Here is a 141,222-nt window from a genome sequence, read left to right as displayed (position 1 = left end):
TTTAGTCAAGATAGTCGTTGGAGTCTCTGCTCAAACTTTTTAACATGCTAAGCTGGATCTGTTTCTTCAACTTGTCCTGACGATGAACCACACTTGTTGGTTCGAAACGCGTCGACAAATGATTTATCTTGTGATTTATGCCGAAGAATTTCTCGTAAATCTAGCATGAAGTTCTAAACTTTAGAGTCCATTTTTTGATCATTTATGAACCAAGGTATTGAGTTCCATGTAAACACAATTGAAATAGGAGATCAAATTTAACTTCACACTTTTTCTCATTTCTAAATAATGCATTTGATTCATAGAGCATAAATATGTAAATATATGTTAAAAATTAAAATAAACCTATTCGCAAAACTAATAAAATTTCATACCAACCAAATACTCCATAAGACAAGTTCTTATAATGTTTAACTTTGACATAAGACATGTACTAGGTGCAAGCATATGAAGACAATGTTTCTGGTACAACATACTACATAATAAAACAATATGGTACAAATTAAAAAAGAATCAAATTGTTTTTATTCACTTTAAATGCACTTTTCATCAGGGATTTAATATGTATCAATGATGCATTGTTGAAACTTATAGTTATATAATTTTGAAAACACACACACACACACATATATATGGTTATTTAGTTATATAATTTTATACATGTTATAAAGATATGTTATTAGTTATATCTAGTTAACATAACTAAATATAGCTTTATATTACAATTAGTTAGTTATAACTATAACATAATTATGTAAAATTGTAGTTAAAATAACATAACCTAACTAGTCACCCAGATGCGGGTGTCAATAAAGTTAATTAAGCTGATAAGACGGACCGCCAGCAGACAGAAGAGCCATATGGCTACCTGCATCGTCCCGCGCGCTTACCTCAGACGAATTCATAACACATTTCAGAAGATAATAAATGACCTCGAAAGCTGTGACACATTCACCTCCCTCATAGCCATGGCCCCTACAGATCGATTTGCTAATCCTCCTCTTCTCCATGGCATTTGCTCTCCGCAAGCCGCTGAGCCGTGTATTCGCACTGCAACAGGCAGTCGTTGCCTGATTCTCCCTTGCTTGGATCTTGGTAATGGTTTCCATTTCTCACATTCCAGCCTTTGTACTTTAGCCCAAGCCCTGACCTCCCCTGTTCACTCTCCGCATCGCTATACCTTGAACTCCTATGCTGTCAACATAACTTACAATTCTGTTATGGCTCACCTTAGGCATCGCATGCACAATAGGCACGGAGGAACCCATGGAGGAGTCATCCGCTCGCAAGCTTTGACCAGCTCCGCCTCTGATTCCCCCAACTCATCCACTGAGATACCCAATCGGCTCCACTACCCCTCTCATCGCTACCCGAACACCCAAAGTGGCAGAGGTAGGAGAGAAGGTGTTGTTCGCTCTGCGGATTTCCCTCTTCCTCTTTATCCCGCCCCTCACAGCACTCAATTTTGATTCTGTAGTACCTTGAATAGGCCTACAATCACTGCCACGGTCACAATTTCCTTCGCGGAAGAGCCTGAATCGCAAGCTCCCCTGTCTAGCCTCCAGGACAAGCAGAGTGGGGAGGCTCCAGGTTGCCGAGGAATCAACATCCCTGGCAACAAGCAACAAAGTGAAAGCAAAACGACTCTGCATGGCAAGGCCAAAGCTGGAGGTTCATCAGCTGAGGACGCCAAGCATAATGGCACGAAAGCTTCAGGCAGCAGCAGAACGACACTTGGGAGAGGCAAATGGGCACAGGAGGCGATGAGGAGACTCCACCAACACAGGGACGTGCCGTGTCTGAAGCGGATGATGACTGGTATCAATTTGCATGCAGGATTGAGGAGGAACCAGCCCCGGAGGAGCCACCAGCTTAACACATGGCCTACTGCGAATGAGTCCTACTGCCAGGTGGACGTGTCTCACTGTTTTTGTGGTTTTGGATGTGTCTCTGTCTTCTGGCTGAGTATCTACCAGGTGGATATGTCTCACTATCTTTTGGATATGTCTCAGTCTTTTGGATGTGTCTCTGTCTTTTTGGTTCTGGAAATGCATTTTCTCTTTGTTTTTTCTGGAAAAACAAGGTTTACTCGACTATGGTTTTTTTCTGGTTCAATGGGTGGTTTCCCCCATAATGGGGGCAGTCTTTTTGGCTTCTTGGACTGGTTTCCCCTATGTAGGGGCAGTCCAAAACAAACAGTTTCAATTTTTGATGATGATAGATGATCAACAACTCTGAGGCCATGCCTCTCTGTAACCTTTTTTGTACCATATCAATAGAACAATATTACTTAGAAAAAAAAAACATAACCTAACTAGTATATTATTATATATATCTAGTATAATTTAACATATATAGTTATGTTATATAATAATTTAACATATATTGTTAAATGTTAACTTATATATATATATATATATATATATATATATATATATGAATATGAAAGTAATGCTAATTTTAGTTAATATAACTAGATATAGCTTTAGATTACAATTTTTACTTTGAATTGTTACTCCATGTGTTTTATTAGTGTCTGCTATAATTACTTGTAGTTCATGATTAGTGTAGGAATTTACAGGGTAAGTTCCTCAAATAGAGCACCAAATGACATCGCTCATAAACAGATCATATATCAATACATCAGCATTCTTGACGTGGTTAAAACCCTCAAAGAGGGAAACAATCCATGGCTTGAGCCAACACAACCACTTCAGGAAATTTATTAATAAAAGAAAGAAAATTTACATAAGCTTCTCTCATGAACGGTCACCCTACAAATGACCCCCCATGCTCTTTAAATAGAGATCATGGACCAATCGAGTGTTAAGCCACGGATCAAGTGTCGGTAATACCAAGGAGAGAGTGAACCGTCGGATCACTTCATGTCTAGAACATATCGTGACCGTCAGATTGTAAGTTACAAAATTACATAGTAAAGAAACACACTTTACCTATCTCTACACTAGACCAAGTTATACTTAACTATTTCCTATGTGTCGAAATATCCTAACAATTAGTTATTCTACCATAAGCCATGGTTATTTTGATTTAGGGTTGAATTAAATAAAATCGATTGTTAATATAGGAAGTGTAAGTTACAAAATCGTTACTCAATTAATAAATTTGATAAGGGTGAGAACTGAGAGATATAGTTGCCATATCATTAAATTAAAATAATTTTATAAAGATGAGTAGTAGAAATTTTAAAGAAAAATATAGTTTACAAACTTGAGTCTTAAAAAGTTGTTAAGCATCACCTATCTTATGTTTTTATGAAGAGCATATATATATATATATATATATATATAGAGAGAGAGAGAGAGAGATAATTTTTGTTATATAATTATGTTACATATTAGATTTTTTTTTTCTAAGTTATGCTAAATTCTATTACTAAAACATAATGTTATACTAAGGCTTTGGCCTTTTCATGTCCATGCCATGGTTTAGGGCAGAAACCAGCAAAACAAGGTCTAAACTGCCCATAACGGGAAACCAGTCCAATTAAAAAATAAAATTGCAGGTGTTATCTTGCTGCCCACGCAAGGGAAACTAGCAATTACACATAGTATTTAACCAATTTTTCAAAAAAAAAAAAAAAAAAAAATCATCAAAGTAACCATATGATAGCAAGTTTTCCTAAAAACCCCGAAAAAACCAGATATCATAATTCTCAGAACCTGAGACTCGAAGACACGTGGAAAGTTGTGTGGCCGGTCCGGTTTCATGCTGGCAAGTCAGGTGTTATGCGGCAGCGATGGGTGTTCCTCAACGACAAAACACCTGTATTCATCCATGGCGTCTTCTGCCTGCTGCGTTGCTCCTGTGTCATCTTCCCGCTGCTCCGGGTGTTCCTCCACGACAAAACATCTGTAAGGATCCATGTCGTCTTCTGCTTGATGGTCATGGTCCTTCCCCTCCTCAGTTTGCTTGTCCAGAGGAGTGTCCTGCTTCGCCCTTGCGCAGTGTGTGCCTCCCTCGACCTTGGCTGGCTCAGCGCTGGTATGATGACCATCTTCTGTGGCTGGCTCCTCCTCGTGGAAGGTGATGGAGATGGTGGCGGTGATGATGGGCTGGTTTAGGGAACAACGGTAGATGAATTGGGCTGAGCGGAGGGGCGGCTATGGACTTGAGGGAATTTCATTGGGTGGCGAGTCAGAATGCGTCGGTTGGAGGCGGAGAGGTCATGAGCGGCCTCTGCCGCTGCGAGTATTTGGGTAACGGTCTGAAGGCAGTTGAGCTGAAGGGGAGGAGGTGTCAAAGGCCGGAGACGGAGGAGAGCGGGACAATCTGCCTCTGCTGCCCCCTCTTCGACTACGCATTCTATGGCGAATTCTGGGCATATTGACACTAGGGGTAGGAGGATGTCTACAGGGAGATGGCTCAGAGTGATGAGAAGGCGTCGCAGGTTCAGGGGTCAGCTCAGAGGAAGGATTAGCTGCAGACGCAGGGTGGAAGATGAAATTGCAAACCAAGCTTTGAGTAAAATGAATGCCCAGGCTGAGATTAATGCAGCTAAGGATGCTGCAGCGCCTACCTATAGCAGTGCAAGAGCTTGGTTCCACTGCTGCCAAAGGACATTGGCATTGCAGAGGCAGGGGATTAGAGACTGGGGCGGTGGAGTTAATATTACCAGAAGTCATCATTGAGCCGAGCCGAGGCGGGTAGATGCAGGCGGTTTGAAGACAGTGCCAGCTTAATTGCCATTTATGGCCACTGTTAATACATTTTATGGATTGGTGTGCAGGATTACGGAGGGCCATGTGGCAAGGCCACTTGCCGTCCCGTTCTGCTGCCAACCTATTAACTGTGATGTGCAACCACATCCGGGAGTTACATATTAGATGTTATATATAGTTATATTATATAAAAATATATATAGTTATGTTATATTATAGTTAATCAAGAGCTATCTATTGAATATTGTTAATAAAATTTAATTAAATAATAATAATAATAAATTGGACTTTTAATTTAGTTAATGTTTTATTTAAGTATAATTAAATTTTTTCAACAAATTATTATATTTATTATTGAAAAAACATTTAAAATATAAATAATTCAAATTGAAAATTGAAGAAATGAAATAAAACTTCTTATTTAATAAATAGAGGTTCAATATGAACAACCATATTCATCTAGTCAATCTCAGACTCCTAATTTATTTATTTATTGCTTATAGTTTGGTTGTTTTATCAAATTTGTTTGAAATTTAAAATGTATTTTAAATAACAAAAAAATCATTTTTTTTTTAATTTTATTTCACTAAATTCTAAGAAACAACTCTAAAACCTAAAATAATTAGAAAATATAGTTTTTACCATTCAAAATGTTGCCATTACAATTATTGAACAACTTATACAATGAAATGAAAAAAATAAAACCTAAATTATAGTTTTTTTGTTTGCAAGGGTTTTCTTAATGGTTTTTTGTGGTTTTCTAGGTTGTTTTTCGTGGTTTTCAAAGATTTTCTTGGTGATTTTTTTGTGGTTTTCATGGTGGTTTTAGTAGTTGTTTTTTGTGGTTTTTGTATGGTGGGATTTCATATCAAATTAATTTATTTTATTTTGCAAAAAAAATAAATGAAAGAGGCAAAAAATATGGAGAACCTACATTGGTTGTTTTCGTAGAGGGCAAAAATTATGAATACAATATGGACAAGCATTTTAGAGAGAGATCCAAGGCCTACGCAAAGGGTGACGCAAGGAAATTCGTAGAGGGGTTTCTAAGGTCAGTTTTAGTGTTGGATTGCTCGTGGGGAGAGGAAAATTTCCTCACAATATATTTTGCCAGTATTTTCACTGTAGGATTTTGCCAGTTTTTAGCATACATATTATATTCATAATTTCTGCTGCATATAATAAAATACAAACCCTCAGTTGTTGCACTAGTTTTCCCACATTGGGATTTTCCGAGGACTTTTTTCCAAAAATAATGATGTCAAAATTTTTGTGTGTGCTAGTATTTATAAGCTCCTATTTTTTTGCTTCCGCGGTGTTTTATTTAGTGAAGAAACTGCAATGTAAATATTTTGTTATAAACAAAATAAACTGCATAATTAATTTAGTTAGAGAAATATTTCTAGTTACTGCATTTCAAGGAATTTTCACATGGTATCAGAGAATATTTGATGGACAAAAAGATCATAGTCGGAAGAGGAAAGTTTCATTTTTCAAAGGGAGTAGCAGGCCGAGATTTTCAGGGGTTGCATAGTGCCTAGCCAGGCAGTGCGAATTGTTGGGCAAGGGTTCGATTTTCTAGTTGCAGTTGCAGTAAAAATCGATTTGTCTAGAAAAGCGATTCCAACAGGAAAAGGGAGCAACATCTCAATATTTTCACAAAGCAAATTTTCTTGTCTGGGCACAGAGGGTTTGCAACAGTTTCTTAGAGTAGATTCAGTGTTGGGTGGAAGAAAAACTGCAAACACAGAGGGATATTTCTCTCATAGGGTTTCTAGTTAAGAAATCCACTATTTCCAGTTGCAGCAGGCAGTTCCAGCAGGCATATTTTCTCACTCCAAAAGGAAGTGTGAATAACAGAGCTAGCAGTCGAGTAGGAGAGAGGGAGATTTCCATTACAATTCAATTTTTTGAAGAGATGGCTACATTTGGGCTTAGAGATCGGGACAGTTTGATGGGAGCTTCCAACTATATCATATGGAAGTCCAGGATGTCCTTCCTATTAGATGACCACACCCTGAAAACCTATGCACAAAATTTTGTGGCAGAACCTACCGATGCAGATCAACTGAAAGAATTCAGGAAATAAATGGCCAAGGCAAAGTAGATGATCTTGGATGGAGTATGAGACCATATAGTCTCACATATATCTGGGAAGAACACAGCCAAAGAGATGTGGGATGCTCTCTCAAGTCTATATCAGAATCCTTCTGAGTAGTAGAAGATGTTCTTGAAATAAAAGATAAGGAATATTCAAATGCAGAAGGGTGAAGGCATTGATCCCATTCTCACCAAACATCAGGATAACTAGGATGAGCTTGCAGCAGTAGGAGAGGCAGAGTCGAAATACAAAGCTTGTGTGTTTGGCCCCGAACAATGTCTTCGAGGAATGGGAAATATTCGTCCAAGGCATTTTGGGACAGGATACATTACCAGGATGGGATAGGATGTGGTCAAACCTGCAGCAGGAAGAGATGAGGCAATCTCTAGTAAAGAGCTCCATCAGTGCAAATAGCAGCAAGGGGTCAAAGCATGTGAAGGAGGAAGACAATGTGGCCCTTTCATCAAAGAGGAAAGAAAAAGGTCCCAGTTAGGGACAAGGGTTGCAGGGAGAGAAGAAGAAGAAAATGGATTTATCTAAGATCAAGTGCTTCAAGTGTGGTGAGTTTGGCCACTACAGTACTCAGTGTCCTCAAAGGAAAAGCATGAGAAGTAGGATCAAGTGGCAACATCCGCAAAGATAGACAAATTGTCCTTAAGGTTGGAGGAATATTTTTCCATGTATGCAGTCTACCTCCAGGAGTGAGGTGGGTCAATATGGAGCTTTAGTCCCAGAGTTGCGCAGAGATTTGGGCAGGTTCCATTGAGGTGAGCATCGGATAGTGTTTCCCCATGGATCATTACCCTTGATATAGGGGCCCACAGTATTCAGTAACAGATGGATCAGTTCCAATTGATGTAGTCATATTCCAGAGTGAAAATTTCAGACTAGTGGTAGTCAGATGCTGAGGAGCGTGGAGCAGTGTTGATAGCAGAGCATGAGGCTCAATATCAAAGTCAACTACAACGCAAATTTTTCAATAGATAATGCATAGGTTAGTAGCATTAAAAGACTCAGGAGACAGTTACAGTACAAAGAAAAAATTGATTCAGTATTTTTGGATGCTTCTTTGTTGTAGTAGTTGCAATAGCAACAAAAACAATTGAGAGGGAGTGTTAGTTGGGTTACAGTGCAGATGTAGAGTTGGGAGCAGTACAGGTTGTACAGTGCAGTGTTAGTAGCAACACAGATGCAACATGGTTAAGCTTTAGTCAGTAGCAGATGAATCAGAGCTAGTGTAATGATTGATGGATAGTGGAAAGCAGCTACAATAGCCAAACATCAACATCGTGTATGGGAGGATGATGCAAAGATAGGGTGTTGTGGCAGTTATACAACACTAGAGAGAAGACCTTCCTCGCTAATAGGGAGTGTTAGTTTTTGTAGCATCGGATGGTGGTCTAGTTTCGAAACTTTATGGAGAGACTAAAACATAAGAGTTCTCCAAAACCCAGAAATGTTTCTAGAAATTCCACCTAGAGATGGCTCAATAAAATTAATTGATTAATAATTAAAAAAATCCTAAGTCTAACTTAGAGAAATCAATTAATTAATAGTAATTAATTGAGAAAGGTGATAATTCTCTAGAAACTCACACGGATCGACTTAGATATGTTCTCATCCATCGATTAAGTTATAATCTTGGTCGTTTGAGTCCAACTGGAGATTATAAAAAGAGGTCGATGGGTAGATAGAGAACACACATATGCAGATACTCAGTTGCCCTAAGCAGTTCGAATTCCCAGAAGCATGAGTGATTAAGTAGTGGAGACCAAGTGACTCGGTGAGTTGCGGGTGGAAGAAGAGGTCAAAAGTTTTCGAAGGAATGGTTCCAAGTTTCAGGGAGTCTTTTCGAAGGAGGTATAGATAGCGACAAAGAGGTTGCACAGGGGTTGTATAGTAGTCCTTAGAAGGCAGTTCGATTTGCAAATTCAGGAGGTTGTTTCAGAAATTCTGAGGGAGGAAAAGTTCACAAAGACCCGGAAAGACACTTCCATAGTGGTAGGTTGGAGAGGCATTTCAAAGAGAGATCCAGGTAGTGTGAAATTGTTCCTACACAGAGGGTGACACGAGGCAATTTGTAGAGGGGTTTCTGAGGCCAATTTCAGTGTCATATTTCTCATGGGGTGAGGAAAATTTCCTCACAATAATTTTGTGAGTATCTTCTCTATAGGATTGTTAGTTTTTGGAATCTAGATTATACTCAATTTGTTTGTTGCATATAATAAAATACAAACCCTCAGTTGTTGCACTGGTTTTCCCACATTGGGTTTTTCTGAGGACTTTTGTCCAAAAATAATGGTGTCAAAATTGTGTGTGTGTGTTAGTATTTTATTTGGTGAAGAAATTGTTGTGTGAATATTTCGTTATTTTGTTGTAAACCAAATAACTTGCATAATAAATTTATCAGTTAGAAGAAATATTTCCATTTGTTGCATTTCAAGGAATTTTAACAAGGTACTAGAGAATATTTGACAGACAGGAAGATCATAATCGGAAGAGGAAAATTTCGCTATTCAGAGGGAGCAACAAGCCGAAATTTTCAGGGGTTTCACAGTGCCTTGCCAGGTACTGTGAATTGTTGGACAAGGGTTTGATTTTCCAGTTACAGCTGCAGGAAAATTTGATTTGTCCAAAAAAGTGATTCCAACAGGCATAGCGAGAAACAACTCAATATTTTCACAGAGCAGATTTTCTTGTCCGAGCATAGAGGGTTTGCAACAGTTTGCTAGAGAAGATCTAGTGCCAGGTGGAAGAGAAAGTGTACACACAGAGGGAGATTTCTCTTAGAGGGTTTCTAGATTAGAAATCCAATATTTCTAGTTGCACCGAGCAGATTTTCTCACTCTAGAAGGGAGTGTGAATAACATATCTAGCAGTCGAGCAGGAGAAAGAGAGAGATTTCCATTACAAGTTGAGTTTTTATTGTAGGAAGTTACAGGGTAAGTTATTTATATAAAACACCAAAGTACACTGCTCACAAATAGATCACAGATTGGTACACCAGTATCCTTGACGTGGTTAAAACCCTCAAAGAGGGAAACAGTCCACAGCCTAAGCCAACGCGGCCACTTCAGACAATTTATTAATGTAAAAGAAAGAAAATTTACATAAGCTTCTCTCATGAACGGTCACCTTACAAATGACCCTCCATGCTCTTTAAATAGAGATCATGGACCAATCGGGTGTTAAGCCACAGATCAAGTGTCGGTAATACCAAGGAGAGAATGAACCGTCAGATCACTTCATGTCTAGAACATATCGTGACCGTCAGATTGTAAGTTACAAAACGTACATAGTAAAGAAACACACTTTACCTAACTATACACTAGACCAAGTTATACTTAACTATTTCCTATGTGTCGGAATATCCTAACATCCCCCCTTAAGAACAACTTGGGATAGGATTGAAGGATGTACAAAGATGACACAATAGGAGAAGGAAGGAGGCATTAGAGCCTATCCCCCCTTAATGACAACTTCCTGAACTCCAACCATAAATCGAATTTTAGTAAACTTTGCCTCTGTGAGAGCCTTTGTAAAGATGTCTGCAACTTCATCATCGGTTGAACAATATTGCACTTCAAGAACATGGTCATGAATGATCTTTCTAATGAAGTGCATGTGTATTTCAATGTGTTTGTTGTGTTGTTGTTAGAATGGATCTTTGCATAGTTGAATGGCACTTTGATTATCACACCAAAGTGTAGTCGAATGCTACTAGTGAAAACCAAACTCTGACAAGATATGACGAAGCCACAGGGCTTCCTTACTAGCTTCTACAACGCCACGATACTCTTCTTTTGCTGAAGAAAGAGAAATGGCACTTTGTTTCTTGAAAACCCATGTAATAGGTGCAGAACCAAGAGTGAAGACATAACCTGCAGTAGGCTTCCGATCATCAGGGTCATTAGCCCAATTGGAATCAGTGAACCAACCAATAGAGGAGATTATTTTACACTGTAATGAATTCCAAACCGAACTATACCTCAAACATAACGAAGTATTCTTTTACCTACTTTCCAATGACTTTCATGTGGGTTTTGAATAAATTGAGAAATAAGGCCAACAACAAAGGAAAGTTCAAGACGTGTATGGGTCAGATACAAAATTTTTCCAACAAGCTAATGGTATAAGGTAGCATCAACTTCAGGGGAAGTACAAGTGACTGAAAGTTTGGCTCCAACCTGAAAGGGAGAAGGGGTTGGCTTACAGTCTTCCATGTGAAAGTGGCGTAGAATATCACAGGCATACCTGGACTGGGAAAGAAAAATACCTTCTTTGGATTGCAAGACTTGAAGACCAAGAAAATAATACATGTGTCCTAAGTCTATCATTTCGAACTTCTTTTTAAGGCTAGACTTCACATGGTTTATAAGGTTGGGATCACTACCAGTAAGGATAAGATCATCAACATAAAGAACAAGAATGATAAGAGACTTACCCACTTTCTTGGTGTAGACAGTATTGTCAGAATGACACCTAGAAAAGCCAGTATCTAAAAGAATGCTATCCATTTTGGCATACCAAGCCCGAGGGGCTTGCTTGAGACCATAAAGGGATTTCTTAAGCCGACATACAAGGCTAGAGTTTGTTTGTATAAATCCAGGAGCTTGTTCCATATATATTTCTTCATGCAAGTCCTCACGTGGATTTAACATCCATATGATGGACTTCTCATTTGAAAGAGGCTGCAAGGGAAAGAAAAAGGTGGGTAGGGTTCATTTTGGAAACAGGGAAGAAGGTTTCAGTATATTCAATGCCTTCAACTTGTGAAAAACCCTTAACAAAAAGACGAGTTTTATGTTTATCAACTTTTCCATCTAGTCTAAACTTGGTTCTATAAACCCATTTGCATCTAACAAGTTTTCGTCCCTTTGGAAGAGGAATAAGGTCCCATGTATAATTTTCCAATAGTGAACGATATTCTTCATTCATAGTTGTGTCCCAATCTGGATGCCCTGAAGCTTCTGCAAAGGTGTCAGGATCATAATTCGTTGAAGCTTGAGCCAGTAAAGAAGAGGCTCTATCGAACTAAGAACGTGTATGATGATGATCTGTGGGATCCCCTGCAAGAGCACCTGCTACATCCAGAGTAACACAGACTCATTTTGGAAGTTGAGGAAATGAAAGAGGATCCTGAGAAGGTGGGGGAGGATTGTCATCCTCGCTGTCATCACCTGAAGAAGAAATATTTTCACAAGTAGAAGGGATAGAGAGAGGTGGCACATCTGTCGAACTAGGCTCGTAGGCCGATATATTTTCAGCAAATTTTACATCTCTTCTAATGATAACATTTTTTGATTTAGGTTGAAGAAGTCTATATCCTTTGACATCTTCAGAATATACAACAAAAATAAATTTTTCACTCTTAGGTTTTAAGGCTTTATGTTTCTCATCTAGAATATGGGTCTATGCTTCACTTATAAAAACACGAAAGTGACTTACATCTGGTTTCATTGAGCTCCATGCTTCTTCTCGAATGATAATCTTTAAAAACTTAGTAGGAGTGCGATTCACTATGTAATTTGCACAGTTAATTGCTTCTGCCCAAAATTTAAGACTAGGTCCTTTAAATTGAAGCATACAATTAGTCATTTCTTTTAAAGTGTGATTCTTCCTTTTATCTACACCATTTTGTTGTGGAGTATATGGAACAGTATGTTGCAAATGAATTCCATGCTCAGTGCAAAAGTTGATTAATTTGTTGTTAACATATTCTCCACCATTATCAGATCTTAGGTTAAGAATTTGATGTCCAAATTGTTTCTCAACAAAGGCCTTAATAGCCAAGAACATGTTAAAGAATTCACTCTTGAGTTTTAAGAAGTATACCCAAGTGTGTTTGCAAAAATCATCAATGAAAGTTAAGAAATACTTGTAGCCAGAGAATGAAACAACTAGAAGTGGACCACATAAATCACTATGCACAAGTTGTAAAGGGGTTGAAGCGTGCCCAGAGGCACGTTTTTCAAAACTATCCCGATGATGTTTTCTGAGTACACATCAGGAACAAACACCATCTCTGCAAGATACCATAGGAAGACCTGTCACCATATTTTATTTACATATATTTTGAAGGGAGCGATAGTTTAAGTGACCAAATCGCTCATGCCAAAATTTTCTCACTTCATCATTATGAGCAACAAATACTGAGGCAAGAGTTGATGACCCAAAGTTGTTAAACTTATACAACCTTGTAGAATCATCAGTAATGTTACTAGCTAAAATCTGTCTAGGATCTCTTAGGCCCTTAATTACAACATCATGAGGTGAAAATTCAACAATTTTACCTTCACCTGAATGAGTTATTTGATATACAGATAGAAGGTTGCAGGATAAGGTAGGAACACATAATACATCATTAAATTGACCATTGTCTAGATGAATAGTTCTAGTCCCTACAACACTAAGAGATCTATCATCACCAACATATATATTTTTAGTGTTACAATCATTTAAAGAAGAAAACGTGGCTTTGTTTTCAGCCATTTGATAAGAAGCTCCGGAATCAATGAGCCACTCATGAGAATGAGAAGAAGAAGATACATTTAGTGCATAACCAGACCAAGATGCTTGACAACCACATGCAGAAAGTGTTATTCTTGAAGATGAAGTTGAAGTTTTCTCCAAATGGATGTTATGCTTCTTCATTGCTGCTTCTAAGGCTTCCATCTTCTTAAAGCAATTGGATTCTAAGTTTCCATCACGATTACAAAAGTTGCAATGTCTATCAATCTTCTTCCCTTTGTTTTTATTTGCCTTATCATTTCGTTGAATTGATTTTTCATTTTGAGACTGAAATTGCTTAGGACCCTTGTTTGGTTTAGGACCATTGTTTTTAGGATATTTATTCTTAGGATTCTTTGAATTTGGTTGTTGCTCGGCTGCTACGACTTTCTTAGAAGAGTTTTCAGTATTAAGAAGACTAAGATGTAAGATCTTTCTTTTTCTCTTATTAAAGAATCATAAAAGGCATCAAAAGAGGGGGACTTGTAGGCTTGTCCTTGAGAGATAAAGGCTTCTCTAGTAGAATGGAAGGTGAAAAAAACAAAAGTAGGTTGGTCCTAACTTAGTAAGAATGGAATAGATAAGGATACCATATTTTTTCTTAACCTTAACACCTTTCAAGAGAATTCTAAGGGTCTTGAACTTGAACAAAAAATATTCAATGGAAGAAAAATTATTGGGGTCCAATATAAGCAACTCATTTTCGAGTTGATGGGCTCTAATTTCATTTTTTATTCCAAAAACTTTATTGAGTTGTTTCAGTGCTTCATCAGGGGTATCAAGTTCTGCAATATGGAATCTAAGGTCTGGAGAAATAGACATCGCTATCAACCCACGTGTTTGATCTTTCTTATTTTCTCATTTGGCTACCTTATCTTCATCTTTAGGTTTAGATTCTTGCCCTGAGGCTATTCTATAAAGAACTTTACTTCTAAGTAAATCCACAATGTAGGATAACCATTTAAAGTAGTTGGTGTTGTCAAGAATAACTAGGCATGGAATTTCCATTTTGAAAGAAACTAAAGCTGAAGATGCGGAAACTAAGTGTTCCAATGGAAAGATCTCGAAAAATTAGACCGATTAAAAAAACTAGCTTTGAAAATGGCTTCCGGATGAAAAAGTAATGACTTTTTGAAAAAAAAAATTGAAGATGCCAACGAACTACGTGAATGTTGGGAAGTGAATGATATTGTTATATTTAAAAAAAAAAAATCCCTCATTTCAAAACTTAACCTAATTAGCTCACTTTTAAAAAAAGATTACTTTATATGATCCACTTTTATAAATAAGTGAAAGTCACTTTTACAATGGTACTTTATGAACTACCCACAAAATTGTAACTTAAATAAAAGATAAAGTGACTTCGGAATTATAAGTGACTCACTTTTTATAATGGGTGGAACACTTTTACATAAAGTAACTTTAAAACATAAGTTACATGTGCTTTTTGAAAAAGTAACTCAACAAAAACAAAGGCTTGAACCCAAGAGTAACTTTGGACCAAGTGAGCTAGTTTGAAAGGTTAGTAATTTTTGGAAAGGAGAATTTTTTTATTTTTTATTTTTGGTTGGTCACTGAAGCTTTGGAGTGCGTGCTTCCTTGAAAAACATATTTTTGTCAACAAAACAAAAAAAACCGCACAACCCAAAACGAACATGCAAAAAAAATCCAAGCCTTACAACTTAAAGTTAGATTTGGCCGGAAACTAAATATTTTCCTTAATGTTTCTGGTTTTTCGAGATCGCACTAAGGCACAGTGAAAAAGAGCATATGCATGAGAAAAATCATTTCTTTCTGTTTCTAGTTTGCCCAAATCGCAAAGAGTTGTAGGGTAAAGAGCATACACAGAAATGAAAGGTATAGATCCGGTAATAAAAAATGTTATAGATGATTATAAACCGAAATAAACAGAGAGATAAATAACTATAACTGCAAATAAAGATTGTATACCTCCAGATCTTAAAAATGACGTAGCTAGGGTTACCGGAAACCTTTTCGCGTGAAACGAAAGGGGTTCCTTGCTGAAACAGATGCTCTTAATACAATAGAGTAGTCCTCTCAACCCGAAAGTGGTCATAAACAATAGATATAGGAAACGACAGTCGGATGCAGTTGTACCGGCTTCGGATTTGGATCACCAACGGATGCGACCCTCGAATAACTCTGATACCATGTAGGAATTTATAGGTTAAGTTCTTTATATAGAACACCAAAAGACACCACTCATAAATAGATCACATTCGATACACCAGTATTATTGACATGGTTAAAACCCTCAAAGAGGCAAACAGTCCACGGCCTGAGCCAACTTGACTACTTTAGGAAATTTATTAATGTAAAAGAAAGAAAAGTTACATAAGCTTCTCTCATGAACAGTCACCTTACAAATGACCCTCCATGCTCTTTAAATAGAGATCATGGACCAATCAGGTGTCAATCCATAGATCAAGTGTCGGTAATACCGAGGAGAGAATGAACTGTCGAATCACTTCATGTCTAGAACATATCGTGATTGTCGGATTGTAAGTTACAAAAAATACATAGTAAGGAAACACACTTTACCTAACTATACACTAGGCCAAGTTATATTTAACTATTTCCTGTGTGTCGGAATATCCTAACATTTGTAGATATGGCCACGGCTAGGCTTAGAGGTCAAGATAGGTTGGAGGGAGTTTCCAATTATATCATCTGAAAGGCCAGGATTTCCTTCATGTTATATGAGAACGGCCTGAAAACCTATGCAGAAAACATTGTGGCAAAACCTAGCGATGCAGATCAACTGAAAGAATTCAAGAAAAAAATGGCCAAGGCGAAGTGGATGATTCTGGATGGAGTTTGAGAGCATATAGTCTCACATATATCTAGCAAGAACACATCCATAGATATGTGGGATGGTCTCGCAGGGCTATATCAGAATCCTTCCAAGTAGAGGAAGACGTTATTGAAAGAAAAGATGAGGAATATTCAAATGCAGAAGGGTGAAGGTATTGATCTGTTTCTTACCAGACTTCACGATATCCAGGATGAGCTTGTAGTCATAGGAGAGGCACCTCCAGATACAGAGCTTGTGTGTTTGGCCCTGAACAATGTCTCCGAGGAATGGGAAATCTTCGTCCAAGGAATTTTGGGATGAGATACATTAACAAGGTGGGACAGGATGTGGTCATACCTACAGCAGGAAGAGATGAGGCGATCTCTAGTAAAGATATCCATCGGTGGAAATAGCAGCAAGGGATCGAAAGGTGTGAAGGAGGAAGACAATTTTTTCCCTTGCATCAAAGGGGAATGCAAAAAGGTCACAGGCATAGACAAGGGTCACAGGGAAAGAAGAAGAAGAAAAAGGATATATCTAAGACTAAGTGCTTCAGGTGTGGCGGGTTTGGCCATTGCAATACTTAGTGTCCTCAGAGGAAGAAGAACAAGCAAGAAAAGCAGGATTAAGCAACAACATTCATAGAGAGCGATAAATTATCCTCCAAGTTGGAGGAATATTTCTCCATGTACGTAGTCTACCTCCACGAGTGAGGTGGGACGATATGGAGCTTTAGTCCCATAGTTGTGTAGAGATTTGGGCAAGGTCCATTGAGGTGAGCATCAAATAGTGTCTCCTCATGGATCATTACCCTTACTACAGGGCCCCACAATATTTAGTAGCATGTGGATGAGTGTCAGTTCATGCAGTCAGATTCCAGAGTGACAGTTGCAAACTAGTGGCAATCAGATGTTGAGGAGATCAATGCAGTGTTGATAGCAGAGCAGGAAACTCAGTAACAGAGTCAGCAGCAGCGTAAATTTCTCAGTAGACAATGCAAATTTTAGTAGCAGTCAACGACTCAGGAGGAAGTTGCACCACAGAGACAAAGTTGATTTAGTGTTTTGGATGCTTCTTAGTTGCAGTAGTAGCAACAACAATTGAGAGGGAGTGTTAGTTAGGTTGCAGTGTAGATGCAGAGTTGGCAGCAGTACAGGGTGTACAATGTAGTGTCAGCAACAACACAAATGAAGCACGGTTCAGCGACAACCAATTACATATGAATCAAAGTTAGTGCAATGATTGATAGACAATGGAAGGCAGCTACAGTTGTCAGACATCAACAGCGTGTATGGGAGGATGATGCAGAGACATGGTGTTGTGGTAGTTGTGTAGCACTAGAGAGAACACCTTCCTCCCTAAGAGGGAGTATTAGTTTTTGTAGCATAGGATGTTGTTCGAGACTCGAAACTTTGTAGAGAGGCTAAAACACAGGAGTTCTCTAAAACCCAGAAATCATTTCTGGAAATTCCACCTAGAGATTACTTAATTAAATTAATTGATCGTTAATTAAAAAATGCCTAAGTCTAACTTACAGAGATCTATTAATTAAATTAATTGATCGTTAATTAAAAAATGCCTAATTCTAACTTACAGAGATCGATTAATTAATAATAATTAATTGAGAAATGTGAGAATTCTCTAGAAACTCACATGGATCGACTTGGAGATAATTTCAGCCATCGATTAAGTTTTAATCTTCGTCATTGGAGTTTCAATTGGATATTATAAAAAGAGGTCGATGGGTAGATGGAAAACACACCAGTGCAGATATTCAATTACCCTATGCAATTTGAATTCTCAATAGCTAGAGTGATTCAACAGTGGAAATAGAGCAAGTGGGTGGGTTGCAGGTGGCAGGGGAGGTCAGTAGTATCCAAAGGAAGGATTTCCAGTTTCAAGGAATCTTTTGCAGGGAGGTAGAGATAGCCACAGAGAATTTGCGCAGTAGCCTCTAGGAGGCAATTTGATTTGCAAATTCAGGTGGTCGTTTCAGAGATCCGAAGGAAGGAAAAAATCGCAGAGACCAAGACAGACACTTCTAGAGTTAGTGGCAAGTTGGACACGCATTTCAGAGAGAGATCTAAGCAATGTGAAATTGTACCTACGTAGAGCCTAAACAGAGTGTGATGTAGGGAAATTAGTAGAGGGGTTTCTGAGGTTAGTTTCAGTGTCAGATTTCTCGTGGGGTGAGGAAAATTTCCTCACAATTATTTTTCCAGTATTTCTTCTGTAGGATTGCCTGTTTTTGGCATCCATATTGTACTCAAATTTTCTGTTGCATATAATAAAATACAAACCCTTAGTTGTTGCACCAGTTTTCCCACATTGGGTTTTTCTGAGGCCTTTCGTCCAAAAATAACGGTGTCAATTTTTTTTGTGTTTGTTAGTATTTCTAAGTTCCTATTTTTTTGCTTCAGCAGTTTTTTATTTGGTGAAGAAATTGCGGTGTGAATATTTCGTCATTTTGTCGTGAACAAAATAAACTGCATAATTAATTTATCATTTAGAGGAAATATTTCCAGTTGCTGCATTTCAAGGAAATTTCACATGGTATCATATAATATTTGACGAACAGGAAGCTCAGAGTTGGAAGAGGAAACTTTCACTATCCAAACGAAGCAGCAAGTCGAAATTTTCAGGGGTTGTGTAGTGCCTAGCCAGACAATGCGAATTTTTGGGCAAGGATTCGATTTTCTAGTTGTTGTTGCAGGAAAATCCGATTTGTCCAAAAAAGTGATTCCGTCAGGAAGAGGGAGAAGAAGCTCAATATTTTTGCAAAGAAAATTTTCTTCCCTGGGCACAGAGTTTGTAGCAGTTTATTAGAGAAGATTCAGTGCCAAGTGGAAGAGAAAGTGCACACACAGAGCCCAGAGATTTCTCTCAGAGGGTTTCTAGTTCAGAAATCAAATATTTACATTTCAAATGAGCAGTTTCAACAGGCAGATTTTCTCACTCCATAAGGGAGTGTGAATAACAGAGCTAGCAGCCAAGCAGGAGAAAGAGGGAGTTTTCCATTACAAGTCGAGTTTTTGCAGAGATGGCCATAGTTGGGCTTAGAGATCAAGACAGGTTGGAGGGAGATTCCAACTATATCATCAAGAAGGCTAGGACGTTCTTCCTATTAGATGAGCACGACCTCAAAACCTATGTTGAAAATGTTATGGCAGAACCTACCGATGTAGATCAACTGAAAGAATTCAAGAAAGAAATGGCCAAGGCGAAGTGGATTATCCTAGATGGAGTCTAGGACCATATAGTCTCACATATATCTGGCAAGAATACAACCAAAGAGATGTTGGATGCTCTCTCATGGCTATATCAGAATCCTTCTGAGCAGCGGAAGATGTTATTGAAATAAAATCTAAGGAATATTCGAATGTAGAAGCGTGAAGGAATTGATCCATTTCTCACTATATTGCAGGATATCTGGGATGAGCTTGCATCCATAGGAGAGGCGCCTCTAGTTACAAAACTTGTGCTTTTGGCCCTAAACAGTGTCTCCGGGGAATGGGAAATATTCGTCTAAGGCATTTTGGGACGAGATACATTACGAAGGTGGGATAGGATGTGGTCAGACTTATAGCAGGAAGAAATGAGGCGATCTCTAGTAAAGAGCTCCATTAAAAGCAACAACAACAAGGGAGCTAAAGGTGTGAAGGAGGAAGACCATGTGGCCCTTGCATCAAAGGGGAAAGCAAAAGGTCCTAGTCAAGGACAAGGGTCGCAAGGAGAGAAAAAGAAAAAATATCTATCTAAGATCAAGTGCTTCAGAGGTTGTGAGTATGACCACTACAGTACTTAGTGTCCTTAGAGGAAGAAGTACAAGCAATAGAAGCAAGATCAAGCGGCAACATCCGCAAAGATAGACAAATTGTCCTCCAAGTTGGAGGAATATTTCGCCATGTACGTAGTCTACCTCCAAGAGTGAGGTGGGGTGATATGGAGCTTTAGTCCCAGAGTTGCGCATAGATTTGGGTAGGGTCCATTGAGGTGAGCATTGGATAATGTTTCCTCATAGATCATTAGCCTTGCTATAGAGGCACACAATATTTAGTATAAGGTGGATCAACATCATTTGATGCAGTCAGATTCCAAAGTGATAATTGTAGATTAGTGGAAGTTAGATGCTGAGGAGTGCAAAGCAATGTTGATAGCAGAGTAAGAGGCTCAGTAGCAGAGTCAACAACAGCGCAAATTTCTCATTAGACAATGCAGAGGTTAGTAGTAGTCAGAGACTCAAGAGACAGTTGTAGCACAAAGACACAGTTGATTCAATATTTTTAGATGCTTCTCAGTTGCAGTTATTGTAATAGTTGTAGCAACAGTTGAGAGGGAGTGTTAGTTGGGTTGCAGTGCAGATGCAGAGTTGGGAGTTGTACAGGTTGTACAGTGCAGTGTCAACAGCAGCACAGATGCAACATGGTTCATCTACAATCAGTAGCAGATGAATCATATTTAGTGCAGTGTTTGATGGATAGTGGCAAGCAGCTACAGTTGTCAGACATTAGCAACATGTATGGGAGGATGATGCAGAGACATGGTGTTGTGGCAGTTGTGCAACACTAGAGAGAACACCTTCCTCGCTAAGATGTAGTGTTATTTTTTGTAGCATCGAATGGTGTTATAGACTTGAAAGTTTTTGGAGAGGCTAAAATGCAAGATTTCTCCAAAACCCAGAAATCGTTTCTGGAAATTCCACCTAGAGATGGTTCAATTAAATTAATTGATCGATAATTAACAAATGGCTAAGTTTAACTTAGGGAAACTGATTAATTAAAAGTAATAATTGAGAAAGGTGGGAATTCTCTAGAACTCACACAAATTGACTTGGAGATGATCTCATTTGTCAATTAAGTTTTAATCTTGGTCATTGGAGTCCCAACTGGAGATTATAAAAGGAGGTCGATGGGTAGATGGAAAACGCACTAGTGTAGATACTCAGCTGCCCTAGGCACTTCGAATTCTCAGTAGATGGAGTGAATTAGTAGTGGAGATCGAGCGATTGGGTGAGTTACAGGTGGAAAAAGAGGTTAGCAATATTCAGAGGAAGGATTTCCAGTTCCACGGATTCTTTTGCAGGGAGGCAGAGATAGTCACGGAGAGGTTGCACGGTAGCCTCTAGGAGGCAATTCGATTTGCATATTCAAGGGGTCGTTTCAAAGATCTGGAGGCAGGAAAAATTCGCAAAGTCCGGGAAAGACACTTCCATATTCAATGGCAGGCTAGACAAGCATTTCAGAGAGATCCAGGCATTGTGAAATTGTGCCTGCGCAGAGGGCTATGCGGGGAAATTCGCGAAGGGGTTTCCGAGCCCAGTTTTAGTGTCAGATTGATTGTGGGGTGAGGAAAATTTCGTCACAATATTTTTGCCAGTGTTCTCTCTGTAAGATTTTCATTTTTTGATATCCAGATTGTACTCATATTTTCTGTTGCATATAATAAAATACAAACCCTCAGTTGCTGCACTGGTTTCCCACATTGGGTTTTTCTGAGGACTTTCGTCCAAAAATAACGGTGTTGAAACTTTTGTGTGTGTCCTAGTATTTCTCAGTTCCTATTTTTTTGCTTTAGCAATATTTTATTTGGTGAAGAAATTACAGTGTGAAAATTTCATTTTTTTTTGTAAACAAAATAAACTACATAATTAATTTATCAGTTAGAAGAAATATTTCCAGCCGTTGCATTTCAAGGAATTTTCACATGGTATCAGAGAATATTTGATTGACAGGAAGTTTAGAGTTGGAAAAGGAAAATTTCATTGTTCAGAGGGAGCAGCAGGGCGAAATTTTCAGGGGTTGCAGTGCCTAGCCAGGTAGTGCAAATTGTTGGGCAATGGTTCGATTTTCAAGTTGCAGTTCCAGGAAAATTCGATTTGTCCAGAAAAGCGATTCTAGTAGGCAGAGGGAGCAACAACTCAATATTTTCGCAAAGCAGATTTTCTTGTCTGGACGTAGAGGGTTTGCAGCAATTTGCTAGAGCAGATTCAATGTCGATGGAAGAGAAAGTGCACACACAGAGGGAGATTTCTCTCACCGAGTTTCTAGTTCAGAAATCCAATATTTCAAGTTGCAGTAGGCAATTCTAGTAGGCAGATTTTCTCATTCTAGAAGGGAGTGCGAATAGTAAAGCTAGCAGTCGAGCAGGAGAAAGAGGGAGATTTCCATTACAACTTGAGGTTTTGTAGAGATGGCCACAACTGGGCTCGGAGATCAGGACAGATTGGAGGGAGCTTCCAACTATATCATCGGGAAGGCCAGGATGTCCTTCCTGTTAGATGAGCATGACCTAAAAACCTATGCGGAAAACATTGTGGCAGAACCTACCGATGCAAATCAATTGAAATAATTCAAGAAAGAAATAGCCAAGGCGAAGTGGATGATCCTGGATAGAGTCCGAGACCATATAGTCTCACATATATCTGGCAAGAACACAACCAAAGAGATGTGGGATGCTCTCTCGGGGCTATATTAGAATCCTTCCGCGCAACGGAAGATGTTCTTGAAAGAAAAGTTGAGGAATATTCGAATGCAAAAGGGTGAAGGCATTGATCCCTTTCTAACTCGACTTCGAGATATCTGGGATGAGCTTGCATCTATAGGAGAGGTGCCCCCAAATACAGAGCTTGTGCATTTGGCCCTAAACAGTGTCTCTGAGGAATGGGAAATATTGTCCAAGGCATTCTGGGACGAGATACATTACAAGGGTATGACAGGATGTGGTTAGACCTGTAACAGAAAGAGATGAGGCGATCTCTAGTAAAGAGCTCCATCAATAGCAATAGTAGCAAGGGATCGAAATGTGTGAAGGAGGAAGGTAATGTGCCCCTTTTATCAGAGGGGAAAGCAAAAGGTCCCAGTGAGGGATGAGGGTCGTAGGGAGAGAAGAAAAAAAAAGGACCTATTTAAGATCAAGTGCTTCGGGTGTGGCGAGTTTGGCCACTACAGTACTTAGTGTCCTCAAAAGAAGAAGGACAAGCCTAAGAAGCAGGATCAAGCGGCACCATCCATAGAGATAGATAAATTATCCTCTACGTTGGAGGAATACTTCACCATGTATGTAGACTACCTCCAGGAGTGAGGTGGGGCGATATGGATCTTTAGTCCCAGAGTTGCGCAGAGATTTGGGCAAGGTCCATTGAGGTGAGCATCAGATAGTGTTTCCTCATGGATCATTAAACTTGCTACAGGGGCCCACACTATTTAGTAACAGGTGGATCATTGTCAATTGATGCAGTTAGATTCTAGAGTGACAGTTGCAGACTAGTGACAATTAGATACTGAGGAGCACAGAGTAGTGTTGATAGCAAAGAAAGAGGCTCAGTTGTATAGTCAAAAGCAACACAAATTTCTTGAGAGACATTGTAGAGGCTAGTAGCAGTCAGAGACTCAGGAGATAGTTGTAGAACAGAGACATAGTTGATTTAGTGTTTTTGGATGCTTCTCAATTGTAGTAATAGCAGCAACAATTGAGAGAGAGTGTTAGTTGGTTTACAGTGCAAATGCGGAGTTGGCAGCAGTACAGGATGTATAGTGCAGTGTCAACAGCAACATAGATGTAGCATGGTTCAACTACAGTCAGTAGCAGATGAATCAGAGATTGATGGACAGTGGTAAGCAGCTATAGTTGTCAGACATCAGCAGCATGCATGGGAGGATGATGCAGAGACAAGGTGTTGTGGCAGTGATGCAGCACTAGAGAGAACACCTTCCTTGCTAAGAGAGAGTGTTATATTTTGTAGCATAGTATGGTATTCTAGTCTCGAAACTTTGTGGAGAGGCTAAAACATAGGAGTCCTCCAAAACCCAGAAATTGTTTATGGAAATTCCACTTAGAGATGGATCAATTAAATTAATTGATCGATAATTAAAAAATGCCTAGGTCTAACTTAAGGAAATCGATTAATTAATAGTAATTAATTGAGAAAGGTGAGAATTCTCTAAAAACTCACACGGATCGACTTGGAGATGATCTCAGCCATCGATTAAGTTTTAATCTTGTTCGTTGGAGTCTCAACTAAAGATTATAAAAAGAGGTCGATGGGTAGATGGAAAACACTCCAGTGTAGATAACTGGTTTCCTTATGGTGTTCAAATTCCCAATAGCAGGAGTGATTCAACAGTGTAGATCGAGCCAGTGGGTGAGTTCCAGGTGGAAGGAGAGATCAGCAGTATCCATAGGAAGGATTTCCAGTTCCGGGGATTCTTTTGTAGGAAGGCAGAGATAGCCACAGAAAGGTTGCGCAAGGGCTGTGCAGTGACCTCTAGGAGGAAATTCAATTTGCAAATTCAGGAGGTCGTTTCAGATATTCAAAGGCAAGAAAAAACTGCAGAGACTAAGAAAGACACTTCTAGAGTCAGTGGCAGGTTGGACAAGCATTTCAAAGAGAGATCCAGGCAGTGTGAAATTGTGCCTGTGCAGAGGGTGACGCAAGGAAATTCGTAGGGCAGTTTCTAAGGCCAGTTTCAATGTTGGATTGCTCATGGGGCGAAGAAAATTTCTTCACAATATTTTCGCCAATATTTTCTCTGTAGGATTGTCAGTTTTTGACATCCACATTGTACTAAGATTTTCTGTTGCGTATAATAAAATACAAACCCTCCACTATTGCATCGGTTTTCCCACATTTGTTTTTTTCCAGGGACTTTTGTCCAAAAATAACATTGTCAAAATTTGTGTGCACTTGTATTTCTCAGTTCCTATTTTTTTGCTTCTGCGGTATTTTATTTGGTGAAGAAATTGTAGTGAATCTTTCATTATTTTTCTGTAAACAAAATAAATTGCATAATTAATTTATCAGTTAGAAGAAATATTTCCAATTGTTGCATTTCAAGGAATTTTCACATTTTCTGCTATTCAAGTCTTACTATATTCATTTTTCCTCCATCTTTCTAGGCCCCCTTCTTGATCGAATTTCCCATGCATAGTTTTTCCCACAAGAAGTCCCACCCACTACTTCCTCTTGTTCCCCAGATGTAGGGGATACACATTCCTAGTATAGGAGAGATGGATTAACTTTAGGAAATGGTTTTCTCCACTACTCATGGCTTAAATAAGGTGAAGATGATACATAGGATAAGATTTTTGACAAAAAATAAAATTCAATGGACCCCTCACTTTTCCCCACTTGGTCTCTTGGTCTTGGTCTTGGTATGCGCTCATGGTCTCTTGGTCTTGGTCATCATCATTTTATTAACTACAAAATTAAAAATAAAAATATTACAATGTTTACAATACCATGGTATGTCTACCTCACGGAAAATTATTCAATATTCAATAGATTCATGTCAAAGTCACTAACTTTTTAAATAACTTAATTGAACAAAATAATTGTTGAATTGTACAAATTAATGGATAAGCCATTAGATTTGAGTCATTGAATTTTACAAAGGATGGAGTTGCAACCATTTAAAAGTAAAAAATCAGTGGGTGACTAGTCAAGGAGGAAGGCATCTGTAAAAACACTAATCAGTAAGTCAAACAACCATAAGACTCCTTACATGATTTGGATAATTGGATGGTTGATCTTGACAATAAAATTTATTCGAAGGATAAACTTATCAAATTATCAAAATTAATTGAAAATTATCAAGAAATACTAACAATGCAAATTGAGAACATGATTGATGCAACTTGTGATACAAATGCCCTAATGCAAATGATTGATGTTACTTGTGATTCAAATGATTTAATGAAATGGATTATATAGATACAGCAAGAGATCTTATTGATAATTTCTTGATAGGTTATGAGATGAAATTATTCATTAACAATAAATTCATGAAGGCAACTTTTGTTGAAGAAAAGTCACAAAGCACAAAATGATACCAAAGTGATATAAATGAATGTGAACTTTTTTTTTTAAGTTACAAACATGTACATAATGGTTTTTTGCAAAATCATTGTCAAATCTTAGGATGAATTGCATTTCAACAAAGATCAACATGGATTGGGATATGAAAAAGGCATCAATGTTCATATTCCTAACTATTCCAATCAAGTTCAGTTTGAGAATTTCTAATGTCAAAAAATCGACATGATATGACTCAAATGTTCAAAAAGTTGATGCAGAAGTTAATAATGTTGATGAGACATTTGATGATAAACATATGGAGAAAATTTGTGTCAACATTGTCATCAAGTTGGCTATATGAATATAGAGTGTTTTGTTCTCCATCATTATTTTTATCATGGGAAAACAATACATATTTTAAAAAAATGTCAAAAGAAAAGGAAAATTAAACAATAAATAGTTCATTGCAGTTGGATCAAATATTTGTAATAACTTTTAGAATTCAAGATTTGGCATATGTCTTACCATTGAGTTCAGAGACATTAAAGACATAGTTGCAGGGGAAAATCACAAAAGAAATTGGCTTTCAACCAATTGTTAAAAATAATTGTTTTGGACATGATTGGGAACCAATTTTAAAAAATTGAAAATTGGATCCATGACTTCAAAATAGTGCTCCCTTGCACTTTAAAAGGGGAGTACATTGATCAAGTCAAAAGGCCTAGTGGTCAACCAAAACCATAGGATGTTTGATATTAAATAAAAATGTTTAGTGGTCAACGAAAACTAATAGATACAATGTTGAAAGAGCTATTGAAATCTCAAGCTTGGATCCCTTTGAAATACTTCTCACCTTTAACTAAAGGGGGAAATAAAGTTTCAACAACTACCATAGAGTTGCAAAGATTCCATAGTTTCTGATAAATTGATGATTGAGATGTTGATTGACATCATTTGTGTGTCATTTTTTTAAGAAAATATTGTGGATAGTTTCACATGGATGGTCATTAGACATTATTATTACTTGGCAATTGATTGGGTTGTCGAATGATTTCAAGGGTTAGACCTACAGTTGATTCATCTCTCAAAATTCACTCTAATCACTCTCATTAGATATTAGAGTTCACATCAATGAAGAACTTATATATATATTAAAACCCACATGTTCAAGCAGTGGGATTTTCTAAATTATATGATTTCCTAGCATCAAGATTTCATGATTTTTGAAGCAAATTTCGTTGAAAGGAGACAACTACAACTAATTAACTCAACGTTGTTTCAGGCAACAATTTTGCTATTCTATTACCAGTTGAAAGGAGAGAGGTGCAACTAATTAACTATATGTTCGTTCTGCTGGCAGACGACAGCCCTATCAAATATCGGAGTTGTCTATAATGCGATTTTTTGGAGATTCCGGTGACGGAATCCGACGGAAGAAATTGAGGTTAAATCTTGATTTGTTGCAGTTAAAATGCTTTTTTAACTGCATATTTGGATTCAGCACTCTCGAAAACCCTGGGAAGCTTTCATTGTGCAGAAACTAGCTATCAAACTTGCGATTCCAATAAATTCCTACCGGATTTCACCGGAAAAACCTGCCGGAAAGACTTTCAAAAAGTCGCGTTATAGACAACTGCTCAAATATCTGTCCCGCGTACAGAGGCATGGCATCTCTATAATGCATTCAAGAGAAAAAACAAAAACATAAAGGGGAAAAGTATCAAGTCCCTGCTTAATGTAAAAAGACATTTTTAAAGAGTAAAAACAGAGTGTCCCTTGTAGGAAATACAGCTTCCCTACTAGACATATTTCACGGATTTCATTGGCATGCGTTAAAAAACATTATACTGCAGCTTTCCATGTATGATTTCCTAGCATCAAGATTTCATGATTTTTTAAGCAAATTTCGTTGAAAGGAGACAACTACAACTAATTAACTCGAGACAACTACAACTAATTAACTCAACGTTGTTTCAGGCAACAATTTTGCTATTCTATTACCAGTTGAAAGAAGAAACGAGACAGCTGCAACTAATTAACTGTATGTTCGTTCTGCTGGCAGGCGACAGCCTATCAAATATCTGTCCCGACGTATTTCATATAGTTAATTGAAATGCGACACACATTTCCAAATCAAAACATGGATCCGACATACAACATATAAATAGAAATACAAAGGCATGGCATCTCTATAATGCCTTCAAGAGAAAAAACAAAAACAGAAAGGGGAAAAGTATTAAGTCCCTGTTTAATGTAAAAAGACATTTTTAAAGAGTAAAAACAGAGTGTCCCTTATAGGAAATACAGCTTCCCTACTAGACATATTTCACGGATTTCATTCGCATGTGTTAAAAAACATTATACTGCAGCTTTCCATGAAGACAGAGGGGGTGTTTCTGAGTTCATCCATGTGGTGTTCATGTCACCATATCGATCTCCAAATACACCAGCTGAGGACACCAAATCTTCTACTTCCTTCATCTCCAAGGGTGTGAGCTCAACAGAAAGAGCACCTATGTTTTCTTCTAAGTTCTTCACTTTAGTTGTCCCAGGTATGGGTGCAACATCATTTCCCTGATGTTGCACCCAAGCAAGTGCCAGTTGGGAGGGGGAGCACCCTTTCTTTGAAGATATTTCACGTATTCCCTCGAATATAACCTTATTCTTTTCAAGATTCTCTTTACTAAACCTTGGCATAAACTGCACCAAAACAAAAACAAAAAAAGTAGGTTAAAAATATGCCATAAAATCAAAGATATGTATTCAAGTTGATCCACACCTAGTCATCAGGAAATAGAAGAAAGAAAATGAAGATATGGAAAGGCTAAGCGAGCATGTATGATGCATTTTCAAACAATATCTCTAGTTCATATGGCATGAACAAGAGTAAAAATGTAGAAAGCTTATGTGAATAAAATCAGCCATCTATCAAAGAACTAAAACTGTTCATAAAGCTAAAATGTACGAAGTAAGAATAAATGGATCCAAAATACCTTTCTGAAATCACCATCTTCTAAATTGTCAATTAACTTTGCTCCAGCAGACAGGAAACCCCGCCCTAGAGGGCTATATGGCACAATTCCAATACCAAGCTCCCTGCAATGAAATGTTTAATTTTCAGTTTGTAACTTATAATAGTAGGTAAATGGCCACATGGAAAATCTGAACTCCAAAACATCCTGTACCTGCAAGTTGGAATAATCTCTTCCTCTACATCCCTACTCCACAAGGACCACTCTAATTGAACTGCTGTTATAGGATGAACAGCATGAGCTCTTCGAATTGTTGATGCAGAAGCCTCAGAAAGTCCAATGTATTTTATTTTCCCTTCTTCAACTAATTTTTTCAGTTCTCCAATCTGCAATAGATAGATAAAACATGTCAGCAAACAATAGTTAAGCATATAAATTTGGAAATTAAAAAGGCAAAACCAAGAAACACATAAATGAAGAGTTGATATGCAAGGGACCATTAAAGTGACAAACTTGCTCCTGTTGAAATGAATACACATCCAGATCTGATCATGGTTTATGTTTTGATTTTAATAGTTTGTGTATGGGCAAGCAGAAAAGAGTTGCCAACACCTTCCATAAAATAAGTTCAACTTTGACTAGGTCCTAAAAGATTACGGCTGATGTGCAGATTGAGTATACCACTTAAAAATGAACTTCCGAGACAATAACAGTTTTCTGCATCAATTAAATATATTTCCAATTGTAAATGAAAACTGATAGTTTTCTCAGTTTTGAGCTCAGCATTTTACTAGAAGGAAATGCAGGAACGCCTTATACTTGCCATAAGCTAAGCGAACAAGTTTAACAAGGCATAAGACCTAAGCATTCAACTACTGAAATGGAAGGAGAAAAGGAAGCTCAGTGATCTGTAAACGTTTCAAAATCATAACCACAAAAGAAGCATCAACCTGTATAATGCATTTCTGCTCCAACCACTGCCCATCCCAAATCAAAAATGTGAGATGCCATCTATTACTTTTATCATAATTTTGTCAAACCACATCAAAAGAGTAGGCCAACAGATCAGAGGATAACATTGTATTTGTCTTGTAATCAAGAAACTTAATAAGTCAGCTCACTTTACTCCCCGACAATAAGACCACACAGTATGTAGTATGTCCGGTTGTAAGATTAATAATCTCAATATATTACAAATGCATGATATCAGTAGTTATCCATAACAATAGGTCATGCTGCAGACTCATGTTGCTGGGAAAAGGGATATATATAGAGAGAGATGTGGGGCCATTTCTCACTGTTCATTGATTCTGTGAATTGAATGATTCTCAACCAAGATTCCAAGAAAAAATATGAAAGAATTTTTTTCATGACGACCTCCTAATTCTGTATGGATCAAACTAGAAAGTTAAAGCAGAATGTCCAATAGATGAAGCCAAAAAGTCTTAATGAATGTATACACTTCTAGGAGTTGAAACTAGCATACTATATAAAGGCTATAGCTTGTCAACCAATTCCATTCATTCTACCAAACTGGGTATATGCTCTAAAATAAACTTACCGTATCAAACTAAAACGTTGATATTTGTGTCCTCCACAAAGTTAATATCAGGGATCACTGTATCAGTAAATGGAACATCAGTCAGGAGTTGATCTCATAAGAGAAATAAGAGAAAAAAATATTTTGGAAGTTGCTTTGAGAAACATGCAATGAAGTCAAAGGCTGGACCTAATGACCTAGACATTCTTCAGATCCAATGGTAGGTCTAAAGGGTATCTATTTGGCAAAATCACCCAAGACTTGCACCCATCTCATCCCTTTTCACCATCACATTCAGGTGAGGCAAACCGTAGGGAGAATGGAACCCTGGTGGATGGCATAATTTTCTGTCGACCTCGCTACTGAACCAAGGCCCCAATGGTGAGTTAGTGAGAAACTAGAGTATATAGGAGATTATTGTAGTTTTCATACAAATAAGTGAGAGTTATTGGGAGATATTTTCCTATTTCATAGAGTGCAACTCTTCATCACGCTTATCTATAGTACAAGTTAGGTTCTAATATAGTTTTAAAGGATGGTAAAAAATAGTAATTTTATGTTGAGTTTGTAACTTGGCAGGTACTTTTAGTCTTGTGTCTTGATTAGAAAGACCTTGATTTGCCTCTTGAGGAGCTTGCATGCGACATGCAAAGGGTGCAAGTGAGTTGCACACATGCAAATGCGTTACATATGACATGCATGAAATGAGCATGTAAAGCAAGCTAAATTTATGACTTGTACTTTAGTTGTAGTAGAGAAAGCGAAAGATAGGATACTTAACCAAAGTAATGTCACTTATCTTCAATTAACTTGACAAGCTAATTTTGGTTGTCAATCTTAGCTTAGGAAAGTTATAAATTGAGCCTAAAGTGAAGAGCTAAGACACAACAACAACACAAGATTGAGAAAGGCTTCTTAGTGAGTGTGCGCTGAGTCTGAGAGAGTGCAGAAAGGTTGGTGATCAGTTTTGTATTTTCTCAGTTGGGCCATTATCCCAAGACGGGAGCCGAAATAAGTTTCGTGATTAATTTATTAATGGAGAACTGTTGATTGAGCAAAAATCTGTTTATGTGTATGTGATTAAGATTGAGTAATTTTGCTTCTGCAAAATATTTTTGTGTTAGGAACTTAGCTATGTATTCATTCAGTTGATAAATGCTAGGAACCGAATATTGGGTGCTGGGTTCGGGAAATTCTAACACAGTATCAGAGCACCAACTTTGAATCAATCTTGGAATTATAGGTGTTGTTGACCACATTTTGTCAATAGTCCAAGGAAGTAGAATGCAAGGATACGGAAAAAAAAAATCGAAGTTCAAAGTTATCAGCGAGCGCATTGTATCATTGTAAACCCAATTTTTGCAAGTTATATTATAAATGATGATAGTATGATCGTTTAATTATGTAACAACACCTAGGTAAGCCTTTGATTTTGGCGATGGATTTCATCCTAGGAAGATTTTTAACCTCACCAAATTATGTGTGTTTCTAAACACAAATAATCAGCAGAGTTTTTCTTCCAACTTAAACCCCAAAGCTAGGGTGGAATTCATTGACAAGGTCTTAGGTAAGTCCTAGTATTATATCGAGTCTTTGTAAAAGTGTGTTTGGGAATAATTTAAGTACATTTGGCTAAATTATTTTATTACAAACCACTTGGTCTATACTAGATCATATTGAGTCGTAGATTTGGGTAAAGTCGTGAGGGTCTATATGTGAAGGTGTATTCCCCCTTTGAGGGTTGAATTAATTGTAATTTGTAATATCTTGATGTAAAAAATATTTTTGTGCATGGTCCCTCAAGGCTCATACTTAGACACCATGGCTAAAATATTCGAGGGTGGAAAAAATATTAGTCCCCTCTAGTGTCAATTAATTAATTTTTCTAGCTAATTAAATTAAAATCCTAGGGCAGAAAATTAATTAATTTTGAGTCAAAAATAATTATAGAGAAATTTATTTCTCTCCAAGTGGAACATTCGTAGGTCAAGGGAAAGTCAATTTTTGGAGGTCCCCCACCAACGAAAAAATGGATATTTTAAGAAAATTTGAACCCTTGGACCTTGGTGGTTAAGTCAAAGTCAATTTTTTGAGGAAATTAATCCAAAATATTAATTTTTGGGTTAATTAAAAGTGGATTTTAAGAAAAATTCGAATTTTCCTCAAAATTAAAAATTCGATGGTGGAGATTAAAAGATGATCAAGTTATTTTCAATGTTCGAGATTATTTTGATGAGGATCAAGCCAATTAGTCGTTATTTTCCACTTGGAGGGATTTTTCTATTGGATATCTTTGGACGAGGTGATTTTTTTTGTACTGGGCTACATCTCTGTTGGGAAAAAAAAATTCATAATAGAAAGACTTTGGGGTTCAATTCATGGTGCTCTTCTTCCGTTGATCTGTGGTATGTGTTAGCTATGTGTGATCCTATATTGTGTTGAATAGTTTTAATAAATTATTATTTCATTTATTAGTGATAAGAACATTCTATTGGTACACGCTATCTTAAGGGATTTGATTCACCATATGATCTAACAATTTTATTTTGAGAAAAATACAGAGATTTACAGGTACGCTGGCCTTTGGGCCCCAATTTCACAGATTGTGGGGAAGAGTCGACTATGTTTGGGCTCTAAGATTTTATTTTGGTAAATTATTTTGTAGGAGGGTTTTGGCCTGGTTATCTTATGAAATTATTCATCCATAAATTTTATCTCAAAATTTCTAGAAAAAAAATTATTTGATCTTGGGCTATCAAAGAATTAATTTGCTAATGAGAGCTAATAATATGTTTTGTAAATATTGTAGATATTTGTAAATAATTTTTTAAAACACTTGTATTTTAAAAATTTAAATTTTGTAGCACTTGGGGTTGGGGGTTTGGAAAATTTTCTCTTCATTTGTGCAGGTGAAATCTTTCGAGGATCACAAAAGAAATTGGCGTTCGAGACCTCAGAAAACCTATACGTCTAGGGTTTGAGGCTGAATTTCCTGAAGGATGTTAGCCATTTCTGGCTCATTTCTAGAGGGTTGTATTTGTCTGAAGGCTAGATCTGGCCTAATTGGACAGCTGCAGCCCTAAAGAGGCTAAATTAGCATAGTCGCTTCCCTCTTTTGCCCTGTTATGCTTAGCCGCAAAGATTTTTAGGAGGTTATCATTGCTATAATTGTTTTACTTTGATCCAACTTTGTTTTTGCAGGCCTAAACGAAATTTCTCTAACGGTTTTTGGCAATATTTTCTAGTGAAAAGGAAGAGGTTTGAAGCATTTAGGCCAAACGTTGCTATAGGGCCTTGAGGGTTTGGTTCTCTTCCCTAATCATCCATTGCTAATTGATTTCTCCTTTTTTGCAGCTAAAACAACTCACTGTATGACTGTCATAATCCTAGATCAGATCTGAAGTTGATCATATAGTGGTATAATTACATCATAATCATTCTAAAGAGATCCTAAATAACACCAAGACTTATCATAAATGTTTGGTTGTCACCTTACGTAATTTTGATGACTGATTGAGTCTATTGAAAGACTAACATTATCATTGCAGAACTCTGATACAAGTTTGCAGCATTTTGATCTTTCCTTGCAGTGATTGTGCAGTGGCATCTTTACATTGTTTCTAGCGCATAAGCTTGGATTTTGTTATTGGCAGTATTCCTAGCATCCTGGTGATGCCTTTTGTGCCTTGATTTTCTAACTTGCTTGTGATTCTGGGAGGTCTGATATACTGCTTCTAGGATCTGATATAAGTTTGCAGAGGTTTGATTTCACTCTACAGTGGTGTTCTTAAAATCATAATTCGCATAAATCTCTTCCCTTTGCCTTGAGGATAGCCTAGATTTATCATTTGCATTATTGGGCTTGCATTGCTTGGCTTTCCTTACAATTTTTGAAGGACTTTTATGTTAAATTAGAAGTCTGATATATGCATCATTAAATCTGATCATTAATATAGCAGTGGTAAAAATTGGCTTCTAGAGTCTCTAAAATTCATAAAGAAATAAATCTAATTTACAGGGACTCTTGTTTGAAGGATTGCAGTGAATTTTGGAGGATTGTTTAGGTCTGATATATCACCTACAGCAGTGATATAAACACCTAACAGGGACATAATAAGCAATCTACAGTCATACCTTCTCATTGGCATATATCTTGCATTGTTGGGTTACTTCACTAATAGGGATTGTATGACATCTCTTGTGATTTGTGGAAGGACTGCCCCCATAGCTTGTTGTAGGGAGACAACTAGAACAGAGAGGGCGGGGATCAGAGTGACAACCCATTAATTTTAGGCAACAATGGAATGTTCTATGCTTTAAAGCATTTTTACTTCAATTTTTGTATTAACCCAGTGTCAATATTCAGATTATCAATCACATCAACATGATAGTAAAATGCAAATAGAACATAAACATAAATAGTAGAAGACAAGCCAAGACAAGAGGACACAAGATGTGGCACCAGCCAGGGACAAACCCCAATGTGGGGAAACCCTTGATCAAATCTTCTTTTAGTCTTCAATAGTTCAGCAGAGAGAGATAGTACAATTTATAAATCTGATCATTTATAACAGCAGCAAAAGAGCCCTAACTAGAAAAGTCAACGTTGGTCAACAGGGCAGATTTGACCCTCAGCAAATCGGTCAACTTTAGTCAACTTTGGCCTCCAAACAACAAGATAAAACAACCTTCAAAACGGTCAAATTCAGCCCAGTCAAAGTCTGGTCAAACAACCCACCTACGGTCAGCCCTAGCTGCAGTCAACGTTGATTCAAACTACCTGGAAATTTGGTCTCCTGAAATTTCGGCCCCCTGAAATTTCGCTCTCCTGAAATTTTGAACATGTGGAGACAGAGATGCCTAGAAATCCATACCCAATCAATGAGGACAGAGAGAGAGGTGTGAAGATGAGTGTGTCCAAATGAGGCTAAGTCACCTTCTATTTATATGCAACGTTGAGGATGAATAGATTTTGGGCTTCTGAGCCTACATAAGTTTGTTGCCTGACCTTGACAATTTGACCATAATCAAAATAAATTCATAACTTCATTTGTACATGTCAGAATTGGATGATATTTAGATCAATCCTACACCTCTTGGAGAGAGGAATCCAAGAAAAATATCAACTATCATAAATAAGATGGCCCATGTGGAGTTTGGACCTAGTTGTCAATTTTAACACTCCCTCTCAACTAGGGAGAACTCCATTTGCTAATCCATCTGCCAATCTGTACTATCTCTGCCATCAATGCATTGCTCTGCTCCGCTGAACTATGAAGAAGAAGAAGTGATCGAGAATGGATCATACCATTCTATACTGACCCAAAGTCAGTCCCAATCAAAGGAGAGTGTGTCATACCACTCTTACTGACCCGAAGTTAGTTCCAATCAAAAGAGAGTGTCTCATACCACTCTTATTGACCTAAAGTCAGTTCCAATTGATCCTAGATCAATATCAGTCATCCTAGCATAGGGAGTACGGTAGTACACAATGCATCCATCGGAAGTACTATGGTCCCTATCCTTATTTCCCTACTCATTGGCCAGATGAGAGGTACTTTCCATGAGTCCCAAAATGCATGGGTAGGATGTCTTAGCAGGAGAAAGATGAACCACTCATCCTGCCCACATGTCACCAAGGGGTATCGCAGGGGAAGGCTGAACCACTCACCCTGTACACAACAAACCACTAGGGGAAGGTTGAACCACTCACCCTATGGTTGCTCATCCCTCCAAGAAGTACCCCAAGCCCCCCGGAGCTACCAGAGCTCAATGCCCATCTCATATAGGACCCTCATAAGAGCGTCTCTCCTCGACTCCAAGTCATTCTTGGAAGGCCAAGAACTTGACCTTCCCCAGGAGCTTTGTCAGAATATCGATGACCTGTTCATCAGTCCCAATGTGATGGAGCATTATTGCTCCTCGTTGTACCATATCCCGGATAAAGTGGTACCTAATATCTATATGCTTGGGGTGATCATAAAACACGGGATTCTCTGATAATCGAATCTCACTCTAGTTGTCGCAGAGGATCACGGTGGTATCCAACATGTCCAAACAACTCACTGAAGAGCTTCCTCAATTAGACAACTTCACAGGAGGTCATACTAGTAGCTATGTATTCGGCCTCAGCGGTGCTCAAGGCAACCATTTTCTGCTTCCTACTCATCCAAGATATCGAAGCAAAACCCAAAGAAAAACAACATCCATAAGTGCTCTCGCGATCCACCACACTGCCAGCCCAATCAGCATCAAAATAACCATGAAGCCTCACATCTCTGGCAGTGTATCTCAGTCCATGAATGATTGTGCCCCGAAGATATCTCAGAAGATTCTTGGCACCAATCCAATGTATATGATGAGGCTCAACCATATATTGGCTCAACCTCTATCGTGTATGTTGAGACTGTCTGTGGAGGGTAAGAATGCATGCCCCGAAGAACAACTAAGTTTCCATCCGACCCTGTAAACTCCATCTCCAACTTCCTCCAATCAGTAGTGACTCGACCAAGAGAATAGAGCCACTAGACACCCATCACCACATTGGTGTCCGGTACATCCACCACAAAGAAATGATCGTGACTGAATAGTTCCCCATGGTCACTGTCAAAGCGGGAACATATCGTGTACACTTCATGGTCTTGTCCCCCGGCACAAGGACTGAGATTCCCTCAAACTCCTCGGTCGTGATCCCTCTCTTTTGGACCATCTATGCATCGATGAAGACGTGGGTGGCCCCACTATCCACCAAAACTTAGACATGTTGTCCCTGCACGGTGCCCCTGATCCTCAACGCCAAAAACTTGGGTACCCCACGTAACGACGCAAGGACCCCTCCTGCTGGAGCGAAAGGAGCTCCCCCTGGTGGTGATGGTCCACTCTCCACGCGTGCCCGTTGTCATCTCCGCCTACCTCCAACTCTACATAGTCCTCCTGGTCACTGTTAGAGAAGACCTCAATGTAATGGCCCCTGTGTGTTGTGCATCTATAGCCTGGTGCCCAAGGTTCCTGACAAGTGAAGCATAGCTTCCTCCTCTAAAGGTCTCTCCAAGTCTCATCATCCAATTGTTGGAACCCCTGTCTAGGTGGTATCTATGCTCTGGCCTTGGGTAGAGCACCCTGCAAGTCCTGAGCTCTCCCAACTGCGTCCTGCAAGGTGGTGGGCCTATTGGACCTCACCAATCCCCTCAGTGGCTCTACTAGCTCCTCTATGAACATGAAAACCCTCCTGGCCTCTGATACATCGGGCACCATCACTGACAATCTCAGAAACTCGAATATGTAGACCTCAGCACTCCCTGTCTGCTTGAGCCGTGTCAACTCCCCAAAGTGCTCCTCCAGGTCTCTCCTCTCAAAATGCTCCAACACCCTCCTAGTGAAATCCTTATGGGTTGTAACTCCTGCATGCCCCATCATGGTTAGCCCATGGAACCACCAGTCATGGGCTTCCCCCTCTAAATGCAATGTGGCAATTTTAATTGCCTCCACCTCTGTCATATGATTGAGTTGGAAGTAGACATCTAACTTCTCAACCCATGCCCTAGCTGAGCTCTTGGATGAGCCATCAAAAGTCGGGAGGAACAATCTCCCCATGGTGCGCTGCAAATCAGTACCATGTGCATAGCCTCCTCCACCCTATCCCTTGCTCCTATTGTTACCCTTCAGCTGGCAGAAGTCCTTAAAGGTAATAGCCTCTCTAAATTCGGGCCCATAGGACTGATAACCCACAAAATAGTCCCCCATGGGCATCTCCTCCTACCCTTGCGTCCCTCTAGCACCGGATGCTAAAACATGGGGATAGTGGATCTGGGTGGTGTACTAGGAACAAGTGGTATGTTGGGAGCATTAGTTGCGTGGTGCTGCGAAGTCCCAGAGCATTCACCCAATTGAAATTCCCCCTGAATTCCTTTTCCCTTGTTGTTGCTGCAAATCTACTGCCTCATCTCATCAATACCCTTAGACAAATCATGAATGGCCTTGAGAAGGTGTTGGGCAAACTCCTCTTTACTTGTTCTGTCTCCCTCATTATCCCCCGTGTTTGGCCTCCCAACCTCCGGTTCAACTGTCACTGGATCAGGGGTAATTTGCAACTACCTTTCTCTACTCCTGTACCTCTGCCTCTGGTAAGTCAGGTTTTGTTGATCTTTTGGTGTCATGGACTGGTAGCTACTTCCACAAGCTGAGCTAAGACTATGAGCTCTGATACCACTGTAATATTCCTAAGGGAAATTTACAATGATAAACAAAGCAAACATAGCAAAAAAACACACACAAATTTTACACCACATTAAACACCTATACAATGCCAAAATTTGCACTGAGCTGAGCCATTTTATTAAGATAAATGATGGGGGTACAATATAAGATCAAAATGCATGCACCTAGGCTTGCCCAAGGCAAGCAAACAATTCCTAGGTGATGAAATCCGCTACTCGAACACAAGTGTGGTTGTCCCCAACAAAACTCTGCGTTGGCCCTCAGAAAATTGCACTGCTAGCTGCAAGAAATGGTTGTTAGGACCTCCTCAGGTGCTCAGAAAATTCTGGGAAATTAACCCCGACCTCTCCACCAATAACCCACAAAAACCCAACAAAGGTTTCGCCAAATGTTGACCTTGGAATTTCGGCTCAACTTCTCCTAGCTCCACTAGCTACTGGGTATTTCGCCCCACCTGTAAATGTCACTACCGTAGGCCCCCAAAATGGTTGAGATGTTCATCAAAGCACCTTCCGAAACTCCCCCACAAGTTTCAACCCCAAATTCCTCTTCCTTCCAATGCCCCATGTACATCCCAAAGAGGTACTGCGCAGGCCCACACAATCCCTGTTGATGAGTGCTTGGCCCAATCAAATCCTCCCTGAAAGAGGCCCTGAAACTCCCCTAAATCTTCAGCAAGTATTGTCCTTTGATTGTCCCGATGACCCAGCAAATCAATTGTCCAACAACAACTCCTCCTATGACTGTGTGTTTCCTCTTCTTGCGTCCCACTGCTGAACCAAATCCACACATACGCTAAAATGGTTCTCGGATCAGATTTAAGGTTGATGAAGACTCTCCCCTAGCACTGGCACTTGAGGTCCACCGAACCAAGGGTGAGATTCTCACCTAAAGGATCTTATGCTCAACAGCACATGCAAACTTGGCATCCATCTCAAGCGTGCTAGTCAAGGTGAATATTCAAATAATCAAGATGCCCAAAAATGAGTGCCTCCTCCTATTTTGTCATTGTGCCTCCAATTTGCCCATGTGGGGCCCACCCATCAGTTTCCTCCACCTTTCCCCTCCAAGAGTGTGTATTTTCAAGAGGGTAGTGTATTCCCTCCTTGGTGTGGTCCCCACCATCCACTAACCATTCAATTTTCCCCTTTCTCCTATGTTGGGCCCTTGCCTTAGCTCCAAAACTTCAAGTGGGGTCCTACAACCCACTTTTCCTCAGTGAAAGTCCAAAACATGACAAAATTGGCAAAAATGGATATTTACCCTTAGGAATATTGCTAAGTGGGAATATGACAGGAAGTACGGCAGTACACGATGCGTCCATATGTAGTGCAGTGGTCCCTATCCCCTTTTCCCAACTCGTTGGCTAGATAAGAGGTACTTTCCATGAGTCCCAGACTACATGGGTAGGATGTATGTTGGGGCATCTGCAGGAGAAGGTGAACCACTCATCCTATGCATATATCATCAATCGTAGGGGAAGGTCAACCACTCACCCTACACACATGTCATCAATCGTAGGGGAAGGTCAACCACTCACCCTATACACAGTGCACCTATAGGGAAAGGTCAACCACTCACCCTATGGTTGCTCATAGCTCCAAGAAGTACCCCACAATGTTGCAAAAATCGTAGGGATAATATCGGCGAGGGGAAAAAATCGGAAAATACAAAAATAATAACCGTTGCAGCTCCAGGTATATATTTCTTGGGCCAATACCATTCAATGCTGATGAAGCCACCTTTTTACAATATCCCTCAAACACACATAACTGTATTCTCAATGCAAAGGTTTGTATCCAACTTTCAGTGCCCTGATGCTACAACGCTTGCTGGGTGCATTATCTGGGTGTTTCACTAATAGACAAGAGCCAACACTGTTGGGCATTCTCATTCCTTCCACGATTAACAGGAATCAAACAAGCTCCACGCAGGTTCAATTTGACACATTAAAACTGATTTCTGGGCGTACAAACAAGCAACGCAGAGATTGAATTGCAGACAATGCAGAGAATACAAAAATGGCAGTCTAGCATTGATACATTCGTTCCACAAGTTCTGGTTGTCACATCATGCCATTGATTTTCAAAAGACACACTAGACTCTTCAAACCAAGTAATGGATCTTAGATTTGTTTGTAACAGTCCACAATTCCTTCCGCGATTTTTTCCCATCGAATCGCAATTTTTTCAGTGATTTTTTGGGAAAAAAAACTTTCGTAAAAATCACGCGATATTATCGGTTAAGTGAAAAAACCGCGATTTTTTTATTTTATCGTACTACCCCAAGCCCTAGGAGCTCCCAAAGCGCAGTTTCCAACTCAAGAAAGACCCTCATGAGAGGGTCCTTCCACGACTCGAAGTCTCTCTTGGAAGGCTTAGAATTTGACCTACCTCAAGGGCTTCGTGACAATGTCGGCAATCTGCTCATCAATCCTGATGTGTTGGAGCCTTATTACTCCCCGTTGTACCATATTCTGGATAAAGAGGTATCTAATATCAATGTGCTTGGAGTGGTCGTGGAACATGGGATTCTATGAAAGGTGAATCCCACTCTGGTTATCGCAATAGATCACAATGGTATCTAGCACGTGCCCAAATAGTTCACTAAAGAGCTTCCTCAACCATAAAGCTTCACAACAAGCCATACTTGTTGATGTATTCAGCCTCGACGGTGCTTAGAGCAACTCATTTTTGCTTCCTTCTCATCCAAGAAATCGAAGCAGACCCCAATGAAAGGCAACATTCAAACGTGCTCTTTTGATCCACCACACTGCCTGCCTAGTCAACATCAAAATATCCATGAAGCCTCAAATTCCCGACAGTGAATCTCAGCACATAGTTGATTGTGCCACAAAGATATCTCAAGAGATTCTTAGCAGCAATCCAATGTATGTGATGAGGCTCAACCATAAACTGACTCAGAGTATTCACAACGTTGCATATGTCTGGTCGGGAGTTTACCAAGAACATCAGAGTCCCCACAAGTTGTCGATACTCGAAAGGGTTTGCCAATTCGGTTCCAGCAACACTTCCACATAGCTTCCTGAAGTTGAGTTCCATCAAAGTAGACATAGACTTGCAATACACCATCCCACATCTCTCGAGCAGCTTCACAATGTATTTTCCTTGAGAAAGGAAAATCTCACCTAGATTTTGCCAAACCTCCAGGCCTAGGAAGTAATGCATCAGTCCTAAGTCCTTCATCTCAAACTCGGAAGTCAACTCCCTCTTGCATTCATAAATGAGAGGGTCAACATCTATCAAAAAGAGGTCATCAACATAAAGGACCAAAATGACAAACATGTCCTTTTCAACCTTGAAGTATAGGTTTGGATCAGCATAACTCCTCGTAAATCCCAACTTCATAAGATAACTGTCAATCCTCTCATACCGGGCCCTAGGGGCGTGCTTCAACCCATAAATGGCTTTCTTCAACTTGCATACAAGTGTCCTTCGATCTTGTACTTTGAACCCCTGAGGTTTTTCCAAGTAGACTTCCTCCTTCAGCAAGCCATGCAAGAAATCAGTCTTGATGTCCATTTGATGTAGGCTCCGTCCTTTATTGGCAGCGAGAGAAATAATAGATCTAATAGTGGTGTATCGGGCAATCGGTGAAAATATCTCGTCATAGTCCACTCTTTCCTTTTGAGAGAAGCCTCGAGCAATGAATCTAGCCTTATATTTTTCAACACTCCCGTCAGCTCCATGTTTAATTTTGTAAAGCCATTTAGATGTGACCACAGACTTGTCCTTAGGTCTAGGCACCACGTCCTAGACATCATTCTTCATGATCGATTCATATTCTTCATTCAACGCATCTTTCCATACTTGGTCCTTTACGGCTTCTTCGAACGAGCATGGTTCAGCTTGAACAATAGTACTCATAGTAGCCTAGTACCCTTTATACCTGTTCAACTTCTTACTTTCGCGAAATGTCCCTCTTAGAACAGTATGTCTTTCAGTGTCTTCAAGAGTATATTTGAGCCATAATGGTCGTTTCCTTAGGGTAGAAGGATCACCAAGAGGTGGATCAATAGGATCCATCGGGCATAGGCTCATACGTCAGAGGTTCATCTTTTTTTTTGGCAGCGTCATCATCGTCCTTCCTTGGGATAGGGATATCTCTGGCTTTCCTGAGGGCAGTGTCTTCATCAAAGGTAACATCACAGCTTACTTCCACATCTCTTTGACTAGGCACATAGATTCTATATGCCTTTGAATTTTCACTATAGCCAACGAATACGCCTTTCTTCCCAAAACTTATTCCTTTTCTCTTTAGGCACATGAAAATACACAGGCCAACCAAATATTCTAAATTGAGAAACATCAGGTTTCTTACCAATGAAGACCTCCTCGGGTGTCTTAAAAGGTGTCTTAAAATCCAAAGCTTGATGCGGGATCCTATTTTGAACATACATGGCAGTGTAGGCAACTCCTCCCCATACGAATGTCGGTAGAACTTGATCATGGAGCATGGCACATGTGGCTTCCATGATTGTTCGATTCTTCCTTTCAGTAACTCCATTTTGCTCAGGAGTGTATGGAACAATTATCTCCCTCTTAATGCTAGCCTCTCTACAAAAGTCATTAAATTCATTTGATTTATATTTGGTTCCATTGTCGGTCCTCAATATCTTGATCTTCTTCCTTGATTGATTTCCCACCAATGCTTTGAAAGAACATAACCATTTGAACACTTCATCCTTATTCTTCAAGAAATAAATCCATGTTTTGTGTGAAAAGTCATCCAAAAAGATTGCATAATATAAGTATCCTCCCAGTGACGTTACAGGTAACATACCAAATAGGTCAGAATGGACCAATTGAAGAAAATCAATTGTGTTGCTCTCACTAGAAGAGAATGGTCCCTTTATATGTTTCCCAGTTGCACAACCCTGACAAACACCTTCATGGTTCATGTTAAACTCGGGCATACGTGTGACCATCTTCCTTACCCCAGGTAAGGCTAGGTAATGTAAGTGGGCAAATCTCTAGTGCCATAGCTCAGATTGAAGAGAAGTATCGCTTGCCAAAGCTCCTAAAGGACTTCCTCCAACTTGATAGAGACCATCAACCTTAAATCCAAGAGTAAATGCATCTTTATGGTTTCTTTGCCAAATACGTACCTTTCCATTAACGAATGCTACCTTGAAGCCTTTATCTTCCATCGTAGAAATAGACACCAGGTTCTTCTTCAAATTGGGCACATACAATACTTCTTGATGAATTGTTTGACCTTGATTCAAGAGAAGAGTGATAGTACCTATCCCTTTCACAAGGTAGGTGGAATTATCTCCAAGTGTGATCTTCAAATTAGTCTTCTTTTCAACCAAATTTGAGAGGGCCTCCTTGTATCGAGTGAAGTGCCTTGAGGCTCCACTATCAATCAACCAATGATCCAAAGTAACTGGAGGAGAGGCAGTAGATAGAGCGGAAATAAGATAGAACTCATCTTGATTTTCTACAACATTACTTTCATCATACCTGGTATTTCTCATCCTTTTGGGAGGTCAACCATTTCCATTTCGAGCAGCGGCAACATTTCTCTTTCCTTTGTTGTTGAACCTATTGTTCCTTTGATTTCCATTGCATTTGAAATTATTGTTGTTGTTGTTGTCATCATCCCTTGGAGTATTCCTTTTGTGAGGGCGCTCTCTAGCATAATGGTTGAACCTGTTGTAATTGTAGCACCTTCCTTTTCTTCCTTCTTTGAATCCCTTCTTGGATCTTTGACCCTGTCTTCTCGGACCAACATTATTCTTCCTCTTTGCATGTGCGGAGAAAGCAATTGGTTCATTTCCATTGGAGGGCTTATGTCTCTCCATCATTCTTGTCTCCTCTTGAGTGCATCTAGTCAATAACTCATCAAAACCAAGTATCCTGTCATTGTTGATAATAGTGGTGAAAAATACATCCCAAGGTCTTGAAAGACCGCCAACTGCAATGAGAGTGGCTCTATGTCAACAATAACTTCTCCAATAGATAGTAGGTCATTCTTGATTTGAGTTATTCTCATGAAGTAGGATTGGATAGACTCCCCTTTATCCATCTTGAAGTCCTTCAACTTGTTTTTGAGAAAGAGGATTTGATTTGCATTGTTCACTTTGAACATCCCAACCAGCTTATCATACATCTCCTTAGGTGTTTCTAAATCTGAAATATAGGCAACCAAATGCTTTTGAATGGAGTCAATGATAATTTTCTTAGCTTTGACCTCACCTTTCTTATACTTTGTCTTAGGAGCAGTCAATGCATTTGAAGGAGGCTCCACCACTTTTCCCTGCACATAGTCCATTGCATCATGCTCTTCCAAAATCAAGTCCAAAGTCATTTTCCATGCATGATAGTCAGATTTGTCATTGAGCTTGTCCTCGGTCTTGAAGTAGGATGTAGAAGCCACAGAGACTTGTTCAATAGTCTTGTCCAATAGATCTCTTTTAGTGATTGCTTTTCTCTCTCTTGCTTGGGCTTTGTCTTCACCTGGGCTCTGATACCACGTTAATTTTAGTTAACAATGGTATGTTCTATGCTTAGCACAATTACTTCAATGTCCTTTTAGCAACCCAGTGACAATTTCCAATTTAGTTTTACAATAATAATCACATTGACAATAACTATAGATAGAACATGAATAACAAAATGCAAAAGACAAGCCAAGACAAGAGGGCACCACATTTGGTGGATGTTAGGGAAAAACCCCAAGATGGAGAAAACCCTTTGATCAATTCTTCTTATTATTATATCAAATTTTCAATAGAGAGAGAGTAAAAAAGTCAAAAGTGACTTTCCAAAACAAAGTCAAAATAGCCCTGTCAAATCTGTAGTCAACAACAGTGAAATTTTGCCCTAACCAATAAGTCAATGTTGGTCAACGCATCAGCAAACAATGCTTTATGCAGCTTGGCCAAACCCAGTCAAACTCGACCTTCTTTGTTGGTCAAAGTTAGCCCAAAATAGTCATGAAAACAGCGATCAAATTCTGCAGTCAACCCTGCAATTGGTCTGCAGTCAAAGTCAACATAATGCCTCGGTTCCTATGCCAATAAATGCAGCCTCCCAAAAACAAAATTCTGACACAAAAATCGTAGTCAAATGTGGTCAAAACACCCCTGGTCAATGTTGGTCAAATCTACAACAAACTCTGAAATTTCGACCCTATAATTCGTCCTTCCGCTGCCACACGTGTGAGAAAAAGCGATGCCGAATAAGTTGTAAAAACCAATTAGATGAAGAGAAAGAAGAATGTGTGAGATGAGATGATGCTAAATGAGGTTTGAGATCTCTTATATTTATACAAGTCGTTGAGGGTGAAGTGACATGTCTCTTGGGTTTCATGAGCCTACATGATGATGTGGCCGACCTTGACAATTTGCACATGTGAGGGCATAAATTCAAAAACACATTTCTACTTATCCAAATTTAATAATCTTTAGGTAAATTTTGGTCCTCTCGAAAAGAGGAATTCAATGCAATAATCATCTCCATTAAATGAGTTGTCCAAAGCCGAATTTGCCCCAATTGCCAATTTTAACAAAAAGTCTCTCTTTCCTTGTATATATTCATGATTTTCCTAATAGAATGCATCATTCGTGGAGTTACCGATGTCTGGCCTAGCATGGTATCAGAGCACAGGTCCCATTTCAAGCATTCTATGCCCTGTGGCAGAAGAGGACGTGGAAAGAAGAATAACAGAGGCAGGGGTGGAAAACATTATCAAGGAGGAAGACCTGATCTTCATTGTATAAGGTGCAATAGAAATGGACATGATGCTTCCACATGCAAGCTCTCTTGCGACAAAATCAGACTAGAAAGGAAAATCACTAGATCCAAGGAAAGGTAAAGCACCTGAATCCACTCATTATATTGTGGATCATTGCAATATTGGAGTAACTAAAGACTTGTTTAATGCTTCACATGCTTCGAGGAAAGATGCATGGTTTCTTGATTCAGGAGTAACCTGCCACATGACCATTCGAAGAGATTTCTTTGAAGAATTCACTAACAATGTAGATGGAACAATCTACTTTGCAGAGAAATCAAAACTCAAGCCATCCGGACTTTGCACCATTAGACTCAAACTACCTGGTCTCCCTGACTTTCTTCTACATGATGTTCTCTAGCTCCCAGAGTTGTGGAGAAACTTGTTGTCCTTGGTTCACATCCGCCCGCAAGGACACTCTATTCACATGTTTGATGGAAAGGTTGAGGTGAGAAAAGCATCAGACAACTCACTTGTCATGATTGGGATAAAAGAAGAAAGACACTTGAAGTTGTAATGAACCTCTGCTCGTGCACAAAATTTTGCATACTGTTCTTAGTATGTTGAAGGTACACTACCATCCAGTCTCTTATGGCATGCGAGATTTGGACATCTGAACTATGATAATGTTTGTTTATTGAAGAGAAATGGTGTTACTGGTTTTCCCACCATATCTAGGAAACTTAAGCAATGTGATGCTTGTATCTTAAGAAAACATAGCGAACAGTCATTTCATGATTCTCATTCCAAAGTACATAGAAAGCTTGAACTGATTCATTTTGACTTATGTGGCCCTGTGCATGTTCCTTCTACAAATGAAAATAAATACATGATGACTTTTATTGATGACTACACTAGAATGTGTTGGGTATATCTGTTAAAGAACAAATCTAAAGCTTTTGAAACTTTCAAAAACTTTATGCATGGAATGAAAACAATACACAATCTCATATTGGCTTTATTCGTACTAATAATAGAAAAGAATATACTTCAAATGAATTTGAAAACTATCTTCGCTAGCATGGGATCCAACATCAAACAATTGTGCCTTATAATCCTCAACATAATGGTGCAGCCAAAAGAATGAACAGGAAAATCTTAAATATGGTACGTTCAATGATGTTTTTCAAAAATGTTAAGTTGATGTTCTGGGCTGACGCTGTTTTATGTGCAATGTATATTAAAAATCAATATCGATCTCATTCTCTCAAAAACAAGACTCCCTATGAAATGTGGTATGGTCACATTCCTTCAGTGACGCATCTCAGGGTTTTTGGTTCCACCTTTTATGCCTTGATACCTAAGGAGTAGAGAAACAAACATGGTGGAAGGAGTCAAAAATGTATCTTCTTGGGATACTCAAATACCTACAAAGCATATCGTCTCTACAATGGAGTAAATAAGAAGTTTATATTGTCTAGAGACGTGATATTTCTTTAATCTTTCCAAGACTGACAATGTTGTTGAGTGGCAACTTGATCGCTTAGACAGATTCGAGCATACAAAATCATTTTAGGAATTTGACAATGAGATTCCACATCTTGAAGGGGGGTCTCTATCCTAGATCAATCTGTGGAATCTCCTTCTGAAGCACTCTCTCCCCCTCATGAAGCTCCAACCACTTATCAAGAAGACACTTTAAGTGATGTGATTGAGGGAATTGGAAAGCTAAATCTTGATTCAGCCCCATCTCAGTCAATTAAACAACTCGGGCCATCTTAGGTCCTCCAAAATGGCTCTTCAAGACGCTTGAAAGTGTTCATCCTAATGAGGTTGGCAAGACAAGAATGAGAAGTTCTACTACACAAAATAGAGTTGATGTAGACGATTCTAATTCAACTGTTGATATGGATGTTTCTTATAATTATTAATTAAATCTGTCTACAGATTTCAAACCAACTTCCTTCAAAGAAGTTGCTTCTCATGATGAATGGAAAAAAGCAATGTAGAAAAATATGATGCTCTGATAAAGAATGGAACCTGGAAGTTGGTAGACCCTCCATTGGGAACCAAATTGATTGGCTTTAAGTGGATCTTGAAGAACAAGTATAAAGCAGATGGCTCACTTGACAAGCATAAAGCTAGGCCCGTGGTGAAAGGTTTTGACATAAGGAAGGGGTCTATTATGAGGATACTTTTGCCCCCACAGCAAAATGGGCTACCATTCAGACTCTCTTTACCCTGGCAACTCAAAATGGATGGAAAGTCCATCAAATGGATGTAAAAACTCCTTTCTTGAATGGAGCTATGAAAGAGAATGTTTTTATGTCTCAACCAGAAGAATTTGTTGTGAAGGGACAGGAGCACAAAGTATGCAAGCTTATCAAATCCTTGTATGGCCTCAAGCAAGCACCGTGAGCCTGGTACGAAAAATTGACTAAGCATCTTCTGAAACTAAATTTCAAACACTATGATCTTTATGATGCAACTTTGTTTGTCAAGAAAATTGGAAAAATTGTTGTATATCTTGTGGTGTATGTAGATGATCTATTGATGACAGGGAACAATGAAAATTACATTGCATCCATAAAGAAAGAATTGAGGAAAGGTTTTGAGATGATAGATTTGGGATATGTTCACTATTATCAAGGTATTGAAATAACCCAACATCCAAAGTTTGTATTCAACTCTCAAAAGAAGTACATTGGATATTTGTTGAACAAATTTGGCATGGTTGAGTGCAATCCTTTGACCACTCCAATGGAACAAAATTTAAAGCTCACATCTAAAGAAGGAAATGAATTTGAGGATGCAACAAAGTACAGACAGCTCGTAGGAAGTCTCAACTACCTAACTACTACTAGATCAGACATTTCATTTGTTGTTGGAATCCTTTCTAGGTTTATGCAAAAACCTTGTGAGGGTCATAGGTCTGTTGCAAAAAGATTATAAGGTACTTGAAGGGAACTCAAGACTTTGGACTCAAGTATACATAGGTGGATGACTTCAGCTTGATTGGATACTCTCAAATTTTGATGGAGATAAAGAAAATGGAGTATCTACTTCAGGTTATGTTATGAGTCTTGGATCAAGAGTTGTCTCCTAGAGGTCACGCAAACAGTCAGTTCCAACAAATTCCACAACAGAGGCAGAATATGTGGTAGTTGCAGAAGCAACGAAGGAAATTGTGTGGCTCAAGAAAATTCTTGAAGATTTGCAAGAGAAAAAAGTGCATTCTACTCCTCTTTTGATTGACAATACTTCTACAATAAAATTGGCCAAGAACCCAAAGTTCCATGATTGAACCAAGCATATCAATACAAAGTATCATTTGATTCGACATCATGTTGAGGCCAAGACTATTCACCTACACCATTGTTGATCCAGGTGGATATTGGTGGCCACCTGCCAAGTCCACCTGGACCCCCACCATTGTCTTTCTCAGCATTTTCAGTTTCCTTAATTGTAGCACAACTTACTATTTTTAGCAGTTTTTCAGGGCCTGAACTTCCGGAGCCGTTTTGAGGCCCTAAACGACGTTTTTTGGGGAATCCGGGGGCAACACGAGTCCATGGAATGGACTGTGTTGCCCGTTCCAACAATGATAGTGCTCGGATAGATCTTTCTAATGAGCTATTGTACGCGTCAAACGGAGATCATATGCCAAAGTTACGACCCCGGGAAGTTGATGTACCAACTTACCCCCAAACGGGGCCCACAGTTTGGCGTTTCATCTCCTAGGGTTAGGTTTTGGAATGTTAAGGGTTTTTCCATTGTTTCTCAACAATAAATAGGCCTTCGAGCCTCATTGTAACACGGTTCAGAGGCATGTAGCCATCACATCTCTTCTCAGAGATAAGCTACCATCGCCTTAGCTAGTTTATTGCCATTTCTGTTTGTAAGCATATTTCAGTATTTTCCATTAATGAAATGAAGTATTATTTCCGCTGCATCTTTGTGTATATGGTTATCTCTGTAATTTGTTGCGTTCTTGTTTAAATCCGGATCAGTGGTATCAGAGCGGTCTGCTTTTTCTCTGCTTTTCTTTGCATGTCCCCAACAAGGTCGGGATATAAGGAGTTAGGGCTTGAACTGGTTGAACCTTTGCAAGACCAGCCTCGCAAATCCCGACGGCCTCCCATGGCGGAAGAGAAGAAAGACGAGGGGGCAGGAGATCCCATCAAAATCTTGCTCAAAGAAGCGCTCGAGCGACAACGGAACGCGATGATGGACAGCTTTGCGCAGATCCTTCAGCGGCTACCCAGAAGCGGCGCATCGGCTTCCAGCAGCTCCTCTGGAAACGCCACACCCTTTAAGGTACAAGTTAATTTTGAAATCCCCATATTCGAGGGTCAGATAGATGCCGATGCCGTAGATAAATGGTTAAATCTGCTAGAGGGTTATTTTTCTGTTCATGAATTTTCGAGTCGGGAAAAGATTGTTTTTGCTCTTCTCAAAGCAGCCCCCCACGTCAAGGACTGGTGGGAAACCTACTGCGAGCAGAAGGATGAAAGTACTGGCTCACAATTTTCAGCCGCACCCACCTGGGATTCGTTCCGGGATGCCATCAAGGAGCAGTACTACCCTGTCGGAAGCTATGAGGATGAATACATAAAGTGGACCACGTTGCGGCAGGGAAGGGACCAAGACGTGCCGGAGTTCACCAATCTTTTCCATACCCTTCGCACAAAGTTGGGTATCAAGGATTCGGAGCAACATTTGATACTCAAATACCGTGGCTGCCTGCACAAGTACATCCAGGAAGAAATACAGTTCCTAAACATCCCCTCGCTCGGCGCAGCATACCGGTATGCCGTCAAGGTCGAGCAAAAGTTTAAACAAAAGAAGCGAGACTTTGGATCTGCGAATCCAAAGCAGGGGAAAGGTGCCCCTAAACCACAGAACAAAGGACAAAGCCAAGGTGGGACAGCCCAAGACAACCAGTCGAAGCTGCAAGCAAAGAGCAACGCCGCAAAGCCGAGAAAGGACACTGGAAAATGGTGCGAGTTCCATAAGAGCTCCACTCACAACACAAGTGAGTGTCGGGCCAAGCAGTCACTGGTGGCTGAGCTAAAGGTTTCAGAATCAGATGCATGTTCCGACTCTGAGTCAGAACCCGATAAGGGGTATGAAAAAGGGAAGCAGATCATTGATGCGGATCCCAGCGCCACTGTTGCTACCGCAAAGATCCAGAAAAATGAACCCGAAGATCCAGAGGAGGAGGAGCGTCTCTTCCACTCCCAGATGTGGGTAAAGGGCTCCCCGATACAGTTCATTGTTGATAGCGGGAGTCAAAAGAACCTCATTTCGGCAGAGGTCGTGAAGCGGTTGGGCTTACCGACCACAGCACATCCACAACCATACACCATTGGGTGGCTTCACCAAGGGCGAGATCTTCGCGTGAGCCAGCAGTGTCGCCTTCCATACAACATCAAGCCCTTCACGGATGAGGTATTGTGTGACATTGCTCCCCTTGAAGTTTGTGATGTATTACTAGGACAACCATACTTGTGGAAGCGACATGCTGTGTATGAATCAAGGCCCCGTGCTGTTATTATTACATTGGGAAATAAGTTGTTCAGGATACCAGAGGTAGCACCACCTGTCGCCATCTCTTTGATTACTGCAAAACAATGCAGTAAGATCATTTCCAAAACCAGGAAATTTGTTTTCCTGATGATACGCCCTCAAGGGAAGAAGAAGACAGTGGCCGCGGCCTCCAAACGGGGTCCCTCTGCACGGCAGCTACAGATGGACAAGATTGTGGAGGAGTACGAAGACATCTTCACCTCCCCGGCAGGGGTTCCTCTGCACTGTCAAGTCAAGCACTCCATCGATCTGACCCCAGGTGCGCCGCTACCCAATGGACCAATTTATCGGCGCTCCGTTCTGGAGAACAATGAAATCAAGAGGCAGATTCAGGAGCTCCTGCAGAAAGGTCACATCCGTCCGAGTTCTTCGCCCTGTGGGAGCCCGATAGTGTTGGTACAGAAGAAGGATGGGACGTGGAGACTTTGTATTGACTATCGGGCGCTGAACAAGATCACTGTCCGTAATAGGTACCCGATCCCATAGATTGATGACCTCCTAGACCAACTAAAGGGGGCGAAATATTTCAGCAAGATCGATCTAAAGTCAGGATATCACCAGGTACCAATTGAACCCTCAGATGTGTGGAAGACTGCCTTCAAATCCAAGGAGGGCCTCTTTGAATGGTTAGTCATGCCTTTCGGATTGACGAATGCTCCTGCAACCTTTATGAGGCTAATGGATGACATCTTGCAGCCATTCACCAACTCCTTTGTAGTAGTATACTTGGATGACATTCTGATCTTCAGCCAGAGTTGGGAAGAGCACCTCCACCACATCCGACAGGTTCTCCAAACACTGCGGCAACACAAGCTATGTGCCAATTTGGAGAAATGCACTTTTGGCATGACCGAGGTTCAGTATCTGGGATACATCATTGATGAACAGGGGGTGCATGTCGATCCATCCAAGGTCCAAGTCATTCGGGATTGGCCCTCTCCAACCACTCTAACAGAGCTCCGCAGCTTTCTAGGTCTTGCCAACTTCTACCGCAGGTTTGTGTTGGGATTTTCTCATATTTCTTGGCCCTTGAGTCAAGTCACCAAGGGCGGGGCGAAAGCAAAATTCTTTTGGTCTGAATCTCAACAGAAGGCATTCAGGGAGTTGAAGGATCGCCTCTGCACGGCACCAGTGCTCGCGTTACCAGATTTACAACAACCATTTGAGGTCGAGACAGATGCCTCTGACTATGCTATTGGGGCAGTCCTTACTCAACATGGACATCCAGTGGCATATCACAGTGAAACACTTTCAGACACAGTCCGGAAGTACCCCACTTATGATAAAGAGATGTATTCCATTGTACAGGCCTGCCGACAATGGAAGCATTACATTTTGGGGAAGGAAATGGTCATCCACACAGACCACCGACCTCTGCAGTTCATACAGACCCAAGGGAAATTGCAGAATGATCGCCATCAGAAGTGGTCTACATACCTGCAACAGTTTCACTTGAATATCAAGTATAAAAAGGGCAGCACCAATAATGTTGCAGATTTCCTCAGTCGACCACCGATCATGGCGCTAACCACCGTGCTCAACTCTTGCGGGCACGAGACTTCTGATTGGCCACTTCTCTACAAAAGCGACCCAGAATTCGGCCACACATACCAGACACTCTTGGAGGGTCGGCAGGTTGCAGATTTTCACCTCCAGGATGCCCTATTATGCCACCTCGGTCACCTCTGTGTTCCTTCAAGCGAGCGTGCCAAGATGATTTGGGAAGCACACTACAGTCGGGCTGCTGGGCATTTCGGGGTCGAGAAAACAGTGGCAGTACTGCAAAACTATTTCTATTGGCCGAATCTTCGACAGGATGTTGGGAAGTACATCCGATCATGTACTGCCTGTGCCATTGCCAAACCGACCATTAAGAAGCAAGGCCTCTATACCCCGTTGCCTACCCCTAGTCGACCTTCGGAATCCATCTCCATGGATTACATGTCAGGCCTTCCTTCCACTAAGCATGGAAATGACTGTGTTTTTGTGGTCGTCGACAGGTTCTCAAAGATGGCCATTATGATGGCCTGCAAGAAGAATATCACAGCAGAAGCCACTGCTAAACTCTTCTTTGAACGAGTGTGGGTGCACTTTGGGATCCCACAGTCTATCATCTCAGATCGGGACAGTCGGTTTCTCAGCACCTTTTGGTCCAGTCTCTGGTCAATGCTGGACACCAAACTCACGAAGTCCACAGCCTTCCATCCTCAAACTGATGGCCAGACAGAGGTTGTCAATAGGATGATTGTGCACATTCTGCGCATGTATAACTCAAAGCATCCATGCACATGGGACGAGAGCCTCCCCTACGTTCAGCACAGCTACAACCGAGCTCTTCACAGCTCCACTGGCCATAGCCCTTTTCAGGTGGGTTTGGGATTCCAGCCACTATGCCCCATTGATGTGGCCATGCCACTTGCAGCTACTCACATGAATTCAGCTCATGTCCAGTCCGAAACAGATAAGGCCACCAGCTTCATTGAGCGCATCCAACATATTCGCCAGCAGGTCCATGACATTCTTGAGAAATCAAATGTCAAGTACAAGCAGCAACATGATCAACATCGGGTGCCACACAAGTTTCAGGTGGGCGACAAAGTCTAGTTGCATTTGCAAAAGGAACGCCTTACTGGAGCCTATCGGAAATTGAGACCACTCCGATATGGTCCTTACACCATTACTAAGGCTATGGGAGACAATGCATTTGAGCTCAGCATTCCCCCATTCCTTGGCCTGCACCCAGTATTTAATGTGGACCGCCTTCGGCCATACTTTCCACCATTGCTAGACACATCCGACATTGCAGAACAACTCAAACCCACAGAATTAAATCCAGATTGCATGGAACAAGCTGCAACTGATCGGATCATGGACACACAGATCAAGAACACTCGCCAACAGAATATCCAACTGTATCGAGTTGTCAAAGCGGGCCAACTCCTTTAGCAGGGCAACTGGCTCACCAGGGAACAAGTTCAGCAGAAGTTTCATCTCATGGAGGAGCTCAACGCAATGGGGACCATTGCTTCCTAAGGGGGGAGGAATGATCCAGGTGGATATTGGTGGCCACCTGCCAAGTCCACCTGGACCCCCACCATTGTCTTTCTCAGCATTTTCAGTTTCCTTAATTGTAGCACAACTTACTATTTTTAGCAGTTTTTCAGGTCCTGAACTTCCGGAGCCGTTTTGAGGCCCTAAACGACGTTTTTTGGGGAATCCGGGGGCAACACGAGTCCATGGAATGGACTGGTGTTGCCCGTTCCAACAATGATAGTGCTCGGATAGATCTTTCTAATGAGCTATTGTACGCGTCAAACGGAGATCATATGCCAAAGTTACGACCCCGGGAAGTTGATGTACCAACTTACCCCCAAACGGGGCCCACAGTTTGGCGTTTCATCTCCTAGGGTTAGGTTTTGGAATGTTAAGGGTTTTTCCATTGTTTCTCAACAATAAATAGGCCTTCGAGCCTCATTGTAACACGGTTCAGAGGCATGTAGCCATCACATCTCTTCTCAGAGATAAGCTACCATCGCCCTAGCTAGTTTATTGCCATTTCTGTTTGTAAGCATATTTCAGTATTTTCCATTAATGAAATGAAGTATTATTTCCGCTGCATCTTTGTGTATATGGTTATCTCTGTAATTTGTTGCGTTCATGTTTAAATCCGGATCAATTGTTCCACAAATGAGCAAATTACAGACATCTTCACCAAAACACTTGGAAGATAAAAATTTGAAAGATTTAGAAAATTGCTTGGACTCACCAACACGCCTTCAGATTAAGGGGGGGAATGTTGACACCTAATCTTTAGAGATTAGAAAAATATTGTAGATAATGTAAATATGAGAATGAGAAGATGAAGAGACATTGGAATATGAATTCCAATAGTCTCCCTCTCCTTGTATATATTCATGATTTTCCTAATAGAATGCATCATTCATGGAGTTACCAATCTCTGGCCTGACACAAGTGAGGTCATGTTAATTTTAGTATTCGTCCATGCATTAATAAAAACTCTCAAGCTATGCAGAAAAATATTGCATGGCATGGTGATCTCCAGCCTACGCACCAAGTTATCAATTGCATGTAGGCTATGTGACAAGGTTCGTTGAACTTTAACCTTGAGGTTCGAATTTTGGCGAACTTCAAAAAAAATTTGAGGTTCGAACCTCATAGCCAACGACCAAGTCCATAGATCAAAACTCATGAATTCATGTCACAACTCAAGCTTGTATTTTATCCTTGCAGTTTCCAAGTTTGTGATAGCATATTTTATGTTTATTGATATTGATTTCTTACTATTTTATCCTATAATTCATTTTAAATTAATATATGTTTATATATATAGACGAACCTAATAGCAAACCTCATAAAAAATTCAAACTCAAACCGAACCCAATCATTGTCGAACCCGAACCATGTGACATTGGATGTAGGAAGGAAGACCAATTATTTTTCATGCAACTTCTTAATAATTCAGACCAAAAATTAGTTTGGCAATTTAGTTTCTCTGGATAAACGAAACTTGACTTGTTGTGCAAGCAATACAAAATATGCTCTTAGAACTTTGACCCTGCATTTAGCAACAAGCTCATGGGAAAAAAACAATGCTATGTCAAATCAATAATCTCTAAGCTAGGTTGGCTAACTAGTTTATTTAGACATGTAAACATGGCCATTATAAAACAAGCCTACACCATCCACTAATGTTCCCATCCTAACTCTTTAAGAGAATCAAAGCATTTTGTAGCCCTGGTCTAATGTGATCCGTGAGAATAGATGTACACCTTTAATAAGGATATTCTTAGCCATAATACTTTTGGCAATCTGAATATGCATAAGCTTACCCTAAAGACTTTTGGCAATATGTTGATCTATATAAAATTCTATGAGGGTTTAAGGGGCAACACCCTTGTCTGGGTCCATGGCCACTACCCATAGTTGTGTGTAAGCACATGCACATGAAATGGTAAGACGTCTATATGAAAAAGAGCTTTAGAATCTGCAAAACATCTCATTCTTTGGTAGTAAAGTCCATCCAAATAACATTTGATATTCCACTAATGGAAACCCTTTGTAACTGGAAAAAAAGGTCTCAATAGATTCTATAAAATTTTGTAGTTGAGATAGCAGGAGTAGACTAGAAAGGCAAGTTAATGGAAGGAAACTTGTAACTAACCTCTTTCAAACAAGTTAGTAGAGGTAAGTAGCTTCAGGATTTCTTCATATTATGATATTTGTTGTATCAAAGATGCATTGCAATTTGGAAGACCATAGTAAATACGAATAAGCAATAATGTTATTATCCTTCATTGTAAGGTATCTACTATCCCATAATAAAGTCCTCATATATTAAATGTTCCTTCACTTATTTTCTAGATAACCCGAGTGTTTTTACTTTCTCAGAATTTCTGCAAGAGTTTGTATTTAATGAGTGGATTATACGCTCTCAGAATCAAAGACAGCCAACAAAACTTTTGCAACAATGGCTCTTTTTTGTTCAAGGCCACCATACCATCTCAAAATGTCACCACATCACCTCTATGATTCAGTTTTTATAATAACATGGTACAACGCTGTAGGTTTTGAAATAGTATACAATTTAAGCGGTCATGACTCAAGCCCACTCAACCACACAAGTCTATCTTATACAAGTGATAAACAAATAGTTTATACTTTTGCAACAATAACAACACTCCAATAGGCCTCTTCCACAACTAGACGACCTCAAAAAACACCTTCCAAACGATAACGAGTACAATCAATGGCTGTGTTGTTCAAAAACACAACACCAAAATTACAAATTGAGAAAGCCTAATAAGTTAAGTTTTTTTCAACTGAATAAATCATGCCGGGAACAGCTATCGGGCATACATAGTCCTGCCAGGGATTGGACCACAAGACCTGTGGGGACCAAACCTCCCCACCTAACCGTTGGACCACATCCACAGAACTCAATAATAAGTTAAGTTACTAGCCCCAAGAGCAAGTTCTGTTATTTTGGCAGCTCATGGACAAATTCTCTCCTTTGGAAAGCCTTCCTCATCCAAAGAAGACCCTCTTTGCCCTTGGAAGAATTTATTTTGGTCAAGAAAAAATTTATATTTTAATGGAAAACCCACAAGGACACAAAAGTACAGGTCGGCCTAAAGTCATAATTGGGTCTCCAAAGAGCGTATATATAGTAAATACATATCAAGGCAATCTCATTTGGACATCACATCAACACATCTTCTCTCTCCTCTTGTGATTTGTTCATATAGATCTGCAATTTGGGAGTCTGAGCTCATATGTGAGAAGAGAAAGAGACTAATTCTGTTTATTGCGTTGAATTTTCTGCTGGGACAGTTTGACTAGCCGTTTACCAAGTTTGACTTCATGTTTTTACTTGCTTTGACTTGCAAAAATTTGATTTTTGGAGCCAGATTTTTCTGTGAAGGAACTGAACTTTTCTGGGCAGTTTGACTTGGGTTGACCACAGGTCTGTTGACTGAAGTTTGACCACAGAGATCTGAAGTTTTCTCTCTTTTGACCGCCTTTTGGAGCTATTTTGACTGAGGTTTGACCAACAAGGAAGGCCGAATATTTTGACTGTTGACCAAGCTCTTTTGGAGTTGTTTGACTATTGACTTGAGGACTGGTTAGGGCATCTTTGACTGTTGTTGACTACTGTTGAATTTGACAGAAATTGCAGATTTAACTTGTTGACCAGATTTAACTTTTGGGCTCATCTCTTAGATATTGGTTAGTGGATTGTTGGATAAGTCAACGAATTGACTTTGACTCTTTCTTGTTGAATTGGAACATTGTAATCTCTCTGTTGAACATTTGATGACAATCTAATAGAAGAAGAATTTGGAAAGGGTTTTCCCCCTTCTAAGGTTTTTCCCTGGTCTTTGACCAAATCTTGTCTCTTATTATTTGCTCTTGGTTGTCTTCCATTCAATATTGAATTTATTGTTCTATCTACAATTGCTCATTGTTAATGGAAGATTAAATTTAATTGAAACTCATTGCTAATTGAAGAAAGAATTGGGCTAAGTGATTGTTCTAGCATAGAACAGTGGTAAATTAACAAGTTCCTCGTTCAATTATGCCTTTGATAGGGGATTGTAGATCCCTAAATGCCTAAGACACGTGCTTCAAATCACAAATCTCTTTAGAAATGGGTAGAATGTGTAAAAATTGCACATCAACAATTTTTTAAAAAGTAATTAAAGGAAGACAATTGACCCTAGAAGCTAGTGCCTTGATAAATAACTAGTGTTCCACGACAATGCTCCCCCAGGATGGGGGGTGCTCCCCACGTTTCCCATGCTCCAGGGACAGGGGGACATCTGGGGAAATGATTCCCCACGTTCCCCTTTTGGGGAAACTTAGGGAAATGCAGAGGAAAACGTTTCCCAATGTGGGGGACATGTTTCCCCAAAAGGGGTGTTTGTGGGCGTTCCACCTCAAAGAGGGATGGGTGTCCAACTTGAATTTTTCCTCAAAACAATAATTTATGAGTGGGGAAGCCAGATATTCAACCTTAGGGCTCTACTAATGTTGTGTAATTAAGGATAATGTTAAATTCTTAAAGTAAAAGGATGAAAATTTTCATCATTTTATTTAAATTTTTAACATTAACATTAATTGTTTTAGGATGTTTGAGAGTGGTTCTAACCTCATTGGATTTCATATGGAGAAAGTAGAATTTTAGATCCCACTCAAAATCCAATAGACTTAACAATTTTCGAGATTTCAAGATCGGATGGGATTGCAATGTTTCCATTGGATTCTATCATGTATGAGGGTATGAAACTAGCATTTAATCAAGAGCACCAAGCCCTCTATGTACCTCGATGTTGGTGTCATTTATTGTTGAACTCCTTTGTCATAACCCTAATAAAAATGTACCCATCACTCAAATAAAATCTCGATTTAACATGTTAAGCTTTTCTATCTTATTTTAATGCTCAGAGGGTGATAATGATAATGAGGATCCCAAAATAGATTGTGATTTTGATAATATGTAGGTATTTGTTGTAGCATGATTTTTTTTTACTATAGAGGCCATATAGAGCTTCATTGTTGATTTATTTTTGGTTCAAAGATGGATTGCACTCATCATAACCCTAGTAAAATGTACCCATCACTCAAATAAAATCTCGATTTAACATGTTAAGCTTTTTCTATCTTATTTTAATGCTCAGAGAGTGATAATGATAATGAGGATCCCAATATAGGTAATGATTTTGATGATACATAGGTATTTGTTGTAGCATGATTTTTTTTGTTTACTATAGAGGCCATCGAGACCTTCTTTGTTGATGTATTTTTTGTTCAAAGATGGATTGTGAGAAATTTTGCATATTTGTGTATAATGGTTTGAATTCATATGGATGCACATGAATATTTATGTATTTTTTGGCCGACCAGACTTTTGGCCCAGTGCTTTTCTAGTCCCTGGTTTTGGGGTTGATTAGTTTGATGACCAGTCCAATTCCGATAACATTGATTCATTATCCATTGTTCATTTTCAGCTTTAACTTTTGAGTCTTGACTCTAGATACCAATGAACTTATACTGAGTCTTTGACTCATCACTCTTTACCATTTTTGAGATTGCATAATTTCAATTTGCTATTCTAGCCTTCAGACTTTAGTATCTACTATTTTTTTTTATTATTAATCAAATTCTAGAATAATGAATGATGAATTTATATCAAAGTAGATTCTAGAATGATGAATAATGAATTTAAATCAATGTATGATGAATTTGAATCAATGTAGATTCCAGAAAAATGAATGATGAATTTGAATCAATGTATACAATATTTTACTATTTCTATTTCATTGAATCATTTATGATGTATGAATCAATGTATTTCATTATTGAATTTGAATTTGAATCATGTTTATAATACACACACACGTCGATGTCCCCCTTGAATTTCCCAAAAATTTGGAGGTGCTCCCACACGTCCCCCTTGTGTGTCTCCCTGTTCCCGCATCCCCCCATCCCAAAAACTTGGTGGAACATTGTAAATGTCAAAATAAAATAAGCAATGATTTACCTAAAGACACTTAAAAAGCTAGGTCAACCTAGACTATATCTAACAAAACACATTTAATATGAGCCCAATTGCACTTACATTAGGCCTAAGGGTAACACTCTTCATAAAAGAATTTGTTGCACCTGGGGAAAAGCTACAAAATCAAAATTATATATGCCTAATGGCTAGGAAATTACTTTTGCATGAGATTATTTAACTGGAAAAAATTTGGTGCCCTTAACTTAGGTTAAGTAACTAACTTGTTCATTGCTTAAACATGGCAAAAGCAACAAGAAAATGAAACCAAACTAGAACATTAACCACAATAAACATTGGAGGAAATTAAGATGTTTTTCCCAACAACAACTCCAAGGTTTCCTAGGTGTTAAGCAATGGATTCCTTTGTTGATTTAGTTCAAGGAACATAGCCCATCTAATTGACCTAGCAATTCTACCACAACCAATATAACCTCTCTCAATCCCTTTGTAATTCTACAATCTACCTCAAGAAAGAAAAGAAGGAATTATGGAAGATACATTTTGGATCAAAAGTGGGAAGCCACCGATAAAAGTACAAATGGAGAACCAATCATTTAGTAATGAACAAGGATGGTAGCCTTTTCACTCCTTAAATGGTGCTTAATAAGTTACCAATCAAGAAGACATTTCCATTTTTTATAATGATATTTGTTAGATGAACTCGGCAATGCTACATACTTCTTAATCCTAGATTATCACTTTGAATTTCATAAAAACACAATTCAATAAGACAAGTGTAACATGATGTCTATGTACATAGGACATTATAAGTTCGGAGTAGATGTTGTTTGTCCTTACCAACAAACATACAACATTCTACCTTCTAATGACTAAGTTATGACTGCATCTCCTTGGGAATTCTATGGTCATGCTTTGATAATATTTTGATATAATCTACCTTACGGGAGAAACATGTAACTCGATAACTCTCTACTTTGTGGAGAGCATATTACTACATTCAGAGTAGTATGTAAATGGTGTAAGAAAGGAGATTGGAATCTAAGAGAATTTTCTATATTTCAATTCCAAGGTAGCTCTATTTATAATGGCACATTAATTAGGGGTAGTGATAGTTCTATTTACAATGGCACATTAATTGGAAGAAATGTTCTCCAAGGTCAAGCTGCCTTTACCATCAAACCCGCTCTAGAACATCAATGAGGGACCCATAAAGCACTAGCACTAGCACTATCAAGATTATATGTTGGCCTATCATCCCAAACAACAGTTCTATTCATTTGTATTTAAGTTGGTCCATTCCAACATTAACTGCGATTACTATTCTAGTGTCAACTCGTTTATTCGTTCTTGAAGGGCATGCCATTCTCATATCAATAATTCTTTTTAAGTATTTATGTTGTCTTAATCATTTGAAGTAGACAAGATTCTTATTCCTTGTTTAATAGGGTTTCTTTACTAAATATTGTAGTACACTGATTACGATAGATGCCTTGACCAAGAATTTCTTATAACCCGAAGAAAAACCAAGTTCTCACCAGATTTTTATATGAATGGCTCAAACAAACTCAAATCATGTATAGCTTAGAAAGGAAAAATAGATGGAATGTAGAGAAGAAATCTGTTTTTTTACCAAACTAAGAAGTAAACTTAGCATGATTATCATGGCACAGGAGTTAAAAGATAAGATTTTCCAAGAAGCTAGAGGAACACTATGTTATTGATAAAATATTCCTTAATTTCATCACTAAAATTGTTGTTATTATTGATGACATCCAAGCTAAGTTGCACGAAACGCTGAAATGTTTCGGTGTTTTTGAAACGGGTACGTTTAGAAACGTCATCTCCCAAAAATGGAAACGTCAGCCAAAACATCAGCCGAAACGTCATATATGTATATATAAATAAATAAGTGAATAACACATTATCTTGCAAGAAAAAAGGGAATAAGACCCATAGATGACAATTTAAAAGGAAAAACAAGTCTATATTAACTCTAATAGATGATTACATGATGGTCGATTTTCAACCAAGTTTCGGAGTTTCGTGTACGGGTACGGCCCGAAACGTCGGGCTCTTTGAAGTTTCGTGCAACATAGCATCCAAGGCTATGTGGCCAAGATGAAGACAAAAGCTTCAATCGTCCAAAGAAATTAAAGATTAATTGGCCCATTGCATCATTGAACACAACAACATGAGGAATCATGTCTTATAGAATTTACTTGACTCAACACAAGCATATGTAGCCCTACAACCTTGGATGGGTGAAGAAGGACAACAATCCATCATGTATCAACAAAGTTTGCAATGCCATCTTTTTAAAAACCTTCCTCGACATGGTACAAATTACAATACAACATAATGCCCATGCATTGTTGTGACCTTCTCCATGGTTGGTCATATTTGCATTAAAGACATGCCATTTATGATGTCCACCATAACACCTATAAACAATGAAAGGATACTAAGACCTATCAATCTAAGTCTTCATCACCAAGTATCCTCATTTCAAGTAAAACTACAATGAAGTTTGCCAACACTAACACAAAATTTGACTTTCGTATAGTCTAACAAGATAAAAATTATAATTGTTAAAATCTTCCAGGAAAAGCAATGAAAGGACTTTTAGTTGCTTGCTTAAATGTCTCTGAGGACCCTAAGGATCTTCTTCCCATGAAAGCCATCAAGATTCTATCGAGTCTATTATAGGATCACAATTGCGTAATAAACTTAACTATAGAACCACATTTATGAAAAGTGATCAATTAAAAAACAACGAACCCGGTAATCAATGAAGGCAAGATTAAGCCCAATAGATCTCCTTGTGGATGCCCAACTTTATTAGTGCCAAAGAAAGAGAATCAGTAGTGTTAACATTGGATTTTCTTATGCAAATTCAAGTGTTAAGTTTCAACACATGTTCATGAGTACATTCAGCATCAAGTTGGATTTCTCCACAATTCTCAACCAATTTGGCATCAAAGGTTCATGGACACATTTGTAGAAGATCCAATATTGATGGTTCGTGAGTACCTTGGCCATATGGTATACTTGTTGCAGATCTTTATACTAGCCAAACCATGTTCCAAAGTTGTGTGTATGGGTTTGGGGGTTTAGGTACAAAGCTAAGCATTTTCCAACGGACATTAGGTTGACTTGCTATTTTTAGCAAGCTTCTCTCTTTAGAAACCTTCCATTTCTAACAACGAAAGTTTTAGGGACCCAATTGAGAGATGTGCACATGGTTCAGTTTTGGTGGTGATCAAAGAAAGGGTGCATTCATGGTTTTTCCCCTTTTTCAGTTCTTCAAATGGATTATACCTTTTCTAGATACCCTTTTTGGTTGATTGCATGGGCATCAAGCTTGATGATGAAAGGAGAAGATGTATTTTTTTCTCTTTTATTCTTTTTTTTGCTCTTCGGGATAGTCACATCATTTTTGATCTAGTATGGTTGGAAGCTTGAGTGCCAATTTTGGTGGTAGTCAATGAATAAGTACGCTTGTTCTTTTTGCTTTTTTCTAAAAATAGCAACTACCCTAGGCCACTCTTCCAGGAGAGGGTGTAGCTTGGGATAATAGGCCAACATTTCCTACAAAGCATTCACAAATCACAATTGAAAATTAATATCATCTTCCTTGCAATGGTAAACTCATTGATCACTCCATTGGACCAATTACTTACTACAAATTGGTTTAGTCTCTAGCTACCATCAAGTACACATGGAAATTATAGATGTTTAGAAAACAAACTTCAAACCAAGTTTGGGCTCTTTTTTGTAGCCTGGTATGTTGAATGCTCTCACTAATTCTTTTGCAATCTTTATGATAACAATCAGCAATATCTTGCAGACCTTCCCTTGGGAAGTTTGTTATTGCATAACTTAATGACATATTTATTACAACCCAACATAGTAGGATCATTTGTAATATCTCAAGAATGTGTTGTGTCTTGTAAGAGAAAAGCAGCTAGAGGCAAATCTCAGAAAATGTTTCTTTAAAAAAGAGTACATCCAGTGCCATGAATTTGTATTCCAATTTCAAGGATTCATGTTGCTTCTAAGAAACAATGCTCAAAGAATGGCCAACAACCACTAATGTAAAATGGAAAAAAGTTTCTTGAAAGGCATAACTTCCATAGGAAACTCATTTGCCACTATTCTTCAATTGCTCCCTCTAAATCTTTAATCAACTTATAAGAAGCACCAAGTAATTCCACTAGGAAATCAAAGCAAAAAGCTTTCCGGCAACTAGAATACACAGGTTGCTCAACACTTGTACTTTCACTCCTTAACATTCTATAACCTTTTGAAGTAGTGATAGATGCCTCCAAATTCAATAGTCATTTTTCTCAAGTAGGGAGGGCAACCAATGGCTTGTCTCTCTAAAGTTCTATCCCATGCCAAGTTGAAAGGTACCATTTATGATGAGGAATCTATAACCTAGTTCAAGTACTTAACACTATCCCATGCCAAATTGAAATGTGTCATTTATGATGAGGAATCGATACCCTAGTTCAAGTACCTAACACTAGCAACACTTCCTTCTTCGCAAACAAACAACCAAACATTGGAATTACTCAATTCCTTTATATTAAAATTCAAAAAACATTTCTACTTAGATAGGCATCTTATTTGCAAGAATTCCACCACATGATAAAATATAATAAAGAAGCCACAAAGAAAGTGGCAAGCCTTCTCAACCACTCCCTCACAGGTACACTTGTTAGTGTAATAGGCACCCCATGCAATTAAAGTCTCCTAGATAGTGAATGTCTTCCTTCTCATCCTTTTGGCTCATCTTAAGATTCATTATGTAGTTAACATTAACAACCTAAAATTATATCAGTAGATGCATATAGAGGAGTAGGAAAAAGTTATTGAGCCCCAAGATCTTGTTACAAATGTCTAACATGTTTTCCGAAAAGACACATAGATAGATACTACGACAAGGTCAACAAGAATCAAAATCAACCTCAATAAACATAAAAAAATGCTATCATGGACTTGGAAATTGCAAGGATTGATTGCAAGCTTGTGTTGTGACATGAGGTTATGAACTTGAGCTATGGACTTGGTCAATGGCCATGAGGTTCAATGAGGTTCAGCACAACTCGAAAAACAATTAGGTTCGCCAAGTTTTGAACCTCAAGGTTGCAGTTCAACAAACCTTGTGACATAGGTTGCGTATGTCATAAAGATTTTTTCTTAATTTTGTGCTTGGCAAAATTTGACATCTTGCATCTTTGAACTCCTACATCTAGGTGACACGTATAGCTTGTAACACTTAAAGATTCTGTATAGATTAATGGCAGGTGTCATTCATCTAGGGGTAGCCTACTCCTATAAAGATCTTCCATTTTGCCATGCAATTGCACATATATTTTCTAGTATAATACAAGCCCGGGGTCAATGAAAATATTGCCTTATGTTTTCATGAGCAAGTTCTTTGTGTGCTTTGGCTTGGCACTTTAGGACATGTGCTTCAGATTTCTTCATTATGCTACATATTTGGCCCATAAAACCAATCAATTTCCAACCAAAAACTATTTCCTTGATATTTTACCCTCTAATTCATATATCAAATCCTACAAAAGACTTTGAATTCCCCTTGATAACAGAATGTAGACTGTAGTTGTGGAAAATCAGCTCTGTGTGTGTGTGTGTGAGTGAGAGAGAGAGAGAGAGAATGTTAAAGAATAATTACTTTTCCATTAGGTGTTCACTGAAGCTTTTAGATCATACTCAATATTGTTTTCCTATACTTACATAGTCATGGCAAGTTTGATTGAGTTTGACAAGGCAGGTATATTCTTCTTGTTTTTGTTGTGCCACATTTCACTCAGCAACTCCTGGTCCTACTACAATGGCATTTTACCAAAAATAAATATGCCAAATGACATGTCTTAGTAATTGAACAGATTGGTCTTGTTACCCACCATTTTGTGGGAAATATCCCTAGGAGAAATTTTTCTCCAAGATGGTCCTCACCCAACAGCCAACAGCCACTAACTAGCTCATTGTAGCATTTTCTCCGCCACCTAAGCCATCCATGTGGTCCCTCGCCCATCTGCCATGATCGTATGTTTGAAGGTGGGCCTCCCGAATCTAAAGGTATGCCTTGTCATTTGGAAATTGAGTATTGTAGTTTGTTTATCATGGAAACTTATGGGCATGGATTAATGGGGGGATTCGGCGGAAAGAATGGGCTAGGTTTGTGCTTCTGTCCCCTAGACCCCTTTTAAGAATTAACCTTGGATTCTAGTCCTATGGGATCTCTTTTACTATTTGGTTCCGAAACCCCGATTTTGGTTGCGTGATCCCGGTCCCTTATCCGCTTATATTACCTTATTTCCATTCATTATTACCCAGTCCATCAGTTTTCCCACTTGGGTCCACATTCTTCCATTGGGTCCACATAGGGTTAGCTTGCCCCTTCCCCTTGCCCACATCGTGGGTCATGGCCTAAAATGAAGCCCGGAGATTGATGTAGCTAAAAAGAGAGTTAAAAGCATATATGGCCACATTCAACAAGGAAATGTACCACAAAATGCAAAAGATGGCTGGGACAAAAACATTTAGTACATGGGAAAAAGCCAATACATGAGCTCTACCCCATCATCATGGCCATCACCCTAGTTCCTATAGGTTCTATGAGCCTTCTTCATCATACCCGTGATTGTCCCAATCCTTGGTGGGCGATGAATCGCCCCACCTTAAAAGGGGGATTTCACTGCTATATATTATACATCATGCTCTAAACCCTTGAGCCCCAAGCAGTCAATCAAAGAAAATCATAAAAAAAAAGGCAAAAGGCATAAAAGAAGGGTGGAAAAATCAAGGTCGGGACACCTCATATACCACAATTGCTCCCTCCTATACATTATAAACCCAAGTGTGGGCTTCCCTCTTATTAGCTACCCTTGTACCCCAACATGTGACCCAGGGCTTCCCCTTCTCATCCCCTACTTCATTCACCATATCTATCACATGCCACCACCTTTTGAAGGATGTACCTTGAATATTATCCCCTTTAGAAGTAGAAACCACCTAGTAGGGTACTTGGTTAACCCCATTCAGAGTTTAGGAAACATTGGCACATCTTGAAGCACATTATGGAAGGGCAGGCCATTGTCAAGTCCACCTATAGTCCATGATTAGGTAAGCTCATTTACTCGATTTTTCTAATGACTTGTTGTACTGGAAGGCTAGGGGACGCATTAGATCTTATGTATGATTGCAGGTAGTTTCCATTTGGGGTTTGGTCTCCCAATACGGGGTCATAATCCTCCAGAGGGTTACATTGGCACATGTAGGGTGAGCATTGAGAGCCATGGGCCTCCACAGCAACAGATTGCACTCCATGGTTCCCCACAGCCATTCAGAGGTTGCTCGTGGTTCACTTATTAGACGAGGAGGATGCACCTGATCCATCATGCCCAGCCAACCCCAGATCTACACCATACACTTGGCAAATAATCCAGGACTTGCACGATGATATAGCATCACCTACACCATCATCCTAGCCCTTGTAAGCGATTTATAGGCATCTTTGATTTGTTTGGAGACCCATGAGGACACTTGTGTGCCCTCGCGTGTCATTTGGAGCACCACAGATTATTACAAGGGGCCAGCCCCTTGTCCACTGCTTTTGAGGGTCATATTATTCATTATGGCACCCATGGACCTCATTAGGCCTCTTAGAGGGCCCTACAACATTCATAGATTATTATTTGACCTCTTTAGAGGCTTACTTTTTCATTTATGAGCAAGTTTGGTGGGCTTGTGTTAAAATTGGCAACTAGGGCCAAACTCCATGTGGGTCATCTTATTTATGGAAACTGATAATTTTCTTGGACTCCTCTCATCGAGAGGTGTAGTATTGATCTAAAGATCATCCAATTATAAGTATTCATGGAGATATGAATTTATTTGTGTTATGGGACAATTCATCAAGGTCGGCCAACAACCAAATAACCCCCTCATGTGCTCAACGTTTTAGTATAAAAGGAGGTGACTTGACAGTAATTTCTACACACACTTCACTCTTGATTTCCCTCCACTTGTTTTTGGTTTTAGCAGCAAAAGAAATATAAGAGGAGGAAGCCCTAGCCGTAGTCATGATGCCCTAGCCGCAATCCTAAGGAGGATGCCCTAGTCGCAATTCAAGGGAGGAGACACCTACTTCTATACGCTGCCCAACCTGCCCTCTACACTACCTAAAGGAGAGATATAGTAGGCCCATTCATGCTGCCCAAATATGCAGGTGCCCTAGCCACAGTTAGGAAGACAGGCCAACGAGTTTGAAGGGACGTTTTCAGGTAACCGAGTGCTGGAAGGAGGGCCGAAGTACCATGCTGGAAGGCCGAAATAGTAAGGGACTAATATGGACTAGTAGACACAGGGATTCCTCCTGAAACAGACCGAGTAAGGGATTGTTCCGTTGTGATTAGGATGCAGGCATGTAGGCACTGTTTTGAGGGTCAAACATAGAGTTGTAGGTACCTCCTCAAGCAATAAGGTCACATAACTTGAAGAGGAAAGGAGGCCGCATAATTTAAGGTGTGTTTTGGGCATGACTGTTGGGTCGCTGTAGGTTACAGCGGGAACCCTAACCAGTAACCAAAACACATGTGCAGAAGTATGGTTCATAGTGCAGTAAGATACATGGAACAACAAGGTTTCATGGTGCAGCAAGATACATGGGACAACAAGGTTTCAGAGTGCAGCAAGATACAATGGGACAATAGCAATGACATGTGGCAGCAATGGCACAATGGGACAACATCAATGACATGTGCAACAATGGCACAATGGGACAACAACAACAGCAAGGTGCAGCCAGTACATGGTGGCAAGCATGGTGCTGCAAGCAAATTGGGACAACAGTATGGTAAGCAAGGTGCAGCAAGCACATGGTGACAAGCATGGTGCAGCAAGCACATGGGACAGTATGGCAACATGGTGCAGCATCCCGCATGGGACAACAGTGTGGCAACATGGTGCAGCAATGGCACATGATGCAGTACAGTGATGGGTATAGTCATGATTGGTGAAGCATGATGAGATGCAACATGGTGCAGCACAATGAAGTGCAGCATGATGATGAGCAGCAGCACAATGATAGGTGCAGCATGGTGATGGAGTCACCTAGGATTATCAGTTGAAGCAGAATGTCTTCAACTGAGTTCAACTGCCTCATGTATCATCTACTTAGAGATGATCTATGCTATTATTTAGATAAGTCAAAGTGTTGACTTCTATTGTAAATGTACTATCTCTCTCTCTCTATCTATCTGCTGAACTATTGAAGAACATATAAGAAGAATTGATCAAGGGTTTCCCCACATATGGGTTTGTCCCTGGCTAGCGCCACATCTTGTGTCCTCTTGTCTTGGTTTGTCTTCTGCGATTTATGTTTATGTTCTATCTGCAGTTTACTTTAATGTTGATGTGATTGCTAATCTAGAGAAGATATTGAGCTAACTGTGAAAATTAAATTAAATTGCTCTAAGCATAGAACATACCTAAAATTAACATGGTATCAGAGTTGAGGTGAAGACAAAGCCCAAGCAAGAGTGAAAGAGAAATCACCGAAGACAGTTGGAAAGGACAAAAGACTCAATGGGTTCCTCATCCCTCTTCAAATTCACCAAGGGTGAAGTTGAAGCAGAGAATATTATCAGAATGGCGCAGCGAAAGATCACTTCAATGGGAAGTCTGGATCTAAGGGTGGAAGGAAAGGCAGATGCCTTATTTGTAATAAGTTCAACCATTATGTTGAGGAGTGTCTGAATGGCAAGGACACATCACTTGATGATGACAACAATCATTCCAAGGACATCTTCAATGATCAGAGGAATGACAGGTAATGCAGGTCATCAAGGAAATAGCCGACTCTTCAAAGAAATCAAGGAACCCCAGACTCTGGGAATCTGGCTTATTGATTGTAGTGCTTCAAGGCACTTCATTGGATAGAAGGGTGCACTCTCTAATTTTGTAGAGATGGAAACAATCATGGGACTATACTTGGAGTCAATGCCACTTGTCCTAGAAAGGGTGTAGGAAACGTTACCCCTCAATTGAATGAGGGTAACTTGATTCATTTACAAGAATCTCTTTATGTACCTGATCACAAGAAGAACCTGGTGTCCATTTCGGCAATGGAAGTCAAAAGTTTCAGAGTGGCATTCATTGATGGAAAGGTACATGTTTGAAAATAGAATTTTCAAAGATGCTTTTATCTTTGAGTTCAGGGTTGGCAATTTGTATTAAGTTGCAGGATGGTCCATTGGGGACCATGTCAGTTGACAGATCTCATCTATAGCACCGGAGGTCTACTTATGGGGCTCTACCTAATGTGAGTCAGATGGTGACTCGAATTCCTGAATTCAAGAAAAGCATGAAAGTACATGTCTAAGATGTACCAAAGGAAAATCTTATGAAAGTACATGTCTAAGATGTACCAAAGGAAAATATTACGAGGGGACCATTCCCCTCATGTAGCAAGTCCACAGGTTTGGAACAAAACGAGGGGTTTGAGATTCATGATCAGGAATCTCATGTGTGCAGGTGGAAGAAAGCCCTCTATGGCTTGAAGCAAAACACCCCGGGTTTGATATGAGAGGATCGTTGTTAGATGAAGATGAGATTCACTAAGACTAAATCCAATCCAAACCTTTGTTTGAAGGTTGTGGATGATAGACCTCTCATGCCAACACCTTCTGAGGATGACCTATTTCTCAAAGGTGCAAACCCTCTCATTTATAGAAGTAAGAGGGAGTTGGATTCCGAATGTGGAATGATAAACTACAAGCCCGTGACTACCTCAAGGATCTTAACTTTCAGAAGTTATATTGTAGTGATGCCGGACTTGATTTGGGAAATGCCTCTGAGTTTCATAAACTCATTTGCATTGATGTTCTTGGTGAACTTCCATCCAGACATATGTTTTGCAGTTAGCATGATGAGCTCATATATGGTTGAGCCTCACTAGATTGGTGCCAAGAATCTTCTGAGATATCTTTGAGGCACAATCTCTCATGGATTGAAATACATTGCCAGAAATATGAAGCTGCATGATTATTCGAATGTTGACTGGGTAGGCAGTGTGGAGGATCACTAGAGCACTTCTCAATGTTGGTTCTCTTTGGGTTCTGCTTCGATATCATGGATGAGCACGAAGCAGAAGTCGGTTGCTATATGCACTGTTGAGACCGAACACATAGCTACGAGTATGAACTCGTGTGAAGCTACCTGTTTGTGGAAGCTCTTCAATGAGTTGTTTGTACACATGATGGATACCACCGCGATCTACTGTGTCAACCAGAGGGGGATTCAATTGTTGAGGAATCTCGTATTCTATGATTGCTCCAGCGTATAGACATCAAATACTACCTTATCTGGGATATGGTACATCGATGAGCAAGAAAGCTCCATCGCATTGGGACTGATGTGCTAGTCGCAAACATTCTGTCGAAGCCCCGAGGAAAGGTCAAATTTGTGACTTTCCAGAACGACTTGGAGTCGTTGAGAGACCTTCTTATAAGGGTCCTACATGTTGCATGCATTGAGATCTAGGAGCTCTGAGGGGCTTGGGATACTTACTGGAGAAACACACGACCATAGGGCGACTCACCCTCCCCTAATGGTGAGCTGTGTACACGGTGAATGGCTCAGCCTTCCCCTGTGATACCCCGAGGCGACTTTGGGACAGGATGATTAGTTCTCCTATCGAGGCATCCTACCCATGCAATCTAGGACTCATGGGAAGTACCTCTCATCTGATCAATGAGCAGGGAAATGGGGTTACAAATCATAGTAGTACTATCGATGTACGCATCGTTGTATCTGTCGTACTCGCTATGCTAAGATGACCTCCATTGATCTAGGATCAATGAAACTGATCTAGCATAAGTATGAGTGGTTTGAGACACTCTCTTTTGATATTGATCTAGGATCAATGAAACTGATCTGGGATCAGTATGAGTGGTTTGAGACACTCTCTCTTGATATTGATCTGGGATCAATGTAACTAACTTTGGGTCAGTAAGAGTGACATAACTCACTCTCTTTTGGAACTGATATGGGATCAGTAAGAGTGGTATGACACACTCTCTTCATATGGAACTGACTTTTGGTTAGTAGAGAATGGTATGAGACATTCTCGATCAATTCTTCTTCTTCATGGTTCAGTAGAGCAATGCAGGGCATTGATGGCAGAGATAGTACAGTCTGGCAGATGGATCAGTGGATGGAGTTCTCCCTAGTTGAGAGGGAGTGTTAAAATTGGAAACTAGGGCCAAACTCCATGTGGGTCATCTTATTTATGGCAGCTGATATTTTTCTTGGACTCCTCTCATCAAGAGGTGCAGGATTGATCTAAAGATCATCCGATTCCGATAAGTATTCATGGAGATATGAATTTATTTGTGTTATGGGATAATTCATCAAGGTCGGCCAGCAACCAAAAAACCCCCTCATGTGCTCAACATTTAGTATAAAAGGAGGTGACTTGATAGTCATTTCTACACACACTTCACTCTTGATTTCTCTCCACTTGTTTTGGGTTTTAGTGGCAAGAGGAATCTAAGAGGAGGAAACCCTAGCTGCAGTCCTAAGGAGAATGCCCTAGCCGCAGTACTTAGGAGGATGCCCTAGCCGCAATTCAAGGGAGGAGACCCCTACTTCTATACACTGCCCAACCTGCCCTCTACACTGCCTAAAGAAGAGATATAGCAGGCCTATTCTTGCTGCCCAAATACGCAGGTGCCCTAGCCGCAGTTAGGAAGACAAGCCAGCGAGTTTGAAGGGACATTTTCAAGTAACTGAGTGTTGGAAGGAGGGCCGAAGTACCATGCTGGAGGGCCGAAATAGTAAGGGGCTAATCTGGGCTAGTAGACGCAGGGATTCCTCCTGAAACAGGCTGAGTAAGGGATTGTTCTGTTGTGATTAGGACACAGGCCTGTAGGTGTTGTTTTGAGGGTCAAACATATAGTTGTAGGTGCCTCCTCAAGCAGTAAGGTCACATAACTTGAAGAGGAAAGGAGGCCGCATAATTTAAGGTGTGTTTTGGGCATGACTATTGGGTTGTTGTAGGTTACAGTGGGAGCCCTAACCAGTGACCAAAACACTGCCTATAAACTTATGTGCAGAAGTATGGTTCATAGTGCAGCAAGATACATGGGACAGCAAAGTTTCATATTGCAGTAAGATACAATGGGACAGTAGCAATGAAATGTGGCAGCAATGGCACAATGGGACAGCAACAATGACATGTGCAACAATGGCACAATGGGATAGTAGCAACAGCAAGGTGCAGCAAGCACATGGTGGCAAGCATGGTGCTGCAAGCACACTGGGACAGCAGTATGGTAAGCAAGGTGCAGCAAGCACATGGGACAGTATGGCAACATGGTGCAGCATGCCACATGGGACAGCAGTGTGGCAACATGGTGCAGCAATGGCACATGATGTAGTACAATGATGGGTACAATCATGATTGGTGAAGCATGATGAGATGCAACATGGTGCAGAACAATGAGGTGCAGCATGATGATGAGCAGCAGCACAATGATAGGTGCAGAATGGTGATGGAGTCACCTGGGAGAATTAGTTGAAGCAGCATGTCTTCAATTGAGTTCAACTGCCTCATGTATCATCTACTTAGAGATGATCTATGCTCTTATTTAGATAAGTCAAAGTGTTGAATTTTGTTGTAAATGTACCATCTCTCTCTCTATCTCCCTGTTGAACTATTGAAGAACATAAAAGAAGAATTGATCAAGGGTTCCCCACATTGGGGTTTGTCCCTGGCTAGCGCCACATCTTGTGTCCTTTTGTCTTGGCTTGTCTTCTGCGATTTATGTTTATGTTCTATTTGCAGTTTACTTTAATGCTGATGTGATTGCTAATATGGAAAAGATATTGAGCTAACTGTGAAAATTGAATTAAATTGCTCTAAGCATATAACATACCTGAACTTAACAGCTTGTCAACAAAACTTGTATTATTATAACATTATTTTATTTTTGGGGCTCATGTAGGCCAAGGAGGCTAATTCGAACTCCTGAGTTGTGTATAAATACAAGTGAGATGAGCTCATTTGTTCATCATCACTTTGGTTGGGACCTCTTATCTCTCTTGAGATTTTCGCACTTTTTCTAGAGGGTGAATTGGAGCTTTATGGATGAGCTTTGATGTGTGGATATTGGTCGTTGGGGGTCCAACAAAAGATTATAAGAAGAATTCGATGGGTAGATGGAGAACACACACACTTGAGATCGATTTCCTTGGAGAGTTCGATTTTCTAGAGAGTAGCAGCAGTTTCTAGAAGAGTTTGAGTTTCAGAAGGGAAGTAGAGACAGAGAGGGGCAGGTACAGTGAGGCCGGAGGAAGATTTTCTAGATCCGGTGAGTACTTTCTAGAGAGGCCGAGATTTTCTCCAGGAGGATGCACAAAGGCAGCACAAAAGCTTCAAAAGGGCAGTTCAATTTTGTTGGAATGAGACATTTTCAGTTCCAGAGGCCGGAAAGTGTTTCCTGAGGGCCGAAGAAGTCTTTTCCCAATCAACAACAGGCAAGACGACTAGATTGGCAGTGGATTCAAGCAACACGTGTGGCAAGCAGCTCTAGAGTGACGCAAATCCTGCGCAGGACCAGTTGGACAACTAGCTTTTTCAGGGGCAATCAAGTGTCAGGATTGCTCGGAGAGAGAGTAATTTCACTCAAATAATTTTTTGCTAGTACTTCCTCTGCAGGATTGCCATCTTTTGAAATCCACATTGTACTCAGATTATTTCAATGTTGCTTAATAATATAAAACCCTCAGTTGTTACACCGGTTTCCCAAGTTTGGTTTTTCGGAGACATTTGTCCAAAAATAATATTGTCAATTTTTATGTGTGTCCTAGTATATTTCTCAGTTTCCAACGATATTATTTTCCGCAATATTTTTCTGAAGATTGCAATGTGTTTATTTCGTTGTTGTTGTAGCAATAAACTGCTAATTTAATTAACAGTTAGAAGAAATAATTCCAATTGTTGCAATAGGATTTCAGTAGTGAAATTTTCACATAAAAAGTGTTAGCTTAGAATAGAAGAATGTAGTCAGAAAATTAATAATTCAGGTATTTTTTTGGACATTTTTTAACTTGGATGATGAAGATCTAGAACTATAATGAATCAATAACAACACACCTACCCATTATGTTTAAAAAGAAAAAAAAGATTATGGGCATTGTTTTTATGGTTAAAGTGCTTGGTATTATACGGTAGTTTTCTTTCCCTGCGTTAAGAGAGTCTTTAAGGGGATTTCCTCCGGGCTGGAACATTCAGCAAATGATAAGGCAAGAAAATGGGATGATCATTATAATTGCTAGGGATATTGCAGCATTGCAATCCCAAGGTTTTGCATGGCTAAAAGGTCCCCTTCCCCATAAGTGATAAAATGGACCCAGACGGCACCCAAGACATAAACTTTAGGTAAGCATTATACACCCTGTAGTGAGGTACAACGTAATGTGGTGTGGTATGCACATCAGTAGGTATGCCATTTGACACCATAGAGACAAATATATATATTGCAGTGTACATCACTGCAAAATGCTATTGCTCACCCAATACTTGTAATATTGGTAAAGAGCGTCAACGATTCCTACCGTTCAAGATGACAGCAAGTTCAAGATTAGAGCCAAAAAAAACCCACAAACCATGACACCAAATCTCCCGTTTTCCATCTGCATATTTGATTCCATACTTTGTGGCTAATTGGACTTTGTCTCTTACCCCTTCAATGGCCTGCAATTGCAAAATAAGTTAAGGTCCATAGAAATTCTATCACTTGGCCAAGCTATATAGCACTCGTTGGTAATTCTAAGGAAAATAGAAAACCCATGAGAAGGCATGCCGTCCCACCTTTCCAACGAGGACTTCGTTGGTAAAGGGGCCATAAATGTCCGAAGTATCGAGAAAAGTAATGCCTCTGGAGACGGCATGGCGGATGAGAGATATCATTTCTTCGTCGGGCTTTGGAGGGCCATAGAAGGCAGACATGCCCATGCAACCCAACCCCTGCGCTGATACTTCTAATCCTTGCGACCCCAAACGCAATCTACGAACTGTTGATGCTGCTGCTAATTGTGCCATTGTTGTTGTTCTGCAGTCACTCTATCCCCTTTTCCAAATCAAATCACAGCAAATGTTGATCCTTCGACTGTGGAGTGTGTCTATTTATAGATTGAACGCAATGAATAGTTAACCATAGTCTTGAGGACGATTCACCTAATTCACCGATGCTGACCAGCTTCATGTACACCACGATCATTGTGATTCACTTTCCACGGACTGGTCAATGAAGGCGATCCAATTTTGGAGCTGTCTTTTAGTGTGATTTTTTGGACTTTCCGATGATAGTAAAAATTGAAGTTAAATATTGATTTTCTTTATTTTTAAACTTGTTTTTTAATGGTATATATGGATTTACTTTTTTTTAGTGTATATATGGAGTTAGCAAATTTTTAGATTTCCATTGTGGAAGATTAGTTATCAAAATTGTGATTTCAATAAATTCTAGTCAGAAAATAATACAAACTTAAAAAAAAAAACAAAACTCGTCAAATTTTTGTAAAAAATAAAAATAAATTATAATTATGTTCAATCACAAGCCGATCAACATTTCTTTCAAAAAAAATGAAGAGTCCACCAACTTTCCGCAGTAAGCAATTGGCAACCATTTTGGACAATTTACATCAAAAAATAATTCTGAAAATCCCAAACTATATACATTGACTAGGCCTTAGTCTAAAAAGTCACAATTTCCCTTTAAAATAATTGGGTATGATTTCTAAAATTTGCCGATTTTGAAAATCTAAGTTAATAGTGAAAATAATAGAAATTTGGATATGATTTCCAAACAATTTGGAGCTTTTGAAAATCTAGGTTAACAGGAAATCTAGGTTACTTCTGTCAAGCTTTAGGATTTTGGATGCCCCAGGGATTCTTGATGGATACTTAACCCATTACCGCCTTAAAAATTATTTAAACACTCTCACAGTGAAATTTTTTGAAAAAAAATTGTAGAATTCCCCAGAAATCATTGGTCCTGACAATGCTCATTTGGCCATGCTAATATATATATATATTCAATGGTTGAATGGAAATATAGCAATTATAGATATATATAAAAGAAAGAAAGAAAGAAATTATTTTAACGTCCACGAGGCTAAAGATAGCATATGGGACAAGTATTCAACCCTTTTCTGTGAAGTTTCAAAATAAATGCTCTCAGCTTCTCGACAAACTCCTCGCTAAATAGATATCCCAAGAGCTAGCTGCTAGCATATCTGCATAATTTTCCCTATTGTCTTTGAAGGCCTCACATTCTAAAATGAAATGTTTTTCTGTTTCCACTTTTCCGGAAGAACAAAAATAAATACTCTTTCCTCCCACACTTCTTTTGGCATTTTCTAGCGCCTTGTTTCATAACGGAATTTATGAGAATTAGTCCTTAACTGAGAAATAAGAATTTTGGCTCTCCAAGAGATATTGGTCTCTATGTATGCTTTTGGTTGATGACTATGAGTGGGATTAAACACTTCAATATAGTACTTTTTCTTTCTTCCTAGCTCCTTATCCCAGGTACGTTTGTGGAACTTTTCCATAACAAAAGCTTTTATCTCTTTGTTGTTTATGGGACACGCGTTCAAGAAAATACCCCATTTACTAAACCATTTGTTATTTTGATGCATCCAATTCTTTTTTCTCTTGCACAATCTGTGATTAAAGACAACCTTAGGCCATCTACCCTCTTCCATTTGCTCAATTTTTTTAAATACCTTATGACTTGCACCATAGCAATTGCTTCAATAGGAGCAGTCCCTGTTTCACTTAACAATATAGCATAAGGAACGACACTTTTAATCTTGAATTTGTTTGTAATCAAACATTTCTGAATTTTCTCAATTTGTCTCCACTGCATGTCGGACGTACTGTTGGCGCATAGTTCACAACCACATAGAATCACTAGAAGCCCAAAAAGAGTTTGAGTGGGTTTCTAGTCCCATAATTCTGCCTCTCTACACCTATTTTGAAAAGCATAAAATGATTTCCAACCCCCAAAAGTTCTTTTCTTTCTACAACCATTCCAGCTTAGATTTTTGTTGAAGTCAGTTCCGAGATATTTGTAATCTGCAACTTCTTCCAGAGTGTTGCCTTCAAAGTAGAACTTATGTTGGTTATGTTTTCTTTTCTTAGAGAAAACCACTACTTTCTTTTTGTTGATATTGACTTGCATCCCCACACTTTTACAAAAATGCTCAAGGGATAGTAAGTGCTCTTGCAAACCAATGGTTGATATATATTCAATGGTTGATTGGAAATTATCAATTTCTCCATATATGCAATCGCTAATAAGCCATATATATCGAAAATACATAATTTAACCTAAGACCAAAAAATCACTAGAAACTAGAATTTGAATCCCAACCCCAACAAAAGGAGCCTATCCTTCCTATGTTATTTTTGGCTCACCCGTGCGAAGAAAAGAAGTTGTCTACCAACAAAGTACATTAACCTCGAGACTAGAATCAAGCGATTTTTTTCATGACAATAAAAATGTTTGAATCTTATTTTTATGGTGTTTTTTATTGTGGAAATGAATTCATCCCCATAAAAATAGTCAAAATCTTGAAACTTAACAGATTTCCAAAAAAATTACTAAATTTTTACCAAAATCTCACTTGAAAATCAATTATTTTCAAGGCCAATTTACTCCTTTTTAATACCACGCTAAAAGAAAATGGTCGTTTCAACAAAGCACGCATCAGTGAAAACGTCATAAACAAAGGTTGCGTCAGTGAAAACGTCATAAACAACGCTGACATTATTGCAAACGTCATATTTCAACATAATATTTATTCTGTTGTCAGAGAAGCTTTAAAATATAATATGTACGGACGGATGAACAAGATTGTTGGCACTTTTTGTGCATATTAATATTAAATTATGCAGTTGGTGGGTTTTTCCGGTCGAAATCTGGCAGGAATTTATTGGAATCGCAAGTTTGATAGCTAGTTTCTGCACAATGAAAACGTCCCATGGGTTTCCAGGGTGCTGAATCCAAATATGCAGTTAAAAAACCATTTTAACTGCAACAAATCAAGATTTAACCTGAATTTCTTCTGCCGGATTCCGTCACTGGAATCTCCAAAAGTCGCATTATAGACAACTCCTTAAATTATTCAGGGGTGGTCAATTTTTTAGTGGGATAATTTTAAATGAGATTGTAATTTTTTATTATTTAAAATATGATTTTATTAGTTAAATAAATTTTTAATTTAAAAAATATATATAATGATTTTAATAAATATTTATTTTATTACAATAATTGAATTAATTTTTTTATTCTGTAATTTTAGTGGATAATTTTAAATGCGATTGTAATTTTAATTATTTAAAATATGAATTTATTATTTAAATAAATTTTTAATTTTTAAAAAATTATATAATGATTTTAATAAATATTTATTTTATTAAAATAATTGAATTAAATTTTTTTGTTTTATTATAAAATTATAGTTATATTAAAATAATTTTATTTTAAATATATCGATGATGATGATAATTAACGTTCAATAAGACCAAATTTTGGTCTAACGAATTATTTAGTTTGATTTAAGATTTTATTCTTATGCTCAAAAAGTTTGGAGAAAAATCTCTCGAGCTCACTATAATTTTGACATCATAAAAGGCTAGGAAGGTCAGTATTGCAACAAAGATTATGAAAGTGATATTTAATGTGGTTGTACGCGGGGCACTCTAAGAGGAAGTGATTTTCATCCTCGATGCTCATATTCTCACAAAGATAGCAGATCCTTTCCATCCATGGTGTTTTAGGAACTGCCCAACGACCCGTTTCACTATGGAGCTCATGAGAGTTCGTTCTAATCTTGGCTATATTAATTTTCTTCTTTGAGCTAGTTAAAACAGAGTGATACTTTTGATCTTCTAGGGTGGGGTTGATGACCTCCTTATAATATCTTAATTTTCTTTTAGCCGCTAAATCTTTCTCACACCACATTTTTTCTTTGAACTTAGAAGTAACAATATTTTTAATGTTATTAATGTTTTGCAATGCAACATTCTCGTTGATCTCCCAATGGTTTAACCAAGCCCTGGTGTCTTTATACCAACCTCGTTTAAGCCTTAGGTGGTTTTGGCTGGAATTTAAAGCTAGCTTAGGAAGCCTATGGTCTCCTATGTCATTGATTTTGTGCTTGTACAACAGAAGCCTAGTCACAGCTAGGCTCTCGATAGGGGAAAGACCCACTTCTATAAGCAGAATAGGATAGGGTGTATTTCTTTTAATTTTGAGGTTATACGTTATAAAACACTTCTGGATTTGCTCAATCTTTCTCTAGGATTCTCTAGAGATGTTGCATCCCCAAACCTCACATCCATATAAGATAATAGGAGTGACTAAAGTTTCAAAGAGGAACTTCTTTCTATCCCACATTACGAGGTTTGTCGTTCTACAATTATTTTCAAGACCAAAATAAGCTTTCCACCCCCCATTAATCCTTTTCTCAATGTTGTAGTTCTAGTTGAGCTTGTGACGAATATCAATTCCTAGGTACTTGTAAGAAGACACTCCTTCCCAGTTCCTATTGCCATACATAAAATTAGCGTAAGTGTTCTTCTTGGATTTGATAATCATAACTTTTGTTTTGTCAGTGTTAACAGTGATACCCATGGTAGAGCAGAAATCCTTAAGAATTCTAAGTTTCTTATCAAGATCAAATGGGCACCTTGCAAGAAGAACAATATTTTCAGCATAGAGAAGAAGGATGATGACTATCCTAGCTAAAATCGTGCCAACACAGCCTGCTTCCTCTAAACAACCTTCTAGCTTGTTGATGTAAATTCCAAATAGGGTAGGGGAGAGGGGGAAACCTTGTTTAACTTTAATATTACACTTAATATCTTTCGACCACTCCTCATTGCTCTTTAACTTGGCAATTACATTCTTGTATAACCTTATAGCGGCAGCTCTCAACTCGAAAGGAACCTTTAACTCTTCTAATCTATTACATAGGTTGTTTCTAGGAACCGTATCGAAAGCTTTTCTAAAGTCCACAAAGCAACAAAAGAGATTGGATTTATCATTGTGGCATTCCTCCACAATGATCCTAAGCATAACGAGGTGGTCCGTTGTTGAGTACTGCCTTCTAAAACCTGCTTGGCCTTTAGCCCGCTTACCTTCACTTTCAAGCCATATGCTCAACTTATTTTCCAAAATAATACCATATAACTTGGCTAAGAGAGGGTTGATCATAATTGTCCGATAATTAGAGGGGTTATTTGTATCCCCACTTTTAAAAATAGGGATAATGAGGCTCCGAGTCCATGGTTTAGGGAACCCTTGCTTGACTGCTTGATTGAAAAGCTTGTGGATGTGGGGGATGAGGACAGGACCTCCAATTTTTAAGATTTCCTCCTAGTAACCTTCAATGTCCTTAACTTTCCCATTTTCTAGGCATTTAACCCCAAAATCAATGTCTTCTAATGAGAAAACTTCTTTCATTGTGTGTAGGGTTTCAAAGTTGTCCATAACATTTGGATAAATCTTTTTAAGATAGGAATTCCAGTCGTGTAAAGCAATTTTATTATTATCTTTAGTTTTCCTAGTTAGAATCTGCCTCCAGAATTTCTTAGGAGCTACCTTAGAGAGGTGTAAGAGATTCTCTTGTCTTTTACGAATATACTACATTTTTTTCTTTTTAGTTAGGGCTTTGTATATTTTTATCTTGCAATTTTAATAGATTCATCAATAGCTCCCTTAATTGCTCTCCTCACACTTTTATAACCTTTGTCATACCATGGGTTGGTTTTGCTATTTCTTTTATTACTTGAAACTTCAATTGAGAACTTGTTAATAGAATATGAGAGGGTTGTGGTAAAATTATGATAGAGGTTTTTTATGTTGTCTATACTAGATAAAGGAAGCAAATTAGTTTTTAATTCATTTAGAGAGAGAGTTTTTATTTCTATCAAAGATTAAATAGTTATTAAAAATGTATTTTGAAATAATTACATTTTGATTTTTGATTCAATGTTTTGAATTATTTATTATGGTTCATCCTCAGGACAAGGATGAATGACAATAAATAGTTCAAAACATTGACTTAAAAACCAAGATGTGATTATTCTGAAATACATTATAACGATATAAATCACAAAACTTTGAAATTATATATTAAATTGATTTTGAAATTTTAAAAAATATCATTATTATCCATTATTTTTATATTGATAGTGAGAGCCACATTATTGTTCTAAATTATATAATTAATTTTAAAATATTAAAAAATATTATTATTATCCATTATTGGGAGCCATATTATTATTCCAAATTATATTCCACGCTTAATGAGTTCAACAATGTTGATTTAATAAAAATGTATTATATTCCACGCTTAATGAGTTCAACAGTGTTGATTTAATAAAAATGTTATCTATGTTTTTTATTAAAAATAAGTTTTTATTTATATGACAAATAAGAATGGGATTTTTTTTTGTGTTTAGTGATATTAAATTTATTTAATGTAATTGTAACTTGATTTATGGAATTTGAAATGAAAATAATTAAATTAAATTTAGAATTTATCATGAATTTAAATTCACATCAAAATTAGTAATTTTTAAATTTTTTATTTTTCAATTTACTAAATTCATAGAGTTTTGGATTGACGGTGAATGATTGTTATGTTAAGTCACTTTACTTGAAAAGGTTAATGGTTCAAATCCCTTGTGGGTGAGGTGCTCTACAACCTAGTGTGGGGAAGATGTTTTATGGGAGACATAGAGTTTGGGGTTAAACAACGCACATAAAGGGAAATCTAAGGACATCGAAGGTTACAAAGCTAAAATGTTAAAGATTAAAACGCCTATCCCTTTCATACACAACCTCTTCAACCTAGAAGGCAAGTAAGGTTTTCTTAAACCTAGACTCAAAGCCTCATCAAATCTATCTTTAAAAGTGGTGAAAAAGCAATCCCCCTAATTATAGGACCATTATGATTAGCCATGTTTTAGTGAAGTTATATGGGATTATTTTGGAAAGAGATCAATGTATGGCTAGAATGCCACGGAAGAAGAGTTAAAGGTCACACCAAATTTCAGAGTTATCCTTCAATTGTGGATCACCTTGTTACCCTTAATATCATTGCAAAGGAGTGTTGAATAATAAAATCAATATTCTATGTTGTTTTATTGAATTTAGAAAAGCTTTTGACACATTGCACAATATTAAGTTTTGGAACAAGCTAGAAGAACTAAAAGTTCCTTTCAAGTTGAGAGTTGTCAAAGTAAGGTTATACCATAACATTATTCCAAAGTTTAGGAACACGAATGACTGGTCAAAAGAAATTGATCACGAATGATTGGTCAAAAGAAATTGATTGTAATATAGGAGTCCAACAAGGTTATCCCGTATGTCCTATCCCTTTTAGCATCTATATTCACAAGTTACGAGATTGTTTGGAACAAGCAGGTTGTGTTAGATCGAGTCTGGCTGGTATATTCATCATCCTTCTTCTTTATCTTGATGATATAGCTCATGCCTTGAGTAGTCTTTTTTGAGCAAGCAACTAGGAATCCTCAAGTAGTTCTAATCTAATACAAGTATGCTTGTTAACACTAACAAAATGAAGGTTATGATAATTAAATCCAAACATGTCATTTACAATAATTCTATGTATAATCCCAATAAATTAGAGGAAGTTCCTTCATGCAAATATCTTGAAAACAATATTCATTAAAAGCTAACTAAAACTATAATTCACGACCTTAAACATTGATTCTCCCTAGTGGCTATTTCATTTTAGTGTGATTTTTTTTTTCTTTTTTATCAATTCCTCCTCCCCAACTTCCCGCCTTTTATTAATCAATATCATTTTTAATAATCATTATACATTAATTTAATTTTCTTCATTACATTTTCTTTATCTTTTTAATCTTCCCCTTTCATTTTTTAATTTTCTCTCTTATTATTTCTTTATTCATTGAGTTAGTTAATAAAAAATTATTCTTTTAAAATCATTAACTTACTATTATTTATTTAATGATTGAATTACTTGATAATAAAAAATATTGCTTTAAGATTATAAACTTATTATTATTAGTCAATATTTTAAAATTTAAAATTATATTTTTCAATTTATATGAATTGATCATAATGTGTTTTTCTTTAGCGTTTTCTTAATTCTATATACTCACTTTTTTCCAATCATTTTTTGTTAGGGAGTTGTCTTTAATGTGGTTTTTTAGACTTAGTGTCTGAATTTAGAGAAAATCTTGATTTGTGTTATTTAAACTGGTTTTTTTACTGTATATAAAGATTCAGCGCCCTGAAAAACCTTAGGGCACTTCAATTGTGCAGGTGTTACCCATCAAACTTATAATTTCAATAAATTCCTACTGAATTTTAGAGAAATTAAAAAAAAAAAAAAAAAACCGCAGCAAAAAACTTCTCAAAAAATCTCATTTTGTTTTCCATATCCACCCTAAAGACACTATACTCAATCTACCTGCACAGTAACGATATCCAAGAAAAGTAATGCCCCTGGAAACGGCATGGCGAATGGGAGATATTATTTCTTCATCGGGCTTTGGAGGGCCATAGAACGCAGGCATGCTCATGCAACCCAACCCAACCCCTGTGCTGATACTTCTAATCCTTGCGACCCCAAGCGCAATCTGCGCACTGTTGATTGTGCTGCTAATTGTGCCATTGCTGTTGTCACTGCACCCCCTGTTCCAAACCACAACAAATGTTGTACGTTCGACGGTGGAGTGTGTGTATTGATGGATTGAACGCAATGAATAGTTAACCACGGTCCTTAACCACAGTCTTAACGACATTTCACCCCATTCGCCGACCCTGACTAAATTCATATAACACGATCACTGTGATCCCCTTTCTACCGACTGCTCAATTAAAGGCGATCAAATATGTAGGATATATAATAAATTAATTAAAATTATGGTCAACAAACACGAGGGTCAGCATTTCTAGAAAATGGAAAAATTTACGATAAATGAACGACTCCGGTGAGAGGGCGGGTCTACTTTCTCAACGCAGCCAGTAAGTAATCTAGCATCTTTTTTTTAATCGGCAGTTCAGTATTATAAAGGGAGTTGTTTTTAGTGTAATTTTTTGGAGATTCCGGTGACAGAATTTAGTAAAAAAAATTGAGGTTAAATTTTGATTTGTATTATTTAAAATGGTTTTTTAATTGCATATTTGGATTCAGCGCCCTGAAAAACTCTCAGGACACTTGTGCAGAAATTGCTTATCAACCATGCCATTTCAATAAATTGCTGTCAGGTTTTAGAAAAATTTGACCGGAAAAACCCACCTAAAAAGCTTCCAAAAAAATCTCATTAAAGACAACTATTTATAAAAATCCATGCGTGGAGAGATATGTACTCTATCGAATATGAAGGGCCCCAAAGCTCAAACTATATATACTGAATCAAGCTGATATATATATATATATATATATATTATGATGAAATATAATATTTATGATGAAGGTTTAAAATATAATATTTATGGATGGATGAATAAGATTGCCGGTGCCTGTTTTTAGCATAGCATATTAATATAAGAGTAGTTTTTAGTTTTTAATTATTATTTTTGGGGTGAATTTTTTATAATTAAAGTGTTTAATGAGTTTTTGAGAGTGTCGAATCTATATAGTTAAAAATTAGTTTAAACTACACAAATTAATATTAAATAATTTGTTTTTTTCTTTTCTTTTTGTAAGTCAATGATCTTGAATTGGTGTAATATACCAAGGAATAAAGGATTTGAATTGGTGTCATATGCCAAGAAATGCTTTGTTTTTTTTTCCTTTTTAAGTCAATGATCATAAAGAATTTGAATTGGTGTAATATACCAAGGAATAAAGGATTTGAATTGGTGTCATATGCCAAGGAATGCTTTGACAATCCATTCAAAACTTTGTAGGCATATTAAATAGTCTAGTTTGTATAATTAGTTTTTAGTTTTATGGTTCAACTTAAGTGATATAATTTTAGATAAGTTTGTAATATTTAATTATTTAAAATATGTTATTAATATATAAATAAAATTTTAACTTTATAAAAATAATACAATTTAAATATGTGATTTTAATAATATTTATCTAATCAAATAATTGATTAAATTTTTAAATTTTATTATATATTTATATTTATATAAAAACAAATTTATTTATTTGTGATGATGATAATGGTGGTTAACGTCCACTGAGACCAAACTTTGGTCTTTGCAATGAAACTTAAGTGATGTAATTTTAGAGAGATAATTTTAAATAAGATGGTAATTTTTAATTATTTAAAATATGTTTTTACTATATAAATATATTTTTAATTTTATAAAAATAATATAAATTGATTTTTATAAATATTTAGCACATTAAAAAAAAATTATTATAAATTTATTTTAAATATATTAAATTTATCGCATTGGTCTTAATAGATGTTAATTATCATTATCATTATCATTATTAATTATCTTTGAATTGATAGTGGAGCTATATCAATTGATTATTTGTGTATTAATTATCTTTGTATTTGTAAGATGTCAAAAATGTATTGGATCTTTTAAGAGAAAAACAGAGTGAGGCAAAACTCAAAAAATGTTTGTTTAAGAAAGAGTACATCCAATGCCATGAATTTTTATTCCAATTTCAAGGATTCATGTAGTTCCTACGAAACAATGCTCAAAGAATGGGCAATGGCCACTAATGTAAAATAAAATAAAATAAATCTTGAAAGGCATAAATTCCATAGGAAACTCATATGTCTCTATTCTTCAATTGCTCTTTCCAAATCAACTTATAAAAAGTACCAAGTAATTCCACTAATCAAAGAAAAAAAACTTCCAACTGTTGATGTTTGTAGCTTGGGCAGATACTTATGCACAGGCCTAAGTGTCTAGGCATGCAAAAGTCACCCAAGATCTCCTTAGAACACTTGATCTAGTGTGGGCAAGTTGCTATTGCAACTTAGGCTAAGTTAGACTTAGGAAAAGCATATAATTATTTTGTTGGCTTATTGAGCTAAAATAAACTTAGGAAAAGTATATTATTTACTTTAGTGATTATGGTTTAATCTCAACCCTACATCTCAAGTGAGGCGAGATCTAATCTCAATCGTCAATCACTTTGAAGATTAGGGTTAGGGATTTAGCTTAATGTAAAGTTATGCTAGGGAGGAGAACACATAATATACAACAACACAAGATTGAGAGAGGATTCTCAGTGAGTCTGTTGGATCCAAGGAAGGAGCATCAGGAGACCTAGATCAGCCAAGGAGGGTTGATCAGCTCGATCAGATCCATTGTTGTATTTAATTCCTCAACTGGGCCATTTTACCATGAAGGGAACCTATGTAAGTTCAAAGCTTAATGAAGAATTTGGATTAGGCAAGATCTGTGTGTCATTTTGTGATTAAGAATCGAGATTGGTAGATTTGCTTTCACTGAACTTTTTGCATTAGTAACCTAGCGATGCATTTAAATTAGTAGATCATTTTTTTGATAGGAATTTAAGTGTCAGGTGCTAGGCTTGCAAAAATCTAACATAAACATCTAGAAGACACAATTTTCTCAACACTTGTAATTTCACTCCTTGACATTCTATAACCTTTTGAAGCAGTGATAGATGCCTCCCAATTCACTAGCCAATTTTCTTAAGTAGGGATGGAAACTAATGGCATGTCTCTATAAATCTCCCATGCCAAGTTGAAATGTAGCATTTATAATGAGGAATCCATACCCTAGTTCAAGTACTTACCACTATCCCATGCCAAGCAGAGACGTAGCATTTATGATGAGGGATCCATACCCTAGTTCAAGTACACAAAGAAACTATTTTGCATACAAACAACCAAACATTGGAGTTGCTCAACTCCTTTAGGTTAAAATCCAAAAAACATTTCCACTTGAGATAGGCATCTTATTTGCAAGAATTCCACCTCATGATATAACAAGAAAGAAGCCACAAAAAAAGTGGCAAGCCTTCTCAACCACTCCCTCACATGTACACTTGTTAGTGTATTAGGCACCCCATGTAATCAAAGTTTGTTAGATATGATTTGTATAGCATATTGTGAGCCATTGGAGTGAATGTCATCCTTCTCAACATTTTGGCTGATCTTAAGATTCATTATGTGCTTAACATTAACAACCTAAAATTATGTTAGTGGATGAATAAAAAGAAGAAGGAAAAATTTATACACCCCCAAGATATTGTTACAAATGCCTAACATATTTTCCGAAAAGACACATCGCTAGATACTACGACAAGGGAAACAAGAATCAAATAGAATAAAACATACTTAAGTGATAGAAAACAAATCCTAACTTTGCAAGCTAAGTGGATCTATTAGGACACACCAAAGAGTAGTTTCCCCCTATACAAAAATATTGAGAACAAATTCGAAAGGAAAGATTCAGAAATAATGAGCACCTTGAGTGCAATGCATTGTATTGTAAATCTTAAGATCATCTTTGGTTGCATACTACATCACATGGTTTAGGTTCAACAATGATTAGGTTTGGTTCAAGTTTGAATTTTTTGATGAAGTTCACCATTATGTTATACACACACACACGCTTGGAAAGATTTGACTTTGGCATGGGGCAATGATTGTTAGTTAAAGGAAGAAACGACAAGGGAGATAATAGGGAGCAAATATGTATATATAGGTCCTTTCTCCTTGGCCTACTGGCACTCTTGATAGTTTCTAGTGGTATTCCTTCCTTGCAAAAGCACATCTGAAACATCTCCTCAATCCAATTCAATCTCGAGCTCGTTTTCTCCTCAAGTTGGTTGCCCGCTCAGAGATGTGTCGATCTTCCATCACTAAGTGATTTACAAGTTGTCACTCCAAAAGCCTTGTTGGATGAACAAATAAGAGTCAAGACAGAGTTACCCCAGATTGCATTCTATGATAAACCTAAGGGCCAACCGAGAGACCAGGTTCGTCGGCTCTTGGATGGGTGCTTTCACCCCTCTTGGCTTCTTTTTCTTGGTTTCCCAACCCACCATGGCCCTATCTATCAATGATTCTTCATATGATGGCATCATTCTCACACTCCAATACTGAGATATACCAACTTCTACCCTCACTCAACTCCCACCTCTCACTAACTTGTTGAGTATGATCTTGATATAGCTTCTAGTTTTTTTTAAAGTCTTATAGTGGAGTTTCCATTTCATATATATATATATATATATATATATATATATATATATATATATATATATATATATATATATATATATATATATATATATATATATAATTTTAAAATGAAATATAGTATAAAATAGCAAGAAATCAACATCAATAAACATAAAAAATGCTATCATGGACTTGGAAACTACAAGGATAGATTGCAAGCTTGAGTTGTGACATGAGGATATGAGCTTGAGCTATGGACTTGGTCAAATGGCCATGAGGTTCGATGAGGTTTGCCAAACCTCAAAAAAAAAAATAGGTTCGCCGAATTTCGAATCTCAAGGTTGAAGTTCAACAAACCTTGTGACATAGGTTGCATATGTCATAAAGAGTTTTCATTGCTAAATTTTGTGATTAGCAGAATTTGACAATCTCAACACCTTTGAACTCCTACATCTAGGTAACTTATAGTTTGTAACACTTGAGATTTCGTATAGGTTAATGAAAGGTGTCACTCATCTATGGGTAACCTACTTCTACAAACATATTCCATTTTTCCAAGCAATTTCACATATCTTTTCCAGTATAATACAAGCCCAAGGTGAATGAAAACACTACCTTATCTTTTCATGAGCAAGTTCTTCATTTGCTTTGGCTTGGCACTTTAGGATTCGTGCTTCAGATTTCTTCATTATGCTCCATATCTAGCCCATAAAACCAATCAATTCTAACCGAAAACTATTTCCTTAACATTTTACCCTATAATACATGTATCAAATCCTACAAAAGACTTTGAATTCCCCCTGCAAATAGATTGTAGATTGTAGTTGTGGAAAAATCACCTCTAAATGTGTGTGTGTGAGAGAGAATGTTAGAGAATGATTACTTTACCATTATGGGTTCACTGAGCTTTCAGATCATATTCAATAAAGGTTTCCTATACTTACATATTCATGGCAAGTTTGACTGAGTTTGAGAGGGCGGGTATATTTTGCTTGATTCTGTTGTGCGCCATTTGACTCAGTGACTACTAGTCATATTATAATGGCATTTTACCAAAAATGATTCAGTCAAATGATCTGTCTTAGTATTTGAGAAAATTGGTTTAAGAGATTATGGGCACATTGTTTTTGTGGTTTAAGTGTTTGGTATTTCACGGTGGTTTTCTTTACCTTCTTTAAGAAAGCCCTTAAGAGATCCCTTTAAGCTTGAACATTGAGCAAATGATAAAGCAAGAAAATGGGGTGCTCATTACAATTGATAGGGATATTGCAGCATTGCAATCCCAAGGTTTTGCATGGCTAAAAATCCCCCATTCCCATAAATGATAAAATGGACCTTGACGGCACCCAAGACCTAAACCTTGGGTAAGCATTATGCACTCTGTAGTGAGGTACAATGTGGTGTGGTATGCACATCAGTAGGTATGCCATTGGACATCATAGAGACAAATACATATACTAAAGTGTGCATCACTACAAAAAGGTATTGCTCACCCAATACTTGTAATATTGGTCAAGAGCATCAACAATTCCGACCATTTAAGATGACAACAACTTCAAGATGAGCTTAAAAAAACCCACAAATGATGACACCAAAGCAACAAAGAGGATGCTTTCACATCGACCCCTAACTGAAAAGAAAGGACATAAAGAAACTTTTAGAAGAGTCAATAGATGATATGCATACATATCGTGACTTTAATGGGGACTGTAATGTCTATTTGATGTTGGTAATAAATATATCAAATATCTTTAAGCTTGTCTCGCAGGCGGCACAAACATATGCAGGATCACCTCGAATCTCCTGTTTTCCATCTGCATATTTAATTCCAAACTTTGAGGCTAATTGGACTTTTTCTCTTATCCCATTAATGGCCTGCAATTGCAAAAGAAGTTAAGATCCATAGAACTTCTATCATTTTACCAAGTTATATAGCATTCATTGGTGAATGAATGAATGAAGGAATTTTAATGAAGTCCAAGAGACCCCGTGATCTAAGGGACCTAGACTCTAAACCAAACAAGACATCATAATCTCAGGTTTCCCTCTAAAATAACCTTTTTGCCATGAATCTTGATCAAGAAATTCGCAATTTTATGAAGCCTTGCTTCCTCAAACAGTTTTCTCAAATTTTTCACCTTTAAATTACTTTCAAATTGATTACGAATGTCCTCATAAGCCGCACATTCCACGATGAAGTTCCATTTGGTTTCTATCGCTCCTACCCTACAAAAGATACAAGTTCTTTCTTCCCACTCTCCTTGGGGGTTGCCCATCTACCTATTTCGCACCTAAGATGGTGAGATCTAATCCTCAATTGCTAGCAAAATTTTAGCCTTTCCCTTGATAGCGGCACTGAAATAAGTATTTTCATCATGTGAGTGAGATGGGTTAATTTTTTTGACATATAGCGCTAACTTTTCTGCCAACCTGTTTTTCCCACATGGAAGTTCTAAATTTTCAAGCACCCGTTTTTTCCTCTTTGGAATTAGGACAATCTTGCCAATTAATTCCCCATTTGCTCATCCACTTGTCATTTTACTTCCTCCAAGTTTTCTTCTTACGCTTTAGCTCCTCTACAACAATCAACTTGGGCCAATAATGTGCATCCATGCTTTCCACCTTTTTTAAATAACTTAACAAATGAATGATTGTTGAAGCCTCCATCGGGAACATTCCAGCCTCAACTAGTAGGATCTCATATGGGACCATTGATTTGACTTTGAGGTTACTAATGATTAAGTGCTTTTGAACTCTTTTTAGTTGTCTCCACTTGTGAATTGACATGCTTCTCCCCCAAACTTCACATCCATAGAGGACAATCAGGGTAACCAACACTCCAAAAAGAGATTTATTGCTTTTTCAGTCCCATAATTATGCTTTCCTACATCTGTTCTGAAGAAGGTAAGAAGCTCTTTAACCCCCTTTGATCCTTTTAGTTATGCACGTCTCCCAGTTGAGCTTGTTGTGAAAAATAATTCCTAGGTACTTGTACTCTTCCACTATCTCCAAGGATTTTTCCTCAAATATAAAGCTAAACTGCTGCTTTTTCTGCTTCAAAGAGAAGATCATGACTTTGGTTTTGCTACTGTTTGCTTGCATCCTGACCTCTTGACAAAAGAGCTCTAAGGCCTTCAAATGCTCTCTCAAACCATGAGAATATTTTGTAATTAGGATAAGATCATCAGCATACAAAGGTAGCTTCGCCACATAACCTGCCAGTGGAATACCCTCTCCACTGGTGTTGTTTAGCCATTCTTCTAACTTATTAATATATAGACCAAATAGAGTGGGGGAAAGGGGGCACCCCTGCTTGACCCCAATGTCACTACCAAAGCATTCCAAAAAGCCATCTTTAGTTCTGATTTTTGCACTAACTTTCTCAAAAACTTTATGGACAACAACTCTATATTCATTTGAGATTCCAAGCTCTTCCATTCTTCTCCACATATTATCCCCAGGAACAGTGTCAAAAGCTTTTTTGAAGTCAACAAAGCAACAAAAGGCTTCCCCATCCTGAATGTCCCATATTTGTTCGATGAAGTGCCTAAGAGTGATGCACTGATCAATTGTAGAGTGCTTTGGCCTAAAACCAGCCTTTCCTTTTGCTCTTTTACCCTCCTTTTTTGCCCAACTATTGATTCTATGCTCCATCATGCCCCCAAACAATTTTCCAAGAAGAGGATTGACCATAATAGTGTGATAATTAGAGGGATTATTGATGTCTCCACTTTTGTAAGGAGGGATAGCATCACTTGTTGTCCATTCACTTGGAAAATTATCTTGTGTAATCTTGTTGAAGATCCTTTTGATGATTCGGGCCAAGATCTCAACACCCCATTTTAAAAATTCTTCCTGTAACCCATTAAAGTCTTGGGCTTTACCACTTTGTAAATTCTTTATATCACGCTTGTCATCGTGTACTGAAAATAACATGGTTGTAGTGCTGATTATGGGGGTGATATGTTTCTATTGTTTTCTCTCATAGAGGAGCTTTTCATATTCCAACCAATGTGTATCTAATAAATTATTATCTATTTGCTTTCTCTTTTGTTGTAGTTCCTGCCAAAATCCTTTGGGGTTGTGCTTTCCCAAAGAGATTAATTCATTCCTTCTTGAAGTCACATAAATTTATGTTTTTGTTTTTATCAGATTTTTATACTTTTTCTTACTTTCTATGTTTGTCTCCTTCTCCTCAAGGGAACTTTTAGCAGCCTTGCACTCTTCATCATACCAAGGATTAGTTGGAAAAGTGTTTGATACCCTCTTCTTAGGTCAAGATCTTTTGCACGCCTTTAAGGCTTTGTAGATCAGAGGGATCAACATATTGTTTCCAATGCATTCTATTTTTGCATTGTCTCCCTTGTTTTTTGTGTTGTTTTTTCCCACTGAAAGTGTTGTTCTAGGGTAGCAACAAAGAGGTCTTGGTTTTCTTGATTTATGAGGATTATTCCATTTTCATGCCCTTTCTTATGACACTGTTGGGCCTGCCCTTCTTGTACCCCACATGTGCGTATGCCCAACTTAATATAGAGAGGCATATGGTCAGAATTCATCTCAATAGGACAAGCCTCAATATTGAACTCTAAAAAATTGCAAATAGAGCTATGAGAGCATATTACATAGTCCACCACACTTTGACCATTGTATGTTTTCACGTGATGCCACCGGATGTTGGCCAAGGTTTCATGCCATTGCAAATTACCATGTCATAGAGGCTACATAAGCCTAACAACTTAGCGCCAAAGTGTGAGAAGTCCTTTTCCACATGTGCTCTTCATTCTCCTCTAACCAAAGAGGATTGCTATCCAATTTCCCATCACTTCCAAACTGAATACACTGATTGTTTCTTGTCCCAGAATTAAAGTCATTGATTAGAACTATATCTCCTAAACTCCTGAAGGCAACAATATCTCTTTTTAAAGTAGCATAAGGGTCTTCTTTATCTAAATTTGTCTTCTTGTAGAAATTTGAGTTTTTTGGGGCAAAGTAACACACAACTAGCCTGAATGTTACTTTGTTGTATATTATATTTAGCCATATAAATTGCTTATTTGGATCCTCTTTTTCCACTTTCACTATTCCACTCCACATTTCTCTTATTAGAACGGTGATCCCTCCATGACCTTTCCCTGTACTAGTCTCTTCATTCCACACTAAAATTTTACTATATCCTTCGAATTATGGAACCCTACAACCATCATGCTCATGGGTTTCCGTAAGGATAATGGTGTCGTTCCCTTTTGATATGGGCACCAATCCCAGTCCTCTCCTCCACGAGTAACCTCTACAATTCCAACTCACCATGTTTAGATACCCTCGGGGAGCCCCGAATCCCTACTTTTTATTTGTTAATCGCTCACTGACTTGGGCTTTCCCATTTTTCAGCAACGCCCATTTTCCTGCGTCTCTTGCTGATTTCACTTTCTCCCATTCCTTCTTTCGCTTGTCTTGTTGTTCTAGTCTCAAGTATGTCTATCTCTTCCATTTTCTGCCTTCCAACCAATCCTATTTTCTTGTTGAATATAACATGTCCAATTCAACATGTCCTTGAGAAAATCCCTTGATAACATATATGTTCTTTCTTTTTCTCCATAGTCTTTCAAGCCCTTGATGATGACATTTGTGGCCTTGTCTTGCCTAGCTTTCTCTTCTCTTATTTGCCTCTTTATTTGTCTCTCATGGTTTATTTTTGCTCCGCCAATGCTTCCTTTACCACTTGAACCCAAGATTTAGCTTCTTCTATTTGTTGCTTTAGTTTTTTTTCCCTCATTTCCATGTTTGCAATTTTTTATTGAAAATATCTTCCATCTGATTTTCTCTACTATTTTTCCTTATCCCTCTGTCTTTTTTTTTCTACTAACTTTGTTTGCTCTAACTCTTGTTTCAGCATGATCAACTCTTGTTGCCCTCTTTCCATATTGTTTTGTAATCTTATTACCTGCTCTTTGAGAACCTTGTTTTCCCTTTCAAATTTCTCACTAGCCTCCAAAATTTATTTTAATTTGAGATCTTCATGAAGGAAACTAACACACATAACATAAACTCAATTAAATAAACACTTAGAAATATAGAAGCCAGACATGGCGGAAAAGGCCTCAGCCTTACAGCATTCCTCACATTCTCATTATTAATCAATCCAATATACAAAGAATGATAATAGTACAAATAAATACATGAGGAAGTTGGTCTCAAGATAGTACGTCTATCTTGGACAAACTTGGTTGAGATATTTTCTCAACAAAACACTAATCTAGGAGAACTAGTTGGAGAGAATCTCTCATCCTAACTAAACTCCCTAGTTTGAGGAACTAACTCTTAATTCTCAAGATTTGATTTATTTAATTATGATTTTTGGATTTATAATTGTTTTATTATGAGAGTGAGGCTAACACTTCATGTTGCCCTTTTAACTCAATATACTCAATTCTTTTTCTCATGCTCACGATTTCGCTTACATAGAGCTCTGACGACCACAACAATAGAGTGGTTGTGGCGTTGTATGTGTCCTTACTGCTCTCTTCTCTATTTGTTGGAGTAGCTTCACTTTCATTTTGCTTTGGCCTAGGTTTCCTCTTGTTTTGATAAGGTCTTTTTATTTTTGTTAATATCCCCATCTTGCTCTGCCTGCTCTTCTACTAACATATGCATTTTGGCATTAACAATTGTGTTGTTTTTAATTGTTTTTGGTAAGATCCAGGTGAGTTTTTTTCTCTGTGACTGTCTTAGCTTTTTGGCTTGTATGTGTCGTAAAATCCCCTTGTACTGCTTTGCATTCACAAAGATCAATCTCTCATTTATGCCAAATACATTGGCTTGAGAAAACTCTGGGAGAAAGGGATTCCAGTTCCCACTTGTATTCTCTGCAATAATGTTGGGATAGGGCTCCATATATCCTCTTGAGATTTGGAGATTGGGATTCCAAGATGGGCACCAGCCTTCCTCCAAAAGCATCCTTAGTACTGAACTCAATATTTGCATTTGATAATCTCCTGCTACATCGTGCTTGTTTGAGGTATTTTTTCTTAACTCTATGTTTCGTGGGTATTTAGTTTCCACCAAAACAAGCTTTTCTTCTACATTGGGCCCCCCTGTCCCCATGCTAGGTTATATTACCACTTTAATTGTCAATCACAAGAGGCTTAACCGAGTTTAAGGGGACCCAAGTTTGAACTGTTCTGGTTTTTGTTTGCCCATTTGAACTGTTCTGGTTTTTTATGCCAGTATGAAACACAAGCAATGAGCAAAAGCAAATAGTCTAAAAAGGAGAGAGGTGGGCCCGACCTGTGTTTCCTGCTAGGAACCAAACCTCGACTTGAGCGTTGTGTCTGACTGCTGCCTGGAACTTCGAGAACGTTGTCTACAACACCGCTTGATCGTTGCCTGAAACTATTGCTGCCTCCTTAGAGCTGTCGTTGTCTCCCCTAACTACTATCATAAACTATCGTTGTCTCCCCTGCACCAATTGCTATTCTCAAGACCGCCTATCGTTGGTCTCACTGGTCCAAAGGAAAACAGAAAACCCATAAGGAGGCCTATCGTCCCACCTTTCCAACGAGGACTTCGTTGGTAAAGGGGCCATAAATGTACGAAGTATCGAGAAAAGTAATGCCTTTAGGTACATCATGGCGAATGAGGGATATCATTTCTTTGTCGGGCTTTGGAGTGCCATAGAAGGCAAACATGCCCATGCAACCCAATCCTTCTGCTGATACTTCTAATCCTTGCGACCCCAAATGTAATCTACAAATTTTTGTTGTTGCTGCTAATTGTGCCATTGTTGTTGTTATATAGTCACTTTATCCCCTTTTTCAAAATCACGGCAAATGTTGTTCCTTTGATTGTGGAGTGTGTGTATTTATAAATTGAACGCACATAACAGTTAACCACATTCTAAATGACAATTCACCTAATTCGCCGATCCTGGCCAAATTCATGTAACACGATCACTTTGATTCCCTATCCACCGAATGGTCAATGAATGCGATCAAATATTTATAGGAGATAGAAATAAATTATAATTATGAATGAATGACGTCCATGAGACTAAAAATAGTCTATGTGACCATCAATGTCTTGTTTTCACCTTTTGCAATTCAATCCTTTTCTTATTCAAACTAATGATGAGCTGGCCCAAACTTCTAACAGTCCCCTTGCTGAAAAGACAATGCCAAGGAACCGATGCTAACATATTGTCATAACTATCCCTAATTTTTCTAAAAGCATCACATTCCAAAATGATTTTTTTTTCCAATTCCACTACCCCAGAAATGCAAAAAGTACACACCCAATCTTCCCAAGCTTCTTTAGGTCTTTTCCACCGCATTGTTTCACACCAAAGTTGATGCGAGTTAGCTCTTAATTGAGCAATAAGAATCTTTTCTCTCCATGAAATTCTAGCTCCAATGTACTATTTTTGTTGGAGATCACAAGTGGGGTTGAATTCCTCAACATAGTACTTCTTCTTTCTACCCAAATATTTTCCCCATATACGCTTACAGAACTTCTCCATAACAAAATTCTTTAACTCATTGCTATTTGAGGGACGGGCATTGAGGTAGATATCCCATTTTTGCATCCATTCGTTGTTTTGTCTCCTCCATGTTTTCTTTCTTTCACTCATGCCTTCATTGAATATAACTTTAGGCCATCTACCTACTCTCATTTGCTCAGTTCTTTTTAGATATTGTATAAGACACACCATATCAATTGCTTTGATGGGAGTTGCTCCTGTTTCACTCAACATTATCTCATAAGGAACTGAACTTTTTATTTTGTACTAGCTCATGATCAAGCGTTTTTGGATTTTCTCAATTTGTTTCCATTTTGAGATAGGGGTACTCCTAGCCCATAATTCCCACCCATATAGTATCACTGAAAAAACTAGGAGTCCAAAAAGCAATTTAAACATTTTCCATTCCCATAACTCTGCCTCTCTACATTTGTTTTGAAGAGCATATAATTCTTTCCACCCTCCTAAAATTCTCTTCTTTCTGTAGTCCTCCCAATTAAGCTTGTTGTTGAAATTAATCCCAAGGTACTTGTACTCATTTACTTCTTCAAGAATGTTACCCTCAAGGAAGAACATATGTTGGCTCTGCTTCCTTTTATTAGAGAAAATCATTATTTTGGTCTTGCTGGTATTGACTTGCATCCCCGTTTCTCTGCAAAAATGCTCAAGGGCATATAGGTGCAATTGCAATCCATGTGTCGATTTTGCAATCAACACAAAGTCATCAACATACAAAAGAAGCTTTATCACAAACTCCCCCAATCAAACACCATCTCCACCTTGCAGATTTAGCCACTCTTCCAATTTATTAATATATAAATAAAAAAGAGTAGGGAATAAAAGGCGGCCTTGCTTGAATGCAATGTCACTTCTAAAGCTTTTCAAAATTCCTACTGAAGTTCTAATTTTGACTTTCACCTCTTCATAGAGCCTATGAACAACAACTCTATAATGCAAAGGAATTTCAAGTTCTTCCATTCTACATCACAACTGATCTCTAGGGACCGTGTCAAATGCCTTTCTGAAGTCAACAAAGCAGCAAAATACTTCTTCTTTGCCCCCCAAGCCTTTTCAATAATGTGTCTCAATGTGATACCATGATCCACTGTAGAATGCTTTGGCCTAAATCCTACTTGCCCTTTTGCCCTCTTTCCTTTTACCTCTGCCCACTTAGTGATTCTATTTTCTACGGCGTTGTCGAAGAGCTTTGCAAACAAAGGATTGATCATAATGGTTCTATAGTTGGAAGGATTATTAATGTCTCCACTTTTAAAAAAAGGATATTGCTAGACTACTTGTCCAGTCCCTTGGGAATCCTTACCGGATGACATTGTTGAATATTCCCATGATGTGTGGTGCAAGAATGTTCATTCCCCACTTATGGTCAACTAACAAGCGGCCCAACATTTCTAGAAAAAGGAAAAAATTACATTAAACGACACCAACGAGAGGGCGGGTCTACTTTCCCAGTGCGAGCAGTAAGCAATTGGCAGCGTAGCTTTATAAGAGTCAATGCGTGAAGAGATATATACTTATCGGATGTGAAAGCACCCCAAACTATGCACATTTGACCATGTTGATTTTTCCATATATATATATATATATATATATATATATATATTTATATATTTCAATGGTTGATGGGAACTAGTAACCTACACAGATATATGGAATAGAGTAGACACAATTTTGTCAAGAAAATAGTGGAAATTCTAACAAGATTTTGACAAAATTCGGCAGAAATGCATAAATTTTTGGAAATCTAGGTTACATCTGTCAAGCTTCAGGATTTTGGGTGCTACAGGGGTTTTTTATGGTGTTGAATCCATTTCCACCAAAAAAAAAAAAAAAAACCACTCCAACAATCATATTTTTTGAAAAATTTATCACCGGATTTCAGCAAAAAAAATTGTGGTTAAGGCACAATTGTCGCCTCAGTAGACAATGCCTATGCAACAACTAGTAAGCCACATATATCAGAAACTCATAGTTCAGCTTAAGACCGAGAGATCACCATAAACTAGAACTAGAGCTCAAATCTTGGACTCCAACAAGACGCATATCCTTCCAACATTATTTATCATTTGTTCACCCCACAAAGTAAATGGCCCTTTCAACAACACTATCATCAATGAAAACATCATAAACAAATCTTGCATCAATGAAAACATCATAAACAAATCTTGCATCAGTGAAAACATCATAAACAAAGCTCACATTATTGAAAATGTCATATTTCAATATAATATTTATTATGGTGTCGAAGAAGGTTTCAAATATAATATCTATTGATGGATGAACAAGATTAGGAATTTTGTGCATATTAATGATGATGATGATTACTGTCCACAAAGACCAATTAGGTCAAATTTTTCTAAATTTGTTTTCATTATTTTATCGAAATTTCTTGAGTTAAGATTGTAATTTTTAATTATTTAAAATATTTTTTACTATATAAATAAAAGTTGATTTTAAAAAATATACAATTTAAATATATGATTTTATCAGATATTTATTTAATTATAATAATTAAATCAATTTTTAATTTTATTATAATTTTATATTTATATAAAAATAAATTTATTTTAACTATATTAAATTGGTTTTAAGATAGTAAAAGATATCATTATTATCAATTATGTTTATATTGATAGGGAGTTGTCTTTGGTACGACTTTTTGGAAGCTTTTCCGGTGGGGTTTTTCGGTCTAATTTCTCTAAAATCCGGCAAGAATATATTGAAATCACAAGTTTGATGGGTAACCCTGCACAATCGAAGTGCCCTAGGGGTTTTTTAGGGTGTTGAATCCATATATATAGTAAAAAAACTAGTTTAAATAACACAAATCAAGATTTCACCTCAAATTTTTGCGTCGGATTCCAACACCAGAAAAATCCAAAAAGTCACCCTAAAAACAACTCCTATTAATAGTAGGAGCCATATCAATGTTCTCGATTATATTCAACATTCAATGAATTTAACCATGATTGATTTTAATAAAACTGATATGTATGTTTTTTTTATTAAAAATAGTTTTTTATTTATAATGATTACATTCAACATTCAATGAATTCAACCATGTATGACTTTAATAAAAATGCTAGGTATGTTTTTTATAAAAAATAGTTTTTTATTTATATGACAAATAAGAATGGGAAGTTGGTTTGTTTGTTTGTTTGTTTGTTTTTTTTGGTTAGTAATGTTAAATTTATTTAATCTAATTGTAATTAGGTTCATGAAATTTGAAATGAAGATAATTAAATTAAATTTAGATATTATGAATTAAAATTCATATTAAAATTAGTAATTTTTAAGTTTTTATTTTTTCAATTTTATTAAGTTTATAGGTTTTTGATTCATATGAATGGATGTTTTATTAAGGTACTTTGTGTGAAAAAGTCACTTGTTCAAATCCCAGGTGGTTGTTCACTCTATTTTATATATATGTTTTTGTTATCATTAATATTTATTAATAATGGTTTTATAATGATGATATGTACTAGTTCACTTTATTTTTAACATTAACAAATACATTTTATTTAAGAGTATTAAAGAAGCAATCTTTTTCTAATAAAACTAGAGAAAATAATATGATTCCTTTTAGGGTTTGGAATTCTTACCTTGAAATTCTTTAAGAATGTGGGTGGACAACATTTCAAACATCTCTATAAAGTAAAAACTTATTTGCACCTAGAGTAGCTAGGTGCTCTACAACCCAGTATGGGAAAATGTTTTATAAAAGACATAAAGTTTGGGGTTAAACAACACAAATAAAGGAAAAGCTATGGGCATCGAAAGCTACCAAGCTAAAATCATAAAGATCAAATGGCCTATCCTTTGCATACACAAGCTCTTCAAGCTGGAAGTCAAGCAAGGTTTCCTTAAACCCTAGACTGAGAGCCTCATCAAACCTATATTTAAAAGTGGCGAAAAAGCAATCCCCCTAAATATAGGACCAATATGATTAGCCCTATTTTAGTGGAGTTATATGGAATTATTTTGGAAAGAGATCATTGTCTGGCTAGAATGCCATGGAAAAAGAGTTAAAGGCCACGTCAAATTTAGGATCTATCATTCAATTGTGGGTCATCTTGTTACGCTTAATATCCTTGCAAATGAGTGTTGAATAATAAAATCAATCTCCTATGTTGTTTTATTGAATTTAGAAGAGCTTTTGACACATTGCACAAGACTAAGCTTAGGAACGAGTTAGAAATGCTAAGAGTTCCTTTCAAGTTGAGAGTTGTCAAAGTAAGGTTATACCATAACATTATTGCAAATTTTAGGAACATCAAGGACTGGTCAAAAGAAATTGATTGTAATTAGAAGTCAAGCAAGGTTATCTACAATGTCTTATCCCTTTTAGTATTGATATTCACAAGTTACAAGATTGTTTGGAACAAGCAGGTTGTGTTAGCTCGACTATTGTTGGTATAGTCATCATCCTTCTTCTTTATGTTGATGATATTGCTCGTGTAGTGAGGAGTCTTTGTAATCTCGACAAGCAACTAAGAATCCTCAAGTAGTTCTATTCTAATATGAGTATGCTTGTTAACACTAACAAAATGAAAGTTATGATAATCAAATTCAAACATATCACTTACAATAATTCTATGTATGACACCAATAGAATAGAGGAAGTTCCTTCATACAAATAGCTTGAAATCAGTATTCATTAAAAACGTAACTAGAACTATAATTCACAACCTTTTCCCCTTTAGTCTTTATTTAATTTTTGTGTGGTCTCCTTTTTCTTTCTTTTATCAATTCCTTCTCTCACTTCCCCCTTTTATTAATTAATATTATTTTTAATAATTATTGGCGCTATTTTTTTTGTAAGCTTGGTAGGACTACATCTTCATCATGTCCAACTTCTCACCCCTGATCGGGGGATAGCACAAGATTTGAACCCAAGACTTCCGGTTTAGTGAGACTTCATTTCCACGACCTTTACCAATTGAGCACCCAAAGCGGACAATTATTGACGTTATTTTTAAAAATGATTATTGTTAGCTTAATTTCCTTCATTTCCTTTTATTTATCTTTTTAACCTCCTCTTTTTATTAATGTTCCCCTTTTTATTTTTAATTTTTCCCTCTCATTATTTCTTTATTCAGTGAGTTAATTAATAAAAATTTCTTGTTTTAAAATCATTAACTTTTTATATTTATTAACTTATTATTATTTAGTTAATAAAAAATATAATCGAATAAATTATTATTAGTCAATATTTTAAAATTTCAAATTATATTTTTCAATTTATATAAATTTATATATGGTTCTCTTTCTCGACATCTTTATAATCTTATATGCTCACTCTTTTCTAATCACTTTTTCATTAGTCCTTCAATATGGGTGGAGTGTCCACCCAAAATATTGGCCATTATCTGGGCATTGTCCTCAATCTACATACACAGTAACAATACCCAAAAATAATACCATTACTATTATTATGGAGTGTGGAAGCATGCATTCTCTTATTAGAATTATAGTGTTAAGAAAAAGATAATTGAGTCAAGGGTAGGTAGAGTGGTTAAAACGGGATGGATGTTAACTCCTTTGCCACCCGAGGGATGTTAACTCCCTTGCCACCTGAGTTCAATTCCTCGAAAATGACATGTTGATCTTGTTGTGATGAGGCTAGAGGAATATACAACCTCAAGGAGCATCTCGGTTCTAACTAAGTGATATATTCCTGGTATATTTGTCTTATAGGCAAATCAGACAGATCAGATATGTGATTGGTGTCTCCGTTCTTACTAAGTGATATATTCTTGGTATATTTGTCTTATAGGAAGATCAGATATACTCTTGGTGGTACAGTAGCAGCTAGAAGGTTTGATCTTGGGCCTAGCCCAGATCACTCCAACAAGTTACCCATCCACCATGGTAAAAAAAAAGAAAAAGATAAATGGAAGGTAGAAAGCTTATAATGGACAAAAACTATTGTAAATCAATGAACCTTTGGTTTGGGGATAAGAAAAAAATTCTCCTTGAGACTCTTGTCTCTCCATCTTATATGGTTGTGAAGTTTAAGAATGCATGTAATAGAGCCAATCCCTAAGGCCACTTATGGAGGTGGGGTACAATTATTATTTTGTTTGTGGATCATTTCAAATTTTCTTTCTAAGGTCACTATTAAGCTTTTCAGCAATATAAAATTTACTTGTAGATACAAAATTATTGTGCTCAAAAAATTTACCACTTTATGCCATATCAACATTTGTAAAATTGATGTATCGCTGACATATGACAATACTATAAGCAACTACCAACCATAAAATAAAAAAATACCAAAAAATGTAAGAAATTGCAATTACTCCCATACGTCAGAGTTGGCTAAATTTAGGAGAGTCAATTAAGTTATATTTTGGGAAAAGTCAAATTTAGAGTGTGTCTGCATGTTGAGTTATTTTAAGCAAGGTGCAATAGCTAGGTCAAAAAGCGTAAATACCCCTCACACTATTCATTGTAAAAATCAAATTTTGTGTGATCAATTGAAAAACAACAACTAATATGTTTTACCTCATTTATCTTTCCAAAAATCCAAAAAAACATGACACCCAAAATCCAAAAAAACATGACACCAAGACAACGGAGAGGATACTTTGACAGCGACCCAAGGACCGAAAAAGACAAAATATTTTTTTATATCAATGGATGATATGCATACATACCGTGGCTTCAATGGCGACTTTAGTGTCTACCCGATGTTGGTAATAAAGATCAATGCAGTCGACATCAAGTCTCTTCAAGCTCGCCTCACAGGCGGCACGAACATATTCAGGATCTCCTCGGACATCCCATTTTCCATCTGCATACACCCCTCCAAACTTTGTGGCTAATTGGACTTTGTCTCTTATCCCTTTAATGGCCTGCAAGTGCAACCAAAAGCTTAAGTTAAGTTCCAGAAGAACAGGGCTAAGCTATATGGCATTCACTGTCAATGGTAATTGTAAGGAAGACAGGAGGGGGGCCATCCAACCTTTCCAATGAGGATTTCGTTGGTAAAAGGGCCGTAAACGTCTGAAGTGTCCAGAAAAGTGATGCCCCTGGAGACAGCATGGCGGATGAGAGATATCATTTCGTCGTCGGGTTTTGCAGCGCCATAGAAAGCAGACATGCCCATGCAACCCAACCCCTGTGCTGATACTTGTAGTCCTTGCGACCCCAAACTCAATCTACGCACTGCTAATTGTGCCATTGCTGTGTTGTTATGCACTCACTGTACCCCTTTTCCAAATCACCTTCGACTGTGGAGTGTACGTATTTATGGATTGGACGCAATGAATAGTTAACCACAGTCTTAACGAGATTTCACCCAATTCGCCGATCAGTAAGAGAGCGGCCCTACTTTCTCAGCGCGAGCAGTAAGCAATCGGCAGCTCAGCATTATAAAACCGTGCGTGAGGAGATATGTACTCTATTGATATGTACTATGAAGGACACCAAAGCTCAAACTATGTACACGTAACCATGCTGATATTTCGAGATATACATAAAATATATGTTACTTATCATTTGCTACCTCCTCCAAAAGAAATGGTCCTTTCAACAACGCGCCAGTAAAAATGTCATTAACTTATTGCTAACGTCAAATTTCTCCATTAACTTGTATCTCACGCGACATGCTAGCGTCAAAATTCTCCATTAACTTATTGCTAGCGTCAAATTTCTCCATTAACTTATTGCAAACGTCAAATTTTGAGATATACATAAAATATATTTTATATATATATATATATATATTACTTATCATTTGCTCGTTCCTCCGCCAGAAATGGTCGTTTAGCTTATCTCTTTATTCATTGAATTAGTTAATAAAAAGAAAAATTAAAAGTATTAATTTATTATTATTTATTTAATAATAATAAATATTGTTTTAAAATTATTATATTATTATTAGTTAATATTTTAAAATTTAAAATTATATTATTTGTTAGAAGGTTGTTTTTAGTGTGATTTTTTGGACTTTCTTCAATGTAACGACTAATTATATCATTATTGTTGTTGTTATCTAGTCACTACACCCCTTGTTCCAAATCACAATAAATGTTGCACATTTGACGATGAAGTGTGTGTATTTATAGATTGAACATAATGAATAGTTAACTATAGTCTTCACCTAAATTGACCAAATTTATGTAATACAATCACTGTGATTCCCTTTCCACCGACTGCTCAATTAAATAAATCAAAACTATGGTCAACCAACATGCGGGTCAACAAGCAATCGGCAGCTCAACGTTATAAAAGTCCATGTGTGAAGAGATATGTACTCTATTGGATATGAGGGATCCAAAGCTCAAATTATGTACACCAACCATGCTGATATTGGAGATATACATAATAATAATAATATATATATTGAAGTTTTATAGTGTATTATATTAGATATCACCTTATGAGGATTACCCAATGTAATGAGTGCTAAGTGCACTATTCAAAAATCATGAAAAATTACTCAATTATGACTATTTCTCATGGAAATGATAGATAAATGAATTATTTAACGCCCTTTACAAAATCAACTCTTTTTACAAATCAATATAAGTTCAATGCCAAGACCGTACACTGCAATGTCCCTCACATAGGGGTTGGCAAATATAGGTGGTGGATCGGGTCATTTTGCCCCAACAAAATTGCATACCATGTAAACTCTTGAAATGAAAACACAAATGGTAATGAAGTAAGTTGACCACAATTTTTTTTATGTGGAGGACTACACTTGGTAGCCTAGGCACTGCAACTGATCGTTTTATAGAAGCAGTCACAATGAGATTTTTGTAATTTTCCTTTATGATCCGTAAACTACTGTGGGTATTCCACTGGACAGTTTGTCACAACAAATCCGTTAATAAAATATTAAGATGCACAATTTCTACATTATTACAGTTTTGTTAAACTTCTAGATCTGTAAATTTAACTATAATTAATACATGCATGTGAATGGAAATTATGCAAAAAAGTAGAAAACGACAAAATAAGCTCACACACACACATATAAGACACAAGATATGCTTTGGGAAACCCTTTCGAGAGAAAACCTAGCTGGAAGGCGAGGCTACTTCATTCTCTTTCTCTGTCTGGAAAATAAGGTTGCAGGTACAAATAAGTAATGTCTGTGGTATGTGGGCTGCTACAGTGGACATATCCTTTCTGTGTGCTTTGCTTCCTATCTCTCCTAGCTATCTTTGAACAACTATGGAACAAAATGTTCTAAAAAGAATGGAATGCCTCTTCCTTCTAGTGGTTTGGTTATAACACAACCCGATAGGCTACTAGTAGTTAAGCTTAATTGCATCAACTCTTAACTAGAGTTACGACATAAACACTTCTAGAGTCTTTTACATCAAAAACACATGGCTAGCCCCTTTTCCATGAATAATGGGGGATGACGCAACATCCCCCCAAACTATAGGTGTGAAAACAAGAAAGTCAACTTCTGAGTGACATAACTTTTGCATATAGACTTTGATTGGCGCACTTCTTGCATCGTTGGAAATAAATTTTTGTCTAGAACAACATGAAAATGTGTTGCCCTGGAGCAACAAAGTTTTACCCCCAAAAAACGTCATTTGATGTCTCAAAATTCTCATAGAAGTTTTCAGAACCTGTTTTGCCAAACTGGGTCCTGTTGGTAAAAATAATCCCATGAGCTAATTCCTCCACTTTTTCCACTTCAAATGCATCGAGATGGATGAAAAAAACATAATGATCCAATCCGGATAACACCTCCCCATTTTGGGAGGATTTTTTTCTCTAAAAGCTTTTATTGAATGAGGTGAGGAAATATTTCCTTTAGGTTTTTCCGGAAGCTATCCCTTCAACCCAATCTGCTAAAGGTCATGCTGCCCTTGTCTTGTAGTTCTGGACCTCTTCTGGAAAATTGTCTCTTCTGTCAACTTTGCCTGAGCATCTGGTTCCAAATCCTCCACCAAAGGTAAGACATGTTCCTCTTCTTGATCTAGCATGGAAGGCTTGTAGATTTTCAAATTCTCCACATTCACAATTGAGTAAATGCGCATATATGGTGATAAACTGAGTCGATATGCATTATCACCCACCTTTTCTAGTATCACAAAGGGACCATTTCTGAGGGCCTTGATTTTCTTACCAAGCCACTGCAACCTCTCCTTGTTCAACTGTAGCCATACTCTGTCTCCCACCTTGAACGATTTATCTGTTCTCTGATGATCATGCCTAGCCTTATACTTCTCCTGTGACTTCTGCAGTGTTTCCTGTACCTATTGATGGATCTTCCTGATCTTCTCTATAATTTTTTCAATCCTCAAAGCATCTCTTGTAAGATATTCTCTCACTCCTCCTTGTTGCCCATATGCAATATCCAAAGGTGAAGGTGGTAAATATCCAAAACAAGTTTCAAATGGGGACTTTCCTGTAGAAGTGTGGACTGCTCTGTTGTAAGAATGTTGTATATATACTATATTTTCATCCCAGGTCTTCGGATGCTTCTGATTGTATCCTCTTAGAAGCTCCACCAAAGTCTTTTTGACTACTTCTATCTGCCCAATGTCTGCCTGTGGATAGAATTTTGTAGATCTCTTCAACTTTGTATCTATCTTCTCCCAAAATGTAGTCCATAATACATTGAGAAATCTTGTATCCCTATCTGAAATGATGCTCCTTGGTATCCCAAAGTGCACCCGGACCTATCCAAAGACAAGTTTGTTTCTTCTTTCTTATTAATGGTTTTTTTACAAGGCATCAAAACACACATCTTGTTGAACCTGTTAACTACCACGAATAGGTAGTCATGCCCCTTCCTAGTTTTCAGTAAACCTCCCACAAAGTCAATGGAAATGCTTTCTTGAGGACAAGTAGGGGATGATATAGACCTTGTTTCATGTTGTTAGGCTTGTTAGTATAATAAAGCATGCATCCTCTTATGAACCTAGCTACCTGCTTTTGCATCTTGGGTCAATACACATACCTCTCCAAGTTAGCCACGATCTTCCCTACACCAAAGTACCTTGCAACCTTAGAGGTGTGAACCTCTCTAATCAATTGCAGTCACTCACCTTTAGGAACACATAGCTTTTCTAGCTTGTAGAGTAACTCATCCTGGAGATGGTAGTACATGATGTTGTCACCATTGTGCACATGAATCTGGCTCTGCAACTTCTAATACACCTCCTTGAAGTCCTCATCTTCTAAATATGTCTCTTTGTATGCATCATGAGTGAATGGCTCCATGTGCATATGAGTCCCCAAAGTTGTCTTTGATGTGGGTGGCCTTGAAATCATGTCGACCAACTTGTTTGTGCTTCTCTTCTTATACTTGGTCAAATGAAACTGTTGTAAAAACCCCATCCACTTGTAATGCCTGGTATGATGTAGCTTACTTTGGGCTTGCAAGTGTTATGTAGAATTCTTCTTGAATGTGTACGAAAATAAACCACTTTAGGTTGTGGATGACAAACAACCCTAACAATAAAAATGGTTGTTAAATAGTGTGGATCTACAGCAAATGATAGAAACAAAACCCGCATGTTGAAAATAGCAACATGAAATGATAAAAATAGCATTGCTATAGATAGCATTTCGGGATACATTCCAATTTTAATTAGTCCCTAAATTAAAATTCGAATTGATCTCAGTAGTTGTTTGTAAAATAATTAATTAATTCATCTTGAGTTAACTAGTTGGAGAAAATCAAACATGAAGTCTATGTAAAGACATGCAACAGTTATCCCTTTGATTGAAGAAGTTATCCCTTAATGAAGAAGATCAGAATGAGTTGTACTTTGAGTTGTAATTAGTTAGCTCAGTTAACTGAGTTAAGACCCATTAGATTAGTTCCAACAGTTTGTGGGACTGATTGTAAGTTTAGTTAGTCAATGCATGCATGCATGCAACTAGTGTACTTCAGATAACTGAATATTCTCTAATAAATAAGTCATGCATGTCAATTCAGACAGAGACCCTGTTGAGATCAAAGGATGGGATAGTGTACTATCAGTTGTAGGAATATTCCCATGAGGATATTTCTCGCATGCAGAAGGAATTCTTTCCTTGAGGATTGTGCAGTTATTTCAGAGGTTAGTGAGCAGTGTGTGAGGTAATTACACAAAGGTGGCAGCTTGAGGACCCAAGAGAAACTGTGCAAGGAAATAGGAGGCTTGGAGGGAAGAGGAAAGGCAGATATGTTGTCTATTATGTTTATGAGCAGCAGTGAGGGATTGTACTGAGAGCTGGATAGCTTGTGAGCTAAAGCTTTGTGTAATCCTGAGATATTTCCACTTGTATGATAATATAGATAGTGGTGTTTTTAGTTGAGGCTTTCCCCTAAGTATTTTCTATGTTTCATGTGCATTGATTCTTCTTCTTATGGTTATATGTGTTCAGCTCTGATTCAGCTAGATCTTTAAGCTTCTGCAAAGAAAATTGATAGTAGAAGTAGATTATAGTATTTTTCTTTGGTATATTGCATTATCGAGTTAATCTACAGTCAGATTTTCTACATAGATCTCAGAGGTAGATTTGTTGAGAATTTGCAGGAAATTCTACATGGTATCAGAGCCAGTTTATTAGAGCTATGAACAACATATTGAGAAGGGAACAATTCGAAGTTTGAAGTTCTTGATTGCAGGTACAAAATCGAATTCTTATCACACCTCAAAGTTCACCAATGGCGTCCAATGGCTTGACACTCGAGTATGCATTGGATGGCAGCTCGGATCGCATGGAAGCGGTATTAGAAGACAATGGCTTGAAGGATTTCATTGATCAAGAAATCCCCAAGCCAGCAACAACTAATGCCCAAGAATTAGCGTAATGGAGGAAGTGTGTGGCGAAGGCGAGGAGGATTCTTCTGGAGGGAGTTCGAGACCATATTGTCTCGAGTCTCCATGGGAAGGAGACTCCATTCTCAATGTGGAAAAAATTGAAGGACCTATATCAGAACAACAACGACCAGAGGAAACTGGCGCTGAAGGACAAGCTTAGGAAAATCAAGTGTGAAAAGGGTGACACTATATCTACATATCTGAACAAGCTCACCACCTGCAGAGATGAGCTTGGAAGTGTAGGAATAACAAAAATCGATGATGATATGGTGAGACTTGCTCTCCTCGGTCTTCCTAAGAGATGGAATAGCTACCAGGACTCAGTGAATGGAAGAGAGAAATTTCCGGATTGGGAACGACTGTGGTCAGATCTGATGCAGGAGGAGATCAGGAGGAGCACACGAGATGGTTCTTCATCCAAAGAGGATGAAGAAAATATGGCCTTAGCGAGTAAGGCAAGGAAAGGGAAAGGGAAGGCTTCCCATTCCAAATCGAGTTCTTCCCATGGTGGGAAGAAGATTGACAAATCTAAAGTGCGATGCTTTAATTGTCATGAGGTGGGCCATTATGCAACAAATTGTCCACAGAAGAAATCCAAGAAGGGATCCTTGAAAGGATCAAATGGTGAGGCACTGGCCTCACAATTCGAATTGGATTTTACCCTCATCGCATGCATGGTTTCATCGATGGTGGGTTGTGTTTGGTACCTGGACAGTGGAGCCTCATTCCACATGACCGACGACAAGAGTTTATTCAGTACCTTGGAGGAGAAGGACCTCCAAATGCGCATAGAGATGGACGATGATGGAAAGTACCGTGTTTTAGGGGAAGGCAAGGTTGTGTTTCAGAGGGAGCATGGAGCTCCTTTCACCTTGACTGATGTAAAGTATGTGCCTGGACTGAAGAAGAACCTGGTATCCGTCGCAATGTTGGAAGACAAAGGCTATGATGTAGTCTTCATTAAAGGAAAGTTGTTCCTGAGACACATCGCCACGGGTCAGACCAAGAGGGTTGGTATTCGAGTGAAGAATCTCTACAAGCTGGAGGTAGATGACTATGCTACATTGAGTTCCAAAGCAGAGTTGGTGCAAAGCCAAGATATTGGCGAGCTATGGCATAGAAGATTGGGTCACTTGCACCATGTGGCCTTGAAGATCATGCAACAGATTTCTATCGGACTTCCCAAGGGTAAAATCGAGCAAGTGGACACATGCAAAGGTTGTACCTTGGGTAAGTATGCAAAATCTTCCTTTCATGATCGAGACAGTCAAGCTGAAGCAATCTTGGAGCGAGTTCATACAGATGTGTGTGTACCATTCTCGAAAGCCTCCATCGCTAAACAAATGTACTATGTGATTTTTATTGATGATTTTTCTCGTAGATGCTGGATCTATTTCATGCAGAAGAAGGATCAAACCTTCTCAAGGTTTTGTGAGTTCAAAGCCTTGGTTGAGAAAGAATCGGGAAAGAAGATCAGGGCCTTGCGAAGTGACAATGGTGGAGAGTATGTCTCTCAAGAGTTTAAGGACTTATGTGCAGCAGAAGGAATTAAACGGGAGTTGACGGCACCCCATAACCCACAACAGAATGGGGTGGTCGAAAGGAAGAACAAAATGATTGTGGGAGCAGCTCGGGTGATGCTGCATGACCAAGGCCTACCACTTCATTTGTGGGTTGAGGCATGCAATACAATGGTATACTTGTAGAATAGAAGCCCACATCGCATACTTGGGATGAAGACACCAGAGGAGGCTTTCTTCGGGAAGAGACCAAATGTGGGTCACTTCAGGATCTTTGGCTCATCGGTTTATTGCCATGTGACCAAGGATGCCCGAAAGAAGCTAGAGCCAACAACAGAGTTGGGGATACTTGTGGGGTACACCGATACTCCCCACAACTATTGGGTGTATTTGCCTACCAGGCAGAGGACAGTGGTTCGCAGAGATTGGATGATAGGAAGTACTAAGTTGTAGTTGGGTACCTTGCAGCCGGAAGAGTTCTTGCCAAAAATTACTGGTGAAGACCGGGTCATGTTCAGACACAAAGGAAGTGGGCATGCCATGCAATTTGAAGATCTGATCCATGAAAAATTGAGCGACCAAAGTCGGTGTAAAAGGGTGGGGTAGGGCGCAAAAATGAGCATACTTAGAAAGTCTGTCCACAACCACCATGATGACTGACTTGTTTACTGACTTTGGAAGACCCGTAATGAAATCCATAGAAACCTCCGTCCAGATTGAGGCCGGGATGGGCAATGGTTGTAATGTGCCTGGGAATTTGACTATTTCTCCTTTGTGGCGCTGACAGACATCGCATTCAGCTACAAAAGTAAGAATTTCCTTTTTCATACCTGTCCAAAAAAAATATCTCCGATTGCGAGCATACCTCTTCTGAAAGCTTGAATGTCTTGCAGTGGGAGATGAGTGCAACTCTTACAAAATGTGGCTTTTGAGGATGGATGTTGGTGATATTACTACTCTGTCCTTGTAGCGAAGAATCTCATCCTGCCACGAGTAGCCCATTATGGAATTTGGATCCGCCTGCAATTGATTAATGAGTTGGGAGAGCCAGGGACATGAAAAGCATTCCTTGTGAGCTTCTTCAATCCATTCAGGAATGGGAAGGGAAATTGTGAGCAGGGTGCTTTCCTCCTCAAATTGGCAGAGGATAACGCATCTGCTACAATATTTTCGTGCCCTTTCTTGTAAATTATCTCATAATCATATCCCAGCATTTTGGCGAGCCATTTATTTTGTTGTGGTGAGGATAGGCGTTGCTCCAAAAAATATTTAAGGCTTTGATGGTCTATACGGATTTGGAAACGTCACCCCAATAAGTATGGTCGCCAGGTATCTACTGCATGTAAGATGGCCATCATCTCCTTCTCATAGGTATATTGTCCCAGATTCGTCCCACTTAGTTGTTGGCTCGTGAAGGCCAAGGGAAGACATTCCTGCATTAAGACCGCCCCAATACTCGTACCCGAAGCATCACATTCAATCACAAAAGATTTGGTGAAGTTGGGTACTAATAAGACTAGAGTGGAACACATGGCATGTTTGAGAGCTATAAAGACCTGTTGTGCTTCATCATTCCAAAGGAATGAATTTTTCTTGAGGAGTTGAGTTAATGGCCTAGCAATGCGACCATAATTGCAGACAAATTTGCGATAGTAGCCTGTGAGACGCAAAAATCCTCTCAAGCTCTTAGGTTGAGGCCACTCTTGCATTGCCTAGATATTTTTGGGGTCCACCCTGACACCTTCACGCCCCACAATGTGGCCCAAATACACAACTTCTTCCATGCCAAAATAAAACTTGGACATCTTGACAAATAATTTATGCTTGTGGAGTAGTTGCAAGAGCAGAACTACATGCTGAAGATGTGTGGCCCAAGTGCGACTGTAGATGAGGATGTCATCAAAGAAAACAAGGACAAATTTTCTGAGATATGGTTTGAGCAGGTGGTTCATAAGGCTCTGAAAAGCGGACGGGGCATTACAAAGACCGAATGGCATGACCAGGAACTCATAGTGGCCTTCATGAGTTTGGAAAGCAGCCTTTGGAATGTCTACTTCTTTCATGCGAATTTGGTGGTAGCTTGAGCGAAGGTCGAGCTTAGTAAAGAATTGAGCCCCATTTAGTTCATCCAACAAATCATCGACAACCAGGATGGTAAATTTATCTTTGACTATCAACTTATTAAGGGCCCTAAAGTCTGTACACATACGCCATTCCCCATCCACCGGCGATGAATAAGGACTAATGCTGGGATGAATGACGCCTGCTTCCAAGAGTTCCTTGATTATTTTTTCTATTTCATTCTTTTGGGAAAATGGATATCTATATGGTGCACATTTGGTGGTTGGGCCCCTGGGACCAAAGTAATGCTATGATCATGTTCCCTCTCGAGGGTGGAAGCTCATGAGGCTTGTCAAACACTGGCAGATGGTTGTTTAAGATTTGTTGCATCTCAAGATGAATATGAAGAGAATTGGGTTCGAAGGCCTGGATGGCATTAAATTGAGCTATAACTCCATGGTGGCCCTTTTTTAACAATTTTTCCATCCGATGTGAGCTGATGATAGAGGGAGCTCCCGCCTGGAGTCCGCGGAGGGTATGTGTGTGGTTGTTCTGCTTAAAGCTCATATATAACTCCTGGAAATCCATTGTGATTAGGCCAAGTGTGCAAAGCCATTCAGCACCAAGGACAATGTCGCACCCTCCCATGAGTATGGCAAACATGTGGGTCTTTAACTGATAATTCCCCATTTGAAGTTTGACATTTTCACAGCAGCCTTCACATTTCATTGTTCCCCCATCAGCAATTTGGACCTGGAAGTTAGAAACTGCTCGGACAAAACAATTCACTGCTTTCGCGACTCTTTGATGGATAAAATTTTGTGTACTTCCACTATCAATCAAGACTACTACTGGGCGATGCTTAATAAAACCTCTGATTTTGAGAGTTTGAGGCGAAGAAATCCCTGCCAAAGCATGCAGCGAGATAACTGGTTCTTCAGGTACATTGTTTTGCTGGTTGTCCTCTTCTTCCTCCTCTGGTTCCTCAAGTGGTGGGGCTTCCTCCAATGGACTATGATCAATAGCATCAATTTGAAAGAATTTTGGCTCCTTTCATTTATGCTCAGGGGAGTATTTCTCATCACAGTAGTAACATAAGCCTTTCTTTCTTCTTTCCGCCATTTCTGCTAGTGACACCTTTTGAACCTTGAGTGTTTGGGTAGTGCTTTGAGCATGTGGGGGCGACCCTTGGCGATGAAATTTGGGTGATTGGACTGGGCCGCTAACGCACGTTCGACTTCATGAGCTATCTTGCAAGCATGCAGCCATGAACTAGGGTGGTGCAGTCGGACGTGGGCTTGTATGGCTTCTTTGAGACCACTGACAAAACATTTCACATAGAACTCATCGTGTAGACCTCTAGTGCAGAAAGCTAAGGCTTCAAAGGCTGCAACATATTCATTCACTGTTCCTGCCTGTCGGAGCTTAGTGAGATGACCCAAAAAGTTAGATTCATGATAAAAGTGATCCATAAGAGCTTTTTTGAATGTCTCCCAAGTCAAGGGCCTGCCATAGCAACGTTGATGCCATTGCCACCATTTCCATCTTCCATTGTCTAAGTATATGATACCCACACTAAGCTGAGTCGCATTATCCAGGATGTAATTCAGAGTGAAATATTGCTCCATTTGTGCTATCCATGCGGCTGGGTGAGAGCCATCAAATATATACATGTCCAACTTGGATGGTCGTCGATGGGATTGTTGGTGGGTGCCAAAGAGGTGAAGCGACTAGCTAGACTCACCCTCACTGTTTTCATTGCCAATATGTGCCTCCTCGCATGCCTCCTCCTTGCCCTTCAAGAGTGTTGTATTTAAGTTCTGCAGCAGCGACACGAGCTCGTTCAATGTTGATTCAAGTTTGTCAATCCTCTCATTTGCCAGAGCTTGAGCTCTAGTTTCTACCATGCACCGATCCGATGTACTTGAAATTTTGGGACCGCTCGAATTTTTTGGCACTAACAATTGAATGGTACCACCTTTCTCAGCTCGTCGTCCTGATTCTAATGGGCTAAGTCACCAATAAGCGCCCTGGGGGGTCTAAGACTTTTTTTTTTTTACTCCGAACGGAGTTTTACTCCTTGCTTATGAATACTGCAGTAGCCGAATCACAGAAATGTCAATGCTGCCAAAAGTCCTACGACAATCATGCCTAGGTATAGGAACCCACACAGCTACTCAGATCTGGATGGCGGATCTGATGGATCTGAGAGATCTGAATGGCAGAACTAATTGTTGTTGCGGATCTGATGGATCTAATAGATCCGAATGGCTATTCTGATAGATCTGGACGACGAAACTGATTGTTGCTGCTGCGACAAAACCTCACTTGTGAGATCTGATCTGGCAAAGATTATACATGATCCAGAGATAGAGAAGGGAACTATGGTCTCCAAGAGTGTCAGGTGCTACAGATCGCAATATACATAAGAGTCTGACAGTAGTACTCGGCCCAATTTTTCAGGGCACTAACCCAGGAGGATCAACTGTACCCTTAACCGTACAACCCGACTACCCTATCGTACGCGCGGGTAATCTCTCCAAGTGTTGTTCTCGGTGTACTGTAGCAACAAGACGGTCGATGGTTTATCTATGGTGAGGTTTCAAGGGAGCTAGGGGGCCTCCGATATACCAAGAGGGTACTTGGAAGACAGTCCGTGCACGGTTCTGTCTAATGCTCTACTACTCGAAGGGGTACCCACATGGGTTACAAGGGAGTCCAACAAGCGTGACCACCTCTTGTATTTCCTACGTGCATGCCTCCCCAAATCTGTAGGTTTATGCGCTCAACGACAGATCCCGTGGTTTAAAGATGCCGGAACACGTCTCCAGCCAAAAAAAAAATTGGTAAAAATTGGAGATCCCACCGGCCCTGGAAAGCGCTCTGATACCACTTGTTATGCTCTTAATCTGCAAGACAATACCAGAATACCAAATATGCGAAGAAATATACCCAGAACATAGAACAATGAGAAATAACAGCAAGTACTTTATTATTCAGAAAGCAATGTTCACTTGCCTCTTCGAGGGGGCAACCTCCAATAGAGGAGAGCTCGATTAAAAAATAAGACACGATGCTCCTCGAGGGGAGTCTATATCCTTTATATAGGATTCATACATGCAATACCATGGGGTAATACCATGGTTCTTATTAATACCATGGCCCATTTGCAACTAACTATGGTCCCTTCATTAAATGCGGGTTAACCACTTATAATTATTAATATGGGCTTTATTGACTCTTTACTTAACTATAACTATGACTCGACCCTATTACATAAATAAGGGGGTTAGGGTTGGACCCTAACATATATGATGGAATTAGTACAAGATAGGAATAATGTGAATGGTTTTACCCTCTCCATCCTTATTACCAGGATTGAGGAGGTTGTCCTGAATTGCTAAAAATAGAACTTCTATTTTTAGAACTTCCATTTTTCATTCCTAGTTTCCCAATTCAACAGTGTTACCCAAAGTGCTATTTTTAGCATTTCTTGTTGCACACTTTTCAACACTCCCTCTCAACAAGAAAGGCTTCCACTCGAACCTGATCCTGTAACTCTGGAATGTTCTGCATGCAACACTTATACCAAGAGTGGTTGCTCCAGCAACTCTTGGAACAAAAAAAACTCCCACTGACCTCTCTGTTGGGCTAGAAACATACTCTGATGCTGAAGCTCTACCTGCTACTGACAAGTGCTCCCTCTTTGCCCTCTAAGCTACTGCAACATCTCCATGCATCTCGCACCGTTGCAGCCTCCTAGCTCTACACAGTCCTGGGACTCCTTCACTATATCTCTCTCTGTTGCTCCATCTGCATCTGTCTCTACCCAATCAGTCAGTCCTGCTACTCCTCATCGAGGCTCCCATAACAAAGTCGAATCAAATAGGTTGGGTACCTCAAGGATCCTGCCCCTCCTCCTTGGGATGATCACTCCACATTGCCCACCTCCTACCTGGAGGTATGGCTGCATATGATCTCTCTGCCTGTGAGAAACCTCGGGCAACAAACCTTTCCTTATGTTTCTCAACATTGCCATCAGTTGCCTGCTTTACCTTGTAAATCCATCGGGAACTAACCACTGATTTGTCCGCAGGTCTAGGGACAACATCCCACACACTGTTCCACATGATAGAATCGTACTCTTCTACCATTGCATCAACCCAGACTGGTTGTTGCACTGCCTCCTAAAAAGAAGAAGGTTCGGTCGCTACACACTCCCCAACCAGGGCCATGTAGCCAGTGTATCTCTCAGGAGATCTCCTCTGTCTGCGATGAGAGGATGGCTGCCCCACATTCTCTCTTGCATCCTACATCAATCTATCAGCTTCCCGCGAGCGTTTCCACCCGTCTCTGGAAGACTCTCCAGGAGTGGTGGTCTCCACTACTGGATCCTCTGCATGTGGCTGATCCACATCATCAGGAGGCTCCTCCTCCTTTGGAACTAAAAGTTCCTCATCGCCATGCAACTTGAGCTCCCTCTCAAGTGACACTCGCATGGCTCTCTGCTCGTCGAACTTCAGATCCCTGCGCACTATGGTCCTCTGACTGGCAGGCAGAAACACATGATAGTTGTGGGGTGTATCTGTGTACCCCACAAGTATCCCCAACTTAGCTGTTGGGTCTAGCTTCTTCCGAGCATCTTTGGTCACATGACAGAAAACTAGTGATCTAAAGATGCGGAAGTGACTCACATCTGGTCGCTTCCCCAAAAAAGCCTCCATAGGTGTCTTCATCCCCAAAACATGATGAGGACTTCTGTTCTGAAGGTACACTATTGTATTGCATGCCTCAGCCCACAGATGAAGTGGTAGGCCTTGGTCATGCAACATCACTCAAGCTGCTCCCACAATAGATCTATTCTTCCTTTCGGCCACCCCATTCTGTTGTGGGTTATGGGGTGCCGTCAGTTCCCGTTTAATTCCTTCTGCTACACAGAAGTCTTTAAAATGCTGGGAGATATACTCTCCACCATTGTTGCTACGCAAGGATTTTACTTTCTTCCCAGATTCTTTCTCTTTCAAGGCTTTAAACTCACAAAACCTCAAGAAGGTCTGATCCTTCTTCCGCATAAAGTAGATCCAACATATACAAGAAAAATCATCAATCAAAATAAGACAGTAACTTTGTTTAGCGATGGAGGTTGTAGAGAATGGTCCACATACATCTGAGTGAACTCGGTCCAGGATTACTCCAGCTCTACTATCCTGATCCTGAAAGGACACTTTCACATACTTACCCAGGGTGCATCCTTTGCATGTGTATGTTTGCTCCAGTTTTCCCTTGGGTAAGCCAGTAGAAATTTTCTGCATGATGTTCAAGGCTCCGTGATGCAAGTGGCCCAGTATCCTATGCCATAGCTCGCCAACATCTTGGCTTTGCACGACCTCTGCTTTGGAACTCAGTGCAGCATAGTCATCTACCTCCAGCTTGTAGAGATTCTTTACTCAAATCCCTATTCGCTTGGTCTGTTTGGTGCCAATATGCCTCAGGAACACTTTTCCTTTACTAAATACTACATCATAGCCTTTATCTTCTAGCATAACAACAGACACAAGATTCTTTTTCAAACCTGGTACATATTTCATAGCAGATAGGGTGAGAGGAGCACCATTCTCCCTCTGAAACACAACTGTACTTTCACCGGAGACATAGTATTTTCCATCATTGCCCATCTCGATCCGCATTTGGAGATCCTTCTCCTCCAATGTACAGAAAAGATTCTTGTCACCCAACATGTGGAAAGAAGCTCCACTGTCCAGGTACCAAACACATCCCACCATGGATGAAACCATGCATGCGATAAGCGAGAAATCCAACTCAAATTGTGAAGCTAGTGCATCACCATCAGATCCCTTTGAGGAACCCTTCTTGGATTTCTTCTGTGGGAAATGCATAGCATAATGACCCACTTCATGACAATGAAAGCATCACACCTTCGACTTGTCAACCTTCTTCCCACCATGAGAAGATTTGGATTGGGACGCCTTCCCTTTCCCTTTCTTAGCTTTACTCGCTAAAGCTAGATTTTCTTCATCATCTTGTTTTGATGAAGATCCATCCCTGGTGCTCTGCCTTATCTCCTCCTGCATTAGGTCCAACCAAAGTTGTTCCCAATCTGGCAGTTTCTCTCTTCCATTAACCGAGTCCTGGTAGCTATGCCAGCTCTTAGGAAGACTGAGGAGTGCTAGACTCACCATGTCGTCATTTATAGTCACAACCCCTACACTTGCAAGATCATCCCTGCAGGTGGTGAGCTTGTTCAAGAACGTAGAGATTGTGTCGCCCTTTTTGCACTTGATCTTGCGAATTTTTTCCTTCAGCGCTAGCTTCCTCTGATCACTGCTATTCTGATAAAGATCTTTCAATGTTTTCCACATCGAAAACAGAGTCTCCTTCCCATGGAGGCTCGAGACAATGTGATCTTGAACCCCCTCCAAGAGGATTCTCCTTAGTCTAGCCACACACTTTTTCCATTCTGCCAGTTGAGTAGCATCGGTCGGCTTTTGGACTTCTTGATCAATGAATTCCTTGAGACCATTATCTTCCAATACTACCTCCATGCGATCCTTCCAGGCTATATAATTCAAACTGCCATCAACGGCATATTTGAGTCTTAAACCACTGAACGCCATCGATGAAATAGATGTGATAAGAACTCAATTCAATATCTAGAAACCAAACTTTGTACTTCTCTTGCTTGTATACTATTCTGACCTGATCACCTTTGCTCTGATACCATGTAGAATTTTCACTTGTAGATCACCTGATATATGCAATATCCTAAAGCATAATACTATATCTACTTCTCCCATAAACTTTTTGGAAGGTTAAACAGATATGAGCATCATCAAGCATGAACAGATATAACTGAGAATGAGAAGTAATCAACCATAAAGCAGAAGATATATCACTGGGGAAAGCACCAGCCTAAAACCCCAATTTTGTATTATCATACAAGTGGAAATCTTTTTCAAGTTACAAAAAGAATTAGCTCTCAAGCTATCCTAATCTCTCTGCACTCAAACAATACAGCTCACAGACTCAATAGACATAGAATATATCTTCCTCAAGCCCTCCAAGCCTCCTATTTCCTTACGCAGTTTTTATTGGGGTCCAATGATATCACATGTGTGAATTGGCCTCATCACACTCACTGTAACCTCAAGTTCAACTGCGCAATACATAAGAAATAATATTCCTTCTGCAAGCAAGGAATATCCTAGAAACTGATAGTACATTGTCCCTCCATCTGATCTCAACTGGGGCTCTGACTGAACTGACATGCATGAGTTATCCATGAGTGAATCTTCAGTTATCTGAATTACAGTAGTTACATGCATGCAAGCATTAACTAACTAAACTCTCATTAATTTAACAAACTGTTAAATTAATCTAACTGGACTTGACTAAGTTAAACTAAGTCAACTAATTACAACTCAATATTAAAACTCATTCTTATCTCTTTAACTGAAGGTTAAATTTCTCAATCAAAGGAGAAATTGTTGCATGTCCTCACATAGACTTCAAGTTTGATTTTCCTTAAATAATTAACTCAAGATGAATTAATTAATTAATTTCCAAACTAGTGTTGATATCAAATTTGAATTTTACTTCCTATGTTTAGTCCAGGGACTGACTAAAATAAGAATCCATCCTGAACTGCTAAAAATAGAACTTATATTTTTAGCACTTCCATTTTTCATTCCTTGTTGCCCAATTCAGCACTGGTACCCAAACTGCTATTTTTAGCACTTCTATTTTTAGCATTTCTTGTTGCACACTTTTCAACAGAACTATTATAACATCAATTAGGTCTTGCATCCATCATCTTAACATTCACAAGTAAATACATGAAGTAACCATGACATGAACCAGTCAATTAATCATGCTTATAACCAACATAAAACCATGTAAATATCAGATATGTGATAGCGATTAAATCCACATATAAACAAGTGCAAAAGTAAGAGAACTTAGCTTTCATTAATCATAGGCAAATTTGACCAAGTTCGAGACTTCCACGTACCACCCGTACGTAGACATGGCTGAACCAAATATTTCTTTTAGCTAGTCACCCCCGTGCCATATTCCAAACATGAATGTGGGATCTCATAGAAAACCAATTTAAAAACAACCAAGGGAATCCAGAGGTTGAACCACCTCCACCCTCATCAAACCGTGATCACACCAAAACCGGTGCTCCGATCACAATTGAATCGAACTTGGAATGTTATCTGAAATCCATCACTATCCTTGATGATTTTTTAGTCTCCTTGTCTCTCAGCCTTTACCACAATCCAATCCTCGATCATTAGGCCCTAAACCAAGACCATTCTCTCAGGCTTTACCGCAATCCGAACCCGGATCACCAAGCCCTAAACTGAGACTCATCCCTTAGGATTTACCGTGTATCCCGCCAAAACTAGTCAAGGGATTCCTAGGCCTTTGGAATGAAACTTGAGACCACCTCCACCCCAGATTCAGAAATCCATCCGACAAACCAGAGCTCAAAATGGAAATAAACATCCCAACACCATGGCATTTGGAAAAAGGCAAGGCTAGGTAGAAAACCACTATCATAATCCAACAAAACCATGCCACCGACATCAAGAGAACCATACACCAACATGCAAAGCCATGATTGTCCAAACCAGCTAGGAGATCACACATGCAATATGTTACCTACAAGTATTCCTGTTGAAGCTGCCTGATCCTACTCTTCTTCCTTGATCCTTGCTTTCCTTCTTTTCCCTTTGCTTTCTTTTTCCTTCCTTAATCCAAAGCTAGATTGCTCCAAGAAAAAATTAAGTGACCAAGAGTGAGGGAGAGAGAGAGAATAATGAGATAGCTCCAAACTTGAACTGACAAAATGTTACCAACTGATCCTCAGAAGCCTTTTTATGAATGAGGCCTCTAATTTCTTCATTTTCCATTATTTTCCTTCAATTTCCTCCTCACATGCAATCTGTGACCTTTCATCTTCCTTTTCTCCTAATTTCCTTTATTTTCATAAACAAATGTGCCAAAAATGCATTTTTTCCTTCTAATGCCTTTGCCTTAGCCTTTTCAAATATCCTTAGCCAAAACACACATCCAGTGATGCCCACTAGGATATTTTTTCCCAACATTCAACTTGGAATAAGTGTCCCTTAACCGTGGTCTTATTTTTCCTTTATTAACTTTTATTACATGAACTTTTCACCACAACTATTGCACTTGCCCTTTCCTATCACAAACTCCTCTTCGGGATGCTTTCCAAGTATGCAACCTTGACAAACTCCATTTATGTATTTAATGTTGGGAAACTCTTCAACCATTCCTTGTTTGGATAATTTATCCAAATATTTATAATTAAGGCGACCATATCTCTCATGCCATAACCTTCTCTCCTCATTAGAACGTGTTAAAAGAGAAAAAATCAGATTTAGGAATAAAGCGAGAGAAAGTGTATAATCTACAATGGTGGTTCGCCTTTCAGATAAAAACTCGAACCATTTGACATATTGGATATCACCACTATATTTAGAGTAAATTCTACTTTCTTACCTAACCCTATATGAGTGATCTAATAAATGGAAAGATGGTTAATTGAAATATGAGGAACATATAATACCTAGATAAAATTTCCATGCTTCAAGTCAATTCTCCCCTCTCCATAAACCTCCATAGTTGTATCGTATCCCGAAAATATGGGTAGTCTAGTTCAAGCCTTTAAGTGAGAAAAATAAATTGTTGAAGAAGCCATGTAGCATATGGATCTTGAATGAAGCATCCAAGAACTCAAATATGATGTAGCTTCTAGCAATGCATGACCCTTACTAATGTCTTCTTGCAGTTGGTCCCCCTTCTTCTTCTTGGCATTATCTATTTTGAAATTTCCCAAGTGATACTGTTGGAGTATTGATGCCATTTGATCAATGGTTTTTTTTCATGCAAAAAATCTCAATATGGAACCCCCTATTACAGTAAGCACACTTCTTCTTTTCCTTCTTTCCCTTTCCTCTCTTGAAATTTGAACTCTCCTTAGTAGGTTTTTTCTTAGCTTCCTTCTTGTTCTTTGGTTCATTCTTCTTTTTCTTCTACTTAGTCTTCTTGCTTGTTTCTTGTGCTAAAGTGCATGTGCTTGGTAGACTTGAGAGTCCCCATGAATATGAGCTTATTATTCTCTTATATTATAGACTTGCTAAACTCATATAATGATGGCACCTTTCAATTTTTACCTATAGATAATTTTGTAGCATGGAAAGAAGAGATAAAAAAGAGTACTTAGGTCCTATCTTAGAAATAACCAAAATGAGATCTTCTTCATCCCTATTTATGGCACAAGCTTTTACCTAAACGATCATTGTCTTGAATTTGGAGAATTAGTGTTGTAGGGCCTCCAAGTTCGTTGGATTCATTATGATCAACTCATTCTCAAGCTGATGTCCCCTCAACCCACCTTGCTTTCCAAATAAATCCTCCTATTTGGTCCACACTTCCTTATGAGTTTTCCACTCATCAATATGAAGCAACAAATTAGGGTTTATTGACAAACATATAATCCCATAATCTTCATCCATCCCATTGAAGTATTTTTTTTTCACAATGGCTATTGTAGGCTTAGTTTCTATCCCAATTATGATCCTATAGAGTCCCTTTCTATGTAGCAACAAGGGGAAATTTAACTTCTTGTAACACTACCTCCCCACCCCTTGAACTATCTCACAATGTGGGATGTGTTACCTTTTGAATTGACCCAACCTCCAAGATTTCTAATGAAGACAGTTACAAAATTCCACTTTTTTTCCAATGTCGTTAAAACTCAAAACTGACGCTACCATTGCATTCATCCCATAAAGAGCTTTTCAACTATAATTTTATTATTATCTTAATTTGGCTCCTGGTTTGAAAATTATGCTCCCTTGAAGTTTAACAATCATATTAGGATACATCATAAATGGGTTGCCATGTGGCATCGCCACATTAAAGTAAACATAGGCCCTTCTTGACCCTTCGTGTGATTTGTGACGTTTCCCCCTTATGGTCAGTGCTAGACCTCAACTACCAAAGTGGGTCTACACTAGTGGGCTCTAGTTCCAGACCCCCTCCCCCCCCCCCCCCCCCCCAATTAACTTACAACACACAAGGAGTCTGCAGGGTCAATAAGGGTTGGAAAACACACCCAAAATAGGCCCACTCTATGATCACATCATTCATAGTAGCACCCTTTGAATGTGGGCCCCATAAATTATAATGTGAGTTCCAACATTGGAACCCCCCCTTGCCCTTGTTAACCCATGGTAGGCCTGGGAGGTGGGGGGTGGGTGAAATGAATATGGGTTGTTGATCGAGCCACAGTCACGATCTCTCCATTGAGAGAATACTCCCTAATAAAAAGGGGCCCAAAGGTTGAGTCAATCGGTGATGGGTGGTGTCGTTCGTTGATGACCCTGACAAACAACTAAATTCATTGCACTTGCGTTCACCATCTTACTACCACCACCCAATTATAAAATCCAAATGACAGGCAATGGATGAGTGGAAAATAGTGGGTGGTCGTAAGATCATGTGGTGCCCATGTGGCCTCCATGTCACCTCAACAAGTCCTCATAAACAGGCTCTCCAAGTCACGTCCATGTCATGCTACATGGGCTATCACCGTTGTAACATTCAATGTTACACAAAGGAGAAGGGGAAACAAGCGGTGAGCGATGGTAAGGTATTAGAACTCTATGTAGCCACTACCATGTGAACTCAACGTGGGATCCACCGAGCCCTTCCCCACATTGTCCTGCAATTGTTTCCCATTATATAAATTTCATTTGAAGTTTGATCTTGATGGGTCCATAGGCTCTTGTCATGTTGCTCGGGGGCATTGTTGCTTGTGGCATATCATACAACAAAGGTGAAGGGAAGTTGGCAGTGGAACTTGGTTTTGCTGGGGCTTGGTTCCACCGGTGCCCGCTCATTGTCGATTATACACCCATACAATAAAGTCTTAGTCCCAACGATGTATATGCATGTGAAGTAAGAGACCAAGAGCTAGGTCGTGATACAAGAAGGTGACCACCTCGTCTGTGCCTAAGCATTTTACGTCTTAAGATGATTTATGGCCCAAGAACCAGAAACGTGAGCCCTCCACTCTGTGATAATGTTGTGACAAAGAGGCGACTATAGACCGTCGAATTCTGGAAGCTGTGATCCCATGGGTCTAAGGCCCAAATATATAGATAGATATAGATATATACTTGCATCGATTTCTATTCAGAGAAAGGTAGAGTAGAGTAGCCTCACCTTTTAGCTGGGTTTTCTCCTGAAAGGGTTTCCTAGGGTATATCTTGTGTTCTTATGGTTGTCAGTGATTTTATTTTTGTTTGTTCTCTTTGTTCCACATTTTACATATTTCCTGTATGAAATAGTAACTTAATATTGAGAAGTCTAAGGAAAAATAACCCGCATGGTATAAATTTAAGATATTTAAGTATAATTTTTTGAGATCTGTTGTGACAAATTATATAGGGAAATATCCATGAAAATTTATGAATCATGTGTTCTTAGCATCAGAAGAGGGAACGATGGCAATCCACTTGTCTCATTTATGGCTAGACGAGGGTATGGTGGCACCAGGTGCTCATTATAGTCATGTCTCTTTAACACCCCATCTGGGGAAAAAGTCTCACATGTGATCTTTAACAAAAGATAAGTATCACATTTTAACTAATATCAACATTATTGAATTCGTTGAGTGTTGAAATTGGAGTAATATGACTTATGAGAGAAATATATTTAAAAGTACAGTCTAACCCTTCTATGTTTTCATTTTGTTTATTGGAAATCAACAATAAAACGTTTACTGAAATCATGGTATTTTGTTGTTTAATTTTTTTTTTTGAATGCATAAATGGATTTATTGCCTTGAAAAATGCTTGGAGCACTCGAATAATGCATATTTCACAACTCAAACTTGTGATTCCAACAAATCGTTGTTGAACTTTGGGAAAATTTGACCATAAAATATAGCCAAAAATACCTAAACGTAGAAAATTTAGACCACGAGTCTTTCAAATACCACCATGGAATAGAGTATTAATATTCACATAATTGAATTAAGATAACCATTGATATTATTTATAAAATTTTGATTTTTTTCATTAAAAATCAAACTCAATAATCAAATAATGCATATATAAGAAATTTTGATACTTATTCACGATAATAATTTGGTTATAAAATGATTATATAGTATTTTTTTAAAACCATAGTGAATCGGTAACTCCTTAGACTAAGCTAGGCGAGGCCCAGGATCAATCCTCGTGGATGCCTTATAACACCAAGAGTATATCCAACGACCCGCAAGCCAAATATACTAGATCTTATGATTTAATAAGAGTCGAGACTCTCAGAGAGTAGGGAGTCTACTCCTTGATCCGAGATCATAGTAGACCATATACTCAATGAGAATTGAACCACAGTCTCGTTGGTTTCACCATTGAAACTTACCATTAAACCAGATATCATTGTATGATTATAGTATTTTTGTTATTAACAAAAGCAAAATGTCATTTGTAACTATTGAAAAGAGAGTAATGTGATTTGTATACCCATTATTAAAACAATTAAGGATACAAAATGATGCTTTTCAATGTTTCTAGGCCAATTTGATATTGAATAGTTAAAATTTAGATAAAGAGAAAGTGAATAAAGAAAAATTAAAAAAAATGAAAATATTTATTTTGATATGAATTTAGATAAATAAATTTTAAAGTTTAAACTTAGTTTGATTATTTTAATTTAAGATTTTATAAATTAAATTGTAATTGTTGTTGTTGTTGATGACGATGATAATTAATGTCCACTAAGACTGAATTTGGAATATTGGACATTAAGAAAGATAAGGAAATTGCTTGGCTTCTTTAGAATTTTAATTGTGTATGAAATTTTCTAAGAGAACCCTAATAAATCAATATAGTTTTGATGAATTAAAAAGGTAATGAAGGTTGATATTGTAACAAATATCTTGAAATTGTGATTTAATGTAGACATGCACATGACATTTTAAGATATTGATTTTCATTTTCAAATCTCTTAGTGCCACAAAGATGAAAAATTCTTTAAACCCACGATGTTTCAGAAATTTTCCAATGCCACATTTCACTATGGAGCTCATGAGAGTTTGTTCTTATATTAACAATGCGATTTTTTTCCCCAACAACCCTATACCTTATCAATGTATATGTAAAAAGGAGTAGGGAATAAGGGACAACCTTGCTTAACTCTTATATTACAATTTTTTTTTTACCAACCGTAAATGCTCCCAAACTTGGAAATAATGTTCTCGTACAATCGTATTACCACAAATCTCAACTCTAAAAGAACTTGTAGCTCTTCTAATCTATTCTAAAGGTTAGTTCTAGGCACTATTTTAAAAGTATTTTAAAGTTCATGAAATAACACATGAGATTGTTTTTATTATTACAACACTATTTTGGAATGATTCTAAGCATAAAAAGATGGTCTATAGTTGAATGATAGGTCCTAAATTTGGCTTGTCCTTTAGCTCTGTCTCCTTTATTTTCTAGCCATACATTGATCTTTTTTTCCAAAATAATTCCACATAATTCAGCTAAAAGTGGGCTAATTGTAATGGTCTTGTAATTAGAGGGATTGATTTTATCGCATTTTTAAAAATAAGTACAATGAGGCTTTGAGTTGAAAGTTTAGGGAAGCCTTGGTCAAGTGAAAAATCTAAGAACTTGTGGCTGTGAGGGATGAGGATAGACCCTCCATTTTTTTAGATTTGTGCTTAGTAGTGTTATAGCTCCAAATCTCACCTTCGATATTTGTGATGCTGCATTTATGGCCTAGGGCAACCCCTCCTTCCATACTTGGTCCAAATACTTAAAAAACAATGTTTTACTCCCTATACATGGCATTGCCCTGAGCTAAACGTGTGTGTACGCGGGTCAGTGTATACCCAACCCGCATATATGTCTTAAAACACTTAAAAAAATTAAATCTCCTTAATTTCTGGTGGAGATCACGGGTTTTACCTGTTGATTACCTATTGGTGCCCGTGGCCCAACTGTTCCCAACGAATTCCCAACTAAAAAACTACTTTGGGAGAAGTATAAAAAGGCTTCAATGGGAAGGCCTTAGGGAGGAGAGAAGAGAGAGAATTATTCTGCTAAGATTATCCTTGATCAGGTCTGAAGATCCTTGTGCTTCCAGCACTTCCCCCACTACAGGAAATCCTTGTTTCCTTGAGTTATGATGTCATTTCACTAGTTGAGATATCTTTGAGTGAGTCATGGAATGAGACTTTTGAAGACTTGGGATTGGACGGATCCGGAGGACGATTCCGCTTGGAGCCAGCAAGAGGAAGATTCAGGTGATATCATTCCTTGCTTTGTCCTAGTTATCTGCAATAAAGAAACATTTGCCTTGTTCCCGAAATCAATCTTCTTTATGCATATGATGTTATTGTTATGGTTTACATATGAATAAGTGTTTCAATTGTATAACTAACCACCTTTCAATATGTTATGAAGTTGATTTCTATATGATACTTGGTCCATATATTTCTATGCTTCTTTGAATTGGCTATTTTGCAGGTTTAAGGATCGAGAGGAACTCCAAGAGGGTTTGAACCCTGGTTGGATCTACCCAAAAGAAGGAACCCCAGGTGCACCTCTCTTCATGTAGTTTGCTTATTTAAGTATCATGACTGTGTGGAATGCTTTTTTTTACTGTAGATAACCCCCGCTCTGCTAGGGTGTTGACCCAAAACCCTAGGGGACTTTGTCCCTCAACAGAATTGGCGACTCCACTAGGGACAACAGTATTGTTGTTCCTAGTTTGGGTTAATTTAAGCCAATCAGGGCTCAACCATTAGTGTTCTTGTTGTAACTGATTTGTTTGTTCCTGTAGGAACTCAGACTTCAAGTCTGAGCAATTTCTTCAGACCTCTTTTTTTCTTTTTCTTGTGAACTGTTATATACGCAGTTTTGTCAGGTTACAGTAGCGTATGTACGCAAGTTTCCCCATATGAACCCGCGTATATGCAGGTTTCTTTGGGATGAATCATGTATAAACAAAGCTGTGTATTGACACAGTAATCTATACCCTAATTTTCCAAGATTTTGTCAAATCTTTCTGTTTTAGAAGATTTGTTTGTTGGTCTAAGTATTACCTGAGCAATCAATTTTTGTTGTCAGTCTTTGGTTTTGCAGCAAGTTTCCGGTTTCGAATTATCTCTTGTTGTCAAAAGTTTTGGTCTTGTTTTTTTTTGTCGCAGGTGTCATCATTTGTGTTTGAGCACACGAGATTTATTTCTAAGAATCTTGGCTGTTCTGGTATTCAAGAGCAGAAACATTGGTTTCAATCTTTGTGACAAACTTTATCTTTGTGATCTTCTTGCTTTGTGTCAAAACTGCATCTTGTGGCCATTTGCTTTTCTCACTTTTTGAAAGTTGTTGAGTGAAACTTTTGAAAGTTGTCTTTCTTGGTCTTTTGATCATTGTCACCAAGCTCTTTTTGCTGCTTTTTGGTCATTAAAAGCATCTTGAAATACCTATTCTGTTTAGTTTTCGCCCATTTTGAGTTGATAACTTGCAAAGTGTTTTTGTTGCCTATTTTTCGGTCTCAAAGTTTTCAATAGTATTTGGAGTGCTTTTGAAAAGTTGTTTTTTGCTTTTGCTTTTAAATAAAACTTCTTAAAAACTTGGTTTTTGCTTTCTTTTGCCTTGTTTTGATTTGGTTTCTTTTTGCAAGTGAAAGTGCATTTTTTTGTCTTGAGATTTTCTTTTAGTGTTTGGACGAAAATGAGCATTAGGAACTTATATTCTATCTAAACATCTAAAGTGGCTAATTAGAAGCGATAAACAATTTACTTTCATTCTTTGCTTTAGAGTAATCTTGAGTTTTTTGCATCAGCATATACTCATTGCATTAGGATAGTTTGTGCATCTTTTAGGGCATCCATAGTTTTTGTTAGTTTTTGTGAGTGTGAAGCTTGTTGAAAGAAAAGAAAAGAGAAATTTATTGCTTTCTTAGAAGTTCCTTAGAACCTGGTAGAAATTTCTTTCATCGAAGAATGAAACAAGTGCATTTGCATATAGTTTGGTTTTTATTAATTTCTTTTGCATCGAAGAACACCACAAGTTTCACTTTTGTTTATCCCTTGACTTAAGAATGGCCCATTTAAAAACAAGCGCTAACTAAAATATACTAGAACTTTTTTATATTGTCAATTTAGACACACCAACAAGTTTTAGGATATTTAGGACCTTGGATTAGGTGAGTGGAGAGAAAACTCTCGAATGCCACTTTAAACTGTCAAACATAGAAGTCTGAATAACGAGTGCAAATCCAATAGCGTTAGGGAGACTAGGAAAGCTCCGGATTTGGGAGTTAAGCACGAGGGTTTTTGAAGATAAGGAAGAGAGATACCCCCTCTCCTACTTGTCAGATCTTACCTCAAGACTGTTCCGCCCGCCTTCTGACACGAGTTGGTAACCTTAGTTGCTTATCCTAGGGATCTACATAGGTGGCTGTGAAGGGGAATCCCATGGAACCTAAGGTCGATGTTGTATCACTCTCAGCAGTACTTCTGGAGGGTGCCCTTGCGAAGCTTGGGGGCTTGCACTGGCACAAGCTATTGCTTAGAGGTTAGCGTAACTTCCTCTGATACCTTCGTTGGCAAGCCTGAGCTATCATTATCCCAGCCTATCTTCGGAAGGCTCCTACTTCACTTTCTCGTATTTTGGTGTCCAATCCTCATCACCTGGAGCGGAAATACTTGAAAGTTGTTTGACTGGCTGATATCTTTTAGGGACTTTTTTAGCGTGTGCTCTATGCTCTTAGTTGGCCTAGCTTTCATTTTTTCTTGAGTCTTTAATTAGATCTTAATAAAAAATTAAAAGTGGTTGACCAATCGCCTAGACGGTCTCGAAGACTTCGTCGTCTTTCACCACCAAGTTTAGAGCCTTCTCCTAGAACGCGCAGAGGCAATACTGCTGGTGGTTTTCACCCAGTGGCAGCCGACGCATCGGGGATTGATCCTCTACTTGGGGGCATTTTTGTACAAGATAGGCCTGGTACTACCACAGAGCCAGAGAGGAAGACTCCAGTTCTTTCTCGAGTCCTCTTCCAGTCAGAAGATAATATTGAGGTAGAAGAACTCTCAGAGCCGTTAGCAACTCCGAATTCTCCTCTGCCTTCTGATCATTCAGACGTAGTATTATACGTTGGGACTCCGAAAAATAGACCTTCAAGTCCAGGTCACATCACATACATCCCTTCGTTGACCACTGTTGGGAGCATGGCATCCACCGCAAGTGCTACAGGCACGCAGACTCCTATATCAGTACAAGGGGGAGGAACCATTTCCATCCCTTCTACATCTTTATTTGGGTCTACTACTAGCACGTCTTTGTTTGGGTCTACTTCCATTCCGTCGATGAGTGGAAGTTCCCAAGCGCATGCATCTAGTTCTGGATTCTTCCGTTTTGCACCCATTCACAGGGTATTCCTTCAGTTACGTTCAATGCCTCCACATCCATGATGAGTGGATCAACTTCATTTTAGGCTTTTCCTTTTGGAAGTGGTCACATACCACATTGCAACCCAACGATAGGATCTATGCCTTTTTCTTCAATAGGTTAAGGTAGTAATCCCTTTCAAGGTTGGACTAACCTTGCAGTTAGTGGCATAGGAACTAGGAATCCATTTTTTGGCCAACAAGGGAATACGCCATACTCCACAGTTATTTCATTTGAAATTATTCCTCCCTTAGCTACCGCTTGGAATGCTTATCAAGGGTTATCAACTCCTTATAATGCTTTAGGAGGGAACTTCGTTGGCTTTGGAGGTGTTTCAATTGGAGTTGGTCAAAATTCGAGTTTTGCTGGACCACAAGGGTCACCTTTTGGTTCAGCGGGTTCTGCTAGTTACTTCGGGTAGCCTGGTGCCTTTCAAAATCCAAGCCAATCTTTTCAGAACTTTGGGAACTCTGCCCAATCTAGGTGGAATCCCCAAGGTCCTCCTAGGCTTCCTTTTCTGGCAACGCTGAATTTTCTAGATCTCACGAAATTGACAAATGATCCAATCAGATACAATCTGGCTTGGCCTCCGGTCCCAACCAAACTCCCATCGGATATTCCAAAATTCGAGGGTAAGGGTGGTGAAGACCTGGGCAACCATGTAACCACATTCCATTTGTGGTGCTCATCAAACTCCCTCATTGATGACTCGATTAGGTTGAGACTTTTTCAACGCACCTTAACTGGTAATGCGGCCAAGTGGTATATAGAGTTTCCAGGGGGAAGCTTTACATATTTCACTGATTTGGCTAACATTTTTCTAAACCATTTCCAGTTTCCTGTTGGTTATGATGCCAGAACTGAACTTCTGGCCAATTTCTGTCAGGATACGGCAACTCACATCTTTGATCATATTCAGGAATGGAGATGAAGAAAGAGGCTCATTAAAGCTGAAATTCCTCTTGAATATCGTCTCGAATGGTTCTTGGAATCGTTATAACCTGAGATTTCCAAGGATATCTCTCTGTCCGAAGTCTATTTTGAAGAGAAAGCTATTTTTCGGGCCCAACAGTTAGAATTGATTTACTCTAAGTCTGGGATTCTTCAGAAAATCTTACCCGATGCTCCTAGGACTAAGGTTGATATAGCCAAATCAAAGCCAGGTCTTCATGCAGATGGTATCATTGGACTGATAGACACCAATGCGGTGAACTTGTTAAGCCAATTGCAGCAATTGTCTTTACAAATTGCTCCTACCAATCAGGTCACATCATCTAACCCTTCACCTTCCCAACCCTCTTCCATTAACGCTGTCCAATCTTCTAACCCTAAAAAAAATAAAAATTCCAATGGGAAGAAGAAAGGACAAGGTAAGAAGAAGAATCAAGATGGGAAAGCTGACACAAACAAACCTGAAAATAGTGCTGGTGAGGGTGGAAAGCAGTCCAAAAAGAAAGTTAAGTTTCCATGAAAGTTATGCAATGGAGACCATTTGACCCATCTCTGCCCCAAAATTCAAGATGCTCAGCGCTTGTTAGTGTAGAAAGGGTCTTCTAGCTCTCAAGCTGTGCTAACCAACCCTTTTCCCCAAGGGCAACAATTGCTTGCTGGCACAAATTCAAATCTTGGTACCTCTGCAGGGGTCAACCAAGAAGGGGATAAATCATCAAATGTTTTCATGATGGGTTCTCATGTTAATGTGATCACTCAGTCACGTGATTATGGTGAAACTGAAACGTCTAAAGACAAATCTTCTCCCAGAACTATCGAACCACTTCATATTGAGCGACCCTCTGTCGAGACTATACGTCAGAAATCGAAAGGTTCCGCTAAACGCGCGACCATCAACCCTAATGGTAGGGCTGTCCAGAATTACTCCATTGTTGAGGATCTGGCCTAGAGTCCATGCGCTATGTCCGCTTTAGAGGTCCTCTAGTCGTGTCCAGCTCAACGAAGTGCTTTGCGTTCGACGATAGGGACAGTTGATCCAAATAATTCCTTAGTGCTCACTTTTGACATGCTTAATGTCAAAAAGCGACTTCATCATCTTATGGCTTTTCAAATCAAGTCTACTTATCGAAAAACTAATATTTTTCGAACAGTTGTAGATGAGGGAGCTTCCACATCTGTAATTTCTATATCATGCTGGAAGTCCATTGGATATCCTTCCGCTGTTCCTTCACCTACCCTCTTGACAGCGTTTGACGGGCATTCTCATAGGCCGCATGGGATTATCCTGGCCTTTCCTATATGTGTTGGGGAAAAGGTCGTTAATATCGAAGTAGAAGTCATTGATGCTAACTTAGATTACAATCTCCTCTTAGGACGGAACTGGATTTACGAAATGGATGCCATTGTTTCGACTCTATTTTGTCTCATTTGCTTTCCTCGTGAGGGGAAAATTGTTAAGGTTGATCAATTGGATTATTCTCCAGTTGATCCTCAAGCAACGTTGGATTCTACTATTCCCTTAGTGGATAGCCCCCATCCACCTACTGAGAATCTGGGAGTTGGGATGTATTCTTCATTGATGGGTACATTTGATTTTCCCTCTCCTATCACTAGAATCAATGTTATTTCATCATCCAAGGAGTCTTCACGGGAAGAGTTCCTCCGAACTCATTATTTTCCAGACCCTTGGAACTTGCCTTCGCCTACGACCACATTAGATGAAGGACAAGTCGGTGGAATGGAATTTCCTATGTCTGCAGCAGAGCTTAGATATTAGTTTATCTTCAACTCTACAGACAACCATTCTACTCCTTTCTCTGAGGAAGAGTTAGATGGTGATGTGGCCCCAGCTTGGACCCTTGATTCTCTCTCCACTATGGACTGCTTAGATACAGTTTTACCATCGGAAGAAGCGATCTTAGAAGCAATGACTAGTGTAGATCAACCTTGGGAAGACTTACACCATCGTTCATATTTTCTTCCTCCATTGCAGGAAGTTGAATCTAGGTTCTCCAAGCTATTTACTAGTGATGTTTGTAAGGTATCAAATCCTTTGGCTCCAACACACATTCGCGTCGAAGGTAATATTTTAGTGATTTCAAAAACTATACCTATAAACATCTCTAGGAACCCTAGCATGATAGAAAATGTCTTTGTCAGAGCCGAGTGTCCCCTGAAGAGATTCAAATTTACACTGACCACTTCAAAGAGTTTCGAGATGTATTTGCTTGGTCTTATGAAGAAATTCCTAGTATTGATCTATCCATCGTTCGACATGAGATCAAGTATGAAAATGCTAAGTCGATTCGTAAAAAGCTTTGGCTGGTCAATCTTACGAAAGCAGCAGCTATTAAAGCTAAAGTAGAAAAGCTACTCAAGGCGGGTTTCATATACCCCATTCCTCTAACAGATTGGGTTTCTAATCGAGTCCCAGTTGATAAAAAACAAGGAACGATCCATGTATGCATTGACTTTAGGGATTTGAACAAAGCTTGTCTGAAAGATAATTATCCCACACCGTTTATTGATCAGATAGTTGATGAATGTGCGGGTAATAAAATTTTTTCCTTCATGGATGGATTCTTCGGTTATAATCAAATATCTATCCGTCCAGAAGATTGGCACAAGACAACTTTCATATGTCCCTGGGGTACCTTTGCATACAAAAATATGCCTTTTGGTATTAAAAATGCTGGAGCGGCGTTTCAGCGGGCCATGTCATACGCTTTCCACGGCATCAAGCATGTCATCGAAGCATACTTAGATGATTTAGCTACTCGTTCTCAAAAGAGAATCAATCATCCTAGTCACCTTCGATTGGTTTTCGAACGATGTCATTTTTACAAGATCTGATTAAATTTAAATAAATGCCTTTTTGCGGTTACATTAGGTCGGTTGTTAGGGTTCATTATGTCAATTGAAGGGATTCGTGTTGATCCCTTCAAGGTAGAGGCAATAATTCAGTTGCCTCCCCTGTCCTCTATTCGACAACTTCAAAGTCTTCAGGGGTAGGCTAATTTCTTAAGAAGGTTTATAGCAAATTATGTTGAGATCACTAAAGGGTTTATGCGTTTGCTGCGGAAAGGAGTTCAATTCATATGGGACGAATTTGCGCAATGGTCATTTGATGCCTTGAAAAAGGCATTAGTCTCTGCCCCACTTTTGAATCCACTAGATTATGGTAGGGATTTCCTTTTATATCTCGCCGCTGTAGAATCAACCATAGATATGGTTCTCGTTTAGGAAGACGATGCTCTCATAGAGCATGTGATTTATTACTTGAGCTGAGGCTTGGTAGGTCCTGAACTTCGCTATTATCCTGTTGAGAAGATGGCCTTGGCAGCTGTCCATGTTATCCAACAGCTCTGCCATTATATCTTTCTATGCAAAAAATTTGTCTTAACGGCGGTCAATCCGTTCCAATTTGTCCTCAGTAGGTGAGTGATTGGGGGCAAATACAATCGATGGATTGTCATTTTACAAGAATTCGATCTCGAGTTCTTGTCCGCCAAGTCTAAAAAATCATTGGTTTTCGTGGAGTTAATTGTAAAGTCTCTACTTTACACCTTATCATCCATCATTACCTACTGTTTTCATCACTTTCCTCTCTCTTTTGCCTCATTTTCCACCCAGATCATTACATTAGTTGTCATTAAACATGATCAAGTGAGCTTTGCTAATGGGTAATTGTTTTGTTTAGTTTTTGACGTATTTGCAGGCATTCCGCAGCTTTCTGCCGATTCCGCAGCCATCTGCTGATTCCGAAGCCATCTGATGATCCCGCAGCCATTTTGTTGATTTCAAGGTTCCACGTGCTATCTTGCAGAATGAGCCACATGGGCATGTTGGAATATACGTGCTCGAGGTTCCTGTGCCATCAGTTCAGCCAGCCACGTCATCTGTACCTCCGGTCAAAGGGGGTCAAGTTACGGTCAAATAAAGGCAGCTTAACGTTGATGTGTAAGCTGTTTGATCACATCGGTGGAAAAGGTGACTTGTCCGTGTTTTGAAAGCCGTGGGGGACATGATCTAATGCTGGATTCATTGCCCATATCGACCAGGACCTCCAGCTCGACCATGAAGCCTATGACGTGTTAACTGCACCTTTAATACGCATGATATTCAGTTATTTTCTGTTTTATGCTTTACGTATTAGGCCATCTTGCAGATGCTTATATATACTTGCGTCTGCGTACGCTTATGTTAACTTTTAGATGTTGTAGTTTATGAACTTGTGAGAATTTTAGCACGTTTTTGAACTCTGTTTTTATAGAGCTGTTTCAGCACTTTTTGACTATGTATTTCTGCACATGAAGTAATGGAAATAGTGTTGTTTTGAAGTTTTAAGAGCATCTGAGTTTTCTGTGGATAATATGAATGGAGGGCCCCTGTTCGTATTAGCCTTGTAAAGTATTTCATGTTTATACTTCTGCAATTTCTTTATTTTACATACGGAATTTCCTTTCTTGAGTTATGTACAGCTTGATTTCTTTTCATTGCTGCAGCCTTTATTTTCACTGATCAGATTTGCTTCTTTGCAGGTTTTTACCCGGGATTGAGTGTGTTGTATTTGCTTTAATATCTGATGGTAGTTGCAGTTGTCTTGTTCATAATGCTGCCCTTTTTACTTTGTTTTCTAGATTAGTTTTATCTTAGTTTTACAAGTTGGATGCTAACTAATTTATGCTCTCTTTATCATGAATGGCTTATCTTTCAAGAGAACAGAACACTAATTAATTGCAGCTTGTCTTTGTGTAGTCTTGGCTTGTGACACTAATACTTTTTCCACTTGTTACACATAATCACATATGTAGGAAGCAGTATGATGGAAAAGGCTTAGTAGTGTTACAATTTGTCAATTAGAGTTTTTATCAATTCTTGGATTTGTCTTCAGCTACCTCCTAATCGTGTTTTACGCAGTACTATGTGGTAGAAGTAGGGAGTTAGGAGGAGATAACCATTATCATCAATCCTTGAAGTGATTTTCTTGTTTCTTTTATTTGCAGCAATATGGATAGAGACTAATTCCATTAGAACGTGGTCATTTACTTTCAAGTCATTTCAATTTATTCATTTCTTTCAAGTTCTTTTCCTTTACAAATTCAGCAAGTAATTAGAAATCACCAATCACACACTTTCACTCATCTAGAACTCACTTTTCACACACTTGCACTCATCTGTCTATAATCATCACTCCATCTTAGGAAGATAAGTTAACCATAAACAACACCCCAAACGACAAAAGCTCTAAGAAAGTTGCTTAAGTACATATAGTACACGCTCACTTCATCAGCTTACGAGCCCCGGGTTGACAATTAATGACATCAATTTAGGAACACTAAATTGACTAAACATTAATTTCCGAGCTGCCTTGTGGAGAGGATATTGTTTATGAGGAAAGTTTTCCCGACAAACATCTATTCCTCATCTCTTCACAAGACCCCTGGTATGGAGATATCATTGTCTATCTCCAGACTTCGAAGTTTCCCTCTACTTTCTCTAAGGATGAACGTCGAAAATTATGTCACTTGGCTAAGAACTATGTCATTATTGGTGATACGTTATATCGTCGAGGGGTTGATTCGATCCTTTGGCGTTGTTTAACCTTAGAGGAAGCAGAGTCTGTGCTCAATGATTGCCACAATGGAACTTGTGGTGGTCACATTTCAGGGCTTGCTACAACCCAACGTATCTTGCATGCCAGCTACTTTTGGCCTTCATTATTCAAAGATTATGTTGAAGCGGTCAAATGCTGCCACCCCTGTCAAGTCTATACTCGGAAGATGCGCGTACATCCAGCTCCTCTTTTCCCTGTTGTCACTGTCTGTCCTTTTACTAAGTGGGGTATTGTTTTTACTACTTGTAATCTGCCTTCAGCAGCGAATCACAAGTTGTCGTGGCTGTAGACTACTTCACGAAGTGGGTTGAGGCCATGCCCACTTATAAAAACGATAGTGAAACATCAGCATTCTTCCTTTTCAATCAGATTATCTCAAGGTTCGATATCCCGAGAGAGATTGTCACTGACCATGGCAGTCATTTCCAGAACCAACTAATGTCTGAATTGGCTCTTAAATTGGGTTTTCTATAGGAGCACTCGTCTCCGTATTATCCTCAGGCCAATGGATAGGTCGAGGCTGTGAACAAAACCCTTAAGACGATCCTGCAAAGGACGATCAACAAAAATTGGTCCAATTGGCATCTTATGTTGTATCCGGCTCTTTGGGCATACCGAACCTCGGTAAAGACTGCCACAGGTTTTACACCCTTTCAGTTAGTTTATGGATTGGAATCTATATTTCCCATTGAATGTGAAATCCCATCCCTTAAACTGGCTGTTGAGCTCCTCCCCGAGACTTCGAGTCTCGAAGAGCGCCTCCTTCATTTGGAACATCTCAATGAGCAACGTCGAGATCATGAAAACTTTTAGGGGCGAATGTTCGCCCTTAGGCGAAATTAAGGGGTTTTAAATTTTTAGTGGGCGAATATTTTATATCATAGTACATTTTTACAAATCGCCTCAAATAGCCCACCTTATTTTAAGGGACAGGGTAAAAAAGGTAAATTTATCCCTTGAAATTAGGAGTTACAACCTTCCATTCGCCCTAATTTTCAAGAATGGGTTTTATTTAAGTGAATC

At 38.5% G+C, this 141,222-nt stretch overlaps 1 protein-coding gene across 1 annotated transcript; it reads right to left on the bottom strand.

The window, feature by feature from the left end:
• Positions 1 to 27,869: 27,869 nt before the first annotated feature.
• LOC149202561 (putative aldo-keto reductase 2) lies at positions 27,870 to 105,949 on the bottom strand. Its single transcript, XM_089403187.1, has 5 exons — positions 105,703 to 105,949; positions 105,395 to 105,592; positions 29,087 to 29,259; positions 28,895 to 28,997; positions 27,870 to 28,601 (listed from the first exon to the last, which is right to left on the bottom strand). The coding sequence occupies exons 1-5, from the start codon at positions 105,919 to 105,921 to the stop codon at positions 28,260 to 28,262; spliced, it is 1,035 nt and encodes a 344-aa protein (XP_089259313.1). The 5' UTR covers positions 105,922 to 105,949; the 3' UTR covers positions 27,870 to 28,259.
• Between the last annotated feature and the right edge of the window lie 35,273 nt (positions 105,950 to 141,222).

This window comes from Pinus tabuliformis, chromosome 2_1, assembly GCF_031772625.1.
Source record: "Pinus tabuliformis cultivar Carrire ecotype Pingquan chromosome 2_1, CPIR1, whole genome shotgun sequence".
NCBI classification, from domain to species: Eukaryota; Viridiplantae; Streptophyta; class Pinopsida; order Pinales; family Pinaceae; genus Pinus; species Pinus tabuliformis.
The sequence above is the reverse complement of the archived record's forward strand: the minus strand, read 5'-3'. Positions and strand labels throughout refer to the sequence as shown.

What these genes read in the sequence shown, in the direction of transcription:
- LOC149202561 (XM_089403187.1), bottom strand. Translation starts at nt 105,921, where the DNA reads ATGGCACAATTAGCAGTGCGTAGATTGAGTTTGGGGTCGCAAGGACTA. An exon ending in AAGTCGCCATTGAAGCCACG is followed by an intron (nt 29,260 to 105,394) that starts GTATGTATGCAT and finishes TATCTATTGCAG; the next exon opens with ATTGGAGAACTGAAAAAATT. An exon ending in AAGATGGTGATTTCAGAAAG is followed by an intron (nt 28,602 to 28,894) that starts GTATTTTGGATC and finishes GTTTTGGTGCAG; the next exon opens with TTTATGCCAAGGTTTAGTAA.